This window comes from Trachinotus anak, unplaced genomic scaffold, assembly GCF_046630095.1.
Source record: "Trachinotus anak isolate AG129_WGS33_773 ecotype Australia unplaced genomic scaffold, CSIRO_AGI_Tana_v1 ptg000010l, whole genome shotgun sequence".
In the NCBI taxonomy this organism is placed as follows: domain Eukaryota; kingdom Metazoa; phylum Chordata; class Actinopteri; order Carangiformes; family Carangidae; genus Trachinotus; species Trachinotus anak.
The window spans coordinates 7,661,365-7,794,686 of NW_027273861.1; the positions used below are offsets into that span (position 1 = coordinate 7,661,365).

General features: G+C 40.2%; 6 protein-coding genes across 19 annotated transcripts; 3 read left to right on the forward strand and 3 right to left on the reverse strand.

The window, feature by feature from the left end:
* Positions 1-23,023: 23,023 nt before the first annotated feature.
* Positions 23,024-31,093, forward strand: LOC139626804 (protein shisa-like-2A). 2 transcript variants are annotated; one of them, XM_071487301.1, is made up of 4 exons: positions 23,024-23,291; positions 26,454-26,590; positions 27,501-27,587; positions 28,741-31,093. In XM_071487301.1, exons 1-4 carry the CDS (start codon positions 23,110-23,112, stop codon positions 28,824-28,826), a joined length of 492 nt encoding a protein of 163 aa, XP_071343402.1. In that variant the 5' UTR covers positions 23,024-23,109; the 3' UTR covers positions 28,827-31,093. The 2 variants fall into 2 exon arrangements, with proteins under 2 accessions (XP_071343402.1, XP_071343401.1); XM_071487300.1 differs by having other exon boundaries at positions 27,501-31,093.
* Positions 31,094-34,064: 2,971 nt separating this feature from the next.
* On the forward strand, positions 34,065-41,623 carry cunh19orf44 (chromosome unknown C19orf44 homolog). Of its 2 annotated transcripts, none has more exons than XM_071487303.1 (10): positions 34,065-34,508; positions 35,112-35,282; positions 35,434-35,561; positions 35,717-36,185; positions 37,165-37,537; positions 38,103-38,182; positions 38,940-39,432; positions 39,625-39,714; positions 40,403-40,569; positions 40,958-41,623. In XM_071487303.1, exons 1-10 carry the CDS (start codon positions 34,401-34,403, stop codon positions 41,042-41,044), a joined length of 2,166 nt encoding a protein of 721 aa, XP_071343404.1. In that variant the 5' UTR covers positions 34,065-34,400; the 3' UTR covers positions 41,045-41,623. The 2 variants fall into 2 exon arrangements, with proteins under 2 accessions (XP_071343404.1, XP_071343403.1); XM_071487302.1 differs by having other exon boundaries at positions 34,066-34,508; positions 35,699-36,185.
* akr1a1b (aldo-keto reductase family 1, member A1b (aldehyde reductase)) lies at positions 41,619-47,340 on the reverse strand. 3 transcript variants are annotated; one of them, XM_071487307.1, is made up of 9 exons: positions 47,245-47,340; positions 45,728-45,823; positions 44,678-44,797; positions 44,291-44,442; positions 43,693-43,888; positions 43,368-43,567; positions 42,509-42,581; positions 42,312-42,398; positions 41,619-41,920 (listed from the first exon to the last, which is right to left on the reverse strand). In XM_071487307.1, exons 1-9 carry the CDS (start codon positions 47,323-47,325, stop codon positions 41,855-41,857), a joined length of 1,071 nt encoding a protein of 356 aa, XP_071343408.1. In that variant the 5' UTR covers positions 47,326-47,340; the 3' UTR covers positions 41,619-41,854. The 3 variants fall into 3 exon arrangements, with proteins under 3 accessions (XP_071343408.1, XP_071343410.1, XP_071343409.1); XM_071487309.1 differs by having other exon boundaries at positions 47,132-47,289; XM_071487308.1 differs by lacking the exon at positions 47,245-47,340 and adding an exon at positions 46,982-47,113.
* An 828-nt stretch (positions 47,341-48,168) lies between these two features.
* uhmk1 (U2AF homology motif (UHM) kinase 1) lies at positions 48,169-61,073 on the forward strand. Of its 7 annotated transcripts, none has more exons than XM_071487306.1 (10): positions 48,169-48,667; positions 48,983-49,445; positions 50,160-50,289; positions 51,431-51,617; positions 51,712-51,909; positions 52,303-52,397; positions 52,535-52,611; positions 52,753-52,851; positions 53,165-53,253; positions 54,188-61,073. In XM_071487306.1, the coding sequence occupies exons 2-10, from the start codon at positions 49,142-49,144 to the stop codon at positions 54,332-54,334; spliced, it is 1,326 nt and encodes a 441-aa protein (XP_071343407.1). In that variant the 5' UTR covers positions 48,169-48,667; positions 48,983-49,141; the 3' UTR covers positions 54,335-61,073. The 7 variants fall into 7 exon arrangements, 1 of the variants encoding a protein (XP_071343407.1); XR_011692420.1 differs by lacking the exon at positions 48,169-48,667 and having other exon boundaries at positions 48,674-49,445; positions 54,188-59,231; positions 59,304-61,073; XR_011692421.1 differs by lacking the exon at positions 48,169-48,667 and having other exon boundaries at positions 48,674-49,445; positions 54,188-59,221; positions 59,304-61,073.
* A 1,574-nt stretch (positions 61,074-62,647) lies between these two features.
* mep1ba (meprin A subunit beta a) lies at positions 62,648-72,332 on the reverse strand. The gene is made up of 15 exons (XM_071487304.1): positions 72,209-72,332; positions 72,020-72,047; positions 71,644-71,694; positions 71,524-71,567; positions 70,634-70,712; positions 70,408-70,525; positions 69,703-69,881; positions 69,263-69,481; positions 67,391-67,540; positions 65,556-65,771; positions 65,081-65,337; positions 63,593-63,803; positions 63,290-63,466; positions 62,922-63,184; positions 62,648-62,835 (listed from the first exon to the last, which is right to left on the reverse strand). Exons 1-15 carry the CDS (start codon positions 72,248-72,250, stop codon positions 62,791-62,793), a joined length of 2,079 nt encoding a protein of 692 aa, XP_071343405.1. The 5' UTR covers positions 72,251-72,332; the 3' UTR covers positions 62,648-62,790.
* A 1,863-nt stretch (positions 72,333-74,195) lies between these two features.
* Positions 74,196-89,487, reverse strand: s100p (S100 calcium binding protein P). Of its 4 annotated transcripts, XM_071487313.1 has the most exons (7): positions 89,335-89,428; positions 87,574-87,815; positions 78,414-78,521; positions 77,034-77,204; positions 76,681-76,876; positions 76,066-76,346; positions 74,196-74,658 (listed from the first exon to the last, which is right to left on the reverse strand). In XM_071487313.1, exons 3-7 carry the CDS (start codon positions 78,461-78,463, stop codon positions 74,640-74,642), a joined length of 717 nt encoding a protein of 238 aa, XP_071343414.1. In that variant the 5' UTR covers positions 78,464-78,521; positions 87,574-87,815; positions 89,335-89,428; the 3' UTR covers positions 74,196-74,639. The 4 variants fall into 4 exon arrangements, with proteins under 4 accessions (XP_071343414.1, XP_071343413.1, XP_071343411.1 ...); XM_071487312.1 differs by lacking the exon at positions 87,574-87,815 and having other exon boundaries at positions 89,335-89,487; XM_071487310.1 differs by lacking the exons at positions 87,574-87,815; positions 89,335-89,428 and adding an exon at positions 82,459-83,566.
* Positions 89,488-133,322: the final 43,835 nt, after the last annotated feature.

The following is a 133,322-nucleotide window of genomic DNA, read 5'->3' on the forward strand; positions in this document are numbered from 1 at the left end:
TCTCTATGTAAAGGATCACCTTCCTCTGCTGCGTGGCAGGGAAGAGGCGTGCATGACAGCTTTACAATTCAGATGGATTTCATTCAGTAATGTATGCATAAATGCCTTATGAGAATAGCCAGGGGATTAGCAGAAATGCATTTGACTGGACTTTCACATGTGAAGTAGTTGTCAGTATAAAGGAGTCCTGGCTTGTCACATGCAATCCATCAGAGTTTCACTCATTTGTTGACACAGCTGTCATTCACCTTTGGATGTCAGTCTGTGGCAGGATGCAGTGCTGTTGGTTTTAGATTAAATTTCAAACTTGATTGTCAAGTAAAGTGAAAGTTTATGATAACACTCTGTAAAAACCTGCCTTTTTATATTTGTGTGTATAAATTAAACAAAACAAGATGCACCATGTTAAGTAATCAGCTTTAGAAGTGTTGGTTGGTGTATTTTTGAATTTTGGATAGAGGCAGAGTGGATTCCTCCCGCTTCTAGTTTTTATGCTAAGCTTTGGCAAATCAAGTCTCAGCTCTCTCTACATAGTTAATGCGCATATGTGAATCTTCTCATCCAACTTTTGGCACTTTTTGGCACTTTTCAGACTACTCTACGATGTTTTTGTCAACTGCCACTTCGTACCTCAGGCTGACCTCAGTGCAGGCTACAGGAGCGTGCAGGTTGTCTGTCAATTCTTGGTTTAAGACACTTTTGTTGTGTGTCTGCACACATCGAGCCCTGGACTGTTTTGTCTGCTGCAGAGATTTCATCTTATTTATTTATTTATTTCACCCAGAGAGGAGTTTTAATCTTCCGTTTGCCCAAAGCTCGAGTGATTCAGGTCGCTATGTCCTTCACTGTCTGTCCTCAGGATGAGACTGTGTGCGTGGCTGTCAGGTCACACAGATTCAGACTGTCAATTTAATTCCGCCCTTTTTAGCAGTTTATTGTGTTGCATTGAGGTGTACTGTACTTGTATTGAGGGAGTTCCATGGAAAAAAGATATTGCAAGACAGGTAAGATATTCGATTGACTGTAGCATCTACTATTCTATTTATGGCTGTGAGTCATGTGCAAAGCTAGCATGCAACTGCAATGCAAAAATACACTCACACCCCCTAATAGCGTACATATACACTGTCCTCTCGTTCTTTTGCATCACATGGAAGAATCATGAATGAAGGTAAGTGCTGCGGCGTGTCATCTGTGTGTGCACAGGAAGAGCTTCACATGTGTGAGTAAAGTATGTGCTTGCGCTGTGATCACATGTTTTGCCAGACTCCATGGTCACTAATCCCTCTCTTTTGCCAATATTTCCACTCTATCTGGTTTCATCAGGCAGGGATTACACAGTATTAGACAACCTCCCAGAAGCTGACATGCGTTCATTCATTAAAAAACCCAAATGCAGATGCTCACATGCCTCCAATTCAGCCAAAATGCACTAATTACAGCATATACAGTGCACATGCTGGAATGGCTTTAATACGTTTCTTAAAATGTATTTGTGTGAAATATAAATGTCTGAACCAGATATTTGCCTCATGTGGTCTGTGGTTATGTAATATAGTGGTGATAGTGGTGGGCCCTGATGTCATCAGGGTGGGAGTGGTATTGAGGTTGTAGTTTAGGAACCTTAGCCCGCCTTTCACCTTGGAGCAGCGGGCAATCAGTTTGCAGAGCATGATCCTCCAGCTGACTGCTTCTCTGTAGGGATGGAAGGAGCTGAGAGTAGCAAGCGAGTGTTTTCAGAAAGTTTACAGCTCTATAGCACTCAGTTTATCCTGCTGTACTGACTTACTTTGAAATGTTCTGAATGATCATTCGGGAACTGAACAGGTGAGAAGATTTCAAAATAATACACATTTTCTGATCTCACAAGAAATTCTAACTTATTCTAAAAGTACATATCATCTTTATTTTGTTTGTTTGATAAATAGATACTGATCCAGTCTGGATGCGAAAAGGACTCAACCAGGTTGTTTTCTCTTTTTTCTCACAAAGCCAGATTCTCATTGTGCTCTGCTAAGGCTCATTAAACATCTGCTTGGGACAGATGTTGTTTCAAGTAAGCTGCACACCAGATGACTGACAGGTCTCTCCTTCAATCAGACATCAGCATTAAGCCTACTGACAGCTGATTGGATAATCGCACCACTCACTGGGCTTAGAATGGTATTTGTTTCAAATATTCAAATTAGAAAAAGCATGAAGGTTGTCTTTGAAAATCTGTTTCAGGCATTTGTCTGAAAACATACAGCAAAATCTGATTCAGAGAAATAGGCCATGCAGTTTCAGAAACCTACTTTATTGTATAGCTATTATATCTCATTTAATCTTAAATCCAAGGGACAATGAACTCCATGTTTTTATCCTGCTCTGTCAATTTTCATGTGCTCTCTTTAGAGAAACAAGATTAGCATAGCCATGCTAGCGGCTCTGTAAGGATGAACTGTGGCAAATGTGCTTTAAGCTAAAAGTTCAACACATAGTAAAGCTGAGTCTGGCGGGAACATCATTAGTTTTGCAGGTTTTTGTCCATAAACCAAAAGAAAAACATTTTGTGGACAGTAAAGGAATCACTAAAGTTACTAATTCCTTGTCATAAAATGTGATACTTCAGATAACAATATCACAAACGTAAACCACATGATTGCACTTGAGGAAGCCAAGGACTGCAAAGCTGCCAGTATACACCATGTCCAACCGTAACTTTACACAGATTATGAAAAGGGTGGGACAGCACTTCCTGTTTGTGCTTGGACAGATTCAAGAAATCGATGCAGAGTTGAATGAGTTTACTGTTGGCTTGGTAGTAGACTAGATCAGCCGGAGAGACACTCTAAACTCTACACTGCTGTGGTTGTTTTGCTGTCAGGCCACTAACGACACTCTGGGCTGTTGTTAAAAGTTATAATTTTTCTCAATTGCCAAGACACACTTAATGAAAGTGGGAGCTACTTCACCTTCATCATCGCTTTTTTAGCAGCAAAAGTTTTCTCTTACAAATGTGTTAACACTTTTTCCTTGGTTTCACACATTTCTGCAGCCTTTTCCAGAACAGTGAGCACTGATCTCATTTAAAGACCCTCAACTCTATTGGATTCACTGTGTTAAATGAAAAGAAAATATCTTTTCACAGCTGATAGAAATGAGTGAATGAATGTCTGATGCACCTCAGTGAAACTCCTCAGCGCATCTCATCACAATTACAATCAGTCTGCATCCATCTATAAAAGATCCCACCTCTGTGGTTTGTGGTCATGGCAGAAGGGCGCGAGGAAGAGTAGTCGCGCTGAAGGGGAGAAAATAGAGCTTTAAGTGCCCGAGTTTCAAATGAAATTTGGCCAACAATTACTGAGCATGTCATCAATCATGGCTAGTCCTTTAGAAAAGCTGGACAAAGGGTCCAGCCCATTCTGAGTTATAACACTGGGACAGCTTTGTCAGAATTTAGTAAGTCGCAGTGTTACTGTGCAGTAGACCACTGTGTATTTCAGCTTTACTGTATTGCCCTGTTGGCAGAGCAGACTGTGTCTACAGTAATGCAGTTTGTTGTTTAATCAGTCCCATTTATGTGACTGCCATAATGTCACCCTTGACATGAACAGGAGGCTGCCATTGTAGATGTGGCTGTGGCAAACAATGTGATCAGATTCAGAAGAAGAAACTGTGTTCGAAAGAAGCAGCTGCACCAACTCATTCAAAAGAAACAACATTATGAAGGAGGTAGACTCCAGTATGTTCAGGTGAGGAGTTGTTATTGTAATGCCTTATCACACCATGCAGTCAAATGAAACTGGAATGATTAGCTTTTTTCTGAAGGGGCAGATCACAAACTCATTTATGTAGATGAAACCAGCTTCAAATTCTCTCAAGTGAGGAGACATTGAAGGAACATCACTGGACAGAGGGGCCACTGTTACAGTGCCAGGTCAGAGGGGCACCAGTGGCACCATGTGTGCTGCCATCTCAAATGATGGTGTCCTTTGTCACTTACCAGCTACTGGCCCATACAACACATCATCACATTATTTGATGCACTGAATCAAAGACTGGCTCCACCTGAAGAAAGAGTCCTGCTGATGCCTGGCCTGGCTCTGTATGTCATCATTTGGGATAATGGAATTCTTCTTCTCTGCTTGGAGATAAAAGGTAGATGATCACCAACCACATGACCAGATATTTCTCCTGGATGCAATGAGTGCTGGTTGCCTGGTAATAGGAGCAGAGGACTGCCGGGGATGGACAAACCATGCAGGGAGGGTTTTCCCTCTGTGCATTGCAAGGAAAAACATCCAAATGTGATGCTGATGAGAGCCTGTGGCCTAATCATCAGGACCAAATGGACTAAATGTCAAAATGTCCTTTGGTTTCTTTTATGTTTACTGTATTTTAACAGTATTCCACAGTTCTGAGTATGAAAAGTATGGAAAAAAGAATAACATGGAAAAATCTGATGCAGTACAATAAATCATTTTTGCTTGTGTATTTCTGATTTACAATGAAATTCTCTACTGGTTATTTGGTGAAGGAAGAAAGCAGTGCAAAGGCTGTACCATACTGAGAGTCTGAATGTGTTCAGCCTACAGTTGCTCAGTACAGGTCTTACATTTCACTGGCAGTTCGTGCTCATGGAAAGACCTTCACACAATTTAAAATGAATGACAAAAATGTCTCTTCTTTCCAGTATTTCAACAGAGCATCTCAAGTATGTGTTAAAAGTGCTGCTGCAGAGTGCAGCATCTAGGTATATGATCATCTAGCAGTGTCTAGCTAATATCTTCCCCTCTGACAAACAAGGATATGACTCAGCCACCAAGGTCAAGATCGTTCACTTTAGACTCACACACACTGTAAATTCCTCCATCCATCCATTTTCTATACTGCTTATGTGAACCGGGTTGTGGGGTGACTGGAGCCAATTCCAGCCGACATTAGGCAAGGGCGGTTACACCCTGGACACTGTAAATCCAATAATCAAAATAATTCAGTAAACTTTTATACTGTACAGTAACACTCATAGTAGCAATTCTTCTGCATTATGAGTACTTTTACCTTTGATTGTTTACATACATTTTGACATGCCAGTCAAATATTTAATGTAGCATTTTTACTACATTTTTATTTTAACTATATATTTTTAATGTGTGTTATTTACACTTTTACTTAAGTGAAGATTTGTTCACCAGTGTCCTCTTAATACTCATTACTCAATACTTTATACTCAGACTTCAATAGACTGTGGCACTCAGCCTCAAGCCCAGTGGTTCTGAAGACATAAATTCTTACAAACAGATAAGAAGTATATATATTGTCATTTTAAAATAAGGATTCAGTCATTTCCCCAAACACAGGGGCTCAGTAGGTTTTAGCACACGTAACTCAAACGGGGAAATAGTTCATTTGTCGGGGACTATTTTCAGCGATGGATTAATCCACATTTGGTGCTCTAGTGAGTATATATGGCAGCAGGACAGTGAATGTGGGACTGAGTCAAAATAAACTACAGTGAGTGTGTATGTGTTCGTGTTAATAATAGAACATGTCACTCAGTGTCTGACTCATGTTTTTTAACAGTTTTTGGACGTTATAGCTCTGTGGCTCTGAGGAACCAGAAACAGTATATCAGGCCTTGGATACACAATATATTTGTCAGATTAAGGCTTAAGATGTTAAGAGCATAAAATATGGTCAATATGCTTGAATGAAAGAGTCCATATAGGCTTTTATCCAGAAATATTACACAAAGAAATATCTTACCCACAAATTTAAAAAGGTTGTATGTTAACTCTTTCATCAACAATGTTTTGACCTCAAACTGTAAAAATCTCAATATCAGCGACATCAGTCTGTCCAGTGTCAGATTCAGTTGACAGACAAGAAGACAGACACAGCAAAGAAATATGTTGCCCCCCATTAATAATGATGAATGAATGATGCAGGCTCCGAGTTTACATGTAGTAAGATGTATTACATCGTAATGGATTAGGTGATTGAGTTATTGTCATTTTTATCAGGGGTGATTTTCTGAAAACCAAAACACCACGTCAAGCTGCATCATCTATCCATGCTCTCTGATGCTGCCAATGTCAGCAGTGATGTTGAGATTTTGCACTTTAGGTGTGGTGCCCCCATCAGGCTGACCAGCGTTACTGTTGAAATGCCACAATACACAATAATCATCACCCCTCCATTGATCCAATAATCTAATATCTGCAGACTTGATTGGTTGCGGGAAGTGTTCTTTAATCAAATTAATATAAAATATATATATAAAAACCACAATGTAAAATTACACTATGATAGGTAAAAGCTCTGTTTTCAAAGTTTTGCTTCAGTAAAAGTACAGAAGTGTTATCACAAATACCATTTTTCTTGTACCACACATTACAGCTTTTCACATTTGCTTTAACACATTTTGTCCACCCTGAGGTCACATTTTCAAAACAGTTAACGCACAGGCTGAAACAGAACACTCACAAAACATTACAAACAGGCAACAAAAGCAAATATTTCCCTCAAACAACACAACCTGTGGTCAAATTAATATATTCTTGAAATCAATCAGTCAGTGGATAACAATATACAAAACACAGCTATCACTATAAACTGGTTCAACCATGATTTGTGCTATATGCTTGTGCCGTCTGTTGATACTCAATATAGTTATGTTATGGGTCAAAAAAGCAAGCAAGCATAGCAAGATGATTTTACTGGAGAAAACAAACCCTGCTGCTCTCTGCAGCAGCACTTTTAACATGTACTTGAGATGCTCTGTTGAAATACTAGAAAGAAGAGACACTTTCTTCATTCATTTTAATTTTGTGTGAAGGTCTTTCCATGAGCATGAACTGCTGGTGAAATGTAAGACCTGTACTGAGCAACTGTAGGCTGAACACATTCAGACTCTCAGTATGGTACAGCCTTTGCACTGCTTTCTTCCTTCACCAAATAACCAGTAGAGAATTTCATTGTAAATCAGAAATACTCAAGCAAATATTTTTATTGTACTGCATCAGATTTTACTATGACATTCTTTTTGGCATATTTTTCTAACTCAGAAATGCGGAATACTGTTAATCAAAATAAAATACAGTAAATATAAAAGAAACCAAAGGAAACTCATGGGTGGAAATATGCAAAAACTAAAATGAGTAGTTGAAATACTCAGAACTTGACAATTAGTCCATTTGGTCCTGATGATTAGACCACAGCTTCCCGTCAACATCACATTTGGATATTTTTCCTTGCAATGCACAGAGGGAAAAACCTCCCTGCATCGAGTATCCATCCCTGGCAGGCCTCTGCTCCTATTACTAGGCAACCAGCATTCGTTGCCTTGTTTAGGGGGACAAGATGGGTATGACGGCCCATGGTGTAGCTGGCTCAGTGTATCCTCATCTTTTGTTTCTTTTGGCTGGGATCTCCACCCCTCCTTTGTTTGTTTTCTTTGTATTTTGAATATATGGTTATGTGGTTATGTGGTTATGTTCACAATAAAGCTGATTTATTGTGATTTTTTTTTGTTTTTTTTGGTAAACCAGAAGGTATTGGTGTCCTTTATATATGTGCCAGCCTCCAGAACCTTTTGTTTAGGGAGCAGAAAACCTCCTTGGATGGCGTATCCATCCCCGGCAGTCCTCTGCTCCTATTACCAGGCAACCAGCACTCATTGCCTCCAGGAGAAATATCTGGTCATATGGTTGGTGATCATCTACCTTTTATCTCCAAGCAGAGAAGAAGAATTCCTCTGCTGGTTTCAGAAAAATATGAGCATGCAAGGAGGAACTGCATCATCATATGATACCGTGCTGCAAACCATGTCTTCACAAGGGGAGAGTTGTGGAAGGCAACATTATCCCAAATGATGACATACAGAGCCAGGCCAGGCATCAGCAGGACTCTTTCTTCAGGTGGAGCCAGTCTTAGATTCAGTGCATCAAATAATGTGATGATGTGTTGTATGGGCCAGTAGCTGGTAAGTGACAAAGGACACCATCATTTGAGATGGCAGCACACATGGTGCCACTGGTGCCCCTCTGACCTGGCACTGTAACAGTGGCCCCTCTGTCCAGTGATGTTCCTTCAATGTCTCCTCACTTGAGAGAATTTGAAGCTGGTTTCATCTACATAAATGAGTTTGTGATCTGCCCCTTCAGAAAAAAGCTAATCATTCCAGTTTCATTTGACTGCATGGTGTGATAAGGCATTACAATAACAACTCCTCACCTGAACATACTGGAGTCTACCTCCTTCATAATGTTGTTTCTTTTGAATGAGTTGGTGCAGCTGCTTCATTCGAACACAGTTTCTTCTTCTGAATCTGATCACATTGTTTGCCACAGCCACATCTACAATGGCAGCCTCCTGTTCATGTCAAGGGTGACATTATGGCAGTCACATAAATGGGACTGATTAAACAACAAACTGCATTACTGTAGACACAGTCTGTTCTGCCAACAGGGCAATTGCGTTAAGGAGTTTCACTGAGGTGAATCAGACATTCATTCACTCATTTCTATCAGCTGTGAATAGATATTTTCTTTTCATTTAACACAGTGAATCCAATAGAGTTGAGGGTCTTTAAATGAGATCGGTGTTCACTGTTCTGGAAAAGGCTGCAGAAATGTGTGAAACTGTGACAACCCCTACCACTCTGCCTGCCAGCTTGTTTGTTGTGTTATTTCCTTTGCAGAAAGCGGGAGTTTGTTGGTTAGTTAGTTAGTTGGTGGAGGTGGGTGGGTTGTCGGCTCTATGAGGCCAGCCGGACGGCCCTTCTGGCAGTCTCAGTCTCCCTCTCAGCCTGGCCTGCTGCATCCTCCTCAGCCTCCTTTCTTTGTTTGGTTTGCTGCACCATCCAACATGCATCACACCATATCTTCACTCATCCATACACTTCTAACATGACTGATAACTTTCTTTCACACCACACAGTTTAGTTAGTGTTTTGATAGATCTTCATTGAATAAATGACTTTTTGAGCGATAATCTGTGTGTGGCCTCCTTTATTGTTGCCAGCCCTGAGCCAGGCGGTGACAGAAACCAAGGAAAAAGTGTTAACACATTTGTGAGACGATTGATGATCGAGTGGATCCCAGTTTCATTAAGTGTGTCTCAGCAATTAAGAAAAACTGTCAATTTTATTGTGTTTATCAGGATTAAAAATGAAAAATTAAGAAAATAAAAAAACATGCAAAAAAGTAGAATTCACCACACGGTAGAATTTCTTTTCTCTGAAATTCTAGTATATATTCTAATATATTTTTCAAATTAATATAATAATGAAATCAAACTATATGTGTGTAATTAAACTTATGTTTGAACATGTAATGGGAAATTTTGGTATAACTCATGTGTGCCTATTCAAAACTGTGTAACCAAAGACTGTGTGTCTATTTCTGATGAAGTTTTAAGTGACCTATGTATACCTTTTGTGGTTGTGTAAGAGACCTCTGTGTGAACTGATGAAGAACACATGTAGACAATATATGTGGATGCCTTTGCCCTTCTTTTAATGATAAGTGCTGCTCATTTGACCCCTGTGGAGACAGAGCTTTGAGTTACAGTGACATTGTGTTGGGGGAGAGGCAAGCAGGTGAAGACTCAGGCCAGAGACAATCCCATGAGAGAGATTATCATATTTTGTCTATTTGGCATGTTTGGACTGTGGCCCTGGGAAACATCTTCAGGCCACTCACTCACTGACTGTACTGCTGTGCGGTTGTGTTTGTGTGACTCCATTCATGAATGTTTATTAAAACTCAAGAAAGACAGCTGACGCGTGAAGATCTTCTTTTTCAATTCTTTATTGAACAAGGTAATATTTTTGCCACCACAAATTTGGCGACCACGAAGGGACCCCATCCGTGAGCAGATTCCGCGACCTCTGGACCGAGGGTGTTAGAACGCGCGCGCCAAGGGCCAAGCTTGGAACGCTTTTTTCAGCGTTCCTGTGCATCCTGACAGTCAATTTTGGTTTGCCTTTTGTTTTGATGGGAAAATGTATACGTTCACCCGTCTGTGTCAGGGTTATTGTGAATCTCCAACGATTTACAACTCTGCTCTGAGGGACAGCCTGGAGACTCTGGTGCTGCCAGAGGGAAGTGCTTTGTTGCAGTATGTTGATGATATTTTGATTGCAAGTGAGACCAGAGAGGGATGCGTTAAAGCTACTCTGGCTCTTTTGACCCACTTGGCTGAACAGGGGCACAAAGCCAGCCTGTCCAAACTGCACTTTGTTGCCACAGAGGTCACATTTCTGGGTCATGTAATCTCCGCTGAGGGAAAAATCCCTCTCATCAAAGAGAATTGAAGCAATTCAAAAAATTCTGAAACCGGTGACAAAGAAACAGGTGATGTCATTTTTGGGCATGACAAGCTATTGCAGACAATGGGCCTGAAAGCATCAGACCCTGTCACCTGGACTGTGGAGGCTGAAAAAGCTTTCAATGACTTGAAAATTACTTTACAGACACCTCTGACACGTTTCCCCGACTGTTCACGACCTTTCACTCAGACTGTCGACGAGAAGGGGGGTTTCATGACTTCTGTGTTACTGCAAGACCACGGGGGCAAATCACGACCTGTTGCTTATTTCTCATCTAAGCTTGATACTGTGGCTGCAGGTCTGCCTCATTGCCTCAGAGCCGTAGCACACTGTTTACTTTAAATTGCAAAGGAAAATTAGTGTTTATGGTCAATGTCCCCATGTCACATCATTATAAATGATGCTGTTGGAGTATTATTACTGATGCACTCATGTCAGCAGCATTTTAATGTAGTGGCTGGCTGGTGTTAAAGCTACTTTTAACTGCTTACAGAGTAAATAGTAGTACTACTTAAAAGTAGAAGTAGTGGTACCACTATCTGCAAAGTAGTAGTTTAATTGATTACAATGCATCATGTTTTATAAGCTTTTTGTAAGTGTTATGTAATCTTAATATGCAAAGTAACTGGTGAGTGTAGCTGTAGAATAAATGTGCAGCACTGACCCTTTAGTAGTATCTAAAAATTAAGCTACATGTTGATTGATTTACAAACCTCCTCTAGAGCCACTGTGAAGACATTATAGATGGTTTTCGCAGGCTGAGGTGTAGCCCCACTACTCATGATGTGACAGGGACTTTTATTAAAAGTCACTTATGTTACATTTCCACTAGAATGTCAGCTATCACAGAGTCAAATTTTGACAGTAATTAGATTTGCTTCTAATGACCCTAAAGGCTAAAGGCTTTTCTGAAAATTTGACAGTTTTCCAAATTTTGTGCAGTCATGTAATCTCTAAATATCATAATATGTTCAGTTTGCAATATTCATTTCATTTCCATGACAAATATGTGTTTTTCTTTTCTCATTAGGAACTGTTAGGTCCACACATGACAAAATCAACACTGAAACTTTCGTCCACTGTTATTTGCATAGAGTGACCTTTGTCACATATGTGATGCCGAAGATGATGCTATTCTAAACACAGCTTAGACACCTGGTATTTCATATATCACAGTTAAAATATTACATTTGAGTTATAAATGTTGACCTTTAATATCAACTCCCTCTTTGAGTTAATCAGTTATTAAACTGGAGCACAAACTCAGGTCTGTGACGTCACAGATATTAGCCAGTGTATGTTAAATGGATAGATGGACGAGGCTTGATTCAGAATGGACAAAATTAAACAAAACTAGGTCAAAACCTAGTATATGGCAGGACCGCATATGGTCAAACCCTGATTTTATAACTGAGATATCGTCTGACAAAATTACCAAACACATAAGTTAAAGACAAAGATGTTTGTGATTTCAGCTACATTGACTGTCAGAAAAAGTGAGAAGCAACAGATTATATTTCTTATTTTGACTCACACCCAGAGCATCCTCAATAACTTTGCCTTTATTTACCTCAACTCCAGAATGTAACAGAATTTCATTTGAGGCAGTTCTTTATTTCTAACTCACTCTGTCTAATGTGTTTAATTGGTCATAGCAGTGTTTAAGTGCAAAACTTTTTTTTTTCATCCCATTAAAACACAAACTCAACACTTATGTAACCATTTTAAAATTAAAGCCCTCTCACATTTCAGTGGACAGCAACCCTTTAATTCTTAACAGGACTGTTATTGCTGTGCTGCAGTAAGCATAATATCTCATTTCTGGTTGCTGGTGTTTCTGTTTACATGCTACTCAGATCTGCTAGTTTCTTTAGCATTTCCCAATGACATCTCTCTCTCCCTCCCACTCTCCTGCTCTCTTTCTTGTTTGATGTGTCTTATGTTTAGTTATTTCTCTGCCTCCTTTAGTAATAATGATACATTGAATGAAAGTAGTTTATTTACGTACCGTAATGGAGGCAAGGCCCAGTGAACTTGAAGCAGTGGCTAGGTAGACTGCCCGTGACAACACATGTAGCCCTAAACTCCTGGTTTGCATCCATATACAGTCCAGCCACTAGGTTTATACCTAGTCGTCATAATAGAACCTGTTTGCACAAGAAACTCAAATGTAGTGACGTGGTGTTCAGCTGATCAATGGTGGAGATATGATCGGTCAGTCAGTTAGGCACATTCAGCATTATAGGGCTGGCCTCGCTGTTGCAGTCCTTCCAAAAACTCATGTCGCATCGTGGATAATCTAAAGCTGGTTTGGTTCTGCATTAGCTCTCTTCAGAGTGGGTGATCATTTCTGTACAAGACGTAATTCATCATTATCCCTCTCCTCCTTAAATAGTCAACGAATGCTGCCTGTTACCTCGATGCTGCCTGCTCAGCACACTGCCACAGCAGGTTTTTACATGCAAGCTTTTGTGCACACATTGCACACATTAAGGGAAACACCTTATCCTTCCTGGTAACAGGAGCCCAAATAAGCACTTTCTATTATAGTTATAATGAAATCAGAATACACATTATGCAAGCTAGTTTAATCCAAAAGAAACCAGGATATTGTGTCATGCAGCTACCCAGGCTTTTTATTACTGAATTTATGTGCTTGCATGTACTCTTTCAAAATGGACTGGCACAAACAGTGTTTCGTAGTGGGACAGTCTAGCACACACTTTTTTTTTTGCTTGAAAGAGCACCTAGCAACAAATGTAGTGACTTGTTGGGCAAACCTTTGCTACTTAAGAGTAAAGTCGCCCTCACTCTGTGTCTACTCTGTTCAGTGAGTGGCAAATACCTGGGCCTGGTTATGTGTATGGTGTTTTTGTCAGATGACTACGTTATAACATTAAGATTCAAAGTTGAAGGGACTAAAGTGACACTTTAGACACACTCACCATCCAGGTCAATGCACGCTTTGTGTGAGCCGTGGAGGACACAGTAAACATAGGCAGAGTTTTCCAAACTTTGAGTAGGACACGGTTAGTGACTGTCGGTTGTATGCTACTTTCATTATACATTGTGGGATACTATAAGTCCACTATATAGGGTACAGTAATTCTCACTATACATTTGGACAGCACTGCAACATGGCAAACTCACTATGTAATGGACTTTATAGAGAGTAGTGAGTGATTTCGGACGTGGCCTGTGTTTTCCCTCAGTCCTTGCTTCTGTTTGTTCCTGCTCAGTCCCCCTGATGAATCCTCATGTTACTGACTTTTACCAGTATATTGGATATTCTGAATTTTGCTTTCCGTTCCCTTCGTCAGTTTTCGCTTGTGTTTGTAAGTAATTTTGTTATTAAATAACTAGGGCAGTCAAAGTTAACGTGATAACGAGTTAACACCACTAATCTTTTTAATGCACGATTTACTCGCTCACATTCTGTGATTATGACCTTCGCCCTGCCCGCGTAGTTTGGGAAACCAGGAAGCGACGCAGCAGTAATGTTGTGGATGGCAAGCAGAAATAAAAAAATATTATGCAGAAATATTTGTCAGTAAAAACTGGAAGAATTCCCTTTTAACAGGTAGAAACCTCTGACAGAACCAGACTTAGGGTGGGTGGGTAGCCATCTTCTTTGACCAGTATGGTTGAGACAAGAGAAGAATAGAAAAATATCCAGACACGGTAATGTGGCTGGTATTCTGTGTGTGTGTGTGTGTGTGTGTTTGTGTCATTGTTAAAGGAATGTGCTCCTGGAGACACCCACTGTAGCAGGACCTAAAACGGGTGGTTTTGAGTTCTTTGGCAGGTGCTTATAATTCTGTCTGTCTGTCTGTGGACAGATTTCTGTCACCACTACAGTGTCATAACTGTGCAAATTACAGTCATGAAATTTTACAGATGTGTAGATCAAAACGTCAACGTGTTGATGGGTGTCGCTGCTGGGCTGATCCAATCGCAAGCCATGATGCCCGTCAACATGGTGACGTTGTGACCCCGTGAGCACTGAGTAGCATTACATGACTAACTCAGTACTCATGGGTTGGACCACACATATCTTCAAATTCACCTGTAAAGTTTCATGACTGTATCTTGCACAAAATCTGTCCACAGGCAGACAGACATAAACACTTGTACTCAATACTGCCTCAGTGGTAGTTCTCGCAGTTGGTGTCTCCAGGACCACATTTTGCACATTTCAGACAAAGTGAGAGCAATATCAGCCCCAGTGTTGTAATTGGTATTGATTTAAATTCAGTTTCAAGTGATATTTGGGTCATTCCAGAATTGGAGGACATTTGGGCTTCAAAATTCTTGAAAAATAAACCTTCACTTTTCTGTTTTTCTGCTACATATTCATCAGTAATAGGTAATAAACTATCAAAGGCTTGATTAGCTCAGCTTACAGATCAATGGTACAATTTTTATTACATGATTTATTTGGTGTTTACAATACTTGGTGCAACCCTGTTACCAACACTGAGGAACCTGAAAAAAGTACATTATTGATTTCTGAAATATAATTCCTTTTCCATTAAGTAAATAAAGTGACATTCTCTCTGAATGACCATTTGATTTCACATATGACTTGATTTAAATTAATTTTAACAACTTTCGAAATCTGTCTCACCCAACTTTTCAATAATGGCATGTTTCACTTTACCAATTTCAGGATTTATTGTACAATATTTACTCTAACACATTTTGCATATGATTGCATAAACTCTTTAAAGGAAAATGGGTCAAACCCTTTTGAGCTGAGAAAGTAATTTAGGTAATTTAGATTATTTTCAATTAAAATGATATGGTAACAGGGTTGAAATTAGGGTACCAGGGTTGCATAAAGTAAGATGGATGACTAGCTACATTATTTTTGATTATAGATCATCATATAAAAGTGACAAATAAATGCCCAAGACACCAAAGTGTTCTTTGAATAACTTTTAATACCTTCCGTCGCACTTTTCCTCAAATAACACCCAAAAAATAGAAGAAATAATAATAATTAAAGAAACTTTGCTGAAACTTGCCCTTTGGTTCAGAACCTTTGATGGCTGGCTGCCCTAGCCTATCAACATATTCACTCTAACACTGAGCTAAAAACATTTCACTCTAACACTTAGCTGAAAACTTGTCATCTGCTTTAAAACATCGGTCTCATAATATTCCACTTTACTCTTCATGGCTGACCAGAGTGTTCCATTGGTCTTCTGCGATGACCAGGTGGCGTGAGGTAACATTTTGTGGCGGTGGAATGATGGTCAGCATATCCTCAAAAGGATACCAATGGACATCCTCCCTCAACGGCCAGAAAAAAAAGCGGTTTTCCCCCACTCTGTGCATACATTTCACCTGGCAGTGGGTCTCATTCACCTCTTGGATGATCCCTGGGTAGATGTGGCCCTCATACAGCAGGGCACACCATTTACCCACAACCTCTGGAGTATGCCACTGCTCTTCTTCTGGTGTGCTGTGTGTTAGGTCTTCTGTGTGGTCATCTGTGGAATTAAAGCTGAAGCTTTTGGTTTTCTGGCAATTACATTCCAGATTCCCATTTGCAGAACACATGCAGCTGATGTCGCGGTAGAGCATTTTTCCAGGTGAAAGAGTAATCACCTGGCAAGGCAAGATCAGTCATACACAAGTTAGTTCAAAGTGCTTTAACTAAATAAGAATCATGGAGAAACAGTGAATACCTGGTGAAGCCTCATTGTGGATGGTACCGCTGGAAGGTCAGCCGGCATTTCCTTCACTGCATCATCTACATCTTGCTCCTGGATGTAAAACAATTTCACCTTTGATTGACCATCATTCGGAGCTTGGTAAAGGGACATTGCCGTGGGAATATCAACTCAGCCCTCCTCTTCAGTGTGCCACCTATGCCATCTGGGGCTCCTTTGCCATGACTGGCTTCAAAGTAATTCCAGGTTCCCCTTGTAAACCCCTTCTTAAAAATTTCAGTGCAAAAAAGGTAAAAGTTTCTACGCTGTTTGTATTGTGTGCAGGGCCCATCGCTAAAAAAATGCACAGTTGTTACATCTGGGAATTTTTCTCTGATTTCCTTCAGAATGGGCTCCACGTGTTTCCATATTGCAGGTGGTCCCTTCAATCTTGATGCCGATATGGCGCAGAAGGAGGTAGGAGCCAGTTCTCCCCCCACGTGATAAACACCAGTGTGTAAAGTGGCCTGTTGGTAGGATGCACCAAAATGAACAGACTGCACTTCTGCACTGTACTTGCAAGCGTGAGAAAGCATACTGCTGCCTGATGTTGTAGAGATGACGCCTAAACTTCTGGAGCAAAGTGGCAAATGTTTCCACCAGCTCTTCTTGTGAGGATTCATATTCTGTTTTCAAAGTGACCTTTTAGGTTGCTCCAGAGTCATCTTTGTGCTTTTTGTCAACAGTTGCCCACTGAAGGTAGGAGACACGATCAGTAGCTTTGTAATGGCCTGTGAATGGATAGCTCTTATTGCTGCACTTGTCACATTCTCCATACATACATTGCTTGCTTGTGATGTCACACGTGATGGCTTCTGTCAGGCTCTCCAAATTGAACGTGTCAATGATGTGCATCTGATGAAGCTTTTTAGCAATAAAGCCAAGATTTTCATGTTGTTTGCACGTACATGTGTCAGGATCTGCCAGCATTGGGTGCACAACCCAATAGGGACGAAGTGCAAAACAGCGAGTATGACAGCTGGATGTTGGTCTGCTCAGCGAGGAACCTCAAATGGAGGTTCTTCACTGAATCCAGAAGTAGTCTTTTCTGCATTTTCTTTTTTCCTTTTGTGACCGTTTGCTTTTTTCCAGTAGTGATCCTGCTCACATCGTCACGTACAAAGAATGACGTTACCTTTTCTTTTAGTCTCACACCAATTCCAGTGTATTCCTTCCTCTTGTAGTAGCAGACATTTTCATTTCCCAGGTTCTTCCATCTTCTTGAAAATCCAAGTACCTCCTGTGCCAATTTCTGCAGCCTGTACTTCTTCAGGATTTTGCTGGTGATTACTGCTGCAATGAGTTGTCTGTGACTCTCTCTCTTTGATTTTTTGTACTGTGTATGCACTTCCTCAGCTACTGCTGTATGGAACAACAGGGTTCTTCTTAGGGATGTGTGCGAAGCTTCCCTGAGTATTTTGTTGACTTTGGCTCTTGGAGATGGATGAGCCATTTTCAATCGTTGAAGCCGTTTCCTGTATTTTTCTGTTTAGTGTTCTGCTCTTCTCAACTTTTCTTCTGGTTCCTCTTGCTTGCTTTTTGATTTTTTTTGGGCAGCCCATTTTCTTCTTCTCCCAGCATCACTTTTCCTAAAAGAAACATATAAGCATTAATTTTGTTCTATAACAATTTCACCTGCAGCAAAATTTGCATTAGCAGCCTTTACCATTTTGTGCTTACACTAACTTACATTACTCAATAACCTTATTGTATGCTTACCTTGAAGTCCCAGGTTGAGAGCTGGAGCTAAATTCTGGATATTCTGCCCTAAACGGGATTTCTGGTGTGACTGGAGGTTCAGGGGTGATTGGAGGGGTTATTAACCCTTCAAGTAACTTTCTCCTGGCTTTACTCCTCTTATGAGCCTCTCTCCACTTTTTTTGTTGGGCTCGCTGTCCTTTCTCACTGCGGTCTTTTTGAAGCAACTTCTTTCCTGTTTCTACATCTTTTTTCCATTTCTCTCTTTCTTTGAGTAAGTACTGTTGTCTCCTTTGTACATCAGCATCACGCTTGGCTCGGTAACGTCTCTGCTTTTCAGCAGCACTCAATGGTGGACCACACTGTGGGTCACACTGTATGAAAAACAATTTATCTAACTTAATTTAGTGTCCCCTATTATGAATTGTAACTCATTGTTTGAATACAGTTTTATTTATGTAAAGTTAATCATCCCATCGAGGTAGTGCTGCAACCATAATCCATTTGGACTACCATTAGGAAATAAAAGGAAACAATTCAGTATGTAAAATTCAGAAATGTGTTTACAATATGTAGAGTAACTAAATTATATCTCAGATAATGTAAATTGTTGAATTAAATTACAAATAATAGTTTCTAAAGTCTGAGTAAACTGGAGGAGGTGCAACCCTGTTAATGTAGTGCAACCCTGTTACTCTAATCACAGCAACAGGGTTGCAGGTAACAGGGTTGCAAATCCGTACTAATGTTAGCTTTCTCTCAGGAGTAGAATCTAGCTGTTTAGCTAACTGTTACTGCTGACCAAGAGGACAAACTTACTTATGAAAATAAGAAAAGAAAAAAATAAAATAATAATTGTCTTATTCTGATCATATGCATAAAAGGGTTGCATGAGGTAGAGTGAGACATTCAATCAAGGCTAACTATGTTATAAAAATATGAAAAATAGAAGAGAGGACATACCTTTGCTCTACCCATTCTTTTGGAAAACTGTTTGATAATGTCAAGTCCAGCGTATCATGTGATTCACTGCTCTCTTCTTCTTCTTCTACCATGCTAAAAAGGTTATGGTAACAGGGTTGCGTGCATGTTGTGGGACACACGCTCCATGAATAATAATTATTATTTGAAATATTATGTTGCATCATCTCTTGAAGTCCATCTTCATTGGCTGGCATAATCATGGGACGGTCCAGTCTCTCCCACAGCTTCTGTTAGATACAACATCCGAGTAAACTTATACGGATGAACACAGCCACTCTTGTAGCTGTGAGGAGTGGAAGAAAGAGAAATGAAATTACAATCACACATGTGATTAAAAAGTTTAAATATTAAAGACAAAGCAGTTACAGTTATAATGGTCTGAATGAAAGAGTCATGGTTTTGAGGCAAACATACTTCAACATATCATCTACCACTTTTTGTGGTAGATTTGCTGGTACTCTTCCACTGAGTGATGGTGTATCTTCACTGGACCACCGAGGTGTACATCAGCAAAGCTTTGCTGGTTATCAGCACTGAAGGGCTGTGGGCTGCCAGTAACATTGGAGACCACTGGAAGGTCAGCAGGTGACATCACGGACTGAGGCCTTTTAGCCAAATTCACCTTCCCTGGAGGTTCAGCAGAAGGTCTGAAAACACCCCACTCAGAGCTGTGCTTCCTCTCCTGGCGAGGGTTGGCAGCAGTAGCAGAGTGCTGGGGTAACAGGGTTAAATTCTGCACCTGGGGAAGTTCAGAGGCACATGAGATGATGTCAGGCTCTGGAAAAACACCAAACTTTTACTGGGTCCAAGTCGTGGGCCAAATGTCAATATTATTGAAAAACAGACATAAATTGACCATGTTCTTTTCCTCTCTATCAGCAGTTTTTCTTCAGTCATTTCCAATCAAAACAGCCCCCCCCCCCCCCCCCCCCCAAAAAAAAAGAATATAAAATCACTCTGTTTTTCATTAAAACACAAACAAACATTTAAACATTTATACTTGCTCTTTCCACGTAAACTGCAAATGGATTACTGGGAAGTTCAAACTTGATTTTCTGGGTTCCAAAGTCAGCAAATCGCTGTGTGAACTTGGTACAAAGTAGGCTCAGGTTTTCTGCAAAATGTGCACTTGGAAACACAGCGGTAGAGACCTGGTCGGTCTAATTGGCAGCATGGAAAGTGACCCAAACGTAGTACAGCCACATCCGCTCCGCACACAACACAAACATTTTTACCCTTTATGTCAGTGAACAGATGCTCTGCCTCCATCCTGTCTTGAAAGCCCCTGTTTTCAAAGTCCACATTTCATTTGGCCATTTTTTTTAGGGGCTAGCTTAAATTTGACTCAAACTGTAGGAGTGCGGGACACCGATGAGTAGCTGTCATTAAAGGGGGAGCTGGCACTTGCAGGCCTTGATTGACGTGCCAAAGCGCCAGCTATTGCAGTGCAATCATCTTCAACACCTCACTGGAGACCTGCCACGTGCCTGCCTGCCTCAAATCCTCCACCATCATCCCTGTCCCCAAAAAACCAAGGCCCACAGGACTAAATGACTATAGACCCATTGCCCTGACCTCTGTGGTCATGAAATCATTTGAGCGCCTTGTCCTGTCCCACCTCAAATCCATCACTGACCCACTCCTGGACCCCCTGCAGTTCGCCTACAGAGCCAACAGGTCTGCGGATGACACCGTCAACATGGCTCTCCACTTCATCCTCCAGCACCTGGACTCCTCAGGGACCTATGCCAGGATCCTGTTTGTGGACTTCAGCTCTGCCTTCAACACCATCATCCCGGCTCTGCTGCAGGACAAGCTCTCCCAGCTGAGCGTGCCTGACTCCACCTGCAGGTGGATCACCGACTTTCTGTCTGACAGGAGGCAGCACGTGAAGCTAGGAAAGCACGTGTCTGACTCCCAGACCATCAGCACTGGATCCCCGCAAGGCTGCGTTCTTTCTCCTCTGCTCTTCTCCCTGTACACCAACACCTGCACCTCCAGCCATCAGTCTGTCAAGCTCCTGAAGTTTGCAGACGACACCACTCTCATTGGACTCATCTCTGATGGCGATGAGTCTGTCTACAGGTGGGAGACTGAGCGTCTGGTGACCTGGTGCAGGCAGAACAACCTAGAGCTAAACGCTCTGAAGATAGTGGAAATGATAGTGGACTTCAGGAAGAGCCCAGCCCCACCCACCCCCATCTCCCTGTGTGACTCCCCTGTGGCCACCGTGGAGCATTTCCGCTTCTTAGGAACCACCATCACACAGGACATTAAGTGGGAGCTGAACATCAGCTCCCTCATCAAGAAAGCTCAGCAGAGGATGTATTTCCTGAGGCAATTGAAGAAGTTCAACCTGCCAAGGACTATGATGGTGAACTTCTACACCTCCATCATTGAGTCCATCCTCACCTCCTCCATCACCATCTGGTACGCTGCTGCCACGGAGAGGGACAATAACAGACTGCAGCGTATCATCCACTCTGCTGAGAGGGTGATTGGCTGCAATCTTCCGTCCCTCCAGGACCTGTACGCCTCAAGGACTCTGAGGCGTGCAGGGAAGATTGTAGCTGACTCCTCCCACCCTGGACACAAACTCTTTGAGACACTCCCCTCTGGCAGGACGCTGCGGTCCTTCAGGAACAAAACCTCTCGCCACAAAAACAGCTTCTTCCCGTCTGCTATCAGCCTTATCAACGAGGCTAGAGAGCCCCACTGTCACTGATCCCCCCGATCCCCAATTGCACCAATCACAAGCACAAATTCCTTGTATGTGGAAACATACTTGACAATAAAACCGATTCTGATTCTGTTTCTGATTCTGATTCTGATCTGGGATTTGTAGTATCAGTGGTGTGCATGGTATATACCGGTGGGCCAGTTCTGATAGACATAAGGTATTATCTCATGGGCCGGATGGGCCTTCAGTCTGACATGTATGCTCTACAGGTTCATTGAAAGCAAGTCCTGCATTCAAACTCTGTACAGATGTATTTTCAGCAAAATGTATTTACATTGTTTTATTATTTTAAAAAGTAAAAATAAGTATTATATATTAATGTTGTAGTTTTGAGCTCATTTTTACAATGTACAATAAGTACAGTACTTGAATAGATGTATTCATTTACTTTTTTGCCAGTGATTTCAACAAACCTTTGATCTTACCTGGTTGTCTTTCCATTTCAGTTCAGTGAAGAAGCTAAATGCCAACAGGAAACAGTTGTATTTTGTAGCTGAAGCTTTACTTGAAACTTTGTTGTAGTTTCAGTGACTGTTCACTGAAGTGTTATAGTGTGGTCTGTTCAGGCTGTTCCGGTGCACATTTTTGTCATCCAGTCTGGTTTATGGCAGCACAGACCTTTTACTTACTTTTAACTTCCAGTCAATTACACTGCCAGCAGCTCATTATAAATGTTTTGATCAGAGACCCAGAAACCAGCCGGTACAGTTTGTGGTGATCTGATAAACCATTTATGAAAATGCAACATGTAAACACACTACAAACAAAAATATTAAAGGTGATAGACTTTAAGTTAGTATCGCCCTGGTTCTCTCAACAAAATGCCAATGAGATTTTTCCATTTGCATTTGCATCACAAATCCATCCATTATCTATATGAGGGTGGGACAGGACACAGAGTGTTAGAGTCACCAGTTAACCTAATGTCAATGTCTTTGGACTGTGGGAGGAAGCTGGTTGTGCTATTGTGCTACTGTACTATGTCCTAATTAATTCAATTATGGCTGGCTGCTCACTCAATCAGTGCATCATTATTATCATCCATTATCATACTTATTATTTATTATATCATTATCCTATTTGTTTACTGTATGTCACTATTGAGAGGACGGACCCCTTCTTATGGTTTCATTGATTAACTTTGTATCTCTCCATGATCTTATCTGAGTGCTGGGTTACTGTTGACGGATGCCTGTGGACGTATGCAGATGTGTATCCTCACGGTCTCGCATGATTGCGCCACAGAATGAAATCTGAGTAAAACCCTGTGTAGACGCCGGGAGCTGGGATCATGCAATAAAACAGAGCACACTGCCACAGCCATCTTTTCTTCTGCAGACCAATTATTAAGTGTAAATAAGCAACATATGCACTGGGAAAGTTGTATTAGATGAGACATACATGCATTATTATTTTATGCAATAATATAGTGCATCTGAAAGCATCCAGCATTTACTCATTTCTTGATCACGAAGTTGATGCTGTCGAAACAGAGAGAGAGAGAGAGAGAGAGAGAGAGAGGGAGGGAGGGGTGGGTGGGGGTGCACTGGTCTCAGTCCAGTGCGTCAGTGGGGAGCGGACGGGATGAGAGCGGGCTTTAATGTGCGCCACACCGCGTCCGGCTGCCTGTGTGCGGACGGTCTGTGTCCGCCATGAGTTCGGACTGCGAAAGTTACTACAGCAAAGAAAACGTGTTCGTGGAGAGCTTCTCCTGCCCGAGAGCGGACAGTGACCCCACGGCACTTTTCTGCTGCGGCTTCAGCGACTTGAAGTACTGTTGCGATGACCCCAACAGCTTTTTCCCCTACGAGTATGGATACATGTGGTGGTTAAGGTAAGGAGCGACTGATAAAAGCAGTTCAATCTACGTGTTGCACAGATTTTTATCCCCCCCCCCACCCCCCCACCCCCCTAGGACGCCTGTCAGAGATGGAGCCTGCTCGCAACTTGTTTTTACGCAAAATAAAATCTGCAGAGCGCGGTGCATGGTTCCTCCTGCAGCAAACAGACACTCAGCTCATAACTGCACATCTCAGTCAGTGGGCCTACTTTTGAGCAGAAGGGGCTTTAACGGTTAAATAAAAGTATATATGTTTGACCTGAAAGGCGCAGAATCTACTGTTGAAGTCAGTGGTTAATGGCGTTTTTGCCTGGCTCTAATCGGGCTGTCTGAATGAGAAACTGACTGATGAGAAGACTTTTGATTCAGAAAATTCAGACTCATCCTGAATCGATATGTGGGGAGTTCAGAGAGGAATTTTAATGCTGCCTAGACTTCAGTGTTATGTCAATGCAACATTGTCAAACGTGCAGGTGGAAAAGGTGGAAATTCTTGACATTTGCCAGAAACAGACAAATATTAAACTAGAATGTCACTGGATCTGGGTTATTATCTGGAGCTGCAAAAATTTGTACAATAGCAGTGAATTTTTATAAAGAGAATGACAATAAAAACCTGTGTATATTTTTGACTGGTGAAATCATGGCCAATAACCAGTTTGCTTCAAAATCCAGTGTTGGCCCTGAAACTGATGTGGTGAAACTGTTTGTCCTTGTGGAACAGCTCTGGCTGTTAATGAAAATATATTGGGTTTGGTTGCTATTTGCATTGCCCAAGGGCACCTCCGTATATCCACGCTCACTGATATAGAATGAATCTACATGTATGATCCTTGAGCAACTGAAGATCACTTTAACCCATATTTTATATAATAATTCTGTTCCTCAACATGCATCAATCATCATTTACTTGCTTTGCCTTTATTTTTTTATGAATTTCTGTCTTTCTATATTTTAAATTTGTTCTCCCTTTCTTCTAGTTGCACGTCATCCACATTGTTTCCACATTGTGTTTTTATTTCTCCATGTTTGAGTTGTCTGTCACCTGAGATTTCTGCTGCCAACTGAATACAAGAGAGATAAATGGAATTTAATTGGTGGCATGCTATTCACAGCACTGAAAAAGTGCAGTTAAGAAACATCTTTTCTCAGAAACTGTGGCCCCGTAGAAAACAGTTGTTGAAAACATGTTCTGTAGATGTCATTTTTAATGATTGCTTTAATGAGGACCACAAACAAAGTACTATTCACTTCCACTGCACTGTGGTGGAGAAATTGAAAGGATGTCTGTGAACATTTAAGAATACAACGCGCAAAACACTCAGGAGACTGAATGTGATTGTGTGAAGTAATTATCCGTGTTTATGATGGATTTTAATCAGTTCGTATTGTACCACAATGCAACTCATGTAACGTGCTACCAGATGATCTCAGTGGGAGTTTTGTCCAGTGAAATTTTCTGGATCTGGGCAGCATTTAATCCGGTTTGTCTGCATCATTATGTGTTTTTATTTGTAATAAGAACCCCACTGAAAAAAAGCAGCTGAAGTGCTTTACCACTCTTCAGGTATGAATGCAGAGCATGTCACTCATGCACCCTGCTGCTCCAGATTTGAAGCACACTAGACACAAAAGATTGTAAACACATTAAGAAGAATTAAATCGACTTATTTTTCTTTTTCTCTGCCAACAAAAGGACAAGAATGCACAAACAATAAAACAGAGTAAAATTAAGTAATTAAAATAATTTCCTTTGCCTATTATTAAGAAATAGACTTTACATTCTTTTCATCTAAATATGCCAGACTAGGTTTATTTCCACTCACCAATTATTAGTGCAATCAGATTTACAGTAAAAAAATGTCAGCATACTGATTACCTTGCAAATCTACTGCTGCACACAGCTTCTGCAATAAAGCACTGTTGAGAATACAGTATTAGCACTGTAAAAACAGAAATCATTTACAGTGTTTATATTTTGTGAATTTTATACAAATTTACCTTGCACAAGCTAACTGTGACAAAGTTTGTTGTGACATGAACATTAATATTTATCCTTTTTCCCCGTTCATAGAGATGTAGACAAGCAGACACTGTCTGTCTGCTGAAACGTGTTGACTCACTTAACCACAGCTGCTGCATCTGAGTCGAACTAACCTAGCTTTCCCCCTCCACTAGAAGCATATCATAATAGGTAGAATCATACAGTGCATTCAAAGTGAAAGAACAGAGAGAAGAACAATGAAACGTGAAGAAACGTGTACTGTGAATGTGTCTAAATCTGTACACACTTTTAAACAAAATCTGAAGACACTTGCTGAGTGCTAGTGATAGTGGATCCCCTTTGAAGATCCCACTTCTGATGTTGATTGGGCTCAATGTTAACAACACGTCTGTATGGTGGAGATTCAGGGTGGTCATCCAGGTCTTCATGTTCTCTGTGATGCCTTCCTTGTAGCTGTTGCAGTTATTTTTTTATATTTTCTATTTGAACTCTTTCAATGTGGCTTTACTGATGATTAACTAGTTCTTGCACCCGTGGATTCCTTTCTTACATCCCTGCTGTGAACAGGTTGTTTTTTTTCAAGGAAGCTACAGGTCCTCTGATGATGATGGAGGTGATGATCCTGTACATTGTTGGTATGCAGGTGATGGGTCTGTGATTCTTCAGTTTCTGCATCTCCTCTGTCTTTGGGAGCAGGTACGTGATTCCCCATGTGAACCATTTCTCAGGATTCTCGATGATTTCATTTTAGGCCCATGCAAGTCTTCATGATGCCCGGCAGGTTTTTTGATCCAGGAGTTGGCAATTGTTTCTGTTCCTGGGGCCTTCCAGCAGTGTTCTTAGTATTGATGTTTAACCGTTCTTGGTTCTCTGTGTGGTTGTATTGGTCCTGTTGTTGTTGGATCCTTATAGCTCCCTCATTGTTTTTTCTTGTTCTCCCAGATAGTGGGTGGTTTGTTATATCTTCCTTCTGTTTGATGTTGAGCTTTGGTTCCAGTTGAGTCTTTTCTCAGGAGTGACTGTAATCAATACCAACATGTCAAATTGATGCAGTTGGATCCATCATCTGATGTATTTTCTGTCCATTGAATAGTATTCTGAGAGAAGATGCAAGGTGATACTCCCTCTGTGCCTTTGTTCTGTGTGTTCTAGTCTTGGAGCTCTGGTGGGTCTCTCTGTAGCAGCTGTGGTTCTTCTTGCCTTCATCATCACACTGTGTGTCCTCTGCTACCTGTTCATCACCACCAAACCCAAAGGTCTGGACAATGGACTGCCACTCCGAGCACCAGGTACTGGACTGCAGAGGGATTCTGCGAATACATCAGTAAAATGCGCTGAATTATTGAGGAGAAACCTTGTGACATACACTGCATTCATGTCTGAACCAAACAAACCATACTAGACTTTACTAGATTTTGCATGCTTGTTATTTTCTAAAGACTAGCTGCATAAGTATTTGAACACTCATAACATTGTTATGATTGATTTTTTGTGCTTATTTGTCCATTTTGACAATAAAGACAAAACTATTGAACTATTGGGACTGCCATGTAATTGCAATGTGACCAGGGTGGCAGGCAACAGTGGGGACCAAGGCGTGCCCATCCCTGGTATTGGACACTGGTCCGAGGGATATGGAATGTCACCTCTCTGTCTGGGAAGGAGCAGGAGGTGGAGCAACACCAACTAGATATAGTTGGACTCACATCCATGCACAGCACTGATTCCTGCAAAGGGACTGGACTCTCCATTGCCAGAGTTGCCCAGGGTGTGAGGTCTTCTGTTAGTTCTGTTACACCTGAGGGAAATATCTGGCTCTTTAGCTGCTAAATGATCACAGTGTACACCAGCTCGATGCTAACTGTGTCTGTCTGTCTGTCTTTTTGCTGAATACAGCAAGCAGCTGAGTACGACATGTAATGATATTGAAGGGAGTGGTGAGAGTGAACCAGAATAGTACAGCTGGGGGCTGGAAACCCAAAACAAACAGCTGAAATATGCTATAATGCTATGTAAAGCTGAGGGGAACTGCAGTCAGGTGATATTTCTCTTTCATTTTAATCCATTGTTTAGATTGTGTCTCCAGAAAAGGTCTTGTGCATAACAGCTTTAAAAAGCATTATGTCTGATAGTGTTCTGTCTTTGTGATGTGTCAAGCTCTTTACACACAAGTTTCTGAGTGAATTTTCTGCCTTTCAGGTTCTACATCGAGTCCACAAGAAACAGAACTGAGTCAAACCGGCGCACCTCCTGGCCCTCAAGGTTTCAGGAAACACTTCCTGAGGGGTAAGCTGGACTGTGACAACCAGCCCCCAGATCCTGACCGCCTTTTCCAGCGTTGTTTCATGGCTACTGTGACATCTATCAATGTCGAGGGTCCAGCGTAGTCTTTGAAACTATTTGACTTCAGGAGGAGAGTGCACCAGCTGGGCACAAAAAAGTAGGTCTTACCTCTTGTCAGCAAGTCTTAGCTACACATGACTTTGTGATTTGAATTGACGCCCAGCGCACCAAACCTGACTGACCGCTTCGTAGCTGCGCCTGGTCTGAATACATGAGAAGGCTACACGTGATTAATGCTAAGCAACATACCTCACTCTAGCTTCTACCTTCAAAGAAGCTGGAAGATATTGATAAAGTAAACCAAAAGAAAAGGAAACTGGATTTCACTCACAACAAAATAAGAAAACTTTTAGTGTTGTATGCATTGGGTGGGTAGGTGGATATAATGCCTAAGGCAGCACTGGCGAGCCAAGGATATTCTTCTAATAACCAGACAAACAGTACATTGATCATGTCATTGTCATATCAGTATTTTGAAAGGCTCTGCTTGCATAAAATTTGAGTGCAATCAGCACATGCAGAGCTGGTGATAGCGCCACATTTCTGTCCGATGAACGCTGTAGTTGAGTGAAGAGCTCCTTGATTAGCTCAGATAAGGCTGTAACCTAGACATCCTGTGGTTTGTCCAATCACAATTGACCTTCTCTCATCCTAATGCCCTTTTGTTATTTACTCTCTGAACAAGATGTGCTGCCATCAGTGTTTTCCCTCCTGGTTGTGTGATCGATATTTTTATCATTATTGTTACCATGGATACTAGTCTGTCTGTCCAATTTACACCTGTTCCATACTAGATGTAAAAGTTACACCCAGGCGCAACACATAGAGGGCTGAAGTCTAAGTGGTGCACTGGTCACAACTAAACAAGTTGGACGTAACTTTCAGTTCTAAGTCGGGTGTGACGTTACACCCAAGCTGGTGCACTCCTCTCCAGAGGGCTACAGGTTGGGCTGAATGTAGAATCCCACATAATCTGAGCACTCGTAAGGAGGAATTGTCATTGTTGAAAGGTTTATTGAGAAAGTTATAGTTATTCTTTAGGAAGTCTTGTAAATGATTTGTTTCTAAAAGTGTTTTTGTAATGTGTCTTTTGCAGACAGCCTGAGCAACACAAAACTCTGTTTGCAAACTCCCGTTACAAAAAGGTATTATAGGCAGCTTGAAGGAAAGTTGACAAAATAGCACAGACAATAGACAATCAAATATTTTCATGGATGTAAATCTGAAGGAAAGTGTCTTTGGAAAATGATGTTGGCTGAGTGTAAAATCCAGAGTATTAAATATAGATGATTTTAAATAAACAATTTTAATTGTGTTTAGATAGACCTGTTGCTCCTGTATTTTATGCTCTTTTTTTTTAACTTAAAAAACATACAGAATGCATTGGTTCTTTTTAAAAGGAGATCCACAGAGAAATGACCTCAGTATATTGAATGATGAGTAATGATTGACATCATAGCCTCAGAAATGTTTTTGTTGAACCTGAGAGACAACTGTGACCTTCAGAGCTGTGTCTAAATTTCTGAGGGCACTGAGTTTATTCACATTTAACCCGATGGCCACGAACTCTGCTTTTACACTGTTACGGAGATGATAAAGACAGTAATGAGAGGAGCAGAATAATAGATTAACAGAAAATGTATGTACAAATTCAGAGCATTTAGGACTTAAATGAAAGATGTGGGTGTTTCAGTATTGAATGTATTATGTGAACTGAAGGCTCAACTGAATTGAAATCTTTGGAGCTTGACCTAAAGTCAGGAAATTTACCTCTCTGCTTTGATTAAATCTGTCTCCCGTGGCCCCTGACTTTTTGTAATTACAGTACTAATTCCAGATCTCCACTGGATGCAGCTACATCATGTTCCAGTTGCGCCATTTAAAATGCCCATTGGAAATGTTTCCGAAGTGGAGCGTCTTCATGCAGCCTGTGCTACAGCAGTTATAGTGCAGATATATTTTGTCCACATTTTTAGCCAAGCTAACAAGTCTGTCAGTCCACCACTTTTGTCCAGACATCTCAACAACTGATAGAGGGATCCCGATGAACATTTTTTCAGTCACGATCCCCAGGTCGTGGTGGAAAACAGGAAGCTCATCTGTCTTAGACAGAAATATTTTATTGAAAGTTTGATGCACCAAGGAGAAAATAATGAGCCTCACAATGTCAGCAAGTAAACCAGAGTAGTGCCACACCAAATCCTTTCTAACGGGATGTATATAAATAACACAGCATCACGTTGTTACACCACTGCTGTTACATCACTTGCCTTTTGCCAAACCTCCATACCTTCTCTTCTATGCTTTTCCCTACATCCTTACCTGTAAGACCTTCTGGACACTATCACACAGGATGAATCCTACTCACTTTGGTGATTCTCTGACTTCACCACCATGAGGTCCACGTTTTTGGTTTTGAGCAAGATGTCTCGGCAACTTGTGGATGGATCGCCATGAAACTTAGTGCACACACACACAATCACACGCGCACACACTCACACACACACACACACACACACACACAGTATATGTTCCCTTCCGGATGAATTGTCATCTTGCACCATCATGAGGTCAAGATTTTAATTTGACCTCATGATGTTTATGATCAGCCTCAGACTTTAGAAAGAAAAACCAGTTTTGCTATTTTTACATAAAGACATTCGATAACTATGAAATGCATCCTGAAGTATTGAATGATGCACACGAACGACGCAAGTGATTTTCATGCTGCACAGATGGAGGCTAATCCAGTAAAAATATGCTGCTGTGTAAAGACAGTGGAGCAGAAAAAAAGAGCCAGAATGGCAACAGGCTGTCCCTGACTCCCTGAACACAGCCAGAACATGACACAGCTGCATTAAAGGACATTTCAATAGGCAACAGTTTATGGTCACATTTGTCTTCTTTGAAATGGAGCTTTAACAGCTAACAGGTTTTATCTAATGTGGTCATATAAAGCTCAGGAACCACTGGCATGACGATTAGGCGGCTTAATGCGTCGTGCAAATTGCATATGGAAGGTGTGAACAAAAAACACAAACTCCTCCCAGGTATATATTCTGTTTATTTTGTGGGAAGCCAAACATGAGATAATCAATTCTGTACTTACTGTACAGAAGTGATGTACTCTCAAAGTGAGATTCTGTTACAGTCTGGATGCATCTCACCTCCCAGTCTGATGCCAGTTTGTAATTTGTTTTGATTGTGTCAAAGAAGAAACCGCAGCTTCATGTTGTAGCCGTAAATCCTCATGTTGTGCCATGACGCCTCTGCTCGTTTTAACAGTATTCGTGTAATGTCAGTCTCTGTTCATGAGCTTATTAATGGCCTCATCGTCATCACATCTGGTCTGTGTGCGAGCCTTGTACTTACAGCAAGATATTTGGCAGCTCAAGTGCCTCTTACCTTATGAATGTGTATTTTCCAAAGTTATTAAAGTTATGACTACACGTTTGTGTGCTGTCTCCTGCTTTGATGCATAGCTTAACTTTTGTCTTGCTGCATCTTGAGAAATGGCTTTGAATTTGATCTTACCTCATGTAAAGCATTTTTTATGTGACCAAGCACTAAAGTTGCTGTTGGAGCTGTTCAGGTGACTTATTGTCTGTTTGCTGGATTAGATCAGTAAACATCCAACGAGTCCACAGATTTATTCACTTGACATCAAATCACTTACGTCACAGGCTGTCACTTACTGTACTCACTTACTACTCATGTCGAGCAAGTACGTCACTGGAGAAAAAAATCTTGAAGCTGCAAATCATTCCTGCACCCTGCCACACTTCACTCCCTAACTTTGGTAAAGCAAATCCTCAAATTTCCCTCAAGTTCACAATTTACTGAAGTTTCAAAATGAATGAATAGATAAGTTCAGATAGGTCTAGGACATATGTGAATATTTCTTTAAGGCTCAGCTCTGTGGGCTTTGATCTAAAGGCCACCAGCTTGTATACGTTTACGCTGTATTAATGGTCCAACACTGTTAAAAGTAGACCATGTGGTTTAGTGACTTCATATATCATCGAGCATATTATTCTTTATCCCAACCTTGCCATATATATATATATATATATATATATATATATATATATATATATATATATATATATATATATTATTAATATTATTGATGCATTACAATTTTTTGAGATTGTTTTAATGTATTGTTATAGGACAAAAGTGTAATTATGTTTTGAGAATATTTGACACATACACCAAAACTGCTTTAATTTGCAAAAAATATTCACCAAAATCTGATATGTCTAAAAAGAAAACAAGAAAAAAACTCTTACTTTCAGACAGCAAAAAAAAGAAAAAGATTCTTTTTCGATCCAGTGTGACATCAAGTTTACACATGCACTCATTTAGTGGTGACACACAAAACTGAAAATAAAATCTCCTGACCTGCTGTGCTGCCATGTGATGAGCCCTCACATTGTCCAATATGATGCTGCAACAAAGCTGGACAACTGTTGTCTCCCCATGGACTCACCCACCTTTCATTCACTCACCCCTACACCCCACCCACATTCTCTACTCTCTTTCAATCCCTTTTCTAATCAGCCAGCAGGTGACCAACCTGTTGTGTTCCATCACATGGAATATAATCCAGGTGATTATAAGGTGCACATTCAGTGAATGAGTCAACACAACACGTGCAGCTTTCTTTTCGTTGGGAACATGTTTGAGAATATTGCGAGCAGTAAGTTAAGTGAATGTATTTGAAGTTGTGACAGCCACATTTGCAGATGACAGAACAACACAGATGACAGGAGTGCATTGAATTAGAATCAGAATAAGAAAAACTTAATTGATATCCACAGGGAAATAGCTTTTTTTTTTAAATGGACAACGCACAGGCAGGAAAGACATAAATGGTAAAGTAAATATGTTATGTAACATTTCTGTAAAATAGTCATAATAATAAATACACAGTAAGTTCATAGAAAAAAACACAAAGAGTCCTGCAGTCGCACCAAGATGGAGAAGTATAATAGTATGCCACCTGTGGTTTCGTCAGCATATGCTGATCCCTAATAATGTTTACTGGAGAAAACTGTAATGATAATAACTTTGTCCCATCTTCGTGGGATCACACCAGCTGCAATAACTGTCTACATTTATATTCTGACCTGTGAGTACTTGGTAATTATTACTAGATTACTACATGAGTACTCATGGGGGGGTCAGCCCCTCACACCCATATTCAAACTCTTAGATTCACTGGTTTTCATCACAGCAGCACACCTGTGAAGTTTTGTGACTGTATTTTACACTGTTGTGATGCTATTAAGGGCCCAAAATCTGTTCACAGACAAAAATACATATAAACCAAAGTATTCAAAACTCCTCCTGTGGTAGTTCCTGCTGAAGTCGGTGTCTACAGGATAGGACTGATGGAAACTGGGATACAGTGATCTGCAAGTTCATCTCCCCAGACCTGCCATTTTACATCTGCTCACCAGATGTTCTGGGACTTTTTTCCTGTCTCCATACCCATCTGTTCACCAGTTTCTCGTACTCTATCACCTGAGTTTCCCTGCCCACTTACACACCTGTTCCTGGGCTATGTCCAAAATCACTCACTACTTCCTATATAGTCTATTTTATAGTGAGTTTGTCATTTTCTGGTGCTGTCTGAATATATAAGCTGCGTCCCAATTTTTGCCTTGCGTCACCAGCTGTTAATATTAAGAGTATGACTGCAGTGTCCTTGCTGGAGCTAAAATGTAATTAAGAGGGATTGTTTTTGTACTTGTGGAGGCAGCACTTTGATTCAAGGATACAAGGATGTTTAAGCACCAGAAAATGTCATAACAACACATAGTATATTGAATAATAAGGGAACAATGCCATAGCCAAGGTGATGAAAACGTGGGCATTGCCTGAATGACTGAAGCTCAGGGGGAGAACTGCAGGGACATTTTCCTTTATATTGTTGATGGCATAGTACAGCTAAAACGAGATCATTGTTATTACACAAAGTGATTATGGAAAAAATGGAAGACAGAAAGGAAGAACTGGACTTGAGCGGGTCTCTGCAGCTGGCTGCGGGTTATCATTAAGGATCAAGGATTTTACAACACTTAAAAATAAATGTAGTGAAACTAGATCATCACAGAGTAGCAGCTGATTTCTGTCTTTGTCCTAAGATGTAATTTGGTGTCAAATATGCAGAGCTGACTAGACCCATGTTTGACATAAAAACAGTATGTAAAATCCTATGTCTATAACATAAACATAAGATTGTGATTATGTTACAGATAATGTTTATATGACAGCTTCATATATTTGTCTCTTACCACTGAAAATATCTTCAAATAGGTTTAGTTACATACACAGAATTGAACTGTTTTCACACAATGAACAGTTGGTGGCGCTAATACTCCGGTGAGGAACTGACTGTCCCCGAGGACAAAGAAGAAGTAGAAGAAGAACAATAAGGAAAGAGAAGAAGAAGAAGGAGGACGCTCCTCCATGGAAACAAGGGACGCTTGAGTAGTCACTACCTACAAAGTGGGCATTATAGAGCTAGAAGCTGGTTACAATGTGCACAGCTTTACTTTTAGCTATAAAGGGTCGTAGAGGGTCGTCAAATTTATCTTTTACGGACTTTTTATTAAAGTGCACCGTGTGTATTTAGCCACTAGCTAGCTAACAATACCATCTGTAACGCAGCTGCCGTTAAGATAACGCGTGAACGACACAGTGACGGACAGCTAGCCAAACGGCGGTAGGAAGAGCGTCAGTTTGAAGATGTGGAAACGGGCCGGTCGAAGCTCTGCTCTGGACCGAGCTCAGGCTCTGCTGTCCGCCAAGAGGAACAGCCGAGGAGACGCTGGGCCCTCACAGGGGGCACATACAGTGAGTCTGCGGCGATGCTTTGTAGAGATTTAGATTTTAACGGTAGTCTACACACGTATGTGCAGGTAGCAGTGCTGGAGGAAGTATTCAAAGTGTTTAGCAAAGTAGTAATAACATGTTAAGTCCCCTAAATAATCAAAGTCTGTATTCAAAGTAAAACCAAGTAAAAATGCAGAAGTATTGTCACCTAAATGTACTGAACTATAAAAAGTAAAAATACTATCCAGAATGAACCCTGTCAGAGTGTGTCAGGTTCCTATTACATATTATACCATTGAATTATTAGTATTGATACATTAATGCGTGAACAGCATTTGAACGTTGCTGCAGATTGATGTTCATATGTTTTTTAGGTCAAATCTGAATTCACAAAGTTACAGTCAGTCAGGTTACTGATGTGGAGTAAAAAGTACAACATTCCTCTGACAAGCAGTAAAAGAAGAATATAAAATAATGGAGAGTAAAGTACACTTACATCAAAACGGTACTTGAGTGCAGAACTTCAGTGAATGTATGTGTTTTCCACTATTGACGAGTAAAGCAAACTCCACTGCACTCTTCAAAACCAGAAACTTGGATTGTCACTCCTCTCCTTGTCCTTAGGGTGCTGCGGGTGGGCCTCTGACAACCAGATCTGCTCCACCAAATACCCAGACTGTATTCTCAGATCTGAGTGACCTGTCCTCGGTCAGCTCAGCGCCTACGAATGGAGCTGACACTGTGCGCTCTGTTGCTCCTGAGAAGAGCCAGGGAAGAGATGGGGGTTCGACCGAGGTAAACAACTTTAAAAATAATTGTGGCCTACTCGATGCCATGTTGCTCAGAACATAAAAACTATAACAGAGGGACGTTTGTGAGGCCAGTTTGACAACGAGCTTCCACTTTTTGCGATGCTGGCTGAGCTCGTCTTGTTTTCGTCTGTCAGGACCTCAGACCTCAGAGCTCTCTGGGAGGTGGCAGGAGCAGGTTCTTGAAGAAGGCTCCACCGCCTGCAACCAACTGCAGCCAGTCACCTGTTCACAAGAGCCAAATGCAGCAGAATCCTGAACCAGGGTACGTCTGGTACAGTGTAGATATAAAAGAAACAGTATTAATAATGAGTACAGGAGTGAAAGAATGAATATTTCAGTTCAGATAATCACTGCTGAAACATTTTTTCTTTGTGCATCCCTCTCACCCTGTCTGGTCAGTTATATGTCATCTTCCAGGCTTGGCTCCCAGACTGCTGCTTTGAGTAGACTGGCTCAAATTGAGAGCCGTATCCGCAGCCGTAAACAGGCCCAGGAACAGGCCAGACAGGGAATCTCACCGCAACCAGAAGCAGCTTCCCAGTCCCTGGAGGGCTCTATGCCAGACTCAGCACAGTCCAGCACTGACCAGAGTCCGAAGGGGAGACGTTTCCTCAAGAACAAGGCGGCTGTAGCTGTTGACAGTACTAACACCGCTGCTCCTGGGTCTCAAAAAGGCCCAGATGTTGGTGTCAGGTCTAGGTCCAGAGCTGCTGGTGCTGTAATCCCTTCAGCAGGTTTGGAGATGAAGTCATTGAGAATAGTGAGTGGCGTGAGTCTGGAAAGTGATGAGGAGGACATGAGGAAACTGCTTGGAGACTCTTTGGACTCAACAGACGACAGCTTGTTGAGACCTAGGAGACCCTCTACCACAAGAACAGTGGACAAGGTACCCATCAACGTTGCGCCCTGGACTGTTTTTACTGAGCTTCCACTTCCTTTATTTACTGTCATATGTCATAGTCACCACGTGTCTTAGATAGGCATGCTATATATTGTTATTTTCAATATATGTTGTACTAGTGCCACCATTCCACATGTTCTACGCATATTCAGAAACATTTTTCCTGTAAAAGAAAATAATTTAGACAATTTAAAATTATTTTTAATTTGGAAAAATTATGAAAATCTATCTTTGACATGGCTCACAAGTAGAAACAACACAAGTAGATTTTTTCAGAACAGCAAACATTTGTATATGAGGCAAGTGTCAGTACACTAGGGATATAAGACACAGGTTGATGGGATATTCTGAACCTTTCTTCTGTCAAAACATGTACTGATAGTGTAGAATATGTAAATGTTTTGAGTTTGCCACTTCAGTCCCGTCATGCTTCAGGTGATGCAAAGAGTAATGCAGTTACGGAGTCAGAAAATGTTTCCCAATTTCATACTAGATACTGAGTGTATACAGAATGTATTCATATTAATGACACAGTAGGTACACAAGAAATCCGTGTACTTTAGAGTTTTGTACAGATGCTTGTCTGTCACTGAAAGACTTTAAAATTGGTTTGTTTTTTTTAGGTTTTACCACCATCCACAATTTACAGTACATTGTGTTTTGTGACTGTGAAGTGCTCCTCAGTTTCCTTTGTGCAGTGGATTGTGGGGCAGTAGTGTACACTCAAGCACACTCAAAAATCAGGCCTATTTTAGTATGCATACTGACTTTCAGTTTACTTTATTTTGTCATATTCACGCCACATTCATAAATCTTCTCAGTGTTAGTGTGGTATGGAACTCAGCACAGCCGGGGGGCTAGGTGTGATCTGAGCCCTGTTCCTCTTTTTTTTGCAGATTTTAACATGTTAGCTGTTGACAGAGCATGTATGTGTGCACCAATGCTGTGCTTTCCTTTCCTACAGATATCAAGCAAAAGCAGTCAGAAGGTCCACTCCACACCCACACCTCCTCCGGCTGCTGTTTGTCCTTCGTCACCCTCCAACAGAGCACCCCCTCGCTCTCCTGCCTCTCCCTCCCACCGTAGTTCTCCTTTTCGATTCACTGGCCAGGCTCAGGCCCATTTCAGCCCCTCTGTGCTCTCTCCTTCCCCCTCTCCTCCTCACGCCTCCCCTTCTCCTCCGAGGAGACTGAACTCTCCTGACAGGGCGGGCAGTCCGGGGCGTTCCCTCTCCTCTATGTCAGGCCGCAGTGAGGTGCTCTCTCTGGAGGAGCTCTTTCCTGTGGGGCCCGGCTCTGAAGATCCACACAGTGAGATGAGTTTCGCTTCCTCTGAAGGTGAGAGGAGTTCATCAGGGCATCAGGACAGACCACAGTTAGTTACAGAATAGTCAGGCGAACCTAAAATCAGTGTATACCAATAATACCAGTGTCACAGTATTATTATTATAATATATTGATTTAATGATTTACTGATGACTAAAAGCTCAGCTTGTTGTTTTGCTTACAAGAACAGTAACATGGTTCTTCTGTTCATTAATCATTTTCTTCACTCTTATCTCATGCATCCCAGATGGAGGACAAGGTACATAAATCTAGTATTGCAGAGTATTAACATAGAGCTGCTTTGCAGGGCATCGCAAGTTTATGACAAGCTCTCTTTTTTTTAATGTTTAGGCACCATTCTTATGTTTTCAGGAAGAAATTATGCAGGTATTGTTATACAATCTGACATGTGTTATGAGATTTAAGTCAGTGATGCAGCAGCCATCATCATTTTCTACTTTTTGTTTTTAGTGTATATTCGGTGCCTAATGTATTACTAGTGCACATGACAGTTGGGTTGATATACAGTCATATTATACATTTTATAACCTTCTGTTATGATCTTGTGCTGTTGCAGACTTCAAGGTAAATGTGATGACATTAGATGACCTAGTCCCTGCTACCTTTGGATTTACAGAAGAAACACCAAAGAAGGAGGTGAGGAATGAATGAGCAGCATGAAAAACTAAATTGTTTTAATATATTACATGTTAGTTGTGTGTGTATTGTACAAAGCTAATTGGATACATACTATATTGAGATGATTAATGGCCTTAAAGTAAATGTAGCTTGAAGTAAGGAAAGTTTACTTTGAAAAAGCAAACTTAATAGTTCTTGTTCATGTTATTTGGGCCATCATTTCTACCTACACAATAAGCAGTCTAACAACTTTACAGATAAAGTTACAGTTTTTCCTGAGCTCTAATAAGCATTTTAGTGTCCGTCAGTCACACTCTGATAAACCCATTGTACACTACCTGCCTAACATCAAACATCAGACAAAGTTGGAATCAAGCTGATGACTAAGGTCAGCATTTGGCAGCTGAAGAGCACCCTCATTTGATAAGACTGTTGTTGCTATTGATTTAATATTGAATTATAGAACTTTTCTTGATCTGAATCAAGGGTCTAACAATAGATGGTGTCATATGCTGTAAAGCCCCTCAAGGCAAATTTGTGATTTGTGATACTGGGCTATATAAACAAAACTGACTTAACCTGTCTTCACTGTATATGGGGAGAAAACAGCTGTGAGGGTGATAACTGAATTATTACAGTAGCTATTCTTATGCATCCAAAAGTTGGAAAAAATTCACATTAATTATAGTAAGTTTGAGCTTGTTCACTCTTGGCGGGGAATCTCTGGATTCTCTGAAGGACTGAGGTTTTTTCTTGCTTTTTGCTGCATAAACAGAGAGAAGCAAAACACAGCACCTCTATTCCTGCATCCTCGAACAAACAACAGCAGCCAACAAGATTGAGAGAGGAGGACAAGGAAGAGGAACAAGATCAGGAGGAGGATGTGCTAAACTACCAAAGTGACTTTGAGAGTGAGAGCAGGACAGAGCCAAATTACAGTGCGAGCCAGGTTTCAGAGCACTTGCAAGGAGATGGAGATGAAGTGGAGGTAGCATCAGGGGTCAGAGAGGAGGCTTTGAATTCAGACGTATCCTGTGAGAGGACAGAAGATGATTACTCAAGTACTTTCTCGGACACAACCTCACGGACCACAAATCGAAGTCAAACGGCAGACCCATTAAGCAGAAGCATGGACTCCAGATCCTCAGTATCACACCGCAGCCGGACCTCAGGTCACCAGTGGAGGAGGCGTGCTTCAGCTAGAAAGGTTTTAAAAGAGGCAGCTGTACAGACCCAACCTGATACCACGGCGAACACACGGCCCACTGGTTAGTCTGCTGTGAGATGTATTTAAGATGCAATAGAGGCCACTGTGGTCACATTTCATTATGTTAATCATCAAGTTATCAAGATTAGTTTGACAAAGTGCTACATGTGTCATATACAGTAAGTATCACCCAAGGTTTAAACATGCAACAGTCATTTATATATATCTGATCTCTGACTCCCTCTCTCTGCAGGTATGGCTACATTTGAACGTCCACTGGGCATAGCCTACACGAATCCCACCCCTGTGGCTGCTCATACTCTTAGTGCAGAAACAGTGGCAGGTAAGACCCAATTAAAAAGAGAATGAGATGCAACATAAATACATGTAGAACTCCGGAAAGCACTCGTAGAAAATCTCCCTCGATCAAGACCATCCTTTAGATTGATTATTTTTATAGTAGAAAATGTTTAGTAGTTTAAAACCTGGATCTACATCACAATATACACATACATGCACAGAAATGCCAGTTTGCTGATGGAAGCCAGGATTTTTGAGAAGTCCTCTGGGGGACTATCTGGGATTTGCTTAACAAGAATAAGACAAAATTTCAGCCGAGTCAGACTCATGACCACTGAGGTTGGGCCATTTCCATTTCTCATGTTGCTGTAGCACCATCTGTTGTTGAAATGCTATTGAAGCAGCTTGGAGCTGCTTTCTAGACTTTGGTTACAGTAAAACAGTTCAACAAATGTTTTTATGGATTTATCCAAATATTTTTTGTAATAAACTTCAACACAGTGTTTATCTGGAACAGTACTTGTATCTAGTGATACTAAATCTTCAATTAAAACAAATTGGTGCATTGATGAAGACAATCATTTAGTTCATTTCATCTCACACTAGTGGCAGTGATAGTGGCACGATCCTTAAAGTAACACAGCATGTGCTATCAACCCTGTGCAGATGTAAAGATACTCTGTGCTTAGAAACACTCATGATGTGTGTTTTCATGTGTGTCCCCTCCTCAGCTCTCAGCACCTTCAATCCAACTGTATTTGTACTCAATGAAATGCTGAAACAACAGCTCGCCATGACGAGGCGGTTCATCGAGAGCAGCCGACACCTTCACTCCAGCCTGGTGCAGAGCCTGGAGCCACCAAACTACAGGTACACCACGCTGGAGGACACCAAGGAGGTAAAGGATACAACTTACGCACACGCACAATGACACTCTAGTATGTACTTATGAAAAATCCTGATTTATAGCTGATGCTGCAAAGTTTTGCTCAGCAAAGGAAATTACTGTTGTATCACTGGTTGAAAGCATCATTGGCTGAATAACAATAACATGTATCTCTCTGCATTGTATGAAATTTACTGCATACACAACTTTCCTGCATTCACTCACAGTGATGTAGCCGGTCACTCATTTTAGTGGAAGATCAGTCAGTGTCATGAAACAGACTGGTAAACTGAATTGAAACCAGTCAGGTATTATATTCAAACTCCAGACTATAGGGAAAAGACTAAAATGCGGCTTTCTTAAAGCTGTAGTTAACTCATGTTTTCCATTCTTTCCACAGTACATTCGCAAGCACAGACCTCCAAAACTCACACTGGAGGAAGCCTTAGAGGAGGTGCTGCAGGAGATGAGACTATCAGCACTGTGACAGCTGATGTAGGGTCAGACTGGATTACTGAACCCCCATGTACACAGCAAGAGACATTTGCCATCTCTTCTTAAAAGATTTCATACCAATTTTCTACAATGGAATTATATTTGTTGTTGATTATGCCGTGGAGATTTAAACTGATTCTTCTGTAAAGCGCGCTCTAAGATCATGAGTCTCTGGTCACAAAATCATGTCATACATTGTTTTAAATTTGTGTCAGTGTCAAATCATGTGACATTAGCATGTGTGAATGCATCAGATGTTTTAAAAGAATTCATTGAGTGATTTTAAGGCGATGAAACACCAACACTTTGCTGGTGAAATAATATAAAGCAAGTAACTAAAGCTTATCTACCTCTGAGGAACAGAACAACTAAAGTTTTTTTAGTGCCACTGCACAGTTCACATAGAAAAACTCTGTGTCTTGGAAACAAACTTTGTCTGCTGTACTGTGTTTAAATCCAGATTGTACATTTATAGTTTGACTGACATTTCTACACTGCACAACACCACATTGTTCCACAGACGTTTATTCATCAACAATCAACTGGTCAAATAAAGACACTTCCAATTGAAGTAACAAAATGTTTATTTAAAAAATAACACATACAGTACGTTTACAATCATACAAGACTTCCCAGTCTTCACCACCAACAGTAACTTCAGAAGTTTTAATGATAAGTGCAGGATTTGACATGACCTTAAGACAACTTCCAATGGCAGATTCCAGAAAAATGTACCAGTGATGTGGGAGGGTGATTTTGATCGGGTTGTTGAAGGCACAAATTTGAGCTGTAGTGTGAGTCGTCAGTAGGGGTCGTTGAAAGGGTAGTGAGGATGTCCTGCATCCCTGGGAACACGCTTTCCCTCCACCTGCAACATCCAAATCAAAGCTTGAAACCTTTCCCTCTGCTCTTCAGTAATGCGTTTATGTTCACCCCAAACTGGTTTCCAAAGCCAGACTGTCACTTATCTGTTTCTGATATTCACCAATCTGCTTGAGTAGGGATGATAATATTTAATGTCAAAATATCCTTTACATTGAATTTTGCTCCCTTTACCCTTGCCAGAATAAAAATCCATCATCGTCATCACATTCATGATTCATCACATTAACTTCTATACAATTTAAATCATACTCAGACCTTGCTGGATGGTGATTAGTACTTAATCACAGGCTCCTGTATGTTATTATACAAATACTACAAAGAGAAATTATACAAACTCAAACAGACAGGACATTAAGTACATAAAACCCACTTACTTCAATCATTGGTACAATGTAACGCCAGCCTTTGTTGAGTGCAGTAATACTTTTCATTTCCTCTGCCTCAAGGGTGAAGTCAAACACCTGACAGCAGAAAATTAAATCGTCACATTCTGCATTAAGAAGACCATCCATGAAAAGCTTCATAACATTGAAATGAAGACGAATGGCAATGACTCCAAATTTTATTCCACCTGAATGTTCTCTTTGATGCGTGACTCGGTCACACTCTTGGGGATTGTTACCACTCCACGCTGTGTCTGCCACCTGCAGATACAACAGACTTGTCATAAAATGTACAGTCACTGGAGAGGCGCTTGACCTTAACCACCGTTACCACAAATCACATACACCTGACAATTTATACCAGTTTTTCAAAGCATGGCAGTAGGTGTAATTTTGGTTGTTTTTAATTGAGTGATGCTGACACCAATGCAGTAATAAAGAGTCTAAAATCTTTTTTACACAAACACAAAACTACAAAGTAAACACAATAGAGAATTGTGAAAGTTGGACATTTTACATTAGAAAAATAAACCTGTCAGTGTACTCTGACATTACGTTATGGAGACGCTGATTGTAGATCACCTTCAATTTACAGCTTGTTTCTATACTTGGTTTTGTTTCCTCACTTGCAGCAGTTTTTAACTCTACAAAGGAGGTTACGTTTTCTTCTTTGTGCTTTCACTTTAACTTTCAATGGATCAGAGTATCAGGAAGGTTTCAGGAATGTGGCTTCAAAACTTTAATGCTACATGGAATCAATTAAAAAATGCTTAATAGGGAGTCAAACTGTTAAAAACCAGTAGCGTTTGGCTGATGTATAAAAACATATACTATCAAGTGATTTAGTAAAGAGGTTAGGATGCTTATTGTGCTACAAATATATGAAAACCTTGGGATTAAAGAATTGTTTCCAGAGCTTCAACCTGAAAACTTACAAGACTTTTCTGATCTAAGGAAATATAATGTCTTAAGAGTTCAAAAACACCTTGGCAGAAAAAGTGTATTGGTTGGTAAAAACAACTGCAGGGAACTGCACAGTGAAATTACCTCAGAATAATCTGAGCCGGGGTCTTTTTATATTTCTCTGCGAGGGAGGCGATCACAGGCTCCTGGAGCAGAACGGGTTCATCTGGATGTTTCCAGGCCCGGTCAGGGGAGCCCAGAGGGCTGTAGGCCGTCATCACCAGACCCCGGTCCCGACAGTGGGCCAGCAGTTCTACCTGGGACAGGTAGGGGTGGCTCTCTACCTGTCCAACCAAAATACAGGGACACCAGTGTGACTTCAGACATTTTGAAGCTAATTTCTCACTTACGCTGTTTGGTGCAGTTTCAGTCAACTTTTTTTTTTTTTATCATCACAAACATCCTGTACCTGTAGGACAGTTGGTTTGATGCTGGCAACGGACAGGATGTCGTCGATCTGCCGACTGTTGAAGTTGGACAGGCCGATGGATCGGACGAGACCCTTCCCCACCAGCTTCTCCATGGCAGCCCAGGTCAGCTTGTAGTCTATGTCATCGTACAGCAAGGTGCCGTCCTCCTTTCTGGGGAAAGTAACATCTCCTCGCCTGGTGGGTACAAAGAGGGAGCCACATTTCAAGGAAAGAACAACCAAGGACAGACTCAAGTAAAAAAATCTGTAGTTTTCCTTTTCCTATTTTCTTGAATCATGGCCCTTTGGTGAGTTTCACCTAAAGGTCTGCAGAACATGAAGATGAATGCAGTGTCATAACTTAAATGTTTTCATATTTAACTATTTATTCTGTCACAAATCATTTTTTAAATCCCACAGTCTCAAAATATCAAGTTAATTATCTCATCATCTTGTGATGATGACTTAATGGCCTTGTTATCTCAGGATAACACAGATGTTTTCTCCTGACCATGTTGTCTTTATCTTGTTATCTCAAGAGAACAAAAAGCTGTTTTGTCAAGATAACAAGTTAGAGCTTGGAGTGCGTTGAGCTCACTGGAAGGCATAGGGCCAGTGGATGAGGTAGAGGTCCAGGTACTCCAGCTTCAGGTCCTTCAGGGTCTTCAGCAGGGCTGGCTCCACGTCTTCTGGGTGATGTCGGGTGTTCCACAGCTTGGATGTGATGAACACGTCCTCTCGCCTCAGTGACTGGTGCAGTGACATGTCAGATATAGTTTGAACATGGGGTGAAGTTTTATGGAAGGACTGAAAGTTCAGGATAATAGAGATAAGAAGTACAAGCTGCAATCTGAAAGACGGAGATTTCAGTATCTGCTATCAATTGTCCTCAATGGACATACTACTGTTATTTTGTCTAATGGGAAAAACATTTTTTTTACTGAAATTTGAACAATACTAATGCAGTTTAGTGAAGCTGTTTTACCTTGCCGGGGCCGAGAGTCTCTTGTAGGGCTTCTCCGATCTCGACCTCATTGCCATAAATGGCTGCACAGTCAATGTGGCGATACCCTGCTTCCAGGGCCCAAATAACTGCCTGTTTCACCTGTGATGGACGTAAAATAGGATGACTGTTCAAATTAAACACAGACTTAACAAAGGGAACAATAACAGATTATACACAGACATGGTCATCATCTGCTAAAGTGTGGAACTTGTTGAAAATTGAGTACACATTCAATCTCTTACATTCAGCATTTGAACAGGAGGAAATATGGGGAAACATAAAAACACAAACATTTTACAGATTTTTCAAATTTCAAGTGAAATTAGGTCAAACCTTGTGTATTTACAACAGCATCAAATGATATTTCAGCCATGTGGGTGCAGTAGAACATACAACGTCCAAATATCATCGCCTCATAAAGTTGATATGGTAATCTTGTTAGTTAGCGACATAGGTATTCATTTAGAGCCATCCGTCTGTCCACCTGGCAAGGGCTGGTCCAATATTAACTTTCTCTTTATCTCTGTTTTGGTCTCCATCAACTCCTGATGGGGAATATTTGGCTCAGTTAGTCACTAACTTTGTCTTTCTCTGTCTTTGGCACTGAGCTGTCTTTGGTGTTGAGTGGGATTTTAGTGCTTTTTGCTGAAAACAGCTGTCTGCTGTGGCTGGTTGAGGAGAAATGTCCGACTAAACCATTAACAGTGAAGCTGCAGGTCATGGAACCATAACCATGAGCTGCAAGATGCTAAAACACACCACGGAGCAAGACTGTAGAGTCTAGTGATAATTCTCCAAGGGTTGTAATGTTTCACATTACACAAAGTAATTTGATCTGTTGTTAATATAAAAATGTTAATTAGTGCAGCTTTAATGTGTGACATTAAAGATATATTTCTGCATTTGGAAGAAGGACAGAGGGGAACTGAACAGGCTGAGATGTTATCTCTCTGCTATTAGGAGAGAAATTACATAAAAGAAGAACATTTATCAAACATATTAAAAACAAGATAAAAGTAAAGCCTGTACCTTTCCTGGCTCACTCTTCCAAGTTCCCAGTCCAAGCAGGGGCATCTTCCGCCCCGTGTTGAGAACTGCAAAGTCATTCATGCCTTTCAGAATCACCTTAAAAAGGATGAGGAGAGCATAATTCAGTCAGTGCGGAGAGCTGCTTGGCTTTCTCGAATGTTTAAAGCTGCAGTAGCAAGAATTGTATGTCAAGTTAATACTCCTCTTCTTGACCTTATAGACTGCAATGCACAGTGTGATTCACAACCAACACCTTGAAGAAAATATCAGGACTAAATAAAAGGTCAGCTTTCATTTTGATCTCAGCTACACACCTGTAAATTATCATGACTGCATCTTGCACAGTTGTGACACTATCACAGTGACACAATCTGTCCACAGGGAGACAGACATAAACACCTGTCAAAACCCTCAAAACCACCTCTGTGGTAGTGCCCGCTACAGAGGGTGTCTCCAGCACCATGACAAGACACAGACACACAAAGACTCACAAGGTGAATACAATATCAGCCACAAGCTATGGCAGCAGGTAAATAAAGAAATATTAAAAAAATACTCCAGACTCTTACTATGAAGACTTAAGGCCAAGTTAATAATCTTGGTATGTTTACAGGCTAAGATTATTGAAGCTACATCAAGGCAATAAGTAAAACAGCCTAAAACAAAAATTTGAAGTCTCATATCCGGACAAGATTTGAGGGGGATAAATGCAGATCTTCACCTCTTGCAGGATGAAAACATCTAGACACAAAATGACACGAAAGAAAGCCAAAGGTTATGTGAAGCCTCGATGTTTTTTATGAAATATCTCGGGGGGGAAAAAAACAAAACGGATATTTTCCAGATCTTTCCGACATCCAGGTCTGTCAGCTGATTTCCTGAAAAAAAGTCATGCGCTGCCACCCCGCCTCAGCGACAGTGACCTGCAGCTCTGCAGCTCTGCGGACTGCAGGTCTGCTCATGGGGTTAATTAAACGGTTATTAAATGGTTATTAAACAGCTGCGATAAAAATGGCTGACATTAGGTATACATTTATTAAGACCAAGGTTAAAATCTGCGGCATTACTCCTCTCTGCGTCTACCTGCCCATTAAAAAACAAGTCACCGCTAAAGCTCCAGTGGAAATCAGAGCTAGCTAGCTTTAGCTTCTTCTGAAAACACACACACGCACTTCACCTAACATCCCTGGCTGCTTTGTATTCACACCTACAATGGTGTGGGCTAACCACTGTAAAAGTTATGGACTTACTCACCCTCCTGCCAGTGTCAACACATAAACGACGTAACATCTGTTTTAGGAGCTGACATTTGAATAACAGCATGGTCGGTTCAGCTAGTTGTGAAATGACATAACACCAGCCAGTGGGCAGCGACTCTCCGCTCACTTTAAGTCGCAAACTTACTGTTTCAAGACTTTAAAACCTGAGACCTCACACAATGACCTCTCCTTGTGGTCCTCCTGCGCAGGACGAGTGTGCAACAGTATTGTTTTCTGCCAAATGTTCAAAAACACCACCTCATTTTGTTGACATTTCCCTTTCCGGGATGATGACTCGCCTGTTTCCGGTGAGTTTCCGGTCAGCTGAGAAAGTCTCATTTAGTCTGAAAAGGTTATTTCTAATTATGTTTTCCACGCTTTAAAAAAATACCAAATGTAATATTTGTGTTATTATAGTCTAAAATGAAATTATTAGATCAGTGCTATCAAAGGCAGCAGGTTGGAGCTGGTATGTTTAGGAGGTGGTTCATCTTAATGGAGGCAGATGTTTAGGGAAAAAAAATGTAGGCTACATTCATGCATTACATTAGAGAGTAGAATAATAACTGCCTGTGTTAGGAAATTTAGTCTCATACTAAACAATAAGAGCAACCAAAATCTACAAAACACCATCTAAATTCAAATGAGTTGGTTTTGTTCCACAGTCTGAAGCTCATTATGGGGCTTCAGCACCACATATACTTGTCAGCCAGATCTTTAGTGGGTCCTCTCTGTGTCAGAGGATTGGCAGGAACACAAGACCACCCAAAGCTTTTATTGTTAATTCATTACTTTGAATGTGAAGACATTTTAGATACGAAGTGGATTCCTCGGAAGTGTCATCCACTGGTTCCATGTTTTTTTGTTCTCCACTGGAAGTATCACTACATGTGGCGGTGTCCACTCTAAGCTCCAGGTATATAGGCTATTAGATAATAATTACTGTTTATCCTTAAAAAAAAAAAGTTCTCATATTAACATATTTTGCTTCAGAGTTTTTAATGTATAAATTTCCCAAATCTACCACTACATGAGGCAGATATACTGAGAAATATATTTCCTTAGGTACAGGTTTTCAATTAAGTTAAAATATATATATATATATATTTAAAATATGAAAGTAAATATTGCAACATCAATATGGAGTTAAGGCTGTGATGAATATTTCAGTGCTAATTTTCTTTTACCCACCCTTAACTTCTGTTGGCAGACTGGTTAGTCCAAGCTTCTGTGATATGGTTCATAATGTGTTACTTGTGGAAAAAGCAGATCACAGGAATGTGGGCAAAAACTGCAACTGGTTCATCTTATGCAGCACACAGCGTAGAGGAGCTTACAGAGAGGCTGGATGTTAGAGCAAACCCTGAGAGATGACTTTCTTCTGCTGCTTCCTTGTGGCCGCAGAGAAGATGGAGGAGCCTCAAAGGCTCTGAGGTCATAAACCTCTCTGGAGCAACACAGCACTGGCTTTTAAAGTACTCAAAATGCGTTTTAATCTTCATTACTGTATTTGTTCTTCAGTTCCGACCAGTGACAAGCGGATTTTACATGCACAGCAGTTTGTTTTTCATTTGGCCACAACGTCTACAGGGAGGACAGCACGGGCCCCTCCCTACCGGCAGGGGGCAGACTGCGGGCGCAGCTGTACCGCTAACGGGCCGGGAGGACCGCAGAAACAGAAGTAAGATTAATATCAACAACCTGAGTTTACAACTCAAGTAAAACTTTATTGCGTCCGAAACCGACAAACTTTAAGACTTTGATGTGTTCTGTTGAAATGCTGAACTAATACCCGGTACATTATGGGGAAGTTTATGATCGCGCCTGGGGGAAGTGTTGTTTTTGAGCTCAAACTCGGTGGCTAGTTTAGCCATTTGGAGGAGCTAAGCTAGCTAACTTTTAGTCAGTCGGCTGTCGTGAAGTCATTTCGACAGCCTCAGTGAGAAAACAGTCGACTAATATGTTTGGATTTTGCTCCGTGCTTGGTTTTTACAAGGTTGCAGGTGTCGGAGGATTCTCTGCTCGCTGCTGTTGACTCGTCCTGGCAGTTTTATGCGGCGCTGACAGAGCCCGGTTCGCCCGCAATGCTCCTGCAGCTGCTCCCACCTTTCAACTAGCTGGTTCCCCTCCTCCCGTCTCCTGACGCCGTGGCCCAATGGCTCACTGCGGCTCCTCCGAGCCGAGCGCAAAGGCGCAGGCACCGCGTCCGGACAGCATCCTGCCGTCGCAGGGTAGCGTAGACCAGAGCATGAAGCCGGTGCTGTTCGAGATCTTCGGCGAGATATGGACCGTCCAGTCGCGGCTCGGCCAGGGAGTCTCGGCCTCGGTGTACCGGGTCAGCTCAGGCAGAGCCACCACCGCCGCTGTCAAGGAGTTTCAGGCCGACACTCAGGGAGGAGATTACGGGTATCACAAGGAGAGGTCCGTGCTGGAGGACATCCAGGGACACAAAAACATCGGTAACAACAATATTTCACTGTGTGAAAACATGTACAGGCAGGGAATGTGCTGAGACCATGGATGTATTATAAGAACTGCTGTCGCATAACATTAAAGTCAGTCACCAAAACTAATTATTAGCTTTGCTGACATGAAAATGAAACGTCGTCACCCTGTTCAACAACTCAGTCCTCTGAGAACAGACAGATGGTGGAGTGTAGCACTCCGGTGCTGTCTCGGTCAAATGGAGCAAATGCCAAATTCCATTGGAAAATCTATCAATTTAACTTGAACTTGTTTGTCATCAGTGGTGTATTAGGCTGTAGGAATAATTCTAAATAGTTAAGGCGTAAAGTTAAGGCTTTTTAATTCGGCATATGATGACCCATTAAGCAAGAAGTCAGTCTTTCAAATTTTCCAGTTCTGTAAAAAAAACAAACAAAAAAAAACAAAACATAATGGTTGACAACAGTTAACATTGTAATTCTGTTGTACAAGTTTTATTCAAATAGAGTGGATTATATTTGAGTAAACAGTTAAGCAGATGTCTTCATTCAGGAACACAGCATAATGTGATCCTCCTATACTACAGCATGGTGTCACTGCCATTATTCTTGAGTGAATACTGTTGTCCAAGGAAGGAAGGACGGTCATATTCACTGTGTTGTCATCATGATTTGAATGCACCAGTACAGGCCTTGCTTTTTGTAACACCAGATTTATTCTCCTTTCAGTGACACTGTACGGGGTGTTCACCAACCACAGTTGTATGGGTGTTTCCACCCGCTGTCTTCTGCTGGAGCTCTTGGATGTCAGCGTGTCCGAGCTGTTGGTGAGAGGCAGCAGTGGTACCCAGGGTGGTAGGTGAGTAATGTCATTTCATTTGATAAATGACCCTGACTGTGGCAGTTTGCCAGTTCATCAGACTAGGTCCACCATGTACAGATTCCTCAAATAGATTTACGTACACAAGTGCTGAATGTGTTGCACTTGCACACTCGTTTGTGCTGTCTAAATCAGCATTCACTGCCTGAGGTGAAGCACAGGCACATGTTTGACTCATGGCCTGAATTTTGGTTGCTGCGATCTTTCAGTGTTGAACTGCAGCTCAACTAAGGTCAAGGGCAAGAGGGGAATAATTCTGGAGTCTATGTGGTAATAAATACACCCAGAAAAACACAACTTCTCTGATAACATAGGTATCTGACAGCCAGTACTTATTTACCCAGGTTTGTGTTATCCCTCTATCCTTCACTGAGTCCTCTACTGCCTCCTCAATACAATGGAAAAGAATGACATATTATTTGTTCTTCAAAGCATCAAGCATAAAAAATGACACAATGGTGATGGTGTAATGAAGCGCTGGCACATCAGAATCAGCAATAAATTCATTACTTAAATCTTCATTCAAAATGGTGCACATTGCCATCTACTGGTAAAACAAAAGCACTGCAAATAACCTGTACCATCCGACATTACATATAAAGCCATTCTATCAAAAAATGTAAATCACACAGTGGGAGGCTCCTGTCAATATTCTTAATACATTTTAATGATTTAATCAGCAATGCAACTTTGTTTGCACAGTGGCACCTCTGATGCAATAGTTTATCACTGAAAAGTTTTTGTTGATGGTTTTCACACAAAATGCTTCTAGTTCGAATGAAAACTGTTGACAGTTCCGTGTGTTAGATATCAATAGGTGTAAATAGAAAAAAAAAAACAAAGAATTATTTGGGTGACCTGGCCCTTTAAATTTGACCATGTTTCCAGAAATTCGGCACAGAATGTGTCAGGAAGCATTCAGATTACAGTAGAAATGGTCTGGTAAATGATTTATGGGGCCATCACAAATGTGAAAAACAAGACCTTGAATAGAAATTGTCTCTAAACGATTGGAAAGATAATATAATTACATATGGTGGACACAGTCACCGCACACCTTCATATATTCAGGAAAGCTTGAGCTTTCTGTGTAACTTCATCGTATGGTATTTTTTGGCAGACCGCAGCAGGGCCACTCCATGTGGCTTGTTCAGCACTGTGCCAGAGACATCCTGGAGGCTCTCGCCTTCCTTCACAAGGAAGGCTACGTCCACGCCGACCTCAAGCCACGCAACATCCTCTGGAGCGCTGACGACGAGTGCTTCAAGCTCATCGACTTTGGCCTCAGTTTTAAAGAGGGAAACCAGGTTGGTGTGTCTGAGAATTTGAAAGCCAATAAAAAAGAGGAGCTGGGATAACTTGAGTTTTGTATTTCTAAATCCTCTTCTTCACCTTCCCCAGGATGTCAAGTACATCCAGACAGACGGGTATCGCGCTCCGGAGGCTGAGCTTCAGAACAGCCTCGCTCAGGCTGGGGTGGAGGTGGAGGGAGACTCAGGCTGCACAGCCGCTGTGGACCTGTGGAGCCTGGGCATCATCCTGTTGGAGATGTTCTCAGGAATTAAACTCAAAGACACCGTCCGCTCGCAGGAGTGGAAGGTATGACAAAGCTCGACTCAGGGTAGACTAATAAGTTGAGATTTAAAGGAATCAGACAGCCTCAGAATGTATAAACACGATGGGGAAAAGTTATGTTCTAACATGGGAGGTTACCGGAGCAAGATCCAGAATAATCAGTTCAGATTTCAAATTTGGTGAATACCAGTTCCTTAAGATTCTTTTTGAAGGCTTAAGAAAGCAATTAAACATAAAAAATGTGCAATGCATAAAATATGGAATGAAAATAAACATATGTATTTGTCTAATACATATGGGACAGAAAAAACAAAAAAAACTTGTTTTGGAGGTTTTCAGCAATGGAAAGTCTAATAATTCAGACACCTTCCTGCAGTACTAAAATACTACTCTGCAATCTGTTTTCGTCCCCTTTAGGATAACAGTGCTGCCATTGTTGACCATATCTTTGCCAGCAACAGTGTGGTGTGCCCTGCAATCCCTGTCTATCACCTCAGAGACCTTATCAAAAGGTGAACCTAATCTACTATACTATGAGCTGTATTGTGTAATGACATAATCTTGCGTGCTGTGTAAAGCGAAGGACTATAGTCTGGTCTGTATAATGTCTCCAGTTACTGACTGCGCCTCTGTTGCTTTGTGTGTGCAGCATGCTTCTCAATGACCCAAAGCAAAGATGCACAGCTGACACTGCCCTGCTGAGCCCGTTCTTCAGTATTCCCTTTGGTATGTGTCAATATTTGTAACATCCACCAAGATTAATGCACCTCTCACTGTTCCACATTTACTTATGCGTGTGTGTGTGTGTGTGTGTGTGTGTGTGTGTGTGTGTGTGTGTGTGTGTGTGTGTGCGCGCGCACGTGCTAGCTCCTCACATTGAGGACCTGGTTCTGCTGCCCTCTCCCGTCCTCCGTCTGCTCAACCTGATTGACGACAGTCATCTGCACAACGAAGAAGAGTATGAAGGTACAACATCTTTTTGTTTCTGTCTTTAAATTGTAAATGAATTTGTTAATTTCTGAATTGATATCCAGTTTCTTGCAAGTTTATAGAGGTTAAAGTAAGTAAGTAATGGTGATCTGACCATGCCTGGCAACAAACAAAACATTACTCATTTAAAATCATTGGTAGCTTTTAGCCCAGTGTGCCAATCTTTTGTCTGATTCTTGCCTTTAGTTTGATTTTTATTTGATCCAGCAGCTGTGGAAGGTTTTTTTGGGATGTCCTTGCGCTGCCTGTTTGTCTAAAATAAATGAAAATGTCTCCTCTTTGTTCCCAGACATCCTGGAGGACATGAAAGAGGAGTGCCAGAAGTACGGCTCAGTGGTTTCTCTGCTTATCCCCAAGGAGAACCCAGGGAAAGGACAGGTAAGACTGGTTTGTCAACCAGGATCTAACTGAAAACCAAGGAGCTACAGGAAATCCTTAATACCACTTATCCTGCAGGGATTTCATCATAGAAAGCTTTGACTATGTTTCAGACATGCAGACGTCATAGAGTAGTTGCACACCAAACTTTTTGCACGTTATTGTGCAATAAAATGAGTAGATAATATGGTGTAAAATAGGAGGAGAAGAGGGCCATACACTCCTTTTTAGAGTGAAAGCGGAACCTAAAGATGCAGATGATTTTTAGTCGTTTCATTCTGTGCAGTTCTGTTTATTGATTTCAGTGGTTCAAGTGCTTCTGCTCCACTGATACACTGGGACTCTTCTGTACTCACTTACTCCCTGCGTGCACTGGGTGCAGCTGCATTGCCTTCCAGCTCAGTCAGGGCTTCTGGAGATGATCCTCTGCTAGTCACTTGTGAATGTATTGTACATAAATACCTTCATTTATTTACAGTTGATTTTTAAATTAATATTTAATGATGCATTCCATATATTCCTGACATTATCTTATTGTACAGCAAGACAGTTTTTATCTTGTTTGTAGAGAGAGAGAAAGGAGGAGAAGAAGAAGAGACAGACAGAGAGAAGGCTTTCCTGCTGCAACTGTAATGCAGTTAAAGAAAGAGGTAGAGATAGTGGTAGTAGTCAATTAACTTAGTAAAGCACAGTCACAAATAATCATTTAAATGTGCAAACACATACTCAGTGTGCTTTTAAAATGCAAAAATATAAGCAGAAAACTGAAGGCTGCTTGAAAATGTCCTGTTTCTGTAACATTAGTGAACACTGGAACTGGAACAGAGACAGCGCGACAAGAATGTGGGCGCCCACATCCAGAGAACATTCAAGGTTACATACATTCCCTCACATTCACCCGCTAACTCATCCACCTCCTTTGTGTGTCCACCAGGTGTTTGTAGAGTACGCCAATTCCAGTGACTCCAAAGAGGCTCAGAGGTTGCTGACAGGCCGCACCTTCGATGGGAAATTTGTTGTGGCCACCTTCTACCCTCTCAGCGCTTATAAAAGAGGTTATCTATATCAAACTGTGCAGTGAAGTCCTAAAGTTCAATTTACACCTCTGCTTTGTTCGCATGAAATAACACAACTGCGTAGGGCACCACATGGCCAAAGTCGTTTTCTCCTTATAAGAAGAACTAGACCACGCAGAGTCAGAATTGGGCACCCTGCAGTTAAAACCGATTCAGTTATCAACGAGTCTAGTTCGAACTTCTGCACGTTAGCCATGTGGTTTTCTACTGTAACTGTGTGTATCATGCAGGGTGTAAATTGAACTCAGTTGTGAGGAGCCAACAGCAACACTTTATTTCTGCTGCACTGCTCTTATCAGTACACATCCATGTAGTGCTTCAAGGCGAACTGCATCTGGACCACAGATCTGTGGTCTGGGGAAAAAGCAGTTCCTGCTCTAGCTTCCATTTCACTCTCAATCATTCACACTTCATTCATAGAGATTACCTTGCTGAGAGAATGTGCAATTACAACAAGAAAAATCTGTGGTGTGGGTTGGGAGAGCAGAAGCCTTTATTGACAGTGTAAGGTTTGAGAATCTGTGCTCTACATTACATCTAAATAGGTGCAACTCTCTAGATACAATTCACTCAAATACTTTATCTCATCAGTTGAGTCAGGGATGTGAATATAAACATGTAGCGGAATAACGCTGATCTCCCATTAATAGAGAGAGTTTTATGTCTCAAACCTAAATTCCTGGAAAAAAAAAAAACTGTCAACGAAAGATGTCCTGTGGTGAAACTAGTGTTCTATCCTGTTGTTAAATTAATGATGATAGTAATTATGTTATTGTTGCCTATTTATAGTTGTTATGTTGGACATTAATGAAAGGAAACAGTGTGGTACAAGGGGATATACAGGTATTCTTTGCTGGCTCCTCAGGCAGTTTTCAGGTAGAAGCAGTCTTGAGTGAGGCCTCCACCAGCTGGTAGCTTTCACTCGTTCTCTGCCATTATCTGAGCAAGCCAAGGGCTCCTTGTGCCTGGTCCTGTAGCCTTATGTCTTGTAGCTTTTTAGTTTAAAAAGTCTCCATACTCAGAGAATATTTTTTAGCATCAGTTGACATACTGATGTCTGAGAGAACATACACTGGGTTTTGTGTTTTGACTGCAACACTGACAACGTTTTTTGGGAATGTGCTGAACCTGTCTGGCTTTGAGTGTGATGTTATTCCAAATCCTTCCCCAGTTGGAAAATGAGTCTGTGAACAAAATGGTAGAAAAGTGTGGTCTTCTAACTTACTAAAGCCAAGTACACTTTCATTTTACCTCATAGAGTAGTGTAATTTGAATTCCAGCCTAGAGCCAAAGTGTCAAGCAGTGAATCACTGTTCAGAGTCTCACTGAGACAATAGAAAATACAGATATATAGTCAACTGTTTCTCTGTCATGTGAGGGGTAGTTTAACACCACTCTGTGTAGACTTTTTTGTAGCATCTCTGAAATTACTCTACTGGCACTGTGTTTTTCCGTTGCCAAAATGTTCAAATCCTACACATAATGGCTTTAAGGATTGTCAAGGGAGGGTGTAGTGGCTACTCTAGACAGATAAAGTGTAATGTCATACAATCTTCCAGTGCTTCACCTGATACTGTTAGGCTCTCAGTTAGTTTGAGTTAGTTGAAACATTTACTCTTAGCCCAACATTGTAGCACTACTGTCCTGTGGTAAAACATTTTCAAGGTGCAAGTGTTTGGAGAACCCAAAATATGGGACATACAATCATAAATGTGGCAGAAATGTCATGAAATATGCAGTCCTGAAATGAAAGTTTTGTTGTTTTTGTTATTTTGGTTACATCAGGGCAGTGAGAGAGAGTTACTAATGGAGTCCAGAAATAAGCATGATTATGTTGAATAGCGGTGACAGTCAGTAAGCCTGGTATTTTTGCAGTGGAATGTACTTTTTGTTGTAGCACCAAAAATTATTTTGTTCTCTTGGTTCCACTGAGTTCACTGTGATAACAGCGGACATGTAGTGCCCATCGAGCCCGCTCTGTCACACTGAAGCATCAGATGATTTCTACACAAGTGCCCTATGATATTCACAAGCTAGCTAGCTAACTAACCAAAATGCTACCATAACAACTGGTCGTGCTACACCTGTATGTGTCAGTTCCTTACATAGCCGAAGCCGTTGTAGATGCCTTAGAAAATGAATCTCTTCCAGCAGATGCAATGCTGCCCACTAGCAAAACCCAGATTGTTATGGACAATAAAAGTGGAGCAGAAATCGCTTTTATTTTCTTCAGAAAGCTGCTTATTGCTCATTTTTCACCATATTCTTGTTAAAGCCAGATGTAACTTTTACTGAACAGCAGCCACTGCAGCTACACGTGAAATTGATGGTATTATGCTAATGCTTTTATTAGCTAAAGGCTACACTAAATACTAAACTACAGTTTAGCATAAACAGTACAGATTACTATATAACTAAAATGTTAAGTAATTGTAACACTCACACAGGTGGAGATGATTCATGTAGTCAGCATTACTGATTCAGTACTGTGTGTTGTTCACATTCGCTAACATTAGCTACCATGAGCTAGTGGTTAAACAAAACCAAGTAAGGCTGTAGCAGCAAAACCTCTGGTGTCTTGAATTTGAGCAAGGGCATGTTTTATTACTATGAATTTAAATTAATTTGTAAAAGGAAGAATGCGTCTGAAATCTACATAGCCTTGCTTTAAAGCACTAATGTTATAGAGTACAAATATAAAGCCCTGCTCCATCTAAATGACTAATGTGTGGTACAGAATCTAGATGGCCAGGCTAAAAACCAACGAACACTTTTTTTTATTTGATTTTTTATCATTTGTCCCATAGTTTGTCAGGGTTCTAGTACACAAAATGAATCATTATCAATGTCAAGATATTTTTTTAGGCATTTATGATCTATGTTGCTCCATAACTCCATATCTTTTGCTGGTCCCTCAGATAAACATATGATAGTGTCTGTAGATTTCTGTAGCAGTGTTGCTGTATAATTACTGACCAGGTCAGAGTGTTGGTCTTTCTGTGGCTTATAACGCAGAGAGAGTTTGGATAAGACAGCTCCCTTTGTTTGTGTTTATTAATACATGACAAACCAGTGTGTGTAATTTCTTTTCATGATCTCCAGTTGAAATCAAACCAGGAATGATGAAGTTACATCATGTGTGTCTTAACCACTTGGTCACCGGGACGCCCTCCTCGCTGTCCAAGTTGGGTTCAATTTAAAGTGAGATATCCATATCTGCCTGAAAGTTTCCGAGACAGTTTTTAAGATGACGGGCAAGTAACTCATTGCACAACAAATTGTGCCACGGGCAGAAAGTGACAAATTCTCGTGACAAAATGACTCAAATAACTCCAATGAAATTGTATTTAGGATTTTTACCCGCACACATACGTACAGTATGTGGTCTTCCATGTCTAAACTGCCTTGTTCCAGTTTCACTTCAACAGCTGCTCGCTCACTGCTCGAGGTGACTGGCTGACAGTTGTCATAAATCCCTTTTGGCGGCATGAATGTGAAACCATAACGGGTCATTAAACAGACGCAAAGAGAAAAAGTTAAGAGGTGACTGACCAAGGACAGAACCAAATGTGACTATTACGTTGTTGTTAATGACTTTATTAACATGACCATCCACTGAATCCATGTTTAAAGCCTCACTGCCATTGTTAAATGCACTGCAGCATGATCACTTTATAACTGATTCATGCATTGATCCGTTTGTCATGTTGTGTCGCAAACTGGAGGACGGTACTGACTCTGAATCAGTACAGGTGTTTGGTATGTGTTAATGTTAGGTTAGTGGTTGTGTGTGGACTTGTGGTTTGTACTCTTTCTAGTTTACATAGAAAAGGGCAAAGCAGATATATACGAAATTCTCAAAAGATCGAGTTCACTTGAAAAGTATATAGAAACACATATATGTTGTGGTGTTTTTGTGTGTTGTGGTGGAGAGCAGTAATGATGATGAGCACACAGTGTTGGTTAGCAGGTACAGAGAGAGGAGACAGGGTGAAGAACACGCCTTAAGAGCTCTGTCACACGTTGAGCGATTAATCAGCAGCAATTTTCCTCCAGTTTGAATTTTCATATTGAGTTGTGAATGTGTTGAAGCTACCTTTCCTTGACCTGCACTGGCTTTAAGTCGACAGGACAGACAGAGGCCCCTGTCCTTAAAGGATTTTGTGTGTATGCATGAAGTTTGTTGCTGTGTTTGCCTGCATACTTACCTCCATTCTCTTCCTGCCTTCCCTTGGACTCCTCCATCCTTGTCTTTCTTTCAGACGAGCCTCTTTAGTAGTTACTTCTCAGGCTAGATTCTATTCTAGGCAGGATTTTAACCAGTGTTCCCATCTGTGTGACTCCAGATCTGGTTTTGTGTGGACACCAAAGGGAAATCTGTGCCCACAGGAAATAATGGCAAAATTCAAAAACAGTCTTTTGCAAATGCAGCAAAATGTACTTCATGATTTCTGGATGTTTACGTCTCTACATGTGAAACACTCACTGCCGTTTGGGTCTGCTAGTTAGCTGAAGTGCACCTTTAAGTCAGTTTACCTTCCATTTCCCCGTCACCTATAATGTTTTGTTGTTCTTTTTGTCTTTGCTGCTGAGCGTGGCTCCATTGTGCACTGACAGATTCAGGGTTGTGCTTTAATTTTATGGCACCTGACCTTTAGGCCTGACTTTGATAAGCTCTCAGCACATTTGTGCGTTAGTGTGTGTCTAGATTTATTTGGATAAGGTGTGTGTGCGCACGTGTAGAGAAGGACTGTGTGCATGACATGTCTGCATGAGACAGATGTGTAACACTGTGTGTCAGACTATTTTTTCCTCCATCTGTGTGTGTGTGTGTGTGTGTGTGTGTGTGTGTGTGTGTGTGTGTGTGTGTGTGTGTGTGTGTGTGTGTGTGTGTGTGTGTGTGTGTGTGTGTGTGTGTGTGTGTGTGTGTGTGTGTGTGTGTGTGTGTGTGTGTGTGTGTGTGTGTGTGTGTAGTGTTATAGCTGAAGTAGCGTGTGCCTGTTCGCTTGCAAAAGGCAGTGTGAAATAATTTTAAATCATGAGGACAGTGTGAGTTGGAGTCAGTTTAGAACTGAAGAGTTGATATGCAAGAGTACAGCCAGTCATTTATATGATGTGTGTGTCTGTAGTGTCCATTCCTATTAACCAGCACACATTACATAGCTTACCTTAAAATTCTTTACAGCGCAGTAGATAAAAGCTGAAGTGTAGTGTTACACAAATCTTTAACTCACATTGACCAAGAGTGACAACTTGTTGATGAAATGGGTCAACTAAAGGTGAATAATTACAATAAAACTGCAACAGTGATTAAAGGAGCTATATGTACGTTTTTGCTAGTGCTACAATGCTTATGTTAGCATTAACAGCAGAAATGTTAAGAGTTTGGCATCAACCTTAAATCCTTTACTCCCCAAGAGCTGTCTCCAGCGGTTAGCGACGCTAATGTTAACTCTTTTTTTCCTACCGAACTTGGCGTGCTAACCAGCTAGCACCAGTCTGGCCTGACCGTCTCATCACTTCTGATACCATGTCACTGTAGCGTCGACCATCAGCACCATTCACTCCCGGCAAGAAGCCACATTTGGTGGCAGAGAAAACGTACAAATAGCCCCTTTAAGCCTTGAAATTGACGTTGGTTGGTTCATTTCTTAGCTGCCCTTGCAGATAATGTGATGCACATTGACAAAGTTTTTCTAGTGGTACTGAAGAACTATAGAAGATGATGCAAGTTGTTTTTCTTTCTAATTCTAACTTAAAGCTGCAATAGTTCATTCATATACAGACCACAAAATAAAAACAATCTAAAATAACTAAAAAAGCTCTTAGTCTGTCACTATGAATGACCACTTCCATATTACACATAGTGATTTAATCTGGTGTTAATATGAATACATTGATTAGTGCAGCTATAAATGTCTGTTAGGTCTGAATATTAAGGCATTTTCATATGAAATTGGTCCAGTGAGTCTGAATTCTAAAGAAATAATGTTTTTTTTTTTGTTTGTTTTTTTTCCAGACATTTTTCAACATAATTTAAAACCAAATCTGACCTGTTACTTGTTGTCGAATCAGGTTTGAGAATAAACATCAAGCTGCACAAGCTCTGTGAGCCTAGAAATACCAAATCCTGATGGAACAGACAACCAAAACAAAACGATTTGATGAGGAGGGAGAACTTGCACAATTATTGTTGTTGTTATTGTGACATTTTGAGTCGGAACAACTCAAAAATGTCATGTCTTCAGTGTGGTATTTCAGAATATCAAAAGACAATCCTTAAGACAATTGTTGCCTTCTTCGGTCTTCCTTTTGGTTTCAACCAGTTTGGTTGAGGAGTAGTTCGTTGAATGTTATGTAAAAGTTGGATTTTAACACTGGATGATGTTCCAGAGAACAATGGGCTATTTGAAGAAGTGGGATGTATGATTGGATGATATAAATTGTAGTGTTTTTTCCCAATGAAACATAAAAATGTCAAGAGTTTGTGTTAGTATCTATTTCTATATAACATATCCTCACTCAGTAGTCCTGCCTCATGATATATCCCACAGGTCAAACTGGACTGATAAAGGAGAAGGAAAGACAATATGAGAAGGTCACTGTGTACAAGACGTGTATAACAAGTGTGAAACTGTGTGAGTTAGTCCATGCTTTACAGCCTTCCAGTTGAGAATGAATCATAGCACTCACGACACTGTGTTACAGTATCTCATAATAAAAATGATGCTTGACTTGAACAAATGTTTGTCTGGTGTTTTTGGTTAATTGACCGATGGATGTAATGCTAAACAGGAAATAGATATTTTATTTATTTAATCCATGTAAGATGTGCATACATTTTTTAAGGGGATTCTGGGATGACAGTGTGAATAGTGAAGCAAAGGCCAAAAAAGAAGTAAAAGAAAGGACATTTAAGTATTTAACTGTTTAAGATTACTTACAACTAAATCCATCAGCTACAACTCTATGAAGAACCTAGGAAGTAAATCATATCTAATGGTCCATGGAGTCTAAAACATGCTTATGTGAATGTCCAAGACAAAAGGCATCACTTGATATAAACAGTTAACCCACTGTGCAACATGTACTTCAGATTTAACAGGAGAATAGAGTGCAGGTATACCTTGACCATGAATTCACACTGAACAATGGTATTGAGTATGGTGTCTCTCTGTGGCTGCCGTTGGTACTACAATAAACTTTTTTTTTTTTTTTTTTCGCTGATAAAGACATCAGGGACCCCAGGACCTTCAACACTGCTGGAACTTAAATTTAAATATAAATATGATGAAGACTACATTTAAACTACATGACAGAGATTTCACTCCAAGTTGCCATAAAAATAAGTAGTCTTAAATAACCAGCTGTTTCCACTGATAAATAATTTGTAGGTTATTGTACCCATTTCACCAGTAAAACTGATTACTGCACTCAAAGTCACTACATACTGAATGCCTTGTGAATGTGCTGCATTTATTCTGAAGGCCTGTTGCCCAGGAAGTCCTAGTCTGTAGTGGGAACAGAACTCTTCAAACTGGGACGATGCCTTCCAGAAACAGAATTTAAAATTATAACAGCTGTTATAACACATTAGATAAAAAGGGCAACAGTGACCTGTTGCTTGCCAAATCGTGAGCCCACATTTATCGGTACTGTTAAGCCTCATATCTCATGAGTTACTTAGCTTTCTTTGCTTTCTCCATCATCCAGCATTCGTACCTGTCTGCTTCATCAGATATTTGTTAAGTAACTAGCAATTAAACACCGTCAGAATATCTTAATGGTGGTTTCTTTCTGTGTATGCAAATACCTAGGGAAATGACAAATAAAGTGAATCTCGAATCTTGAAAATTAATTTGGCATATCAAATTATCAAATCAAATTACTGGATTAAAGTCACAGGTGTTGATATGACATATTATATATAACTTCTCAGCCTTATTGTATAATAATAATAATAATGCTCCCTTTTGCTAGGAATTCATTACTAAGATTAACATGTTGTAAGCATTAACTTGATCTCGCCAAATAGTAATCCATGTACGAAAACTGTTATATAACTCATTTATAATTGTTTGTTTATGATTTATAAAGTGTGAACAACTGCATTGAAACCCTAATTATAAACCGTTTATAAACTATTTACAATGGTAGACTCATTGTAAAGTGGTACCAGATTATGAAAGTAGTTTTCAACTATAAATTATCAATATGTCTTGCAGTCTTACAATTTCTGCAAATTGAGATCACTTGAAAGTGACCACAATAAATCACTCACTCCCTCACTATTAACAGAGAATGATGATGGGAACAAATGATTTGAAGACGAATGTTGTCAGATTTTATTTTTTAACAAACACCTTCAGATTACACATGAAAAAGATTCAGGTAGAAATCTGATGAAATGGTTGCTGTAGTCATCATTTAGTGATGTGCCCTCCTCTGGTCAGTGAAGACATTATGGAGTGGTGAGGGGAGAGGGTAAATCTCTGGTCGGGTGCTCCTGTCATGAAAAAGCCACATTGGTGTTAATGAAGCACAGTAAATTACTGATGTGAATTTGTTCTGACTCTTAATAATCTGACTCACGTTCACATCGATGAATCCGGGCATGTCCTGTATGATCACTACTCTGTCGCTCTCCTGCTGCCTCCTCATCCTCCAGGCATTCACTGCAATCAGCATGGCAACCACCAACATGGCGGCTCCTACAGATGCTGCCACAGTTATGATCGCCGTGGGGTGATTTGCATCTACCTGTGGAGCGTCTTGGTCTCCAGCCTTCATTCGACTGACATCGGCATGGACTGCAGAGTTAGGCAGAGGCTGAGGTAGCAGCAGGCTGGATATATCTGAGGACAAATAGACAACAATCATGATGTTTCAGGGACAGGATGAAACTTAGACACAAAGTATAGTTGTGTGTGATGGACTAGTGGTCTGACTGACTTCCATACCTTCCAGACTTAAGAGGAAGAAGGCATCATCTCCTTTGATGAATTTACTGCTCTTCAGTCTACTGTGGGTGATGAAGGAACTTGTTCCGGTGCCTGGGCCTCGATAATAATGGCTGCCATCAGGCGCAGTCACTTTAGAGCCCACTTTCTTGGGATCGTCCCAGTAGTACTCAGTACCTGAGCAGAACAGGTGAACTGTAATTCTCTGTTTGACGAACTCAACAACTCAGTGGCTTTAGGAAGCTCGGATGTCACATGGACAGTCAAGCTTGCTTCACTACAACTACTACCCCCTTCTCTTACCATCAGAGGACATCTTATTGGGGTCAGTGGTGACCATACGGTGCATGTTCATTTGCTGTCTGATGTCCGACTGTTGATCCATCAAGGCCATGGTTACCTGCTGCCATGGACACGGCCACTTGAGGCTGTGGTCGTTGGGGCCTGAGGTCAGGTGGAAGTAGATGGCCATGTACCCTGGACGGTCACTTATTCCGTTTAGGTACACGCCTACCTACAGACCACAGGGAAGTATGAGTTACTTTTCTACATGTAAAATAACAACAATTCAAATTTGTTTAGGTTTGGTTTTAATTGAACAGTAAACCATGCCCATGACCAATACCCTGGAGCCCAAGCTGACTTGATCAGATTTCTTGTTTTGACCCACTAATGGTCCAAAACACAAACATTTTCACATTTAAGAACTGGGAACTATCAGATTTTTTTGGCTTACTAATCATTGCAGCTTTAATGCTAATATTGAAAGAAACTATAAGGAGCTCAAATATTCTAAATTACCACAACTATAGAATCCGTACAATATAAGAGCCATCATGCCATTTTCAAACTTGAAGCCACTATCTGTATCTCTTTTTTATATATTATCACCAAGATAATTTGAAAAAAGCTATAAATGAATAAAATTCAACTTATAGTAACTTAAAGTTGCTTAATTCTTCATAGCCTATTGTTTGTTGGACTTTGTGTTGCCATTACAGACCATGCTAAGCGTTCCATAGCATGATCTGTTCATGTGTAGCACTGAGTGCTGTTTTTATTTATCACAAATGAGAGAGGCATTTACTTTTTCCAATGTATTCTAATATACCTTTAGAAATCTAAGGAGGAATGGCTTTATCACATTTTCAGCTTTATTACTGGGTAGGTAATTTGACACTATTTGTAATGGTTGAATATGGAAAGTGTCTTTTTTTTGCCAGCATTGCTTTCCTCAGCCTTATCGAGGCCTATAGTTATACAGTCATATCCCAATCTGGACTCAAATTAGAAAACACAATAGCTGGAAAGTTCTTTATTGGTCCCTATCATAGAAGATCATTCTTTTGCTTTCTTTTGATCATTTAATAATAGTATTTTATGACTGGCTTGATAAAGGAATTTAAATTTCATTGTGCTGCTATATATGACAAACTGTTGCAGCTTACATGTACAACCACTTTGCTCATTTTTTTGTGGCAAGAAGAATTAGCAGGTATTTCAGTAGAAATATTCAGTGGGCGGAAGTCATGGAACAGATCCATTCATCCTTCTTGCCAGACACGGCCTCTTATGATTTGAGGTGGTTCATAGATCACACTGGTCCAAACAAGAGCTTAACAAAATAGTTTTTGTTATCTTTTTTTTTCTTTTGTTGTGCAGAATTGAGTTGTATCGTATGCTGTATATTGGCTATTACACGTTAACATTGCCTCTCCTGTAAAGATCTGTGTTTTCTGTGCTGTACTTACTAAAAACACAATAAAATGCTGAAAAAAAGAGGACATTTACCTGGAAGGAGTAACCTGCTGGAGACAGAAAGCGAGGGCTGTACAGTTTACTTCCTGCTGGTGTGGTGGCCATCAAGCTGGTGATGTTGCGGATGTGCCAGATGTGCTGAGGGCACTTTGCGGACGACAGGTTAATGTCGTCCAGAGAGAAGCCCCCCTTCGATGGGCTCTTTCCCCTCACGCCCTCAAAAACCACACGGGCCTTTGTTGTCACATTCAGATTGACATTATGCAGTTCCCAGGAGCCCATGACACCTCCTGTAACAGAAGGAAGAGAGAATAGATATTGTTAATATTGTTATCATGTAACATGGATGTGCTTTCAAAGTTTTTGTTTTTTGTTTTTGTTCTAAATGTTGCTTTTAATCTTTCAGTTGTATGTCTTTTATAATTAATAAAATCATCTGCCGCTGTACAGTTGCCGCTCATAGAGCCTTTATTTATCTCAATGCATATATGTAATATTTCATAGTTACCTGAAATGCTCTTGAAGAGCTTCAGTACACCGTTGGGGCTGGCCTTGTTATACTCTCGCACCCAGATATTGAGAACATCATCAGCTGCCCCGGTGTTGTGGAGGAAGAACTGCAGACACTGGCCTCCTGGTTTGGGGTAAAGCCAACGACTTTCCAGAAACGCCCGGTCACCAGGTTCAGCGAAGGCTGTGTTGAAGTGCATGAAGTAGCCTTTCCCTGGGCAAAACAGACAAAAAGCAGGTGATCAACAATTTGTCCCACTGATATTGGCTCTGCATGTTGAATGCATGTTGAATGTCAAATAATAATAATGTCATAACATTTGTTGAGTTGTACGATACCAGTATCATCTCCGTATTCAAGGAAATACCCACGTTTGTGTGTGAGGTCATACTCTGAGGGCCTAAAATATTTCTCCTGCTGTTTTGCTACATAGTACAACAACAAAGTAAGCAAGAGTTTGATTTCTTTGCTCTCTTGATCCTTGGTGCTCATGTTGTTGAATACCAAAAAAATAATTGTTGAATTGCTGACAAAATGATGCCAGCACAGAAGTAAGGTAGTGCACATAAAATCACAGAAAAATACAGTGTGGAACATAAGCAACATTAGTGTAGTGTTTCAGTTCTATTCTAATATAGAAAGATATGTATATGATGCATATATATGATGCTCAGTTTATGAACTAATATTATAATACTAATGTCTGTAGATCAAAGTGGCGATTTCTGAGAATGGCTGCTGTTTATCCAGCAGTGAGATAATCCCTACTAACTGTATTAAGTAATAAACAAAGTTCTTTCATGTTTATCTTGAAGCATCAAACTATATCAATATGATCCTAAAGCCAGTCTGTACTTTGTACTATTTGCTGTTGTAAATCACTTCAGCTACTTTAGTTTTTCACACCAAGGCCAGGACTGGATTAATTCAGATAAGAGGAGAAGCAGTAATATTTATAACCACACAAAGATTAGTACTGTTTCTAAACAGCTATACACTGTGTCTATCTTTCTGTTTACTAGTGTATTTTGACTGTGTTTCTGTACTTTTCATACACAATGTTAACATTACAATTACAATTAGTTCCACTTGGCCTGGTTTCAAAATCCTACTTAACGTTTGTGTTTTCCAAGGGTGGCTTAACTGACTCATTGTTTGAAGTTCCAGAGACCCCCTCCAGGTTTGTGTGTAAAATTAAAAATAACTGCAAAATTACCCTTTTTTTTTCTTTAAATGCATACTGAGAAATATGCAGGGAGAAACTTTCTGCAGCTGATTCATCAGTTGAATTTCACATTTATAAACGATTCTCATAGAATTGCGGAAAATCACTTACTATCAGGCTCATCAAGGAACATGAAGTATGTTTTCAGAGCTATATCTAGGGCCCATAGTTTCTAAGACCCAAAACAGAATTTTAGTGTTATATATATTTAAAAAATAAAGTATATACTAATGTATATATATACTCAAGTATCAGAAGTGCTTGTTATGGATGGCTCATTTTATACTATTAATTCATTACATATATGATACTGTGCCCTGATTACTGATACTTGAACATGTAAGCCTTTATATGTACCAGCATGGTCAAGGAAGAACTAATTGTAACTATTTTAAATATCACAGAGTAATGTAATCTCTAAAAATGCACCATATTCAGATGATCATCCTATACTGCTGTAGGTGGTAACTATAGCAACTATAGTAACTATAGCTACAGCATCAAATTAATGTAGTAGAGTAAAAAAGTAGAAAATTTCCCTCTGAAATTGTACTTCATCACCACTGGAAAGATGACATGCATTTGTTATGACATTATGAAGAGTCACCTTTGCATTGTCCCATGTTGGTGAAGTCAGTCTGAGGGCCTCCATTCACAGAACTAAGTTGTTCCCACTTTGCGTTCCCAAGACCCTGAATCATCCCACAGATGTTCTCCTCCTCAAAGTTGCAGCTGTCCACAAAGGTAGATGACTTAGCTGTGGAGAGGGAACACTTTCATCAAGGGACTTCAGTAAAGTGGACTTGAATGATGAGACTTTTATATCATGTTTCATTCATTTGACTGGGAGTCTTGTTAACATTCCTGTTATAATCCTAGGATACAAATGAAATCTATATATTGTTTTTCAGATTATATATATATATATATATATATATAGAGAGAGAGAGAGAGAGCAAGATAGATAGATAGATAGATATAGATATAGATAGATATAGACTCAATATACAAAACACAATTATTTTACCTTTTTGAATATGCTATGAATACTGTGTTTTAGTGAGAGACTGGCAAGGGGAGGCTAATATCACTACTGAATATCAGACCTATAAATGGCTGATGCAATATGTACCAGGTCACTGAGGTGCATCAGTCCCAATGATGCTTTGATGGAAAATTCTTATGTAAGAGTTTTGGATCAGGACACGCTTGATCAATTATGTTGTCACATATCCAGCTTTTATTTGTCTTGCATGGGGGGAGTGATAAAAATTAACAAGATGCTGATAGGATGCATTGCCCTTAGCTTGATAACTAAGGGTGATATTGCAGTTAGAAAGCAAAAGTGTGCAAAAGCCTAAAAAAACAAACCAGCAATGGACCTGAATAAGATGCTATAGAAGCCTGTTTGACTTAGTGTAAGTAATGTCAGTCCACTCATTAAAACATGGTTCAGTTGCTATTTTTTCCCCTGGTGCTGCTGGATGAATAATAGCCGTATAATAAATAAAGGCTTAGAGGCTTATTACGAAGGCCTGAGATTATTGCCCAAGATTATCAATACATATTAGCATCAGTTTATGCCTGACAGACTCTGACCCTTCTTGTAACTCCGCTAGGCTTACTGTGAAAACAATATTGCAGTAAAGCTGGACAATACATAATGATTGATCAGTGTACACTGCTATCTGCTGCAGTATTTTTCCTCCTTTTTCAAACCTAGCACTTTTGAATGTGAATCTTTAAATTCTACATTTAGCGCCTCATCTCTAGATTTTAGCTAGAATGAGTACACAGGAACTGAGAGTTAATCTGAAAGCAATAACCTTGCATGAAGTAATATCATCTAAATGAGGCAGTAACTGTATAGCTAACTCACTAACAAAGTAACTAGTGGATAGTGTAACAATTCATTGAGGGCAGTTTTCAAAACCTATCTCCAGTAACCAGACTGTTATCGTAATGTAGCGAGGTTCAAACTGCATAGTTACTCTGTAAATTTTTTGCAAACATGTCACCACAGACACTGAGTTTATTCCACATAGTTTTATCATCCAACATTAGTTTCTTCAAGAGGCTAACAATACAAAAGTGTTATTTAGTTTAGCATAGTATTTTTTTGATACCTAACACACTGTTGTAGCCAGTTTTAGCTGCTTGAAAAAAACATTCTGTTAACACTACTAAAAGTCTTGAGTAGAGAAACTATGTGAATGTTTTCAAATCTGCTAAAATACAGAATTGTTCATTGCTGTTATATAACAGTAACAAACTGTTAGGGACTGAGCTCAGTGCAAAAGCTAAGACAGTGTTGAAGCTAAGACAACATCTGGCTTCAACATGTTCCTATATGGTTACAATACACTGTATACAGTGAGTGTTGCCTGAGGCTTCCTTCTGTGCCTCGTCTAATGGTTTGTGCAGGTAACCTGTCTTATTCATGGTTTGATGTACAGAATGACCACATGAAATGTCTTACTGCAGTTGTAGAGATGGTTGAGTTTGGTGAGGTCACTGGCACTGAACCCCATCCTCTGACCAATCACATCCATGAACTGAGGGATCTTGGTGACGATGGTGGGCTCAGAGCCGATGTTGAAAGACGTCTTACTGTAGTGCATCACAGAGCCGTAGTCGTAGGGGACACCCAGAGCACTGGACACTGTGTCATCGTGTTTCTTAAAGTTGTGCTCTTTACCTGAGAAAGACATAAAACAAAAATCAGGAATTCCATTTTTGATTTTGACAGATACGGATGGAGCAAGAGCGGTTTTGCAAACAACTGCCTCATCATGTTGAGTAAAAATGTGCTCAGATGGTCTGCAAGCATGAGGAGAAAAACGCAGGACATAGCTTCTGTACAGCTTGACATTTAACAAGGTCACTGTTGTAATTCAAGGTGTTATTGATCAGTGTTACCAGGTTCAATGCGATCCCACATGATGTTGACATAATCATCACGGTCAGCTCTGGACTGCTCATGCCAGAACCCAAGAGCATGCAGGAACTCGTGCTCAACCGTTCCGAGACGATCACAGTTTCTACCAATGGACAGCCGCTGCTTTCCCACATGCTGGTTACCCACAGAGGAGAAGCATCTGCAGAGAGAGGAGGAGAGATGCAAGTTTGTCGAAATGGTCAAAGCCCTCAAAGGTTACCTATTGCAGCAGAAACACCAATATCTTATTAGCTCAATTTTGGCTCCTCTAAATGCCAAGAGAAAAATTTGGGGCTCTAAAGTTGCTAAATGGTCTACTGTGTGCACCTGCTAGTAGCTCACATCGTCTGCTTTGTTTGGTGCTGGGCAGGTAGTGTACAGTGTATCAGATTTTTTCACTGACAGTAGCTGCCTATTGCTGCTGGAAATAAGATTAAAGAGATTGGTGAGACTGTACTAACAGCCAAGCTGTGGGCTGCAAAGATCAAAACAATGAGCTGAAAGATGCTAAAACGCTCTGCAGGGCTGAGGGAGCTGCAGAGTTAGGTGAGAATTCTCTATGGGTTTGTTATTAACATGAAAATACCAGCTAGTGCAACTTTAAACATTGTTTGGATGCAGCCTTTGCACTGATCTATGTTATGACTTGTCTGACACTGAACACAGCAGTTAAAAGCTCGACTCACCCGCTGCCTTTGAACACAGAGATGTAGTTCTCCTCTCCTTTCCATGGTGTGAAGTCAATACAGGTCTTCAGTCTGTACTGGTCAAACGCCTTCAGGATCACTCCCTTTGCATTCATGTCTGCATGTTTGCAAAGTGTAGGGCAAAAGGGCATAAAAAAGTGTCCTAATTTGGTGCACAGCCATGGTAAGTGCTATAAATGTGTGTTTCCATGACACGGTGTCTTACCCAGACTGTCCTCTAGGTAGTAGGGAATGGTTGTTGGCCAGCGATACTTATCACCTATGATGGAGTTCCTGCTGAATGTCTGATGATAATGAAGAAAACAATATCTAATATAACTGTAACCATGTGTTAGTAAATTAGTTGTAACCTTTGTTGGTTGTTATGCAAACTAGAGGTCATCAAAACAATGATGGCTGTTTTTTTCTATCAGACAACTTTGCCATCTGTAAGCTTGTGGTTTTATAAAACTGTTCCATCAGTGTAGTGGAACTGCTCAGTGTCACTCACAACAATCATACTTAACATACATACTTAGTTTTACAAAATGTAGCCTGAGAAAAGTTAAGTTGTATTAATGCTGAGATTACAGTCTATTTCTTGCTCCTGTACATGGGCATGATTTTACTCATTCAAAATTATTTTACATTGGTGAGCTGATATAATTGCACAGTTACATCAAAGCCATATTACTACCATTACATTAATAGGCCTACTGTTCATATTGCCCAGCTTTAGTTCCTGCATATACTGTTTGAATATGGAATCTGTATGAATAAACTATTTCATTTTGTTTTTAAACAGTTATCAAACAAATTATAATTTATTAGATAAAACCAAAATTTGTTTGTAGTGTAGTTATAAACATAAACACACAATAATAACTCAACTGAATTGATTAATTGGAATAGGTAATTCCTGATTGGCTGTTTCGTCTCCATTAGGCTCATCAGTCACTAAGGAAGTAATAGGAATCACTCTATACAAAATGTAAGTTTTGCATAAAATATTTTCCTGTGCTCAAAATATCCCATCATCAACCCAGACAGACAGATCCACAGATGAATAAATGGTATTAGCAACAGAGTCTTTGGTGTCTGCACACACTAACTTACTTCCTCCTGTTCGATATCTCCCTCCAGCAGGTCCACCCCGGCCGCTGCAAAGGAAAATTGTGATGCTTGGTGAAACTCCCCAGAGACATAACAAAACATAAATAATGAGAGTCTTCAAACCTTCATTTATGTTGAAGATGTCCCAGTCATGGCCTTCATCAACATCAGTTTCTGCAAATGAAGAATTGAAGAAGCAATTTTAATCTTATATTTTAATGCTTAAATTCAACCTTCAATTCATGTTTCTGCTTTGGCATGATAGCACCTTAGCCATTGGGATTCAACGTGTTGTCTTGAATATACAATCTACTATATATACATATATGCATGGAGTGCTCAACTGTGACACTAAAACTCAGTTCAGTGCTAAAAGACTAGAATGGGGCTTTTCACTTAAGAACGCTCTTACTTCGACTTGAGAGTAATTTAACTTCAAAATACTCAAGTTTTTGTTCCATATAAATGAAAAAACCACTCATCATACAATCTGACTCACCTGTTTCTCCTGTTAGCTTCCCTGCTGTCTGTAAAATAAATTCAAAAGCACAATAGTTTATAGAAAAAAATTGATGATTTAATTGCAAAACGGAATGAACTGACATCCCGCCTGTAAACACAACATTAAAGCAATGGCTGTATTTTGTACCAAAAATGTAATATAGATGGATATGTTATGCTGACATACCAGACCCAGACCCAAGAGCAGAATCAGAAACCTGAGTGACATGGCTCCAGCTGCAGACACACATACAGTAGCAGATGAGTTCTACCTCGTCCAGCCTCGGTGTGTCTGAGGTAAAGCTGAGGCTTTGTTATTTATACAGAAGAACGCAGCAGTGCATGCAACATTCACATGCTCTGAACATTTTTATGACTCAGCTCTGGCAAGATTACATGACTGTCTAATTATTAATTCAATAGTCATGATTATCTTATCTATGTATTGTAATCACACTAATAAACTCTGGTGCAGGTGGTTTGGAAAAGGTCAAACATACAGTACATACATAACAGACCTGACCAGAGTCAGATCTGTGACGTAGTGAAAATCAACAGGAACAGCAGATCAAGATTGCATGGAGTCATATTTCTAAATTTATATTTGAACTATATGGGTGTGATCATTTTGTGAGGCATATCACTTAAATGTATTTTCAGTTAAACTGAAATTTGACTGGTTGTCATGATAAATGACTTGAAACAATGCTCAGAGTTTTGTCCATCTGACTGAGCAGTGTCACTATGGAGGAGGTGAGAAGAAAAACAAATATATAGTTCAAATGGCTGGACAGCAGAAACATTCAAGGCCCTGAGGGATTCTTTTTTTTTGTTTTGTTTTGTTTTTCAATTTTCTGTGATGCAATAGTTTCAGTAAAAGTAAATGTAAAAGTAAAAACATTTATTAGCCCCCAACTCTAACATGATGCACTCAGTTGCAGTTGCCATTGTTTGAAGTACACACACAGTGGCATAGGAACGTCACTGCAAACAGGTGTTTTGGTGGTGTAATTGCAAAATGATGCAAACACACCAGTGCACGTGTATAAATGGCTACACAGAAATATAAACCAGGCTTAAGCAGCCTCCCCCAATTTCTTTTCAATTTTTTTTCTCAAAGCTCTTTTCACACTGCTAGAAATAAAACTCTGGTTGAGAAATACTGTCTCATTTATTTGCTGGAGGAGATTGAACTGACTGAGGCAGGTTCAGGGTGAATATTTTGTGCTTGTCTGGCCACTTACAGACATGGACAAGACATGCTACCAATGGTCCAATCGCAGTTGTTGTGGTCTGTGTCGCTGCAATGTGTAGTTACATTTCTAGGGGGGTGCACGTCAGGCTACAGCATGGGCTATGCAGCTTTGCAATACCTATGCCATATGCACGCAGCGTACCTACAGTGTACATATGGTGTTGATTTCAAGCAGAACTATAAATTGGCCTTTTGGGCCATTAATGACATTAGCATTCCTGAAGGACCTACCCATGGCCTTTCCTCTGGGGCCATCCACCCTAGGGCAAGGATAAACTTGGACTCAAGCTTAACTAACAATGTATGCCCGGGCTGTTGTATTGGACTGCACTGACTGTACAGGTGTCACAGTATACTGTCAGGTAACTTGACCTCTATTCGCTGTCCAGTGTCAGGCTGAACCTCGGCATTTGACATTGAGTAGACAGAGGTGTGACATATTAGATATTGATCACTGATAATTTTCAGACATGAAAATGTGAAGATATTGTTTTTGTAAACACTCTTGTCTTTAGCAGATTAGCTGATGTCAAATCTTACATTTGCACACTTGGCTTCCCTCAGTAATGGATTAATCTTAATATTCATTCACAAAAAACTGTATTGACAAGTTTAATAAAAGAGGATTGGTGTTATTTGTCCAACTGATGTCCCATCAAATATTCATTCGCTTTAAATAAGTGAGCCTGTTTTCCAGCATATTTTCTTTCAAAAATTCTTGCCCTCATTGTAATGGAAGTATTATCTGATGTTTTTTCCATTTCCTCTAGACATATTGTGTTGACATTTTATTTCAACTCCAAATAATATCAACATTACATTATCAAGTGCCACAAAAAATACATGATGTTTTGGGTCCTCTGTCTCCCTCTAGAGGCGAGTGACACCAGCAAAACAAATAAATAATATTATGTATTCATTATAACATTATCAAGAGGCAACAAGCACATTGTGTTTATTTGATGGTTAAATCATTCACATAACGAAACATGTTGGAAAGAAAATCAATCACAGGCAGTAGTGGTTTAATGCATGAAGCTGTGAGTTAAACGTGTTCAGCTTAAATTAGTCGTTGGGTGGCAGGGATTTTCCCCTCGGGAGGCAGTTTCCTTTGCTTAAAGCAGCGGTAATCATGTGCAGAATACTGTATCTAACCCATCCTCCATCAGCAGCTTCAGCATGACAAGATGAAAACAGAGAGAACGACTGTGGTGAGGTAGAATAATGTTCAGTGGAGTAGAACTTTCAAATCCATCATCTTTGCTCCTCATGGTTTGAATTGTTTATAGTTGCTGTTTATATGCTTTTCTACCATCATCCTATTGAACTAAAGAACAAGTTATGATGTGTAGTCCTTTCAGAATCAGCAGCCCCTCTTTATTCTGCAAAACACATTTAAAGACATTGTATCAAATCAGCTGGAAATGAAAAAACATCTTGTATGACATCAACTCCATCAACTCCTCCATAAAACTCAGAACCAGAGATTATTACATCCTATTACTGTACGAAGAGCATTCAAATGCAGTGACTGGAGAAGTACCCCAGTGATTTAGAAAGAGAAAGAGAGAGAGAGAGAGAGAGAGAGAGAGAGAGAGAGAGGGAAAGAGAGAGAGACAAGAGCAATAGAGACACAGCCCAGACACAGCTTCAAAGTTTGTTAATTTCAGTTAATTAACAGTTCACAGTGTAAGTATACAAACTGCAACTCTTCATCAATCTTCATCCTGTGACACAGATGCAGTAAAGCATTAAAGCTAGGCTTGTTTCATGTGGAGCCAGATGGCCTTTTGTTTCGTTTTTTTGGTATCAAGCTACAATTTCAAAACATTTATCTTTAAAGGAACAGTTTGACATTTTGTCAATACATATTTCATAAACCATTCAGTGAAGATTGTCTGAGCATTAAGCTGCTTTACAGCGATACCCTGAAATCACATTCACGGGCTAGCATGATATACAATATATGACAACAACCACATTGCAAATGATAATCAGATAATTAAAAAGTCAGATAAATCAATAACAAACAAGTCTGTCAAGAAGGAAATAGCCTGCAACAACAACAGAAACTGTCACATTTAGGAAATATTGAATAATTGTCATTGTAATTTGTTCTGTTTGGTGGAAAGAACCAGAAAGCTAATGGATATTTACTTTCTTGTTGAGAGTCAAATCTGTATGCTAAATAAAGTTATTCAGATGGAAACAGTTTCCCTGGATGAAACATACAAGATATAATGTGTTAACTAATGAGCTTCACAGGTGCTGGTTGGCAGATTTTTTATTACCTTTGGAAACCACTCAGGTCAGTTGCTGGCTTCCCCCTGTCTCCAGTGCTACGTCACTGACTGTAGCTTCATATTTAATGAACATCGGACACAATGTAAAAGGAAACAAATAAATGTACTTCCCTAAAAGCGAATGCAGAATTGTTACTTAAATCTTACAAAATGAGTCACTGTCCAACAACCACAATGTGATTTATCATTTCAAAGATTGTTACTGAACTTCCACCACCAGCAGGCCCCATTAATATCAATCACAGTCAGGCCCCACTAATGTCAAGCCGCAAACTTCAGTGTCAGTATCTTCAGTTCTGGATTTCAGCCCTGTCTGAAAAATATCTGCTCCTCTTTCTAGCTGCTTTAAGGTTGTCACTTTGTTTAAATCCCACAAGTCCAGCTGTGACAGACAGACCACATCTGGTCTCATGAAGCTGCTTCAGTTGTCCCTTTGTCCATATAATGGGAACTCCCATCTGAACTTACACCCTTTCTAACCTTCACCTCTTGATGCGGCTTAGTCGCTCACACATGATGGACAGGTACTGGGTCAGCTTCACCATGGCGATGATGAGGGTTCCTCCGATCAAGGTGCAGGTCGGCCAGAACAGGGAGTGGAAGACGGCAACCCGACCGTAGATCTGGGTCAAAATGGCACTGTCCATCCCGTCGGTAGGGTCCGTGAAACACTGAACTGTGTGCTGAGACCTGAGACGCTCAGAAATGTTCTGAACAATGGCATGTGTGGCCGCATAGTCCTTATGACACTTTGGGATGTAGAAGCACTGAGGCAAAGGGAAAAAAAAGAAAACCAGAGTGAAACTAAAAGTGTTTAGTTTTTTTCTCTTATTCTTTTATTATTATACAGCTGTATGGTTTCATGGTAATCTGGACATATTTAAATATGTCCAGATTGCTTGACTCCAACAACACAATAAGCCTGTTTGATAAGCATCTGTAAGACCTCATTAGTTACAAATATAAATATTTGCAAGCACAACCCACAAACAGATAATGATGAATTCTTGAAGCACGAGTAAAAAAACCCACGTAATTTAAATGCACTGGTAAACATTTCGGGGGTTTCAGACAACTGCAGCATTATCAGTTGCTGAGTACCTCAGGGTTGCTGTCCTGCGTCTCCTCGTTGTGCAGCAGTCGTACCACCTTTCCTGAGGAGTTGAGGCTGACGTAGACCTGGAGACAGGGGTAACGGGACCTCCTCCAGCACTCTGCTCCACAGCTGTATGAACAGTTTACATCCCATGTGATGGTGGAGTTCACAACAGTGCAGCTGACCTCATCTGTCCACACACTGTAGAAAAAGACCATAAGATCAAATCTCAGCATTAAAGTGTGAATTTTGAGAATATTTTAAAGGGTTCAGTAACTAGTAAGTCACTGTGTGTGTGACGATGCAGTTACCACTGTAACATGATATTTGTTGCTCTGTAAACTGAAAGTGTTGTCACCTGTCAGAGTAGGAGCGCAGTATGGTGATGCCTAGGACAAAGTACATCATGACAGAAAGGAAGACCATGCTGAGGCCCAGCAATATGGCTCTGTCCTCTCCTGCTCTCAGAGCTGTCACCGTCTTCCTCTTGTCCAGGACCTCATACTCACGAATCTTCTGGTAGATGGACCTGGAAACAGTTAGCATTGAAGATACACCATGACAGTTTTCTTTCATTTTGCCACCTGTCCTTGTCGGGCTTTGGGTAAGGTGACTGATAGGACAGACTCTGTAGTGTCCTTAAACTATGAACCACTGTAATAACTGCCTCTAGTGTCTAACATTGGATTAATTGTTGAGTGTTGAGTTGAGTTGGGAGAGTGATAGCTGCTCAGTCTATTTTGTTTCATTACATCTCAAGCATTACCCGTCTGGTTGCTGGACACCTTAGAGAATCTTTAACCTCCTTATCAGATCCTCAGATAAAGACTCAGAGAAGACTAAATGTGAACGTCTCCCTGGGCTTCAGAATAACCAACATGAGATCAGGAGGATGTCACCTCTTAAAACCCTGTTATTTTTGTTTTTTTTATAGCAATGATCTCTTATTATTTAATCAAATTTTCAGAATTTTAATGAGGTCTTTCTAACTTTTATCCCTCTCATGTTTCTTTCTATTATCATGACGTGATGCACTGACTTGAATTCAGTGACGCTTCTTCTATTTGCAATGCACATGTTTCAACTATTGTATCTCTGGCACTTCAGCTTCAACTCTATCTGCTTTCATCGCCACACTTCAACTGATACTTTAACTGTGCTCCTCTCTTCCCCCTCAGCTGACAGTTTAACTGCTTTCATCCTCACCCTTAAACTGACAGCTGAAATACTCCAAGTGACACTTCAGCTGCTGTCACTGGTGACATATCAACTGACACTTCAATCAATTACAGTGCTGTGCACACACTTAAACTCTCTCTGGCACTTAAACTTCAACATAAATTTTAATTAGCTTCACCATTTACAGTTCAACTGCTTCATTGCTTTCTCTTGAAATGACTGTAAAGCTAGTCTTATCTCCGAGCCTTCACTTCAACTGCTTTCAGTGCTTTACTCTTTACAAATGTCAGGTCTACGACTTTCAGTGCTAAAATGCAAACTGGAAATTCAACTACACTTCAAAAGACACTTCACATCTTGTCGGTGCTTATACTTACATTACTTTAAGTGATTCAACTTAAACTGCAACTCTTCATTCAACATTTCACATACAAACAAGTAACATTTTAACACACATTTATATGTGCTCTTTTCACTACACTTAAATTTAGGTTTTACTGGCTCAAAAATATTTCTGCATTGACATTTAAGCAAACACAGGTGAGACAAGATTCAATACCTGCGGTCACCTCTTCCATCCGCTGCTTTACTTCCTGCCCATAGAAACATCCTATCTGAGGCATGTGGGAACTGTAGTCTGCTGTTGCTGCTGGAGGTGCTGACCCACCTATGAAACATACAGATACTGTGAGTCAAAACCCTACAGACCCTACACAGGACCTGACCTCGTTGTCCTAACGGTCTAGGACAAAGGGGCCAGAAGTGATGCAGGCTATGGGTCAGATTTACTGAAAACCCCAACTCTACTGTGCATGTGTAGTTCACATTTAAACTCTAAGCTCTGAACAACAACAATTGAGGCCAACTACATTATGACCACAGATTACAATTTTAACGTTGTGCTACAGTGATTTTCTCAAAACAAAATGAGTTGAAAAGCATAAGTTCCTGTTAACAATAGCTAAAAATATCAGCCACTGTGCTGGTCTTAAGTGCATTTTAACATCCTAATATATCAGTTGTACAGGAGTAGACAGAGTGCAGGTAACATCAAAGAGGTGAAAACAGCCCCAGCTGGTTGTCAAGATGTATGTTCCATGTCAACACTGATCCAGCATGCCTCATAATAATTTACAACACGGGTTTAACAGGTTTCTTTCATCGGTCATCAATAACAGTCCAGCGCTCCCTCTGAGTGTCGTCGGCTCAGTAGGTATGTACTGTACACCTGTTGTAGACAGTGGTTGTAGTTCACTGTGCAGGTACAGCTGCTCTGAGAAGGAATTTAAGACTCAGTTTTTTAAGACTGTTTTTGCCAACAGACAAACACTAATGTCAAAGAGTCTCTTTGAATTTCTATCTTAACGTATGAACTTTAACTCCCATATAGTGAGTTCAGCAGTGCAGAAATTACCCCGACCATGAAAACAGGCGACACAATAATGGCTGCTCACTCTGGTTTTTGTAAAACCCTGAATTACATCCATTGCTAACTGTTTAAAATTCTCGGTTTCTGTAATATCTTTCCATGGCAACTGTAATTAAGCTTAGGAAAAGTTGTGGTTATGACAAATAAATTAAGGCTAAGCAAACTGTAATTGCAGGCTCGACACAAGCTCCAGTCTCAAACATCAAAGATCTGACATGCTTCCCGCCATGAAGGTCACACTACTTCCCACACTGGCACTGAGTGGTGGCAGTGAATGTGAGGATTTGTCCAACATGAATGTAATTCCTTGGACACTACGCTGCTGTCTCGGCTTTTACCAGTTTTTAGGTCATTGTGTTTTATGCCTATTGAGGTTTAATTAAACTGGTCCAGAGTCACTATCAAATATCTGTAGAGAAACACATTCAGTGTGACAATACGTCAATCTGCCTGCATGTCTTCCAGTTAGTGGAAAAATGTGTAACCCTAAAATAAGTGCAGCGCTGACATTGTGTGTATGCGGCGTGCCTTTTCCGAGAACATGTGTTGGTTTGATTTATGTGTGATGAGTGTGTTGACTGGTTGCATGCCTACACACTTCTTAATGTGTGTCTTTGAGTGTTATATTTGTCTAAAGAGAGTTATCTTTGTAAACTCGCGGAGAAACTCCAGTGGCACACACACACATGAAGTGGTATGTGGACACAGTGTCTACAACACATAACTGTCATTCCTTTACAGTTTAAGAGCTCCTGCACAAATGGAAAACATGATCTCTCATAAAAGCTGCTGTTGTGAAGGGCAAACAACACTGTCACCTGATCTAGAGAGAAAAATGAACATTACACAATATACTATAATCCCTATGGACACAATTATTTTTTAGCCTGTTTGTCCCTTCTTGAGATAACAAAGCTTATTATTTCATTAGATATTATCAGGAGAAAATAATTTAGATTTTTGTTAATGTGAGATAACAGGAGATTCTCGAGATATTATCCCATCATTGTGAGATAATGGAGTTTTGTTATGAAACAAAAAATCATTTTTTCCTGATATGTCGTTATGTCAAGATACCGTTCTTCAATAACAGGATAAAAAAGGTATTTGCAAGTATGGCCTCTCTCAGCTTCCGTAAATGCCAACTCCAGGACGTGTTGAAAATGTGTAACATCAATGTTTTTAAGCCTGCAAAGCAGGAATTAGACACAGCTACTTCTCCTTGCAACCTATGCTACGACCTTGAAAATGTTAGAAAAACTTAAATGACAATGGATGCAGGTGGATGGTGATGCAGCGTCGATGAAAAAAATAACGTGGGCAACATATCGCTAAGGAGTTTCAGCAGAATGTATAAAACCCTAAGAAGTAGGGTAGTAGTAGTTGAAGTTTATATCACCAACAAAGTTGAATACATACATACATTTAAAAATCCTTTGCAAATTGTAGTAACAGTATGATGATTGGTATACTTATTGAGACAGTATTTCCTTAGCTTCTAACATCTTTTACGGTAGTTTGTATTTACTGCATCTATTTCAAAAGTTATTCAAATGCCAAACACAACATCTGTAATCCTCCCACCAGGCCTGACAGATTGGACAGTAACAAGGACAACATGTAACATGTCCTCCAACCTAAATGACCATATGGGTCGTTTGTCTCTACCCTTGAAAACGAACCATAGGAGTGAACCAGTGGCAGGGATCATGGTAACAATAATGAACATGCAGTTAATGTTGTGGAATGGTCACGATTTGGTTAGGTTTAGGAAAAGACCACGGTTTGAGTAAAAATAAATACCTCCCCTCTATCGTCATGGTTACAATAATAGCCATGATGTTAAGGGTGTTGAACTGCCATGGATAAAAAAAAAAACAAAAACACATTGATTTCAGATTCGGAAATGAGCAGTGGTCTCCTAAATGAAGTTGAGATCAGTGTATCATTATTTACTTATATTTATTATTATTATTATTATTATTATTAGTAGTAGTAGTAGTAGTAGTAGTAGTATTGTACATGCCTACCACCACTGTTTACCTCTCCATTTCAAAATGCTATATTCACATACGATAAATCAACAAAATCTGAAAAGACCTTAAAAACTCTAATCAATATTAATCAATATATATCAATTATAAGAACCTGACAAAAATTTTCAATAACTTAGCAGCTCAGCACGTTTTCACATTTCAGACAAGACTAAATTTATGTTTTTGACAGAGTCTGGAAATAAGTGGACAAACAGAAAACCAAAACACCAGGAAGCTGTTGTCACCTGGTTACTAAAGCAGGCGCAGTCAACATGACAGGAATAAATATTGACTGAAACATGCTTCAGTACACACACATTCACACACAGACACGCTCAGTCTATAAAAGTAATAGGGCCATGAATAATGGACCACCTGATGGGTGCCTCAGTCAATATTTGCTTATCCTGTATATGTATGCTGTCTGCTGGGTTGTTTCAGGCAGGCCTGTTCACACTGCAGCGGTCTTAGCTGCAGCTTAGTGACAGCACGAGTTCACTGAAATTTACACTGGCGATGAAAGAAAGTGAATAATCAAGACTCAAGACAGGAATCCAAACTCGATCCTTAACCCCTCGTTGGCAACATTAGGGACAAGGACCGCCAGGGGACCACAACATGAATCAGAAGGGTCACAACATTAATAACAAGATGGAATGAAAACATGTTTTTGCTTCACAAATTATGTGACTTTTTTCTTATGATTAATATTTATTTATTTTAATTTAAATTCATTGGCCAATTTAATAACCAATTTTATGAGAATTTTTTCAATTTATATACAAAAGCATTGTCAGACATGATTTATTACCTTGAATGTCATGGTTAGATATAAATATTATTGATTAATGTTAAGTATACCACTAATGGATACATAGATAAATACTTTATTGATCCCTGTGGGAAATTCAAATATCAAATAGCGAGACATATCAGTATTATTTTATCTGGCTGTATTGATGCAGAAGCTGAAGAGGATAAGTTTGTCTCTGCTTGATACAGTCATATTTTGTTCAATGTAGTGCACTGTATAGAGGACCTGCAACAAACCAAGTGTATCACTGTAGCCACATCCTATTTTAAACATGCGTAGCACACACTTTATATGTCCTAAGTACTGATGATGAAATGGAGCTCACCTGATTTCTGACTGTGGTGCTGGACAGAAGTCAATAATCAGACTGTCGGAGCAGTTGTCCCCTAACATGGCACTTTGCACAACATTTCCATCCATGTGCTCATGTTGACCTTTATCCAAACCAGTGCTTCCATTTAATTTACTTAAAAGTTCTTACCCCTGTTGGATGAAACAGCTCAGCACAATTTCCCCAATGTCCCACGCCATCCAATTTTGAGGAAGCTACGTCAACATTTCAGTGGAAAAGGAAAAAGAAATAAAAAGAACTGTGACGCTGGTTTTAAAAAGTTGCCAAGAAATAATGAAAGTTATTACTCATGACTACTTAGCAGAAAACAAAACAGTGAAAAAAACCAGGAAATGGTCAATAATGATCCATTATCTAGAGCTGCTTATAATCCACAAGGCTTTGTGGCTGAGGAGAAAGTCGCCTGATGGCTCTGCTTCTGGCTGCTGTTGTGTCTGAGGTGTCAGGTCTCTATAACAGCAGTGTAACTGAGTTTACGTCAGCCTCATCAGCATCTGTCAGTGTGGATGTGGGAGGTGGATGGGGAATGTGGGTGTGGGCAAGGGCTGGGGGTGAGCATGACAATATCAATGTTCCTAAAACATCAACATCAAGAAAATAGTCCTCTCTGTTCACTACCAGAAGCCTCTGCCCTCATTTCCTCACACAAAACTGACCAAACTCATGAAAACGGTGGCCGCTAAACTAAACTTGATGGCTGGTGGAGTGTAAATAATGCTGTTTAAACAATCTGGAGCTGTCACCTGGCAGTTAGCACTGTCACCTCACAGATAAAAGGTCCTGGTTTTGTGTGGGTTTTGCATGTTGTTAGTCCAATTTGGAAAAACTGACACTTTAAATTGTCCACAATAAACCAAATGGCAGAAAGACAAGTTTGTTGATTAGCATTGGAAGAAAGAAAGAAAACATCCAGCAGCTAAAGAGGCAGATATGTTTTTAGGGAGTGGACACCCAACCCTACTGCCATTAAGGTTTTGGAAAACTCATGGTCAAAGCAAATGAATTATGAGTAAGATATGTCTTTGGTTAGGCAACTGCCACTCAACAGAGAGTCATTTGCTCCATACAGCCAGCATCCACCACACCCATCACACGGCCACAGCACAGATCAAATTGTGGTGCATTGTAGCAGACTCTGCCTGAGACACAGCTGTGTACAAGGACTTCTGTGGGTAAGTGCAGTGTAACTGCAAGCTGACAGCTGGCAGTTATAACAATAGGAATACAATAGTTTCAGTCAGTCTTCAGCCTTCTGCTACTTTTTTCGGGGAATGGGACAGAATCCAGAGTTCACTGCCAGTTGTTATCTAATGTCACAATCCTGTGGTTGCAACAACCTGAGAAACACTGCCTTTGACCTTTAACTGGATGCCAGATATATTAAATAATAGCATTGTCTACATGTGTGTATGTGAGTGTGGTATTTTCACTGTCCATGTAATAGGCCAACTTGATAACAAGACAAGCACATAAAGTGATGTAAGTTGTGCAAAACAGTAAAAAGGAAGAGGAACAAAAGTGAACCTGTCTTTATGTGGATGTTTATGCACTTGGACACAAGTCTTCAGCTTTAAGTGTAATTATACAACATAAAAGTCTGCGAGTGTTTTATAAAAAGCCGACTGGGTAGCAATATTATGTGCTGTTGAGTTATTTATTCACCTTTCTTACAACTGTTTGAAAGGTCATGTGTTGTTAAAACAACAAGAGGAATGTTCTCTGATGTGGTCATTCATCGTACACTACATACACATGCCTGCACATGCTGTCCACATACTGCAAACTGTGCTCCCTGCATCCTTAGACATCAACACAGCCACAGACTACACCACACACACACACACACACACACACACACGCACGCTGGATTAATCTCAAATGGTTCATGAGCCACTTGTCTCTCTCTGACACATGAACCTCACGGCTTTCCTGGAAGGCGGGACCGTCAGGTGGCATGGTGACGGCACGCGCGCTGCCATTCTCTGTGGCAGAGTCAGAGGACTCACAGACAGACAGGCATGCCTCCCACACACACACACACACACACACACACACACATGCACAGGGTGCATCTCAGAAATGATGTCATGGTTCTGTTTCTGGAAGGTTATCCGGAGGGCATGTGTTCAGGGTGTGTAGCCTGCAGTTGTCTTCTGCCACCTGACTGACCACAGAACAGACAGCGAGAGTCTCACACAGCTGTTCAGCCTGGTTTAGAATCAAAGAATCATGGCTTATAAAATAAAGCTGCAGTAAAATGAACTTCTTGTAAAATCACTAGTGGAGATGTAAAGCGCATGATAGCTGCTCACAATAGCAATCGCTAGCTGTTATATAACTAGTCACTTGAACAAACATTTTGCTGTTCTATTTTGCATCGCATGGGGTGAAAGATTACAGTGTGTGTACCAAGTCAGGGACCACATCCTTCAGAGGCTGCATTTGAAGACCAATTGCGTCACAGCAGGGCGACTAGTCTGTCTCAAGCCTTCTTTAAATGTGGCTGAGAAATGTTGTCTTCTTTTCCCGGGCAACAAAGGCTCCATCAAGTGGATCCTTTCCCGAGATTTAATGCACGAAATGCATAATTCATGAAAATAATATGGCAGAAAACAGCCATTAAGGACCTTAAAAAAAAAGTAAAGTCAGTAAAGTGAAAATATCCTGTAGGCCAGACCATCTTTCCATGAACTACAGTCATGTTAGGTCTGTAACTGCTTTTGCATTCAAACACATTTTGCATTATTATAACATCCGCTTGACGAAATTATGCATTTTATGCCACCAAATTGGATTTGTCATGAACTCTGTTAAATTTCTAGAGATAGAGAGATTTATATCTGGATAACATACAAATTACGTTCTTTAGCTCTTAAAAGCTCTTAAATTGAGTTTTTATGATTAGCTGCTAAGCACAATATTAACAGTATTGTTACCTGACCTTGAAACCTGGTCTTATTGAGTTTTCTGAACAAATCTAGTTTGAAAACCTTTATTTGAATATTTCTAAATAATGTTGTGTTTAATCAGATTACCACAAAGCAATTAACACAGCAAAGTTCCAAGCAAAATGCGTAACGAAGCGACATGTGTCTACAGTGTCCTCCAAACCTGAAAGGTACCGAAAAGGCAACGTAACATGTACAATGCACAGACAGTAGCAGGAACTGGGGATGAAAGAGGCCCACAGCTCAATTTTGCTCATCTCGGTATGTTTCCAAACCAAAAACATGAGTTTGTGTGTGTTGATGCCACTTCAACTGCCAAGTAGGTGCTAAAGTAGCAGTGAACCCAGTTCAAACAACAACTTGGTGACACTAGCTGACTAACTGGAAGAATCTTTAGTTTAATCAATGTGAAAAAGAATATTCCATTTAGTCAACTAGTGTTGCCGAGTTGTTGTGTTTTTTGTTTTTTTCACATTTGGCCTGTCCAGGACACAAACCATGGACCCATAACATCTCTTGTTTTATTATAGCTGGTAATGTTCATCAAAACTTTCAACAAACTCCAACAATTCATTGATTCATAGATATAAATGACAAATACTAAAAAATGAACAACAAACTGTAAGTGTTTTTTCTTCTGGGGACCCCCAAGTGCCCACTAACAGTGCTGCTCAACAAGGCTGCCAGTGGGTGTTTTACTTGCCCTGAAAGGCGTCTGTACTGCAGCTGGAAAGCCAAACTGGGGTCTGATTAACACTCAACACTGGCACATTGGCACAACATATATTTTTTATATATATTTTTTTATTTTTTTGGAAAGCAACAGCAACAATGACACAATGGCAAACAGCATTTCATGACCTAGTTTGAGAATATGTGAAACAGAATGAGTGTGAAACAGGGGAGCACAAGCAGAGAAAAGGACAAAGAGAGAGATGGATGGAGACAATGTGATGTACTGTAAATAGCGATAAAGTTGGCTTGTCTGAGACATATTTTGTTGTGGTGTTAGACTAAGTGCTAATGGCAGAGGAGTAGAGACAGCTGGTGTTAATGGTTCAGACCAGACTTGGTGGCACCTCACAGCGAGGTACAGTTAATAGAATGATCCAGACTACAGGGGAGTCGTTTTAGTGCATGTAAATTCAATTATCAGCTGAACAACAGTTTATAGTAGCAACTGAATTTAAATTTGGAGAAAGTATTTTAAGACTTTATTCATTTTTGCATATCTTATAAACTAAAAAATGTATTTTCTAATTTATTTTTTCTGTTTTTGATTACTCCTAACACATGTCATGAAAGTAACCTGTTATGAATACATTTTTGCATTTCACACAAAGACCAGTGACACTCGGTTTTTCATGTAATCGCCAATATGAAATAAATTTGAATACCTGAATTTAAACTTTCAGAAACATTCAGAAAATCCTACAAATAATTTTAACAAATCTGAATATGCACAGTTTTAGGGGTGCAGGTGCAGCTACAAACGATGCAGAATGAACCAAAGCAATAACATTGTGGGCGGTGAAACCAAAACAATGGGCTGAAAGATGCTAAAATACTCCATAGAGCTGAGAAGAACTGCAGAGCTCAGTGGTAACTATGTGTGGAAGCAACCACTTCCACATTATACATAGTCATGTATTATGCATGTACACACTTCCAGTATTAAAACATTACATAGCCAATATATCTAATATAAAAAATCATAGCAGCTTCAGACTTCTTCTGTAGTGAAGTGGTCAACTTTACTGCACACACCAGATTCAAATGAAGCTACCATGATGTGAGTCATACATTATAGCACAACATTGTTTCAAGCTGCGAGTTATGTCCACGCAAAACGTTGGACTAAAATATCATGCCACCATAATGAAGGCAACACTATCAGATATCAGAAATTACAGCTCACACAAGACAGATTGCTTTGATTTTGTTTTCATTTCAGTGACTGACAGAGACAGGAATTATGCAACTGAGAGAGAAGAGCGCTACATGCTGGGGGAACGCTGGCACCTCTGTCATATTCTGTACTCCCCCAAACTTTTGGGTACTGTAATCAAACGCCAAAATGCCATTAGAGGACATCTCCCCACCAAAGGTTGACTACCTTTTGTCATCCAGTTAATCTTACCTTTAAATGCTGCTGATGTCAAAAAGTTTCCTGGCTGCAGGTGTTCATTTTTCTATTTTAATCCCATGGCACGTTAAGAAGTGTCCTCTAGGCCGAGCCAACATGTGATATTCTGTCTATCAGGGACGGAGCAGCTCCGGCAGCACTCAGCATGCCTCCCATAGTGCAGACTGACTGACAACCATAATGTCCACACTGCCTCTCACTGCTCACAGTAATAATCAGTGTGTGATGGTGATTGTCTGTGGGATTTGGAGGAGAGACAGTGTTTGATGAGGCATGGAAAAAGCAAAAGTGAGCAGGAGGAGATGAAAGACTGAGGGAGGAAAAAGAACAACAAACGGGATGGCTAAAATTACTACAAACCGCATGATGAAGCATTTTAAAGATTGATGTTTTTGGGTTTTTTCCATTTCTTCCAAGTTAAGAAGTTTTGGATGAACCGATCAAGAACAGAGGGTGTTGCATGTTATATGGATTGCAAAGCTCCCTGAGACAAATTTAATTTGTGATATTGGGCTATATAAATAAAGTAAGCCTCACTAAACGACAGCGCGAAATGTCTAACAAGTGTTGGTGACTGACCAATAAGCTTGGTAATACACCTCATATTTTAAAGACACCCTCCAAGTTTTTCACCTTGTTAACGTGTGTGAGGTCTTTTTTTATATGATACAAGCCACATCATCAGCGAAACAATTAGTCAGTACTATAGCTTAGTGTTTCCACCTTGGACCTTGGACCTGCAGTGAACCAATCAAAAGTCTAAAAAAAAAACAGATTCAGACAGCCAGGCTTTCATACGTCACAAACCTTGGGAAGCAATCCCATCAATTTGTGGCACCTTGTCGGTACAGAGAGCATGAATTTGCATTAGCACAACCACTAACACTGTGCCAGCCACTGCCAGTTACAAGCTAACAAGCTAACAAACATCACATACAAATAAAACATGCTATCGACACTTGCAGTTCTGATACGGTTGCTAGTCACAGATTTTGAACAAACTCCTCAGCTGCTGTGAGTTCAGATGTTTACAGTCAATCAGACTAGACGAATGCTGACTTGACATGGGTGGATGGTGTGATTTCCTGGTACTGAGATGATTTTTTGTTTTAACAACAAACAAAAAATAGGCTTTGTATAATGTACCTGAGCTGTTATCTTCTAGGGGTACGCTGCTTCTAGTACCCATCACAGCTCGGACTCTGAGCCCTACAGAATTTAATGAGCCCGTGTCCTTTAATCACCACTTGTGGCTGCAGAGGCTGCTGTTGCTGCTGCTCGGCAGTTAAGTTACATAGTCTTACTTTAACAAACAGATATGTCAGATTTTTTTTTTTTTTTCTTTTAACCAAGAAATACATTAAAAGATTGTTCAGTGCTATTGATATTGTATTGATTCTACTCATATTCAAGTGATGTTATTATTTTTTTTCCTGAAACAGGAAATATGACAGGGCACCTTGGTAAAAGCATATATTTCACAAAATAATTCTTGTTATTTGTAGTTATTCTGGTAAAACATGGAAGAGTTAATCTCTTAGATCTGAGAGTAGATACTGTAACAACAATATATTTAAAAGATCATTATGAATGTGCCCCACTGTACTCTTAAAATTACAAACCTTTCTCATTCAATTTTAAAATAAAAACAGTTAGCACACCCAAAGGCACGAGACTGTATGAATGACTCACTTATCGTTCCTTCTCCTCTATTTGTGCTACTGAATGAAGAAACAAGAAGATCAGTGGGCTCACCCTGAGGTGCAGTGGGCGCTGGCCTTTCTGAAGATCCTCTGGTTCAGCATACTGTTTAATGCTGTGTTATAATGTCTGCCTGTCTGACGGAGAGGGCTGCCTACACACACACACACACACACACACACACAAACAACACACGTTACAACCACAGGATGAAGTGCGGCACAATAATCATAGAGGGAGAGAATTGGAGGAAGTGGAGGCGTCACTCACTTTCCTGATGGTGGGGGACGGCGGCTGCGATTAAATGTTTCCATCCAGTTCAAACTGTGAACTTTGCTTGAGTTCAGACACTTTAAAGAGTCCCTTATTATAACTAGGAGCACAGTGCTGTAACTTGTCATTCATGTAGAGAACTTCGCCTACATAATAACAACTGGCCTGTGAGTAAGTTTGTGATGATCACTGATTGTGATTCTTAGTCAATAGATGAGTCTTCCAGTGATAAAGTAATGATGATGATGATGATGATGATGACAGTTATACCATATGGTATTACAATACTGTGGAGCACTCATGGTCACAGAGGTGAAAAACAAAAGAAGAATTTGTTTACTCACCACAAAAGTCAGCAGAGAAAATAAAATCTTTGCTTTGTCCTTTTGCAGACAAATTCAATGTAATCTGATGATCGTATATTACACTGAAACATTTATATAAAACAACCTTTTGTGTGGATATTAATAAGACCCTGAGTCTTCAGAGTTGTGTGATGAACCAAATACATTCTCCTCTGTTAGAATATATTGATTCAGTGTATCTATAGGGCAATTGTTGGTATAAAAACTAAAAAGCATAGCTTAGCTGAGGCAACCCTGTGATCTAATTCATTTTCCCTTAGTTTTATTTTCAACTCTTTTTCTGTTTAACTGCTCCAGAATCTTTGAACACCACTTTCCTTGTATGTATAACTTTTTTTTATGTCCCCTGTTCACATGTTTTATTTTTTGGATAGATTTTAATCTCCTTTGTGGGGACAACTAACTGTAGGTTACACAGAAAATTAATGGCGTCATTTGTAACTGCAGTTATTTCATTTAATGAACCGTGCTTAAAGATTTGTCCAATTAAAACAGACTTTCAGTTGTTCCCTGCTTCCATCTGTCCATGTCCCTGTCACCTTCTTTTCTGGTTTACCTACCTTGAGCTTAGTCTTACACACTGGGTTTATGTGCACCACATTATGATCAGATTTAGTACAGGTGGGCTACACTAGACAGTATTTCATCTCCATGACTTTAGTAGAAAAATAGTGGTCACAATTGATGCAACACAGGCTGAGAAAATTCTGACTTGAAGTCCATAAACACTGGACCCTGCACAAGATGCAGACAGTGATGGATCTTTTCATTAGACCTCCCCAGCCTATAATAACCCATATCTGATTGTAAGTTGCTGCAGCCCACCGCAAATTACTGCCAGGAGCGCAGGTTTTTGCGTCACAGCAGTTTTTCAGTTTAGCACGGTATTTAGATGTAAATTAACCCAGCCAAAGTTTATCTGATTTACATAAAGAGGCATTAAATCAGATCTGATCCCAGATTCTGCATGTCTGGAAAGTATTGGAGTGCAAAAGACTTTTCTGCTGCTGTACTCTGACATTTGATTTGAATATTTGTTGAACAAGAAGATATTTTTGGAACTGCGTGTTGTATGTGGTTGTGGTTGTCAGCCATCTGGTTGTCTTGCATCTGCATCTTTAAAGTTTGTGTTTCTCTCACTGTCTTGACCTGGTTTAACTCTCTCACTCAGAAGGGGTGTTTGATAAAACGGTGCCATATATTTCACACCTGCTTTTAAATTTCAGATGCATTGTGCTCTGCTGGAGTGACTGTTTCTAGCTTGAAAAGGCCACACATCCTTTGTATGTATCGCTAATAGTCTTTCTGTTATAAAGGTCAAAGGGGGAGTGCTTGTTTGATGCAGCCATTGAGTTAACTTAACATGCAACAACCTTTCCTCCATTTACACACATTTACACTGATGACCACAGACCAAATATTTTGGTCTATACTTTTTGTTAGTTGCACCACTACAAATAAAAGCTTTATGTCAATTAGAGCAGGTTTAATAACACAACCATCATACTGTATATAACAGGGTGTATTTAAACAGGAAAGCCTGTGCAGCCGTTTTAGCACCAGGTGGAAGCAGAGAGTTGATGTGACTGTGATTGTACGTGGTTGTGCTCTTGCAGAAGGCTCAACAGGGGGCAGTGTGGAGTTATACATGTCAACATGGAGGTGATGCTGTTTGTCCATAGGAGGCACTATATCCTTACCCTTCCTTATTCTCTCCCTCTCTGTCACACACACACACACACATACATGCATACACACACACACACACACACACACACAGACAGTGTTTTGAATCAGGGTTCACTCAGGGCTTCTCAGCTTGGCATTCTGTTTTATAACTCCACCCTTAACAGCTCTGAATGCACTTGGTGACTCCACCGCACCCCCATCCTGTTGTACTGTCTGTGTGTTAGTATGTGTGTGTCTTTTAATGTGTGCGGAGGTGGGAAAGAAGAAAAGACTGGGAGGCGTCAAGGGGCCAAGGCATCAGGAGGAAATGTAGGTCATACTAGATAGGAGAGAGGAAGAAGTGAGGAGAATGGAGATAGAGGGAGACAAGAGGGAGGAAGATGGAGGGGGACAAGTTCCTCGGCCTCCCACAGTCCCCCATGTCTCCTTTGGCAAATGAACAGGAGGGACAGAGAAACAGAGGGATGGAGAAATCAGTGCAACACTGAGCTGATCACAGTTGTACTGTGTATGTGTGTGTGTGTGTGTGTGTGTTCTGTAAACAACAACCATTACATTGGGATGCTCCTTCCCTCCTTCCTTTCTCCTTCCACAAAGAGGTGACCTAAATGCAAAATCCACCGAACTGTTCGAGAAAAACTAAAAGAAACTGCTCTCTGAGTGTGTGTGTGTGTGTGTGTGTGTGCGAGTGGGTGTGGGTGGCAGGGGGGTTATGGTAAATGTTGCATCAGTCATGAAAGCCATAGTACTGCAGCTCAAAGCTTTATTCTCGCCTGTTGGCATAGCAACCACTGAGTCAAACCAGGATGATCAAAGAGGGCCTGATTATCCAGTGTGTATGTGTGTGTGTTTCTGTGTGTGTGTGTGTGTTTCTGAATGTGTGATTGATTAATACACGGCTGGATATACATAATATTATATTATGTACCAGCTTTATAAAACACCAGACAAGGTGTAGCGATGCTGATGGTACATCACTGGTATCAGGTATGGTTGCTAGCATGCTAAGGCTATCATTCTCAATCTGTTATTGGCAGAAACAGATAAATATGGCAAATATAGTATCAGAAATCACAATTTAATGTTTAATTCTACAAATCCTTGTTGAATGTTGGGCTGTGCTGGAAGCCAAAATAAAGTCAATGATTATTTTAACAACAGATGCCCACAGGTCACTTTTTTTTTTTGCCACCGATACCAATACCGATCAGCTGTGAGTGAGCTTGGCCAATCCACGGCTGATACTGATCATTTTTTGTATTTTGTTGTAGCAGCACACTTCAAACAAGACACACGTTTTAAATTGCAGAACTGCCATCTAAACTTCCTGATAGATGATCTGCGGACAAACTAGGCCAGCAGCGTTTCCAAAATTCTCCAATTTTAAGCTTTAGAAAATGCTGCAGTAGTGAGGACGCCAGGCGTAAATGTAGCAAAAGTGATACATTTTCAAACTAAAACATATTAGTGTGGATGAAGCCACTGATCGTACGGGAGACTGACCATGGTTAGTCACATGGTATCCAAACATCCATCCTATAACACCTTCTCTAGTACTTTTAATGGAAATATAACAATAAAACACACAATTACCTTTGCGATTTAGATCGTATTATATGTCTTTCCAGCTTTAAAACAAACCGTGATGTACAGTTCCCCCATTATCAGTATAAAGGCTGAAACATGATTTTGTGACTATGCATTTTAACATCCTTATCCTTGGAAGCACAAAAGAGTTTTGGGTGTTACTGCAGGTCAGAGAAGAGCTGGAGTGCACAATTCTGAGTTCTCAGCTACAGGTTTATCTGCTGTCCTGTGGGTGGGTTAGGAACAGTGTATGATATATTATCGTGCTAAGATGGAGCAGTTTGAAGAGCAACATAAAGGCTTGTAGATATATTTTAAGGATCCCTCTTCAGTGAGATACTAAAACCCTAATCTTAAGCTTTTGCTTTCTGTACATCTGTTCTTGTCACTGGGACACAGCCCTGTAGTGCACACATAGAAAGTTGCATGCAAATATGTTGGCTGACACCTTTGTGAGCATCTGTTCACCATCGCTGTGGATGCAGAAGAATTTCTCAGGCTTAGAATAACCAAATGGTACTATCACACTGCTCTGCCTCTAAAAGTACACACGATTAAGGAAGGTTTCAGTTAGATAGGCTATCTATACATTCATATCAGTACTTCATGAAATCACAAGGTTGTTGCAATCAGCAACACACACTACTTCAACAGACCTCGTGACTTCTGCTGCATCTCACTCTCTCTCTGTGGCCACATTACTGACACAACATCAGAGAAACCTTGCAGCATAAGTTTTAAGGTTCTCAGTTTGTCCCTTTACTCAGTCAAGTAAGAAACTGAAAGCCAGTGATGTGATATTAATTTAAACCATGTGAATATTAGTGAGGCTAGTTTAACAAAGAGGAACCATGAGATTTATTCAGTGAACACAAACAGGTTCATAGCTTTTGTCAGCTGAGTGAAGATCAGAGCTGTTTTTGTGTTTACGTGACAGAAAAGGAACGAGTATTTTAAGGGTATAAAATGTGTGTGTGAGAGTCAGGATGGGGGTGAGCCTGGTGTTAGAGAGTTATAAAAAAAACATGCCATCATTTCTCAGAAACCACAGAGCTGGTTGCCATGGGAATGCTGCAGGGAGCTCCTCAGCCTCCCACCAATGGGCTTCAGCGATTTGTTACCGCGGGAAACCTGGCTTGTTGCCTAGGAGACCAGAGGCTGTGTGCTCCAGCTCAAATGAATAGTTGTTCCTGCTTGGCTGTTATTAAAGATGAAACACTCAGTGGTGGAAAAAGAAGTGGTTTACACAGATATCTGGGTTTTCAGGTATGTGGGGGCAATATTGATCTGTAAATTGGACATCAGCCAGAGCGTGTCGTCCACATGACTTTTTATATTGCAGCATTATTGATTCTGTTTTTATTGTACAATTTGTCAGTGCTACTGTAAACTGTCTCTGTGTGATAATACCTTAAAGGAAGTATCCGCTAAAAAATGGCTAACATGAACAGTGCAGTCAACAGCATAAGACAGAAATATCCAAACTATACCCAAAGAACAGGAAGCATTATGTATTTTTACATTACATTTTATAACCACAATCACTGAGACATCACAACTACATTTACAGTATATACTAATATACCTGCCTTTGACTGAAAGCATCTGCTAACGTTCCTTTTCTCACTGATATAAACACCCAAACCAACGAATTGTAAGTAGTAACTCATTTGTTTGGATTCATCCCTTTAAGTGTACAGGAAATCAAATGTTACACTTGTAGCTGAATTTCTTAATACAGAGTGTAAGAGGTTAAAGCATCAGTCACACATTTAGTGGATTAGTGGATGAGTGCAGTCATGCAAATGAGTGCCATTGACTTGTCAGTGCTGACTTTTAAAGAAGCTGTGGATCCAACATGGAGGCGATCCATCCATCATAGTTTATTAACTGTGCTGCACCATCCTCAAAGAAAACACGATTTGTAGTCAGTTGTGAGACAGAAGTAGTCACTGCATTGCCAAGTCTCTGACACCACGTATTTCCCGAGGATGTGCAGATGAACTTTGCTTTGCCACTTTCTGGTGTGACTGGGTCTTAATTAAAAATGTTGAGTGTGACTGTGGGCACAGCTCTGTCCTGGCTGCTGGCCAGAGTTTAGAAGAAAAAGCTGGAGTTATTTTCTTATATTAGTGGTTAGTCTCACCACTCTCCAAGCACATACGTCTTGAAGATGGCTCACAGATGTATAGTTACATCACATTACACATTAAAAAAGGCGCATTAACTCTGTTAAAACAACTGGGCACTGTAGGTTTTAGAAAACATCACAACAAACCATTACTCTCATTGCATTTGCTGGGGACTATTATTAGCTGTGGATGAATCCTCATTTTGGGTAAGCGAGTGTTTATAGCAGCAGAATGGTGAATCACTGAGTGTGATGGTGTGTCTTGTTGCTGTGTTGAGGAATAAGATCACTGCCAAATCACACTACCACAGAGGCACATATTTCATATGTGTGATTAGGAGACTCAGATCAATAAGATGAGTAATAAAATTTGCTTTGCTTTTGCTTTATCGTTAATTAAACAAACAAAATGAGTCAATATCAAAACAACTTTGTGTTTCACAGACTTTGAGTGACAAAACATTCCAGAGGAGCATTGAATGTGAAAATTCACATCAGAGCAAAGAATGAAGAGTGAGAGAAAGTATTCAAAACACAATGAATTATTGATAAGGGAGCCATCTGGAGATGCAAATAACCTCCTACTAATTCACCAAGGACATCACCTGTGTGCACGACAGCACTGCAATGCAGAGGGAAATATCAGAAAGTGTATTATATGATAGCCTACTGAAAAAATACTATTTGGGATCAATGTTCATTTCCTGGTTTTCAGTTGGGAATTTCAGTGTTCATGTCTCATAATGACTGATTGATCTGAGCATTGATCAAATCAGCAGTATCGACTATATTAGGTGAGGTACCCATTTTCAGTCATTTCTCAGTATAACCTATTGCATTAGTGGCTGTTAATGTCATTTTTATACTTCCAATGTGACACCACTAAAAGGTCTCACAGAACCAAACACTTTCCATACAGCTTGAGTGTTTTGATGGAGGTCAACAGTTGTTTCCAACAGTGTGATTTTTGTTTCTGAAAAGTGCACAGTGTCCAAATATAAAAACATAAACACTGTGAGTATGCTGCATAAGGTTCAGACACTTTTTGATCCACGGGGTTAAAAAAAACCGCTAGTGTTTTTTTCCATTATGTGTCATAATGTTTTTTGCTGCACAGGGGAGTGTTTGCACCACTTTAAAAAAATGAAAAACACTTATCCACACTGCGGGAGTGCACACAACATGAATATGCTTTTACACACGTGAGATATTCCTTCAAAAATGAAAACCATCGTCTTTAAATTTCACTGAATTATGCGTCAATAGAGGAACAGAATTAGCGCCGGCCTTGAATAGTCCATGCGTCTGTGACATGCATTTCGTGTGTCAAGACCAGACTTTAGTGTGTGGTGCTCATGGAGTGCTTCTGTTTACAAGAGAAAGAGGTCATTCTGCTCCCCTGAGTGTTTTCTCTGCACTGACACAGACTGACAGAGACAGAGTGAAGGGGAAAACAAAGCAAAGGTTCCTCTCAGGCTTGATTCCAGACCAGTATATGACGATAAAAACCACTGAACCATCTACTCCAGGTTCTGTGATCAGATGGAGATGCTGAAAGTTTTTTGGGTTTTTTTCCTATCCTCTCTCTTTGTAATACTGGTGTTAGCTTCTCTGTAGCTGTGTGAATGGTAAAAATGTTTTAATACACAACTTTTCAAAAGATTTTTGAGGAAGAAGAAGAGGAAAGCCTTTATAAGCACTGCGGACCACAAAGTTAGGAACGCTGATCCTCTGTGGTGCAAAACAAAAAACGCAGACAAATAACATCAAAAAGCAGTAACACAAAAACACAGGTCCTGCTTAATAATAAAGATAATGTAGAGATATATATAAACACTGAAATAAAAAGCTGAGTGTGAGAATGTAGTAGCTCTGGGATGAATGGCGATATGGCACAGTAAGTAACATGGATGAATGGAGTGAATCTGAAAGTAAAATACTGCACAGACCAGAATGTAATTGCCAGTATTAATGTAATATTGCACCAAAGTGTGTAAGGATGAATAGTGTAAATACCAGTAGGACATAAAACAGTCTATTATCAGTATGAAAGGTGCTATAGCACAATAAAAAATAACAATATGAAAACAGTACTGCACATGAATAAAAAGCTGTATTAAATGAATTTCTGTCTTTGGAAGTATTGCACAAAAAAGTGGTCTCTCAGTGTTTATTTGAGTTCACTGTGCTAATGGCCTTGGAGAAGAAACTGTCTCTGAATCTGGAGGTGTGTGTTTTGACAGACCTGTAGCGCCTACCAGAGGGCAGCAGTTCAAACAGGTGGTGACCAGGATGTGTAGATGTGTTAATGATAGTTAGTGGCTCTCCTGAGGTAGCGGGAGCTGGCGATGTCTTCCAGGGAGGGCAGCGAGCAGCCGACGACTTTCTGTGCCGTGTTTATTATTTTCTGTAGCTCTTTCCTGTCTGCTACTGACCAGCCTGCTTACCACGGGGAGATGCTGTGCATCAGTATGCTCCTGATGGCATCCATGTCATTCCAAGTCTTTATCAGAGTCAACTTACACATCAGTGCAGTTGTTAAATGCGTCACTACTTGACATTATTTAGGTTTTTCTGAAGAGCACTGACGTTTAATGAGCCATCACGACCTGGTGATGTGCAGGTTTTCAGGATATCATCTGACCTGTTTGCAGTTGTGTCTGTTAATATGTGGGAAATAAATGCACAGTGTCATTTGTATGTCATGTTGAAATAGGGCGAGCTGTCAGCTTGGTGACATCAGAGGGGTGACGCAGCTAATATAAGGGCTTGTGTTGTCTCCATTTGGGTCAAAGCGTGATATTGACACAGCTGTAGAGTTTGCTTTAAATCGACCTACAACAAGATCTATGAGCTGTTCTGTTAAACTTGCATATTTCTCCAACTGTCATGAAAAAACTTGAACACATGAAAAAATGCATTGAGTACAACACTGAAATATCATCATCTTTTTAAGTTGATATAGTGACTTGTTAGCAAACAGCTTCTCATTTACGCCTCCATCAGTCACAGAGCAACGTGATCATTCATTTGGAGTCGCGTTTCTCGCCACCTGATGAATGTAAATCCAATATTCACTCTCTTTTTGCTGCTAAATGCCTTTCACTGAAAACGGCTGCAGCGGAAAACAACGTGGTGATGAGTTATGATTAGGGTGATAATTCAGTGTAGGTTCATTGTTGCAAGCAACTCCTTTCACAATGTCACATTGTTTTCACACTCACTGGATTTATTGTTATCATCAAAATTGAAGTTAATTGCTCATAGTAGCTGCAACCCAGTCTGTTAAAATGATGTCTCTACACAACTAAACTGCAACAATACGATCATTTTGTACAAAATTGCAACCAGATAATAATGTTCAACACAATGAGGGTATGTTGTTAATTCATGCATGTGGCAAGTCACAAATCTGATGATACTGAACGTAGCAGTTCAATATCCACTTGTATTGACTACAGTATTATGAAACTTATTTATCATTATGTTTAGTCGCTTGGTTGATATTAAAGAAAGGCTGTGGTCTGGCTTAACACAGAAAATGTTGAAAGTGACTTCAGACACAAAGCGTTTTTCTTCATGTCACCGAAACCACAATCATTTGCAAACCTTAACTGAAGTGCTTTTGTTGCTTAAACCTAACCACAGACCAAGCGGCAACTTGGCATTGATTTGTGAACTGAAGCCTAATTTGGTCGTCGCCATCTTGGTTTTTTGACACCAGAAGAAACCGTATACGAGAAGCTGGAGCTGAGGAGGAGTGAGGGGCGGATCTGGCCTGCTCTGTGCTCTATCCTGATTGTCAGGCCAGTCGCTGTGTGTGGTACAGTCTGTCAATCACACAGTAGCCACGCCCTAATACATACCCTGCTTTATTGTCTATTGTCTTCACTTTTCAGGCCCAGAGTCCACGTCCCTTTTTATATGCAGTCATTGCCACAAAAATCTCTGGTGTGACAGTCATGCACTTTGTACGCCCGCCCCCGCCTCAACCACCTGCTGGTGCCTCCGCAGCCAATAATAAATGTTCATTCATTCAAGAAACTATGCTGCCTCTGAATCTAGGGCCGCCGAGTATATTGAGACACCACTACTCTGAACCTGAAATCTGCTATATTTTTATTTGCTCACTCAGAAAACAGTCAGCCAATCAGAAGAGAAGCTCAGGGCCTCTCCTTTGATTGGTTCACAGACCTGTTGTCATTAGAGCTTCAGAGACAAGCTTGAGAGAGGAGAAGTAAAACTCCAATGAGCTGTTTTTTTATGTGTGTGGTCATCGTCGTAGTCATTATATTTCCTTTTTTATTCTATTTCAATGTTACACATCATTTGTGAATAAAATATTTTCATCAATTTTATTTATTGTGAAAACAATAATCTTAAGAAATATATAAAATGGATATCAAAGTGTAAAGTATGGGTCCTTTAAAAGATCCTTATTGTGATGTAACAGGTGGGGGGCTTTGATCAGATGGTATCCATGTGAGAAGAGATAAACTCTCACTGTTGCTATACCATTCCAGGTAGGTTCAAGTCATAAATAACTTAGAGCCCTTTTGGACTTCATTTGACCCTTCGAGGCCGTAACAGTGATTGGGGGCGTCCCAACACAATGTGACAGTTGCATGGAAACGGCTAATGATGCTTGAGCAGTTGAACCAAAGCTGTACCATCGGCCTCCTTCTGACTCTCCGTCCGCCTCCTGTTGAATATTTCAGGTTATCACTAATGAAGGAAGTTATCTATCTCTCACTGTGGCAGGAGCTTTAAATAGAAGTGGAACATCAGTTCACTGCTAACAATCCCACAGCTCTGCCTCTCTCTCTCTCTCTCTCTCTCTCTGTGTGTGTGTGTGTGTGTGTGTGTGTTACACACCCTCACCAACTGGCCTGGCATGATTCTAACACAGAGACAAATGACTGGAATTGTTGAGAATGTGAAACAGATTTTTTCTAAATTGCCCTGCACTCTGATAATATTAAGTACAAAATCAAAACGAGGACAGAAACCAAAGGAAAAATGACTGTGAGGCTCTGCTCCAGATAAATGAAGAGGGTGGCTCCTGATAAATCAAGGACGTAATCAGATCATTCGGCTTCAAATTAAATCCCCACACAGATGAACATGTCTCATCACATAGTTTGGCTTTGTTGTACCTTTGTGCTGTTGTACAGATAATTGAACAGATTGACTTTCAAAAGGTTTTTTTTAGTGTGTGGTGAAATACCCTTTTAAAAGTTTAATTAAAATTATAATTTTTTTACTATTTAAAGGAATAGTTCAACATTTATGATTCATTCATTCTTAATTCACTTTGTTGCTGAGAGGTTGATGAGGAGATAAATACCACTCTCATATCTGTGTGATAAACACAGATATGAGGCCAGCAGGCAGCCAGCTTGAATTAAGATAGGAAGCTGTGGGAAACAACTTGTCTGGCAAAGGTAAAAAGAAAAAGTCACTGTGTCTGGCCAAGAAATAGTTCATTACATAATCTCCATAAAATGGAGAAAGCTTTTGCACTTTTTACAGATTAAATAAAGATAAGGAGATAAGGAGATACCTTAGTCTGAGTTTGAAATTCATTTTATTTTGTACATTATGAATTGCTCGCTTGTGTTGCCGTATTTGAATTTCTGGGTTGAGGCATGGGGAAAATACGCCCCAATTATCATGCATGTTACAAAACTAACAAACTATTGTTAAAAACCACAGGCTGTGAAGTTCATGGACCAAGTGGAATAAAATACTGCACAAATATTCTACAAAGCAAGATCTATTTTCTGGCAAGACGTGGAAACTGTTCTCAGAAAAAAGAGAAGAGAAAGATTTCATTAAAAAAAAAAAACGCTGTGTACGTACCACTCTCAGAAGTAGGTATATTTCAAAATGGTTCTCTCATGATTGTGACACTCAAGGTGGATGTTGTAATTGCTGTATTTGTTGTTACTGATCACCAGATAAATATATTTGGATGTGAGATTAGAAGTATATCATTTAGGTTTATTGACTGAGCATTAGAAAGGGAGCAGGGAAATTATAAGTGTTATTACATGAGGTATTTGTTGGTTTCTGCTGGTTGTTATTGTTTGCAAGGACATTCAGAAAGAATTTGGTTAATTTGACCTGATCGAAAATATGGTCAACCTGAGGCAGACCAAAATAGACACCCGAGCATCAGCATCATGTACAACCAATTACACAGCAGCCACTATCAGAAAAATGTAACAATAGGCTACATATTGTTTTCCTGCACTGTAGCCTCAAGAATCACATTTTTCTCATTAAATGACTATGACTCTTCATTCAACTATGACTTCAACTATTTCTTAATCAGGTCTGAGAGCGAGTGCACTCTGATCCACATACACAGATCTGAGACCTGCAGCAATACAACTGGACCCCACCCAACCAGTTAGATTGAACAGAATTTGGCTCAGTTTGGGTCCCTGGTCAGTTCTCAGTTTTCTGGGCCTGTGAAGACAATAAATCACACTTACAATCACCATCTTAATCCTAGGTTTCAATGAGACCTTTAGAAACGCACTCAAACAAAAGTGAAACGCTGAACCCTACATAAGTAGGTGTTCTTTTTAAATCCTGACAGTAACTGAAACATACTTCAGTCTTCTTTTTCAGCTCCCTCCGCCTAACCCTCTGTTTCTCTCTTTTTCTCCAGAGAGAGGGTAAGAGTCTTCAAAAGTGTTCAGTATCCAACAGAGAGACAAGTGGAAGAGACAGACTCACAGGGGATTGCCAGCCTGCACAGATAAGGCAGGCAGGGAGGAAAATATGGCAAGTCTGCAACAGAAAGATTTCCACAGGAAAAAAAACAAAAAGAGAGATGATTAAAAGAGAAGACTGACTACATTAAAGTTCATGCAAAGTTAAGCTGTCCAAGCAAAGTTCAGTGGAGCGCAGTGAACTGAGATGCCCTGATTTCTTTTTTTTTTTTTTTCACACGTTGTAATGTACTGCAGCTACACAATCCAGATTTGGATCTCTACTTTGTCACTGTGCAGCAGAAAATCCTGTTATTCTATCATTCAATACACAGGCCTGCAGCCTGCCACTTCTGTTCAGTTACTGGAGGAGCTGCACTGTCTTCAGAAATAAAACATGAAGAATGTTTTGCCATAAGAAGGTGAAACCAGTCAAACCAGATAGCAACAGCTGAATATGAAGGCTCTGTCATTATTATGCAGAATGTATTCTCAGGCTGTACATATATGTGTGTGTGTGTGTGTGTGTGTGTGTGTGTGTTGGGGGTTGTGAGCTGTGAGCACTCTAGGCTACACTGCTATTTATAACTGACATTGGCAGAGTTGCGTAAGGACAAAGCAGCACATCAGACTGTGGAAGGCAGCGAGAGAGATGCAGAAGGAAAACGTGTTGTTAGTGACCGTCGAATTGCAAAACTGCCCTGATTCTACTTTGATGCTGCCTTTCCACCACTTACTTTTTATCTTCTTTTATGTTGTTTTTAAAAACACCTCCACAGGAAAATGTTCATGCAGTGCAGTGTTGTCAGCTGCCATCCTGTCTCCGTCATCACAGAGGTTTTGCGCTGATTGATTTAATTCAGCAAATATTTCACAAAAGCAGAGTTAATATAGATGAAAAAATAATTTAATTGCCAGATCAATCGACAGTGGGTGGGGCAAAGGACAACACTTTTCTAAAATTGCAGTACCTTCTTTTGTAAAACAGTATACCTGGAGAGTATCATGGAGACACAGGAAGTTCATTATCAAAAAGCTTAATGTTAAAAACTTGTGCCAGCAGAGCCGTGCATACTCCAACAATAACTGTTACGCAAATATTTTTAATATAATATAGTTGTATGTATATGGCGATACTTTTAAAGATCCACTGATCCAATATTGATCACATTAAAAATGATTCAAATTATAAGTAATTTGAGATAATGTTGCTTGTAGTGTCAAACCCAGAGAGTTAACTTCCACTCTCCACCTCTATGAAATTTATTAGCCTCTTTTAGCTCAGAGTTTTGGTTTTACAGCTTGCAAAAAACCTGCCCAGTACAAAAGACCAAACAGACAACTAGAAAAAGGAAGTCCAAGATGGCCTGCATCTTACAGTGCATGCGTCTCTCCACAACAGTCCTCAGCGAGTCCAGACTCCTGCCAAGCACACATCCAGGCTTTTTAACCTGCTTGTCCAGTCGCTTTGTGTTCTTATCTGACATGCTGCTGCCCGTGAAGAACACAGCATAAAAAAGAGCACTTGCCACCACTGACTGATAAAATATATGCAGCATTTCACTGTTAAATGTCAAAGGACCTGAGCTTTCTGGTGACAAACAGCCGGCTTTACCCCTTGGTACGACACACACTCTGTACATCACTGCTGTGCAGTGAGTGGAAAGTGCATGTTGTCACCACCAGTTGGCAAAGGAAGCCATATCCAGTAATTACACTGAGTGTTGTTACCGTGTAAGTTTTCAGTGTTAGCACGGACATTGCAGGGTGACAGAAAGGATTTCATGGAGATTTATCAGTTGATCCAGAGATACTTGATATATATCATAAGCTGACATGTTCCCACAGTAAAAATATTTCTAAATATACTAAGATGAAACCAGGAAGTTCCTATACATGCTGTCATTCTATGACAAAAAGTTATATTTATATTCAGTGTGACTCACCAAACCCATTTTAAATATTCTTGAGGTCTAATAAATGTGCTGAGCTCATTTTCTTCCTCATTAAACATTCGCTCAGCAGATCTGACTGAAGTGAGAATCCTGCTTTGTTGACATTTTTACCAGCTTACTCTTTTCATTGCTTCACATTTGTTGGCACATTCCTGACACCTGTTCATTAGTGGAGTAGTGATGACCATGACGGGAACCCACTCAAAAAGAAAAAACATAACAAAACTATAAGCTGTTTATTTTAAATAATTAAAGTGGCAAAAAACTGAAGGGCTCTGTTTTCATTTCCCCTACTTGCTCCAGAACAGGTCTAAAGTGGGTCATTGAATTTAAAATGAAATTCATAATGGATTATGAACGAATGATACAACAGTTCAACTGAATTCTGGGTAAAATATTGAATGTTTAGTCATAGTTGAGCCCTTGAGGTCTTGACAAGAGGAAGTTGGTCAGAGGTATTTGGGTCAGGACCTCACGGTGAAGGAATGCATGAAAGAGAGATAACCTCTAAGCCAGGAAAGGTTTCAGGTTACTTCTACTGTAAAAGATTAAGATCTGCTCTCACTTTGTGTCCTGCAATCTGGGACAAGAATAAAACGATCTGAACTACACTGGGTGTTATTCATCAACACCTGAATTACTCTAATAAAAGCCCCCACGGAAATGCAAGAGGAGGAAGTCAAATTTATCTTCAGAAATCTGCTCTGCATTCAGAAAAAATAACTTCATTTGGAGTTAGGAGTCTGTCTGATTCCGCAAGTTTCTGCATCTGATCATGTTGTATGCGTTTATGTGAACAGTAGAGAGTGGCCGCTGTGCTATGAGATAGTAAACAGATAGGAAATGGCTTGTTCAAAGAGTCAACATACAGACAAGACAACAGGCTTATTTCACGAGATTTCATACTCAAAACTTACTGGCTGGACAAAGAGAGGGAAAGATCAGAAGCTGCACTACAGATGAAGTTTTGCTTAATCAGTCTTGAACGTGTTTCCTACAGAGACAGCATTAAACATTCATGCGGTCTCACTTGATGTTTTAAAAGTTATATAATGAAGGATTCATTTTGAAATACTTTTTTATTCTTTTCATTTAATTGCCTGTGCTTTATTTTCTGAAATTTCATTAATATTTGTTGAAAAGAGCCACTAACTGATGTCATAGTCAGACATGTAAAGTCGGTTTCAAAGCGTGCTGCCTCATGCTAACTAAAGTAGCAGCTGATAATACATGGCTCACTCTCCACGGACATTTCCACCGCTTCCATCTCTTACTGTTCAGCTTAAAGTTTAACCACTTTTGGTGCTTCAGTACAAACCGACCATTCAACTGCCTGGAGTGCTTACATGTGAAACAAAATTTTCAAATGCCTTTAGCGAGTACACACCAAATTATCTGATGTGCTTTTGGCTCTTACACTTGTCTAGTGTGTACTCCTGAAGAAATAAGCCTGTCAGTTGCGCGTATGATATGCCTTTCTTTATCATCCAGTGAATGAGTTGCCATTTTTTAAGTTCCAGGCTTGAGTGGAAATTTACTTCAACCGTGGGCACATTGTCTGGAGAGAAAGTGGAGTCTGGAAAGTGGAGTTCAAAAACAAACTAGAATCACTGCCTCGCAGCTGTATGCCTCCCCCACCCAGACTAGTTTCAGGTTACATCCTTGTTTATCCAGAGTCATATAAAATATTAACCATTTGCGTGAAATATTGTCGAAATTGCTGTGTGTAATGGCTAAAAAGTGTTTTCAAAAGTTACACTGATCTTGACCTTTGACCTTTTACCGACAATGTCTAATCAGTGAACGTGAATGTTTGTACCAAATTTGAAGAAATTCCCTCAAGGTGCTGAGGAGATATTGTGTCCACAAGGCCAAAATCATGTTTTGTGAGATCACTGTGACCTTGACCTTTGACCTTTGAAAACCAAAATCTACTCAGTTCATCCTTGAGTCCTAATGAAAGTTTGTGCATCCATCAAAGTGTTACTGAGTTATCATGTTCATGTTCCAGCAGCAGTGGCAGATCCAGCAAGTGGAACAATGACATCAGTGACGACACCGCAGGTTAACAAGCTAGGTCAGGGGTCGGCAACCTTAAACACTCAAAGACCCATTTCCCATAGAAAAGAAAACACTGGGAGCCACAAAACCCTTTTGACATCTAAAATGAAGATAACACTACATATATTGTTTTTTACCTTTATGCTATGTATAAAAAAACTATAGTGTGTTGCATTTATGAAATCAATGAACTGCTACAGAGAAAACAAAATTTTATTTCAGCATGCAACAAAAACATTTTGAACTCCGAAAAAAAAGACGCTTGGTTGAAGGTTACTTTCAAATAAAATACTCACTGTCAATTTGAGTTCTCCTCGTCAGCAGTGAAAGCAAATGAATCTGCCCACGTAGCATTAAAAGTTCTGTTTTCTTCAAAAACTTTTCTTTTCTTGGATTTATCCATGGTTGGCCTCCCGGGGATCGAAAAGCTCAATAAATCGTGTGCCGGCGGGTGTCACACATCGGCGGTTGTGACGCATATTTTGAGCGACAACAAATTAAACACGTTTTATTTTAATGTTACAAGATCACCATAATCTTAAAATTTAGAATAACATTTAAAATACTAACAAACTAAAATAAAATAAATTTAAATTAAATACTAATTATTTATTTTCCAAAGCCACAGAGATCCAAAGCTCCGGAGCCACGAGTTGCCGACCCCTGGGCTAGGTCTTCAGTAAATAGCTAACTACCTACTTTAGCAAATTTAACAAAAAAATTATGACTGGCTCAACCTAAACAACATTATGATGTTCAAAATAGTTATGTATTTGATCTTTAACATTAACCAGTGCTAGGCTAACAAATGTTGTCTGTAATATTATCTATGTCCTAGACTCAAAGCCTAGCTGGCTAGCATTGGATAATGTTACAGTAATAGTACAATGTCTATGCTCAACAGCTTGAAGATCTTTCCTGATTATGCAACAGCAGATAGATAGGATGCCACACTAATTGGATGAAAAAAAAATATGTACACACAGTATTTTATTAAAACAGCAATGTGATTGCCTTGTTTGCCTTTTTTAAATACAGTATTTACCTTTAGAATATGTTATAGAAGAATGTCTGTCCCCACCTGATAATAAAAAGTCAGATCTTCCAGCTTCTGCATTTTGTTTGTCTGTGTCTCCTTATCTTTGGTACACTGAGCAAGGTAGAGGTGTTGAATAAAGTCTGTCACCTGCAGCGTTACTCCTGTTCTTCTTCTAAGTCAGACATCAATAGTGCAGTGAGGTTGCTTCAGTGCCTTTTGTAAAACCTTACCTGATCTGTGACCTGTATGTGGTGCAGTGATTTTAAATTTCTAAGACATCGCAGAAAAAAATAAGAACATAAGAACATAAGACGTGGGAGACTGTGCATGTGTGTGTCTGGTGGTTTTTAGTGTGGGTGTAAGCACATGTAAACGCCCTCGTGCGCGCCAGTGTTTGCATTATCTGTGCAGCTCCACTGTTAATCCCAGGATCAATAACTGGAGCCGCTCTTTCACGATCGCTTCACACTGGCCTTGATCTGTCACATGACATCATATCAGTGCCTGCTTACACACACATACAGACACACACACTCATACATCTCTCTATAAAGCTGAGTAGGAGACCACATTTGAACCATGCACGAGAACATGCACAGAAACACACACACAATCACCTCTGCACATTTGGCCCTATTTGTGTCTGTGCATTTTTGTCAAATGCAACAAAATGGATTTAATTATTTATTACTCTGATATATTATTTACAGTACTCCATGGTCTTTGTCAACAACAACCTTACACCAACCTTCACTCTGATGCTGTTTCCAGTACAACCACATTTTCTGCTATTCTTCTGCTGCAGCGTCTTCAAAGGCACCTTGACATTAATACAGGAGAGAGACGGTTACACATTCACTTTCCATGCACACACTTTCTCTGGCAGGCTTGAAATTTGTGCTGGCACCGTTACAGCTTGCAAGGTCTCTCAGTTACATAAAAGTCTTTTCATTTTAGTCACTTGGGCAGAGTAAGGAGAATAAAACCTGCACTTTCATTATTTCACTGACAGTAAAAAAAACAAAACAAAATAGATCAAGGATGTTGGATCGTGGAAAATTAAGTTTTTATTATTTTGTTTTCTTTATTGAGGTTTAAGGAGGAGGTCGCACTCACACAGCTTAACAGTAGAGTCCTGTAAGGAAAGAAATATTAGTAATAAATTCACCAAACAAACACTAAACAACCAATGTTTCTTTTGTGTTATGAACCAAATTAAAGCAAAAGTTTGACATTTTGGGAAGTTGCCTGCTTTCTTTCTCTCTCCGGATGAGAAGATTAATACCATTCTGTTTGAAGATACTATGAAATAAAACAGTCTGACCTTGTGTCCCTGGGCTCAATTGTTATAAAAAAAAATCCCTTGTTCCTCTAGCTCTATCTGTTTCTGTACATTCTTACTTTTGACTACAGACAGAGCCCAGCTACTGGTTTCCTTCTACTTCCTGTCTTTATGCTAAGCTAATAACCTCCCGGCTACAGCTTTGCACTTAACTGATTCAAATGTAGTATCTTCTCATCTAACTCTTAAAAAAGCCGGTAAGCATTTTTCCAAAACTGTTGAAATATCCTTTTAAAATTTAATTTTCACCTCCGCCAAGGTGGTTTCGCCCATGTATTTGTTTATTGATTTTTCACCAGGATTATGCAATAAATATTGAATTGATTTGCTCTAAACCTGGTGGAGGGATGGGACATGGGCCAAGGAAGAACCCATTAAATTTTTGCAGATGCATGAATTCTTTATCACTTTCATTAAAATTGAAAGATAAGGCATTTTTTGACACTTTCATCAGTTTCTCCGAAAATGATGTATGGATTTTGATGTAACAGATGAAAAATATTTGTGGTGTTGATCACTATGACTTTGCAGAATTTGGTGGAGATCCACATAATAATCCTGATCGGGTGGAAGAAAATGCTGAATCTGCATTACACACAGATACATACTTATTGTCATCTCTGGTTTCACTTAGGTCTATTTGTTTCCTCTCTTGTTAGTTCATAATTTCATTTAGCTTCTGCCTAACAGTACGTGGAGTAAAAGATATGTGTCATTTGGCTTATGTACTGTAAGTCAAGCCTGTTATCGTATCCACTGAATTAGTTTGACTGCAGGTCTGTATAGTTTGCAGTAACTGAGAAACTTATAAGCAGAAAAAAGACTATGTGTTGTATTTCTATCATTTACTGAAAGTTCTTCACACAAAGGTCCACACAGCTTTGTCCAAATCCAATGGTTTTCTGATGTCATCACAGCTGAGGGACTAACAAACAGCTGCAGTAACATTTCTCTTTTTCATTCCCCCAGCTTTCTTTCAGAGTGGCGGTTTCTGCATGAGAGGACTTCTGTCAGGGGGAAACTAAAATAGAGCTCCAGCGTTAACCTAAACTAAAAGTGGCACAGTGGTGAATAAAAGTCAACAGCTCGCATAAGCCTTGAGCATTTTCAGATACCGTGATATAATACACCAATACTGCCTGGTCCCAAATGCTAAATATGAGATTGATTTGGTGACAGTTTACATCAGCTGAGCTCTTTTTTCTTTGACAAAGAATCATCCTTAGAATAAACGTTGTCACTCATTAAAAATACTCACAAACCTCCCAGTTTCTGTCACCCAAGCCAACCAATACATACAGATGTACCTGTGCTGCTGTGACACTGCTGGCACTGAGCCCATCTCAACCTCTTTTACATACACAGTCTGCCTCACACTTGCTATTTCTGGTTCTCTCAAGGCTTCTCCCGCTTTTCCACTGTGTTTATCTCTCTCTCTCTCTCTCTCTCTCTCTCTCTCTCTGTCTCTCTCTCTCTGTGTGTGTCTGTCTTTCTTCCTCACACACACCCCCCCACCCCCCCAGCTCTTGGCTGCCTTCCTGCAGATTCATCATTAATTTATCCAATTTCTTAATGTTCCTCCTCTTCTTCGCCTTCACGTGGCCTGTGTCCCTCTTCAACCCCCCTCTGGCTCCTCTCCATCTGCACTACTTTTAGATTGAAGAGCTTCTCTCTGCTCTGTTGCCTTCTGTGTCATTGAATTCTATCAGAAAAACAGATGACTGAGACTCTTATGCCTTTTGGATTAATGGGGGGAGGATTTTTGAATTTTACTCTTTCTGCACCACAGGCTTTGTGGGAACAGTTTTTACTGTATATTATGCAATGAATGGACAACCATTTTTTGGCAATACTGAGAGAAAAGAAGTCAAACTGTTACACCCCCGTACAGCGGCTGTTCTTCCATTAGGAGAGCTGGACATGTTGAATTTCATTACTTGACAATACCTTAGTTGACAATAACCAATCTTGATTGAAATGCTGTACAATATAGCATAAAAGAAGAACTAACATGAATCACAGCTATTCTAGCATGCTGTCAAATGTCACTCTAATACAGAATGTCATGCTAAATATGAAGAATATAAATGCACAGAACAACAGTATATACAAATTCAAAAAATGTTTGATTTTGTTATGGTTACTTAAAACACAAACAAACAAGAGCATTTATAAAATGCTCTAATATTGCTGTTGTTATCAGCCTTAAGAAATGCAGTACTGGTCAGGTTCTATAAACAATACAAGCAGCATGCTTATAGCTTGGGTGGAAAAAGCTGTAATGCATCTTTTTTCAAACCTCATTGATACTTGTGTGTACATGCAAAGGTATGAACCCAAATTGGGAAAGACGTCACTGAATTGCAGCATCGTACTTGCAGATCCACATTCACGGAAAACTATCTTTTGTTAAAACCACAGTTGTTTCCGGTTCCGATTCTTGTATTGGAAACGCCTCTGGTACTGGATTGAGAATCGGTGAACATGTAAGTCTATGCAGCAATCTGATACCATGTATTGATATAGTTTCACACCCAGCAAATCAGTTCCTCTTTGCTGCTCGAAGACAGTTGCCTACACAGGAGGTAGTGTTGTGCAGCCACTGGCCACTACTGCTATAGAGTCGCAAAAGAATTGCTTTCAGGTAAATAACACAAGCCGTCGGCCAAGGTGAAGTATGAAAGACCCCAAACGAACACTGTAGGTTTATTTAAACAGCATTATATAGGAATAATTCTGTCCCAAGCTTTTTGACTCATATAAGCAGTTTCCACTACAAAAAAAAGTGGGATTCCATGGCAATCATGTATAGGTTCATGTTTTACAATAAGCCATGCCATACAACGACAGCAATCATATCACATCCTTATAGGGTTAGTAGTATACAATGGATAAACCCATTAAATTTTTTTTAAAACATTAGCATCATATTCAGTATCAGCCAATACACAAGTTCCAGTATTGGAATCAGTACTGGTGAGGAAAAAATGGTATCAGAACATCTGTAGTTAGAACTAGTACTTTATTGTCGCAGCTCTTATCGTTAATTGTTATTCAGATATCAGTCATGAAATTACTTGGAGATGCAGCCAAATGCAACAGTGTGGCCTGTAAATGCCTTTAAGGTTATGTGAATTATAGTGTACTGTAGCTATGTGGGTTGCAGCAAATGCAATTTTACATTGATGTTATTCATTGTTGATGGTGTGTGTACACTGAGCTCTATCCATACGTGAACCAGCAAAACATTTAATCAGTATTATAATACTAACAAGTACAAGGCTGAAAGCCTTGGAGTATTTATTAGTGAGTCAGAGTGTTTCAGCATGAGCTGTTCAGATTGGGCGGAGGGTGAGAATGTAATGTGAGACTTTGTTTTCACACCACTCAACTGACCTTGGCACTGATAACTGCTTAGAGACAATGAGAAAAGAAATCAACACAGAGGAGAAAATGTACAGGAGGGAAGAGTTGGATCATTTTCTCTCCCAACACATTATCCCAAAACCTGTTTAATTAAACATCTTGTTATATATAACTGAGTGCCTTGTATTGTGTAATGAGTGCCTGGTACAATTTGGTAATTATTATATGTGTTGTCTCCTGTGTGATTCCATCCATCCATCCATCCATCCATCCATCCATCCATCCATCCATTTTCTGCTTGTTACCTTGAGTTGGGTCACATTGATAACAGGCTAAGCAAGGTGGTCAAGTCACCAGCTTTTCCTGGGGGTCCCGGGGTGTCACCTGGCAGGATGAGATATATAGTCTCTCCAGAGCTTTCTGGGTGTACCCTGGTGTCTCCTGCCAGATTGACCTGCCCGGAAAATCTTCCTGCCAAGAATATGGACACAACTCTTAACCCAAGTTATGTAAGGACCAGATGGCTCATAATAACAGCCTCAGTACCACACACCCCCGCAGTGACCCCCACAAGATTACCTGAGGGACAAGGTTGTAAGCCCTCTCCAACTCTACAAAACACAATGAAGACTGGAACAGCAAACACCCATAACTGCTCCAGTAATCTTGCAAGGGTTAAGAGTTGGTCCACTTTTTCACAACCAGGTTGGAATCTGCATTGCTCCTCCTGGATCTGAGGTTCGATCAGAGCCCGCTGTCCAGCACCCTGGCATAAGCATTCCCAGGAAGGCTGAGCAGTATGTGGCCCAATAATTGAGCATACTCTCTCATCCCCATTTTTAAATGTGCCAACCAAAACTCCAATCTCCCAGTCAAAAGGCACAGTCCCAAATCTCCATCCAATAGTGAAAAGATATGTAAGCAAAGAATGCCCAGCAATATCCAGAGTATCTCATCCAAACCTTGTGCCTTGCAACTGAGGAGCTTCTTGACTACCTCGGGGAATTTTATCAGAGATATGAGGGAGTCTGACCCGAGTCTTCAAACTCTGCCTCCTCCTCATAGGACATGTTAGTTGGATTCAGGAGTTCCTTAAAGTCTTCTTTCCACTGCCTAATGATATCCCTAGTAAGAGTCAGCAATTCTCCTCCGTTGCACAGCCTGGGCTAAGCCCTGCTTTCCCTTCTTGAGTCGTCTAATGGTTTGACAGAACTTCCTTGAGGCCAATCATTAGTCTTTCTTCATAGACTCTCCAAACTTCTCCCACACCCATGTGGCCTTCTGGTACCCATCTACTGCTTCAGGAGACCCTCAGGCAAACCATGCTAAAAGGCCTCCTTCTTCAGCTTGATGGCCTGCCTCACTCTGGTGTCCAACAGGAATGTCCAGAGTACATTGCTGAAAACCAGCAGGCCTTTGGACACCCTACTGGATGCTGTTGCCCCAGAAAACACAGAAGCCAGGATCACTGGGACATACAAACCCGTCCACCACATTAAGATTTTCAGCTGCTGTTTAGAAAAAAGAGTGAGTTCAATACAGTGTCTCCATTTTGAACTGCACCTCTACACGTCTTGTGAAAGCATTTTGTTCCAATGCTATGGCCAGACATGAATTTCAATACTAGACAATTCTGCAAAATACTGGGTTTCATTCAATGGCATTTTCTTAATGTCCAAGTCTACTTTTACTATCTATGCATGACAATCACATGATGGTTAAGTTTAGGATAAACAATTTTAGTTTAGTTTTATCAACTAAAACAGTGTACAGAAAGTATTTGTGTTCCCTGGATAAAAGATTATCATTCTGCGTGACCACTAGAAGCCAATCAATGAAGTCAATGAAGAAAATCATGCACAGTCAGACTGCAATTACAGACTGGAATGTTTCAAATTTCGAGAAGCATGTAACAGGTATAAACCAGCTGCTACCACTGCAGGCAACAGAGTCTGAAGGCTGCCATAAAAATCATGCAGAGGTCTACATAAACTTCTTAATTAAGATGCAGCTAATGCTTACAGAAATTAACAGAACAACACAAAAGTGTATAATAGCTACCCAGCTGATTGGTAAAGTAATAATGTGGAAAGAGAGAAAAGTAGATGAAAAGAAAAGATTACTGGAAGTATTGGAGGACATAAGGTGAGAGAAAAGGACAATCACAGAGGAAAGTTTGATGAAAGAAGACACTAATGAGAGGAGCATACTAATACAGTAAGACAATGAAATAGTCTGTGCTAAAATAAAATATGAGGAAAAAAAGCCCAAAACAAAATCAAAGTAGAAAACTAAATGCCTCTTTACTGTTTAGTATTCACTCCAAAAGAGCAATTCCTGCCAATTTCATTCCATTTCCTCCTGCTGCTTTCCCCTCCATTATCTACTGTGAGGGAAGTGAAAGACTAAGTGCCCTTGAAGTGGTTTTCACTTGATTTCTGTTATAAAGGTTGTGAAGTCTCATTCTTGTAGAACTTGACTGAAGCAGTAAATCCAATAAATCAAAGTCCACTATAGCTACTGCTGGATAATTACAATCACGCTGTAACCAAATAAATATCTGATTAGTCTTTATTTGCCATCCAGAGCAAATGCAATAAAACAGCAGGTGTAACTTCCACCATTGTGTGAAATTTTCACACAAATCAGTGCTGACTCTGTGGAGTTAGGCCTTACTGTTAAGGGCTCACACTCATCTGTGCATTGTAAATTCTACACAGGAGCATGGGAACAAATCTCAAGGCTGTTGGTGCTAAATAAGGCTGTAGAATATGGCAGAAAACTGTAAATAATGCTAATAAGAGAACATGGAGTTTGGAAAATGTTATCACAGATTCTAACAGCCATTGACCCGTGTGTATCTGTGAGGTTTGGTGTTTTCTTTGCACCCACAAGCAGAACGCAAACTTCAGAGGTAAAACCAGAAAAGAGTGTTTATTATACAGTTTGTGAAATAAGTGGCAGTCTCTGGACAGATGGGGGCTGGAGGGGTAAGTCTGGAGGGGCTGGTGCATGCCTGGAGTAGGGGAATGAAGACGGTAGTCAGGGGGTTGCAGGCTGGCAGGAGACAGGAGACACTGGTCCAAGTGCAGGACTGGTTGTCAGCAGAATCTCCTCAGAAGATATACCAGGAACTTCTCCAAACACAGACAAACACACGTAGCTGGGCAAGCAGGCAGACAGGCAGAGCGAAGCATGCAAGCAGGAGCACAAAACCTGGCACATACAGAGATTCTGGTCAAAAACAGGTCTTCAAAAAGGTCAAAAGACAAAAGGTAAGTAAACGGCCGCACATGATACCACGGGAGATGACTGAACAATCTGGCGAAGAGTGGAGGTCTGAGCCGGTCTTAAATACTGCTGAGGGTGAAGATGATGAGGTAGATTGATGGTAGGTGCAGAGGCAGAACTGCTGGGAACAGCAACCAGGAAGAAGAAAAAGAACAGTCCACTTTAGGGGTGTCTGAAATCATATTACAAGATTCTTCCAGGCATGAATACGGGGAATATACTGTAATATTTACAATACAGCTGAGAAGGACATATACATGTTTCAACCCCCTGTAATTTGAACTTTGGTTCCAACACAGAGCATGTGTTGCACAGAGAAAGGATAATTGCTTGACACAATATACTTTGAGTAATTATTTGTCCTCTTGTGGTTCACTCTTACCTGTCACACACCTCTCACTTTAAAATGTATATGAATTGGGCTCCTTTAATGCAAGTTTTTGTGACAGGCTCGAGAACAATGACCTTACCTACTCTTCCAAAGGCAAGTTTCAACACCACACTCTCCCATTTGTCTGGATACACCGTGCATCATCACTGGATATAATTCATGGTCAGCATGTTTCAGTCTCGTCTAGTGCAGCATTCACATTTTAATGCACTTGTTTCAAAGACTTGCTGACTCTGAGAAACTGTGAGGACAAAAGAAAAGGAATATAAAGGAAGAGTGGTCAGGGATCAGGATCCGCTCCTGGAATTTGTGCGGCTCTTTAGCACAATGGATTTTATTATAGCGATTGTAGATGTAATAAACAATTATTATAGGTATAAAACAATGGCTTTTGAGTTTAAGTAGAACTTTCTTTAAGTTGTTTATGTAAGCCATAAACATACATAACTCACTGTCACACTGTTATGAATTACTGGAATACTTGAATGGGACAGAGCCATTGTAAATATAACACCAGTGCTTATTGACAAATCAACATGTCTGCTGTGAAAAACTCCGACCAATGACTGCAGCAAATTTGACACCAAAGAATTATCATGTTATTTAGTTGTCCTTTTACATTTGGGCCACTAAAATTGGGGAACTATGCAGACGAAGGGCTACACAGTCTCAACTTGAAGAAGAGACTCAGTGCTGTAAAGACCAGTTTTAGTCTGAAAAGGATTTCAGACTGATATGCAGTAATGTTACATTACTAAACTAAGAATCTGCGTATGAGCAGGACAACAAGACAGCAATTGCCTAACCCTAAACTAGCAGTGAGGACTGGCATGATACATCACATCTTTGTATTTGGTTCTCATAAGGACACCATTACAGGATCGCACACACACATACACACTCACGGATGCCCCTCTCCACTGAACCAGGTATAATATGAGACTATATTAAGGTTGATAATAGTGCAGGTCTGCAGAGCTGCTGGTTTTGTCTTCCTTTGCCTGTTTCCACAGATCTATAAATAGCTGTGCTGATCATGCAGCAGAGCCTGCCATCACCCTGCCTGTTCTCTGCAGCACTCATACACTCACACTCACACACACACACACACACACACACACACACACACACACACACACACACACACGCGTGCACACACACACACACACACACACACCCCTACACACTTCTCCTCATGTTTCCTCTCCTATTCTCTCCTGTCCACAATTTCACACTGATTTTCCCTGACTTCTCACCCTTCCCCCACTGCTTCTCTCTCCTCCATCTCTCATTTTATCTCAGTTCCCTCATTATCTTTCCACTCATTTCCCTCCAAAACTCTATCATTTCTCTCCATGTTGGACTCCACAGTTTCTCTCTCACTACCTCCTGATACCTCCATCCACCTCATCCATTCACTCAGTCCCTTGTGTCCTTCTCTCGCCCCCTCTCATTAACTGTTAATCCTGCCAGTCACTTCTTTAATCCATCTCCACACACAGAGAGGGATGGATGGAGGAAGAAGTAGCAGTACTGACTGATAACAATGACAGTGTGACTGTACACAGTAGAACAGCTACTGTACAGCTTGCTGAACTCAATTTCTCTAAATATGATCCTTTGGAGCATAATGTGAACAGATATTTAAGCATCACGGGTCCCTGAGCTCCCTAACACCCATTAGCATTTGGGGTGACCATATGAGTGACCATATGAGTGAAGTTCAATAGAGCATTATGTGTGATGTCAAAACATGGACTCTTTCTTCATCTTCCTCAATAGCAAACAACATATCTGTACCACTGACGCCATTGTCCGCCAATGATAAAGGTATAGTAGGGGCTGCTAAGAGCAGTCAACTTAATACTTATCATAATGATCAAAGAAAGTTTATGACAAAGCTTAAAACGTTTTGATTTTTAATCCTGTAAATTGATTTATAACATTGTGTGCAGCTGTATTAATGTCATCCATGCTTGTCCCCTTTTTGGGCCCATTTTTCTGTTGGCATTTTTCATGGATGTGGCTAGGTAGCTAGATAACAATGACAGATGATAACATCCATTTTTTTAGTCATGCCAACAAAGCCTTGATTAGTCAAATCACAGTTTTGGTTGGTAACTGAATCACATCCCATTTTCTCAGATTCACTGAATCTCAGATATGAAGAGATATTCCAAATATGGAATAACCATTATGATGATCTTTCCCAAATCTCAACCAAGTAGTTTTAGTTGCCTACATTTGAAGCGTCAAAATGTAAGTATTAAGTGTAAGTATAAACATTCAAAAATGACCAAAGAGCACATTTCCTTGTTTCTTATAAGAGGGCACACCAGCGTTCTGGTAATATGCTGCCCTCTATTTGCTTTGAGAGTGAATTCATTGGGAAATTCTTACACATTGTCCCTTTAACCAAACCTTAACCTGGAGATGGGAGATCAGAAAACAGTCACGAGTTATGCTGGAGTTCAAGGGAAACAATGTGTTTTGTTGTTCAGGCATGATGTTGGCTAATATGAGGAGTTTAAAGTGATAATTCAGGTTATGTGATGTGGGATTGTATGACGTATTTATCCATAGACAGTTTATTACCAAACTGTGGTTGGCGCCCCCCAGTTTGGCGAAGCAGGCAGGATTACCGACACAGGAGTTGAGCAATGTACTGCTGTGGATGGAGACAGCAGAGAAAACTCAAACAGCTAATCTGCAGTGTAATATGGAAATTCAACAGTTGAGAAAATTTACTGCTAAAGAAAAGGGATTTTTATGGGTTTTTTTAGGTGGCTAAAACACATAGAACTTCCTGCTGTCTCCATCCACAGCAGTACATTGCTCAGCTTCTGAGTCAGCACCTGCTTCTCCAAATTGGGAGCCAGTGGCCTGAACCTAATGCAGGTAATACACTGACTATGGACTATGGAGTACCACTCTATCACTGTAAGGCCTTGAAAGCAGAAAGGCCACAACACAACTGAAAGCAAAATAAAAGTATAGTATAGAAGTAAAGTGGTATAGAATGTCTTGCTCAGTGTTTGGGTTTAGATTAGACTAGATTAGATTATTAAATCACTGTATGGCATTTAACAAATCACCCTTATTGGCAAACTTCCCAGCACAGTTCCACTGTGAACTGCTACATACTTGACCCTGATGCATGAAATGTGGAGTGTTCTCCAGTGTCGGCAGTTCTCTGTGCAGCTACACTTCAGACTGCATGAGAGCACTGTGTCTCTTTAAATGTTGAATCCACTTTGTTCATTTATCTCAGTCTGGAAACTGTTCTCTCTGCCTCTGTGGCCTCATTACCACACCTGACAGCTGACAGATGTCTCCTAGTTTCTAATTTTAAATCAAAGATTTTCTTTTTTTTTCTCACTTCCACACATCAATTTAGTGTCGATTCAGCACTAACCACACCCTGTGAGTCACACAGTTTTGACAAAGATCTAATTTGTTTCCACGAACTGTAGTAATATCTCAGCTTATTAGCAGAATAAGGACACTGCTCTCTTTTTTGCCACACAAAGCTGTAACTGTTGTATAAGCGAGTTCACGTGAGCTGAATGATGAATGCTCTCCAGATGAATACCAGTCATGTGTAAGTAGTTTGTGGACCAGAGGGACATTATCCATTAACCCTGACCCAGTGCTCACTGTCTGGCTGTCTACTCTGCTGTCTATCCCTCCTCTCACGTCGCCCATCCCCCCATCCATCCATCCATTAGTGCTGGCAAAAAATGAACCAACAAATCTTTACTGATACTTTTTAGTGTTTGGTCGGCACTCGAATGCACTGCTTCCAGGAACAGTCCGGCCTTGTGAGTCCAAGATAGAAGATAAAGTTTCAACTGACACATTTCCCCCTCAGGGCTTACCATAGCTGCATGCTCCCACTAGCAAGATTGTTATGCAATCGTATGCTCAGCTGAACCTGACCTGTACATTTTCACCACCTTTGAGACTCCCTGAACATACCAAACTGCTTCAGTATGTCTCTGCCGAAGAACGCCAAGGATAACGGCAAATTCGTGCGCTTTCAGTATTTTACAAGGAAACTCATGTACATATCAATGTTCTTTGGCTATCAAAACTGTGTGTGGCTAAAGAGCTGCAGAAAGTCTGATAAAGGCTGGGACTGAAGACTATAAATGAAAACGAAACAAATCTGAGGGTGGAGTTAGAAAGAAGTGGACTTAGCACACCTCAGTCCTTATCTCTGCTGCAGGCAGGCTATATTAGCCACTACTAGTACTAACATACCCAAGTCAGGGTTTTCAGTCATGGATCACTGTATCCCACTCTCAGTCATTCCTGTTCACTTTAAGAAAGTAAGTAAAACTACAGATCATTTGCGATAGGATCACACCAGCCGTGACACCTGTCAATAATGTGGTAATGGCTACTTAGTACTTGTGAGTCAGAATATCAACTACGTCACATCCTGTGAATGCTGGACGGTGTTTATATTATCTGTTGTATTATATGTTCCAATCATCTTCGTTTCTGTTTACTGGGAGCCTTTTTCTCTTGGTATCTTGTTACCATTCCAGCAAAAACTAATTCTCCCCAGTGGGAATCATGAAACATTCATACAACATAATCCAATCCATCCCTCCATCCATCTATCCATATCACCCCCCCCCCCCCCCCCCCCCCCCATGATTTGTTGGCTCTTTTCCCCCTGCCCTCCCTGCCTCCCTTCTCCTCTGCATTTATTCAATACTCTTACCCATCTCTCTCACACACACACACCTCCTGTTTTATTGGGACATGCACTTAAGAGAATCACTCTCCCAGACCATTTACGCCTTTCCCCATGTTTCCCCAACACTGCCACCACCACACACCCCACCCCCATCTCTCATACACTCACACGTATACACATGCTTTGAAGACAACAGTAGTTGAGGACATCACGTTTAAGATGATTAATCTATAAATCCAACATAAAAGTCTATGCACAACATTAAATGCTTTCTGGATTTCTATTGGTTTCCACCATTGGCCAGTCAAATGCCTTCTCACTGAGTTGGAATTTCACACTGTGTGAGGCACACTCAGGTTTACAGCCTGCAGTCTTGCCGAATTAGCACAATGTTGCACAATTTAGAGACTTTTTTCCAAACAAGACTGGGTATAAACCTGGTACATGACTGGACCATGTACGGATGCCAACCAGGAGCTCAGGGTTACATCTCTTGTTACAGGCAGTCTACCCAGCAGCTGTGGTTTCCCGGCTGCTCAGGAACTGCAGGGAAGTGGAGGAGGAGCGCTTCCAGCTCAGGGATCTTCGCTTCCATTACAGCAAATAAACTACTTTCATTACATGTATCATTATTACTGAAGGAGGCCAAGGAATAAGTAAACATCCGACACACTGGACAAGAGAGAGCAGGGGAGAGGAAGGGAGAGAGAGAGAGGTCATTGATAACTGCTAAAGAAACTAGCAGATCAGAATAGCACGTTCAGAAACCCCAGCAACTGGAAATGAGACGATACACTTACTGCAGCACAGCAATGAAAGGGTTAATTAAAGGTTTTTGGGGTTTTTTACGTGTTTTTTTTTAAGGCAATTAAAGGTTTCTGTCCACTGAATAGCTAGAGGGCTTTTAATTTGATATCATTATAGGAAGTGTTGAGTTTGTATTAACAAATAATACAGTAACTTTAACACAGCGAAAGGGAGCGACTGAAAATGAGGCTCTGTACTAAAATAACGCTGCAGCCAAGGAGATAGAAATAAAGACCTGCCTCTAATCAAAGTCTGTTATGTTCTGGAGTTGAGGTAAATAAAGGCCAAACTATTTTGGATCTCAGACAGAGGCTGTGCTCTGTGTGAGAGACAAATTAAGTAAGATATTTTTAGGGCTCTTCTAACTTTGTCTCTGAGTGATCATTTTACAGTAAATATGGCTGGAATCACAGCACAGTCTCTGTCTTTAATTTATGTGTTTGCTGATTTTGTCAGATAACATAATAGTTATAAAATCAGGATATGACCATAGGCGGTCCAGCCATAAACTAGGTTTTTACATAGTCTTGTTACATGTAGTCTCAGACCTGGTTTATTTCATTCATCTGGTTTGTTTCATAAACACAAATGCATTTTAACCTCATGTTAGTTTATATCTACATATCTCTACATATCGTTGCATTTTTACATACAACACAAGCTAAGTAGCTGTTGGTGAGCATATTTTATTCAAGCCCACATGTAATGCTGTGTTTCAATAAACTGCTGCAGGAGATGTTGCAGCTAGATTTTAGCCAGCATGGACACATTCAAAGACCTGACAATCAAAAACGTGTTGCATTTATATTGTGTCTTATATTTCACAATTCTTTAGCATGAATAGCATTTCTACAGTCTATGTAATTTAGTCTCAGTTAATATGTCAACCAAAATAAAGATGTTGTCAGAGTTTTTAGTTTAGTTTTACTCATTTTTATTCATCAACAATGCTGTATGGAGATTAGTCACACTTTAATGAGGTCAGATTCATCTTGTCAACATCTCCTCTTTGTCATTGAAAATCAGGTGGTTGGATGAATATGCTGAAGCTGAACACTAGATCTTCAAGAGATGTAATTACAGAGAGGGAGAAGCAGTAAGAATTTGAGGGTGGATTTACTCTTTAAAGGTGCCAACTGGAGTTTTCTCATAAGGAAAGTTAAGTTTACGTCCAATTTTCATTAAAATGAATTGTATCCTTCAGGTCTGACATACAATTGAATTGTTGAATGCTTCGTCTTCCCCATAAAACATTCGCATTATAAACGTTTTAAATCCTGCACTGTTCACATCTATGTTTACTAGTCATCGATGGTGTGTTGCTATGCTTCATTGGATGTTCCCTCCACCAACTGCTGATGAAATTCATAGTGTGCAACCTGTGGCAGGAACGTGCATTGCATTGCCCATGCTCATGCACATGCATGTGCATCCTCCTGCATGTGCATGATACAACCTAAATAGAGATCCACTGGTAAAAAAAAAACTGTGAACATTTTTTGTTGGCTTTTGTTTGGTAGTGTTGTTTCCAGTGAGACAAGTTGGCCTGAAGTGACCTCGCTCTCCTCCTCTACCTCCTTCTCCCCCTCTCCAGTCAGCAATTCATTATCTGACCGAACCAAGCACACAAACCCTGATTCATTTTTCTCCTTTCCTCTCTCTGCTAAACCTCCCCCACCACCTCCTTCATCCCTATGCCTGCCTGCCTGCCTGTAATTGTTGATTGTCCTTTCCAATTTATGCCTGCAGCAAGCTCACGTACGCGCCCACACAAACACACACACACACACACACACACACACACACACACTGAATCCTTATCTTTTTATAGCTCTGTCTTGTTAGGCAGGGAAAGCAGATTTCTCCCCACTGAACAGTAAGCATCTCCTGAAGCCAAAACTGCTCTCTGTTATATAACAAGAGACTTAAAAGTGTGCCACAAAAGTATAAACTCCATTTCCAATTCCAGTCTTATTACTGATGTTCTTGTTGCATGAATGTTAATATCATGGTTATTTGTGCTTTTGGGTTTATCTGTGAAAAAGTTACGAAACCACAAAGTGGAAGCTGTGCTTTTGGTCTGACTGTTTATTTATAACATCAGAAGCCGAAAAGTACAAGGTGGAATAAACACTCCTGAATGTGTAGAACCTCAGTATCCACTAAAACAAGACTAGGCATCCAAATTTCAGCCTGCACAGACAAGGAGAGGACACAAATATACAGATCTGTATGTTCTGCTGTTTCTAAGAGAATTAGATACTCTGATACTACCAATAAGCAGCCAGATTGGGTGTTTCACTCTCACCTTGTTGCAGTGACGTATATGTGTACCGCAAGACCCAATGACATCACTGTAAACTGTGGTTACAGAAGCAATTTGTAGGTTTTGCTATTGCTACATAGCCAGCATTAGCATTAACAGCTGTTTAATTCCTAGCCTAAAAGATTACCATATTTGATTCCTTTACTTGCCAAGAGCTGTCTCCAGTGGTGGAAAGCAACACCACTGTTAACTCTTGTCTCTATTACGTCTTTTCCTCTACTGACGTTAGCACGCTAACCATCTGGCTAGTCTCGTCACTTTCCAATAGCAACTCTCTGTGGCCTCCAATCCGCCCTGAAGAAGTAGCGCTGCTCAGAGGATGTAGATTATTATAACCTCTTGTCTTGTAAACACATAAATGGCCAGAGCTCTTGTCAAGAGACAATCACCACCACCCACTCCTAGCAAGAAACCACATTCAGCGGCAAAGAAAACTTACAAATGGCACCTTTAATGGTAGAATGGTAGAATTTACTCAGCAATGGCTACTGCATAGGAAAGTCAAGCAAAACTGTTCCAGAAGTAAGAAAATCTCGTTCAAAAAATGTAACTGACCATCATATTTGTAACAATGCTAATGACTAGAAAGGCAGCTTTGGAACATATTCTTTCTCCACTGTATGTTATATGGCTTCATAGCTTTTTTGAAAAACCTCCTACGAAACAGAGTTGCCACCACATAAATCCTCAGTGTTGGTGTAAAACACAGTTCTTCTTCATCTGATTTTCGGGGGGGTTGGCAAACAGCTTTTTGGTAGTGCGAAGCATTAAATCTCACAAGAGTTAATGACGTTCACGTTCAATGAATGCACTCATTCAGCGCATTGACGCACAACACAACACATGAATACGATCTGACTGCAGCTGCTCCTCTATTTTTGCAGCCACCTTTCAAGGCTACAAATGTGGTACTAAGAAGACAGCAGTTTCAGTGAACAGAAACTGCTGTCTTTACTCGAAAAAGTTTATCAAGCCATTCTGTTGCTTTCTCTCTTACCGCCCACCCCTACTCCTCCCACATCGATCTGCCCCCCCTGAGAAAGATGGCGGGGGAGTGTAGATTATAGCTTATCCCAGCTCTGCTCTGCTCTGCATTGCCTCGCTCTGACAGCAACGCCCTTTCACCTACATTGAGTGTCTGCCTGCCTGCCTAGCCACACACACACACACACACACATACACATACACACACACACACACACGAACACTGTCTGCCTGCCTGCCTGCCTGCCTGGTCTCCTGGTCTTGTCATGCAGAGTGCAGCAGTGCTCTGCAGTCTGACATGGCTCCCTACAGGAGGGAAGTATTTACCATCTGTCCACATTTACAAACTCTCTCTCTCTCTCTCTCTTTTCTCCTTAACCCTTGTCTCCCTTTCTATCCTTCAGCCTCTCCCTCTCTCCAAAATAGACACAGGAAGAGCAAATGAAAGCAAAGGAGCAGAGAGTAGGAGGAAATGCTGTAGGAGGAGGCCAGATGAGGAGCTGCAAAGACCTGTTTGCCAAAATTGGCTGTTGCATAAGCTAAATGGTGATTAGTAATCTTAATGTTACTGTACAACCTGACTGGTGCATTATTTAGGATTACACTCATGCATGGAGCCAACATGTTCTTTGCCAAATATTGATTTCTAAGGGCACACTGAGCTCTTAATTTAAATTAATTCAACTGGCATAAAAATGTAAAGGGTGAATGTCTATTCAACAGTATCAGCTTTAACCCAACACAAGGAACAAGTTGTTCCTTTGGAGCTTCCCTGGAAAGAAGCAACTAGGTTGCATCATCTCTCCAAGTTTAATCAGAATCAGACAGTCATGTTGCAATAATGGACTTTTCAAAATTAGAAAATATGACCATAATTATAGAGGCTCAATTATGCCAAAAGCATTTCTAAGGAAAGCTGGACTTTTACTGAAACAAGTTTTGTTTCAGGAGGAATTGTGGCCATTCTAATATGTTTGTATATGATAGATTTACAGTTCTTCCAAATAGATAGATAGAAACAGATTTGTCAGCGGTAATTGGTAAATTATTGGTTTTCTTTATAGTGTCAACATTCAGTAACATTTTATTCTAACATTAGGTTTTACAGTAGAAAATCTGAATGGAAGAGACATCAATTTCTTACATAACAGGAAAATCTCAAATTCTCACTTGAAGCTTTTATTTCATGTTTTTATACTGCAGATGTGGGATTAATACAGTCAGTGCTATTCTATGGAAGACACCAAAGTCACGTTCTCACTATTGTTGCCCTGAATTTATTAGTTTTAACAACCAACAATTGCAGTGTATTTGATGGGTTTTCTGTGGCTGACATTTAAAGGCTGATTATCTCTAAATCTGCATTAACCTACTTTTTTGTCAGCTTGGGGCAGCTGTATATTTGAAGTTCTTTGGCCAACTGATTAAATGTGCGTCAAATTTTTACTCTCCTTTTTAGCTCTGGCTCGGTCCCCACCAACCACTGAAAAATTTACTGGCAGCTTAGGCTGCAAGATGTTCACTACCTGTTTTGAAATCAAAACAGTGATCTGAAAGTAAAACAGAGTCGGGTGATAATTAGAGCTGCCTCCTAATAGTTGCCCAAACGCTAACCAATGAGAAGTGATGAAAAGTCAACCAAGTTTTGATTATTCAGTTGGTCACAGGAAAAAAAAAATCTAATTCTTCAGGAACTGGCAACCCTCAACCACTCACTGCTAACCCTCAAGCAGTTTTAAACAATGTCAGTCACGGACAGACATTGTTTGCACTGCTGATCCCTGTGGTCATTAGATGGTAATGTAAACAAATGTCTTTGGTTTGCCTCACTGGGTATATTTAGTAATAGGATAATGAATAGGACTTAGAGACATAGTAGACTGAGCAGCAGCAACAACTTCTTTGTTTTTCCTGACATACCACATATCACAATCGGGAGCGCCAACATCTCCTGCCTTAACTCTCAGGAGGCCCATTACTTCAAATTTCAAAACAAGCTGTAAACACAGGACAGTCTGTTACCAGCATGTCAGGCAGGAAATCCAAAGTGTGGGATCATTTCAAGAGGCTTAAACACGACCCAGCTAAGGTGACATGCATACTCTGAGGGCAAACATTCACCTATTATTTGTCAACCTCAAACAACACTTGCCATTTTAAACGTGTATTTAACGTGTATTTAACCTGATGTTAGCTACTTAGCATGGCCACTCGCTCTAACATTCTCCTTGCAGGTTAACAGTGTTGCTTATAATATTCTTTCTCAGCCCCGGATTCAAACCATTTCAAGAGCCTCGTTTCTGGTTTGCTGTTGTACAGATAAGAGTTTATATAAGCCTGTGAAGTTTTTCAGTGTTTAATTTGAAGAGATGTTACTACAACAAATTATATCCAATGAAGTGTAGAGAAGGGTCACAAAGAGTCAGCCCTTAATGTTCACAAAAATATTACATCAGTCAATGTTAATAGAGAAAATGTGATGATACATAAGACTTGTGACTGAATCTCCTGGTGTCCAGTTATTTTAAAAACAGTTTTTTTTTACTTTCATTTCCTGAAAAGGAACAGTTTTAGATATGCAAGGTTTCTACCCTAAGGCAACACAATTCAAAAACAAACAGCTGAAGCAAATCATTCATCACATCCAACAACACTACACCACACAAGTGTCAGAACATACAATATACTGATAATAAAAAAAATGTCCTGAGGGTCACACAGAAGAAAGGGTTATTAAATTCAGAAAGGTTCACTGCTTCTGGAACATGAATGTTCATGGCAGATTTCATGGAAATCTGTCTTTTAAATGATGAGATATGTTGTGAGAAATGTTGACAGAAAAGGATTCAGTGCCTGAAGAATACGAATGCACTCTGTGAATTTCGTGTCAGTCTTCTGTAAAGTGTAGCAAATCCAACTCACCAAAAACATTAAGATTCATCCTCTGGTGACCTTGAATGTCCACATATAAAAAAATACATGGAAATTCTGCCATTACTTTTTTTAGATGTCTCCCCAGAGACCATGCAGGCGAAAGAAATTTTTGATCGGGTAGATGTGCTAAATTAACAAAATGATCACGCATTATCCTCCACGGAATAAAGTTCACTACTCTACTAATTTCACTACATATTTTGTACTGGGTCGGATTTACAATCACTGACAAACCAACTGATGGAGTCATTGGCTGATGCCACATCCTACAATCGCTTTCTATCTTAAAAAGAAAAACAATCCACTGGCCAGGCGTGGGGGTGCAGAATTAGGAATCTCTCTCATTTTTGTTCTTCACAACACTCCAGTATACCCTGTCAAAAGATTGATTGCCCTTGAGGAGACTGTCTGAAAAGGCAGTCTCTTCACTTCTTCAAGTGGTGCCGTTTGAAACAGCGTAAGCACTTTGCTTTGCCTTTATACTGGGGTTTTTAGGCACTGATGCTAGAGGGGAAATGAAGTGCAATGCCCAGTATCTGAATAATTAATTCTGGTCAGGTCTGTCTTCCCTCATACTTAACTTTCTCAAATAAAAAAAATGATACATTTAAATTTTTCTTTTTAAAGGTACCATATTGTAGAATGTGGAATTTCCTTGCCTGTATTGATTTTAAAGCAGGTCTATTTGCTATATAAATACTGTATAAGTGTCAGTGCTCAATCCACGGAGAAATACACCAAGCCCATATTCAGACACTGTGACTTAAAACAAGCCGTCAGGACTCCATAACTTTGTGATGTCACAAAGTAACATTCACCAACAACCTTGACTTACTGTCCAGGATTGGTTGCAAGATTTGGTTTTTTCATTTGTCTATCTGAAATCTACTATATTTTTATTCAATCTCTATTAAGGACTGTTATTAATGTTTTTTATTAGTGTCTCCCCAACTACCTCTTAATCTTTCAGTCTTTTTAACACTCTTGCTTACTCTCAGACTCCACCTGGAGTCAGAGCTCTGGAAAAAGGATAAGGTGCTTGATGGCTTTGTCTCTATATCTGCTGCCCAGGCAAAGCATATTTCCACCATAATTTCTACTGGAAATCAATGCTGCAACACCTTACCGGAACCAGGCCCAAGGCTCCGGTGTATAGCTCTACACAACATAGAGCTGGAGCATTTTAGTCTGAATTTGACTGCCTATTCAGCTCATTTCAGCACTGACTGACCATTGCCATTATGTGGGAGTTTTACCAAGTTAAAGTAATAAGCTACATTTCATTGCCTGTAGTTACCCTGGCCGTGCATCACTCAGAAAACAGTCAGCAGGGCGCAGAGTCTCTCTTCCGATTGGCTGACCAACCTGTTGTTGCTAGAGCTCTAGAGAGAAGCCTGAGGGAGGAGATGTAAAACTACATTGAGATAGTTTTTGGCACTTAAAACCAGAAACATAGCTTCTTATGGATATCAAAACTTCTAGTAAAACTGTGGAAAAGTGTAAAATATGGGATCTTTAAATTCCAAAGTGAACATAAAGGAGCATTTAGCAGCTAAAGAGGCAGACATTTTCCTCAGGAGTTTGTCCAGAACAGACCTAAATGGAGAGAAAAAACTGCATGTCGCCTCCATGTCTCCAAATAACTGCTAGAGTTACTCTGACTCTGTTGGATGTGTAGATAGGTAACTATTTTCTAACTCGTGTTGTGTTGGCTATATATACGGTATTGGTTCATTATGTTAGATAGATGATCGTGGGCAGCCTCCACAAACATTTATTAAGTATGGCCCAACTCTGTAATGTGCATGAACAGGTTGACAAATTAATAGAAGAACAATATAAATGCTGGGAGATGTCCCCTGCTGCCAAACAGCTTGTCAGGTTTCATGCTTTGTCCATAATAACCAAGAGGGATGGTGCAATTTGGAATAAATATCATCTTTTCGTCCCTCCTGTCTTCCAGCAGGGCAGCTGATTGTTAGCTCTGTCTTCAGTGGGGCGCATCAGGGTCAGCTGGGACTGAAATTAGACCATGCTGATTTGGCCATCCTCCACATCTCTCTCACTCGTTTACTCTCTCTCTCTCTCACACACACACAATTATTTCACCCTGCTAAAGCTTCCTGTCACCAACTCACAATATAGTGTGACTGCTTGTAGCAGCTTCCAACTCATATCTATTATTCCTTTTTCTGCTGCAATGCAAAAATGCAAACTGGCATCTTATCAGTTTACTGTTGAGAACATATTGAAGACTACAAATATCACATTACTGAGTAAATCACTGGGTTCTCCATGTGTGCAGGTTAATTTGAGTTTAAGTATTTGTATTAATAGAAATACTATAGTAGCAATAGTAGCAGAAATAGTTGGTAGTGGAAGTGATAGATTTAATCAATACTATTAATTTGTAAATCCCATACCATAAATGTATCCAACATTAAGGCATCACAGTGTACTGATAACAGTGATCAGTGGCTGTGGTGTTGGTGGAGCCAGTTTACAGTAGGTTGGCTTCAGTACAGCTCCGTCACGTTGAGTCCAAAGCCTCATTTCATCAACAACTACTCTCAGACACTGTATGAAAAACTGCTGAAACATGGGATCATTATATTTGGAAGAAGGCATCAGCCATGATGAGATGAACCATTAACAGCTGTGTTATTATTAATGTTTCAAAATTTACTCCATCATTTTTATGCTTGCCTGTGGGGCCAACATTTTTTGTATAATTGTCGCTGCTCTCCAAAAGGCCAGACTTTCTTGTCCTGACTTATTTGCTGACGAAGCAGAGAGACAAAAACACTCTTTATTACTCATCTTAATTTGGTTTCCTGAAAAGTCTTGGCTTTGGTCCTTCAAATAACAACCTAAGGGCAGGCTTAGGCTTAGGCTTATGTGAATGGACTGCCATGAAAACTGTTGCAGACATTCACGTCCTCCTCAGATAATTTTGATGACACTTATCATCAGATTAAAATTTGATTTGTCTAAATTTGACCATATACCTTCAAAAATAATGACATAACCATGTGTCTCAAATTTGAGGCCAGTGCTAATTTGCAAATGTTAGCATGCCAATATGCTAAACTAAGATGGTTACCATGCTAACACACCCGCTAAACATTGTCTTCGTGAGCATTCGCTAACATTAGCATTTAGGTCAAAGTGCTGCTGAGTAAAGCCTCAGAAAAGTGAAAGATGAAAAAAAATATAAAGAAGAATGAAACAAGAACATAGCTTCATGTCTGCTGCTGCTGCCAGCTCTAACTTCCTTCATTTTCCTTGGATATGGTAATCAAATGTTACATTTCTTTTTATTTTAAACTGGATTAACCTTATATATCCTCCTTCAGAGCAACACACACACACGCACACACACATGCACAAATCCAGAGCGCCAAAAGGAAAACCAAGACGTTCTGCAGCCGCCATGCACACACCATGCAGGCAGTGTGTTCCAGGCCTAAGAGTCTACAGCGATGCTGTGGTTTTGTGAGGCTGTGGTACTTTGAGCTAAATGTTAACATCAGCACACTAAGATATTCACAATAACAATGTTAACATGCTAATGTTAAGCGGGTAGCTTTTAATATTTCATATTTTCATTGCTCCAGAGAGAGGAGCGAACCACTTTACACATGCCTTGTGTGCTGCATTGATCAAGAACAGAGAGGAGACTGGTCTGGTCATACTGCATGAGCAGTATGACCAGACATTATGGACAATCTGGTGATTATACCACTATTCTTCTGGAGATGGAAGATGTTCTGTTTTTGCATATGTGTGGTAACAAATTGATTTTTGATGGTGAAAATCCCCCGTGGTCATCTGTTTTTCACCATGTGAGAGAGCTTTTCCTTACTATATGATAGCCGTGGTTTTATGCCAATAATATTTCTACGTCTTTCTGTCTATTCATTCATATTCTAATTTTACATGCTGTTGTACAAGGGCAGACAACAGTGTCCTGCATGGAGTAAAATAATAGTGAAGGTTGCATTCACTGTGCACATCTTAGGTAGATTTGTGATTTGATTTTGTAAGCTATGCCTTCTCTGCATACATTACATAATGCAATAGTTCAACTGGCATAATGGCAAAAATAGAGTAAGCTACTGGAGCTATCAAGCTCAAGCTTTGTCATTTTGAGCCTGTTAGAATTTAAGTCAATGTAAATAAGCTTTTTAGCATATAATTCTTATATCTATATCTTATTTTAGCTTGTTAGCATGCTTTCATTTGCTAATAGCACCAAACTTAGTACAATTGAGACTGGTGGGAGTGTGATTAGTTTTGACCTGACGATGATGGCACTAGATCAAAAGTCTCCAAGGTTGTTACAATTCATCCTGAGTAAGGAATGTATAGCAATTTCATGGCAATCCATTCAATAATTGTCAAGACATTTCATTCGAACCCACTAGGGATCACCAAACCCAGTAGGATTCATTCTCTGAGAATCACGGACATCTGTATAAAATGTTATGGCACCCCATCAAGTTGTTGTTAACATCTCAGCCTGGACCAAAGTGGTGGACAGATGTGCTACTAGCATAGCTAATATGCCCATGCACTAATATTACATCCTCTCTAGATCTAGTCCTGTTAGATCTCAGCTGTAGTTACCTTGGTTAAATGTAAACATTTGTCTTCAGCAGTTGTGTTACTGTCATGCAGCTTGTGACTTGTTGACATGTTATTGCAGTTTTTACCACATACATTACTCAACAGATGTGGAGCGCAGAGATAAGCCTCTCATTTGCTGACAGTTGCATCCTGCTTCCTTCCTCTGTTCTTTCTTGTCTGCTAAATATGAAACTACAGCAAAAAAAAAGGTTAAGCTGAAAAGATCATGGTGGAAAGGTTTGGAAAAAATTGTAAATGTTACATATTGTGTGCTACATGTTGACTGACATTATATGTTCAGACTGGTTTTGGAAATTCAAAGAACACAGACGAATTGTAAGGTAAACTGCCACATAGACCACAAATCCTTGATGCGCCTTTTAGTTTTTTTAAGATTAATTTTTTAACTTTGTCAAATCTGGCAAGCATGTAAACAGTAAGTATGTGCATGTTGACTTACCTGGTAAATAAAGAAGATTCTAACTGTGATTCTGCATTTTCTCTGTCTCTAATGGTTCTCCATGAACAGCAGTTTCAATTCCAAATATTGTCTCACATTAAATTCCAAGGCTTTATTGGTTGCAAAACACGTTTCACGTATCAGCGCTATTCATGTGACTATTTTTGAAATTACCCTGGAGCAGATGTGGTTGAAAGAAAAAAAAAATCTCAACTGTACATATACAGTATGTTTTTCATCCTTTTGAATCTCCTAGAAATAGCAGCCTCATTCACAGCAAAGGTTGCTATAGTGTTGCCAAGGAGACTCAGAATATGTCTGGTATTGGCTCAGCTGTATCTAGGCAGCCTATATTGCCACAGCCACACACAAACACACACACACACACACACACACACACACAAAGACACATAATAATGCTTTCCCCTCTTCCACGAACACAGAGCATATTTATCTGGGGTGCAGCAAACCAACAAAATTTACAGGTCAGTCCAATTTGTTGTGGTGATATTACAGATTCAATAGATTTCTACCACTGAATTTGTTATGAACATGCCTTGTTTGAGAGTCACTAGATGGTTGAATGACACTTTTCAGCTTCAGCTGAGTGACTCCGTTCAATTCATTAGACCACAATAGACTTGCAACATCACACAGACAAGAGACAAGACAAAGGTGAACTTTAAAATTCCAGGTTGAATACATTTCATGCCACATATTTCTTATTATATCACTTGCTTCACTGATCTCATGGCTTTTTCAGTCTTAGTTGTATTGATTTGGCTCTATTCCAGAAGGACAAGGCATTAATCCTAACCCCAGCCCCTGAAATATCAGCTGCCTTGTTTCCAAACATCAGCCGTCTTATCACTTGTGTTTGGAGTGCAGTGCAACTCAAATATTACCCAACTCAACTGACCCTGGGCCATTATGGCTATATTTACATTGTACTGACATCATTGTTCATTAGCAAAATACACTG

Excerpts from the sequence above, each read along its gene's own strand:
- LOC139626804 (XM_071487300.1), top strand. The coding sequence starts at position 23,110 with ATGAGTTCGGACTGCGAAAGTTACTACAGCAAAGAAAACGTGTTCGTG. Across the intron at positions 23,292-26,453 it reads GGATACATGTGGTGGTTAAG|TCTTGGAGCTCTGGTGGGTC; the intron begins GTAAGGAGCGAC and ends TGTGTGTTCTAG. Across the intron at positions 26,591-27,500 it reads ACTGCCACTCCGAGCACCAG|GTTCTACATCGAGTCCACAA; the intron begins GTACTGGACTGC and ends TCTGCCTTTCAG.
- cunh19orf44 (XM_071487302.1), top strand. The coding sequence starts at position 34,401 with ATGTGGAAACGGGCCGGTCGAAGCTCTGCTCTGGACCGAGCTCAGGCT. Across the intron at positions 37,538-38,102 it reads GAGTTTCGCTTCCTCTGAAG|ACTTCAAGGTAAATGTGATG; the intron begins GTGAGAGGAGTT and ends GTGCTGTTGCAG. Across the intron at positions 38,183-38,939 it reads AAGAAACACCAAAGAAGGAG|AGAGAAGCAAAACACAGCAC; the intron begins GTGAGGAATGAA and ends CTGCATAAACAG.
- akr1a1b (XM_071487307.1), bottom strand. The coding sequence starts at position 47,325 with ATGAGACTTTCTCAGCTGACCGGAAACTCACCGGAAACAGGCGAGTCA. Across the intron at positions 44,443-44,677 it reads AGACTCTCGGCCCCGGCAAG|TCACTGAGGCGAGAGGACGT; the intron begins GTAAAACAGCTT and ends TCACTGCACCAG. Across the intron at positions 42,582-43,367 it reads CCGGCTCAGATTATTCTGAG|GTGGCAGACACAGCGTGGAG; the intron begins GTAATTTCACTG and ends TTGTATCTGCAG.
- uhmk1 (XM_071487306.1), top strand. The coding sequence starts at position 49,142 with ATGGCTCACTGCGGCTCCTCCGAGCCGAGCGCAAAGGCGCAGGCACCG. Across the intron at positions 49,446-50,159 it reads CCAGGGACACAAAAACATCG|TGACACTGTACGGGGTGTTC; the intron begins GTAACAACAATA and ends TTCTCCTTTCAG. Across the intron at positions 50,290-51,430 it reads AGTGGTACCCAGGGTGGTAG|ACCGCAGCAGGGCCACTCCA; the intron begins GTGAGTAATGTC and ends ATTTTTTGGCAG.
- mep1ba (XM_071487304.1), bottom strand. The coding sequence starts at position 72,250 with ATGTCACTCAGGTTTCTGATTCTGCTCTTGGGTCTGGGTCTG. Across the intron at positions 63,804-65,080 it reads CAGCAGGTTACTCCTTCCAG|GTAGGCGTGTACCTAAACGG; the intron begins GTAAATGTCCTC and ends TGTGGTCTGTAG. Across the intron at positions 62,836-62,921 it reads CCGGATTCATCGATGTGAAC|GAGCACCCGACCAGAGATTT; the intron begins GTGAGTCAGATT and ends TTTTCATGACAG.
- s100p (XM_071487310.1), bottom strand. The coding sequence starts at position 82,553 with ATGGATGGAAATGTTGTGCAAAGTGCCATGTTAGGGGACAACTGCTCC. Across the intron at positions 76,877-77,033 it reads CTGCGCTCCTACTCTGACAG|TGTGTGGACAGATGAGGTCA; the intron begins GTGACAACACTT and ends CTTTTTCTACAG. Across the intron at positions 76,347-76,680 it reads CGCAGGACAGCAACCCTGAG|TGCTTCTACATCCCAAAGTG; the intron begins GTACTCAGCAAC and ends CCTTTGCCTCAG.